This window comes from Cavia porcellus, unplaced genomic scaffold (genome assembly GCF_034190915.1).
Source record: "Cavia porcellus strain 051 isolate PalLab524CR breed Dunkin Hartley unplaced genomic scaffold, mCavPor4.1 scaffold_6, whole genome shotgun sequence".
NCBI classification, from domain to species: Eukaryota; Metazoa; Chordata; class Mammalia; order Rodentia; family Caviidae; genus Cavia; species Cavia porcellus.
This window is the reverse complement of record NW_026947489.1, coordinates 89939651-90061546: the sequence shown is the minus strand read 5'-3', so window position 1 is coordinate 90061546 and position 121896 is coordinate 89939651. Positions and strand designations below refer to the sequence as shown.

The following is a 121896-nucleotide window of genomic DNA, read 5'->3' as shown; positions in this document are numbered from 1 at the left end:
CACCACCAGCCACTCTGGCACTGCCAGAAGGATGGGGAGCTTCCCCTCTATCTGTGCCTCATACTGAGACCCGGAACCCCATGCCACAGTCCCGCTCCGTTGGCTGATCCTGGTCCGCATACTGGACCTGGCTGCCACGGGGTCCTGGGTGTGGTGCATAGCCCTGCAGTTCCCGGGGTTACTGGCAGCAGGGCTCATCCTCACCCCAACCAGGAAGCCGAGCAGATGCTGGACCACCTGTGCCCCACCCCCACCCCACAGACCATTTCTCATAGGGTACCAGACAGCATTGAATGACATTTTTCAAAAGTGCTGGGCACTTAGGAGTCCCTTCACTCCCTTCCTTAACACAAAAGGTTGGAATGGACTCCGGAGAACTTGACCAATCTCTATATTAATGGCAGGGAAACATGGAAAGATGGTACTTCAGGCAAAGCAGCAAGGAGGGAAGAGCAGAGGCAGTGGCGGGCTCCAGTCCTAGCTTTTTATTTTGTCTCAGACTAGCATTTTTTTAATACAGTCTTGCTGTATTGTTCAGGCTGAACTCACTATGTAGTCCAGGCTGTGACAATCCTCCTTCCTCAGTCTCCCAAGAGCTGGGTTTGCAGGCTTGTGCCACCCCACCTGGCTCGTGCATCTTTAAAATGGGTCTGAAAAGCACCTGAAATAATTACTTCAAAATAAGTCTTAGAAGGTTAATCACCAAGCGTAGACCGTATTCATGGTCAGGATTTACTTTCAGTGGGTTCTTTGGGTCCTCTTCTGACTAGGACTAATTCACCACCTGTGAGCATTTGCTCAAAAGATAACAATTACCTCAATGTGGAGAATTGGTTTTGCAAAAACAAAAGTTTTCTGCTGCCTCCACTCAAATAGGAACTATTTTGCATTTTATAATTTTAGATTACCCTTGCCGTGGCTCTACATGATCAAGGTGAATTGATTTCAATTGAAAGTTTACTCTACGTTAGAATCCTATTGTTATAAAGGGAATTTAATCTAAAATTCAATTACAGAAGATCTGCACCGAAATGAAAAGTCAACGGGCACTTACTGAACGCCCCTGGTACACAGCTCTGCCGGGTACCCGGGGATGAGTCAGAGGAAACCCACGATGGAGCTTCAGACTGTTCAGAGCGAACAAAAACATTTTTCATCGGGGTGGCATTTTGGAGATTCTCTAACCTGGTGGCTTCAAAATGTGGGGGTGTCTCATGCTCTGGGCTTCAGTGGATTTGCCCAGGGGCTTTAAGGAAAAGAGGGATCAATGGGAGAGAGCAGGGTGAGCCCCACAAACCTGGTTCTTCCCACGCATTCAGGTCAGAAATCAGGGCTCATCCCTGGTTTTTCTGTTTACCCTTCCCCACCCCCTGCCATGCTTGCATCTGATCCATCAAGAATTCCTAGTTTCAAGTGCTCTCTGTCTCTGTCTCTGTCTCTCTTTCTCCCTCCTTTTCTTCTTTTTGAGATAGGGTCTCACTATGTAGTTCAGGTTGGCTTTGAGTTCATTTTGTAAGCCCAAACTGGTCTCTAACTGGAATTCCAAATCCTTGTCCTGCCTCAGCCTCCCAAATGCTGGGATTACAGGAATGCGCACCACACCCAGCTCAAGAGATCTTTTGAATGGATTGACTTCCCTCTGTCTTTCCGTTCCCATTCAAATTCTAGCCACTATCTTTTGTGTGTTTCATGCCTACAATCCCAGCACTCACAAATTCAAGGCTTGCATAGACTGGGGATATAGTTTAGCGGGCATAGGAGTCTCTCTGACAAGCACAGGGTTCTGAGTTTGATCTCCAGTACCAAAAACAAAAAAGCCAACTCGGGCTATATAGTGAGTTCAAGGCCAACCTGAACATAGCAAGACCTTGGCTCAAACAAAACAAATTTCGAACTAGACCATATGGCAATCCTGATTAAAATCTTTGATGGTGGCTGGGTGTGGTGGCACACAGTTGTAATCCCAGAAGTGAGCTGAAGGCCAGCACGAGCTACATAGTAAGACCTGTCTCCAACCTCAAAGATACACACACAAAATCTCTGATGGCTCTTGCACCAACAATGAAATCCAGATTTGTCACTCCCAATAACAAGAGCTCAGTCTCATCTTTGGGCATGTCATAATGCTTTGTTCCGGTCACAAAGGTCACCCGGAAGTTCTGAGAACACTTCTTTCAGGCCTCGGCTTAATCTCATCCTCTTAACATGTGCCCTGTCCAAAATCAAGACCTTCTTGATCATCTCCTACCATGGTACTTTGTTCACCGCCTTTAAAGACCAACAATAATTTGTAATTGTCTGTGTGTTCCTTTGTCTATAATTAGTCTTCCCTACTGGACCATCAGCTGTCTAAGGACAAAGACTTGATTTCCTTTATAACCAACAGGACACATGACACAGGTGATTAGTACTGAATGGATGGATGGAAGCATGCATTGTGGGGGTGGACGGGTGGATGGGAAGGTGGATGAGTGGGTGGATAGATGAATGAATGAATGTGTTATAGAACCTCGTCTTGAAGGTCAAGAGAAGACTTGGCCAAAGATTGAAAGCGTGAATGAAAGATTGGTAGACAGGGGATAAAGATAGCAAATGGGGAAGAGAAACAGGCCAGATAGAAGGATGTGGTGGTACATTTCTATAATGATAGCACTCTAGGAAGCTGAGGCAGAGATCACAGGTTTGAGTCAAGTCTGGACAATTTGTGACTTGGTGAAAGAAAGAGAAAGAAAAAGAGGAAAGGGGAAGAAAAGGCAGGTATGGTGCTACATACTGCTAATCCCAGCACTTAGGAAGCTGAAGCAGGAGGATCACCAGGAGTTCAAGGCCAGCCTGAACTATATAGAGTCAAGACCCACACAGCAGGGGCTGGGGATTTAGCTCAGCAGCATAAGCACATGCCTTGCAAGCAGGCGGTGGTGAGTTCGATTCCCAGTACCGATTTAAAAAAAAACAAACCCACAAAGCTCCTAAGGGGAGCGGGCTTGGTGTCTTCAGGAATCTGTGGGGCTGGAGAGGGCTGCGTGAGCTGGGTAGGGGACTGGCCAGAGCCAAGCCATACTTCTCCCTAGGAACAAAACCACAGGACCGAGAACGGAGGAGCAAGTCTCGCAAAGGAAGTCGGGGCGCTCTAGGCAGGAGCAGGGGGCAGTGGACGCTGGGGCCTCCCCAGAGCACCTAGTCTCGGTTCTCCTCCTGCTCCCCTGATGCTCCCTGCTTTCAGTGCCCTGTGCTTAGCCATCTTTCGGACTCCAGCTCACTTGCTGGGACATCACCCCTCACCCTCCCTGCCCCACCGCCATCCCTGGGCCCTGGGCCAGCCCGGGCCCTCCAGCCCAGACTCACACCTAGCTACCCACATAGACCCCTTCCCCTGGGCACATGGAAAGCTGGCTTCTCCTCGAGTTACCTCTGTGTCACCAAGCAGCTCCTGCTGCGAACTTGAAGCACCCCTGACTTCCCCAGCCCACATCCGATTTGACAGGTGCTGACAGTTCACCCTCTTCCCCCAGTTCTGTCTACTCTGGTCCATCCCTGCTGACGCTTCCACATTCTTCCCTGCAGGGAGAGAGATGAAGTGTGCTCTGTACCTGTGCGAATTCCCCTCGGTGCGGTGCGTGTGATCACAGCATATCGCAAACGTGTACCAACACCAATTAAAAACACCAAACTATGAAAAGAGATATTCAATTTTAAAATGGGCAAAAATTTTAATAAAAAGGTCTCCAAGAAGATATACCAATAAGGCCAATAAGCATAAAAAACCAGGTAACAAGTGTTCATGGGGAAGTGGACAAACAGGAATTCTCAGATGCCACCCTTTGGAAAATTGGGAGTTTCTTACAATGTTAAACAGAGCTGGGCATGGTAACACACACATGTAACCCCAGCACTTGGAGGCTGAAGCAGGAGGACCTCTATAAATTCAAGGTCAGCCTGGAATACATAGGAAATTTGAGGTCAGCCTGCACTACATGGCAAGACCCTGTTTCAAAAAACAAAAGTTAACCATAGAGGTCTTGTGGAGCCTGGACTATATGGCAAGACCCTGTTTCAAAAAACAAAAGTTAACCATAGAGGTCTTGTGGCCAATCAATCCTACCCCTTCACTCACTCCAAGTTTATTTTTTATTTTTTTATTAATAATTTATTAGTTTAGAGACAGGGTCTTGCTGTGTAGTTCAGACAGGTCTCCAACTCTTTTTTTTTTTTTTTTTTTTTTTTTTGTCTTTTTCCTTTTTATCAGTACAGGGGATCGAACTCACGACTGCCTGCTTACAAGGCAGGTGCTTATGCCACTGAGCTAAATCTCCAGCCCCAAGGCATCCAACTCTTAAGTTTATATCCAAATGAAACAAAAACAAACGCCCATTTAAAAATTTGCCAACAAGCCAGGTGTAGTGGTGCAGACCTGTAATCCCAGCACTCCGGAGGCTGAGGCAGGAGGATCACCATGAGTTAGTTTGAGCCTGGTTTGTGCTACATAGGAAGAGCTTGTCTCGAAAACTTGTCAAAAAATATTCAAGGCACTATTATTCATTCTATGACAAAAGCCAAAATGATCCAAACATAGCTCTTTCAAAATGTGATACACCTCTAAAGTGAAATGTTATCTGACATTAAAAGGAATTAGTGACATATACTCTTCTTTGGGTAAGTCATCAAGACATTGTGCTAGGTTAAAAAACTCAGTCATAGGGGCTGTGGATTTAGCTCAGCGGCATAAGCACCTTCCTGGCAAGTGCAAGGACGTGAGTTCTATCCCTGGTACCACAAAAAAAAAACACAAACAAAAAAACTCAGTCATAGACAACCAGATATTAAACATTTATGTACACATATTAAAGACTTACATAGGGGATTTAGCTCAGCGGCATAAGTGCATGCCTTGCAAGCAGGCGGTTGTGAGTTCGATTCCCGGTACGATAAAAATGAAAAAGACAAAAAAAAAATTAAAAAAAAAAAGACTTACAGAAACTCTCAAGAAAAGACAAGTAGAGACAGAAAGGTTGGATGCTTAGAGCTAAAAGGAAGGATAGAGAAAGGCCATTTATGGAGTTCTCTTAGGGAGGACAGAAAACTTTCTGAAATCAGATTGCAGTGACAGTTGGATGGCCCAGTGAATATACAGAAAAGTCACTGAGTTTTGGGGCTGGGGATTTAGCTCAGCGGCATAAGTGCCTGCCTTGCAAGCAGGCAGTTGTGAGTTCAATCCTTGGTACCGATAAAAAGGAAAAAAGACAAAAAAAAAAAAAAAAAAAAAAAAAGAAAAGAAAAAGAAAAAAAGAAAAGAAAAGTCACTGAGTTGTACATTTAAATGGGTAGGTGAAAAAAATAAGTGAATAATAGGTAGGCATATGGTAAATGTAGGCGTTTTCTGTACTTCTTGTTTTTGAGATAGGATTTCCCCATGTAGCTCAGGCTGGCCTTGAATTCCCTGTGTAGCCCGGGCTGACGTCAAACTCACCACAATGCTCCTGCCTCAGCCTCTTGAGTGCTGGGTTTACAGACACAGTAGTTATTTTTACCAAGAGATGGAGGGAGCGGGGGAAGGAGGGGGAGAGGAAGGAGAAATAAAAAGGATGGAGGTGTAGGCGTCGCCGATGCGCACAGTGAATGTGATCATTATGTCCTGCAAAATGGACTAATGGACTAATACATTTAAAAACAATTTCCTCCCTGGACCACAAGTTTCCCTGCCTCCAGCCTCCAACTTGTAGTGCATCCCGGACTCTGTAGCCAGAAAGAGCTTTCTAGAGCCCCAGTCTGCTCAGGACATTCGCTTCCCCCCAAATTTCCATCAGCGTCCACTGCCCTCAGCAAAGCCCCACTTCCTAATGGAGGAGAGAGGCTCCTACCCACCTGGCAGTAGGCTTCGGTCAGACACCCATCTCTCCCTCCGCCCGCCCCGCCCGTGGGGTCCACCCATTCGGTCTCCTCCCCTCTGCCTGCCTTCACCCCACCTCTCCCTTTTTAATCCTCTGCCGAGTCTTCAGGCTCTGACATATCCTGCTGTCGCCCCCAGGGAGCTGTCACCCGTCCCACAATGCTGACTGGAGGAACTCTTCGTCTGCTTCTCTCCCTGTGCCTGATTCCTCCCTGTGCTCCTCTGGGAAGCTCTCAGTGTTTTTAGCGCGGAGGTTTTCTTTTCCTTTTCTCCATGGTGATTCCGACACCAAGCCACATTCCCAGCAAATAGCAAGCAGTCCGATAAATGCTTGTGGAATGAATAAGTGACCCAGCAAAGGAAGTAAGGATCCCTTTGAAGAACTTGCTTCCTGGGGTTCCAGGCAATGAAGCCTCCTCAGCTCCCACTTCCTGCCTGCCCAGCTTGGTCACCGGCTGGTCAGCAGTCTGTGAGGATCCAGAGTGCAATATGTCCTAAAGGTGTCCTGATTCAGATCCTCTGCTGGGAGCGGCTTCCTTTGAAAGGCCACCTTATCAGAGAGTGCCATGACGGTATTTATGAGCTCTATTTTTATCTGACGCTGGAGAGCCTCAAAGTTAATTCTCAAGCCAAAGACATTCAACTCAGGAACGTGTATGAGCCAGGCAGCATCGTGGTGACGCCTTTGAGTCACAGCTTTGTTTTCTGTGGCAAGGGCTCTGGCTCCTCCCCCGCACGGGGCCCTTGTTTTTTTAGCTCTGGCTCACCCTAAAAAGCTCTGGATCCCACACCTGTCACATCTAGATCCTGCAGTCCTTAAGGTCTGTGCCATGGTGTCATCTTTCCTGAGGTCCTGCTAACTCTGCCGGCCCCTCGTAGGGGAACCCCGGAGGATCACCAGACGGCTCCCGGTTATTCAAGCTGGTTCCCCCCCCACCCCCTCCCCAACCCCGAACAGAAATTAATCACGGTTGATGGAAAGAAGGAGGCAGGGCGGCCAGAGGGGAAGGCTTCCCACAAGTCGGCCAGAGAGATAATTGGACAGAAGCTAGAGGGATAGGGACAGGAACCCAGCAGGGCTGGCGAGAAGTTCAGGGCCTGTGCCAAGGCAGAGATTCGCTGTGTGAGCTGCAGAGAGTGAGGGGCAGAAGGAGGAAAAGGACAGAGCCGGAGGAGAGGGAACCACAGGGAGGGGGATCAGAGGTAGCTTCGCAGACGGGAAGAAAGGGGACTGCATTTTCCCTTTAATGCAAGGGATAAATCAGGAACAAAGGGGTGGAGGCAGGGAGTGACCCCAGAGAGACAGCCAGCAGGTCATGCCCTTGGGTCTGACCAGAAATCAGAAGGTGTGGATTTGACATCACTACAGGGAAGGGATCCGAAGTGTTCTTTGCTTCGGGATTCAAAACACCAGCATATTGGTACCCTGCTTCTGGGAGCCCTGGAATGACCTGCGCTGTCAGGCCTGCTGGAATTTGGAAGACTCAGCTGCTTTTGATTCTCTCTGACCTTTTCCTCAGCCAAAGCCTAAAGAATTCAGGACCGGTGTCTCTCTGTTTCGGGTCCTCCTTGCCTTCCCCATTGGGTGGGGCTGCATGCACAGAGCCTGGGATCACAGCCTTGTGGTCCACCGGTCACTGCAGGCCAGGGCTCAGACCTGCAGCTCGGCATGTGGGCGGGCGGCACTGCCTGCCATGGGGAGAGATGGCTTCCTGGAAAGTCTGGCTTCAAAGCTGCAGGCAGGCCAAGCTTTGGGGAGACAGCGTGAAGCCCTGTGAAGGCTAGGCCTGGGTTTGGCTTTGAAGGTACCTCTTTCATCGGAGAGAGAAGGAGGGATGGGACAGAAATTCCCATAGCGCAGCCCGGAGAGCGGCTCCAACCTATTTCACTTGCCCTGATAGCTTCTGCTCCTTCCTATTCAGAAAATCATGTTTTCCAAGCCTCCCAAGAGATTTCAGGGCCAAGATGGAGGCTCCGGTTCTTGAAGGATCTAGTAACTCCTCAGATAAAATACACCCCCGAAGCTTGCAATGTCTACTTTCAAAGTTAAGACCTTATTCACTGGGGCGGTGAGAGCACACACAGGTTGCTCCGGGAGGACATGTGTGAGCAGTGTCCTCTCTGGATAAAAAGGCCAGTGTTGGGGTGCAGAAAGGAGCCAAGCACTACGGGGTCAAGCATCCCCTCCGCCCCTGGGAGCCACAGTGATCCTTCTCTGTAGCTGGGGAGTTTGGATCCCTTCTGAGCCTCTTCCCTCAGTGCAGGGTGAAGGATCATTTCGATGATACCATTTGGGACTGGTGAGAAGAAAGAGTCTTTTAACTGACTGCCACAGCTGTTTGCTATGCAGTGGGCACTCCGGTGGGCAGGCAGTGGGTGGCAGCAGCTGCCAGACACCTTCCCCCCGAGAATACATCCGTTGGTGCCAAAAGCCTCGATAAGTTTTTTCTGATCTCTGTGCCAGTGGCTGCAAGCCCTGGAAGGCATCCAGGAAGTCCACCGTGAGCCCTGCGAGCTGCAGCTCCCCGAATTCTGCATGGAACCGGGAGGGATAGCTGGAGAGCCCACCACCGGGAAGGGAGCTGATGGCTGTGAGACACATTTCCCAGCTGTCACACCTGCTAACATGGGAACTCACACTTTTTTTTTTTGTACCGGGGATCGAACCACAACCTGGAGCTTGCCAGGCGGGTGCTTAAGCCACTGAGCTAAATTCCCAGCGGAACTCACACTTACACACACACACACACACACACACACACACACACACACACACACAGAGTAAATTCATTGTCAGGCTTTCTTCTCCCATCTGTCCCATGCCCCCAGCATGGCTAAGAATGTCCATCAATGAACTGTTGTTCCCAGTTTGTCCCCTGCCTCCCTCCTTCCTTCTCTCTTTTCCACACACATTTACGGAACACCTACCACCAGCTAGTCACTGGATTCAGGGTTGAAGACTCAGAGATAGAGTCTTGGGGTTCAGAAGACCGATAAGCGCTAGCCTGATACAAGCGGTATAGGTGTGGTAGGTGACAGATGGGTGGCCCTCAGTCAGGCTGACCCGAGGATGGGTTTAGCTTCAGCTGGCAAAGAATTCACAAAATCTAGAGCATTGTGGGTAAATTAGGATTTCTAGCTTTTCTTAACAAAATCACCAGCAACCAGGATAAAGTGAAAAGCCACTGGGCCCCGCAGATGGGACTGGGACACTGTGTGCCACAGCTCTCACCTGCTTCGCTGGTCACATGAACTAGCTGTTTCCTGCACGCCTGTGCCAGCCATGAGCCTACAGGTGCTAGGGTTTAGGCCCCTGCATGTGAGCACCCAGGAGGGAACGGTGGACTCTGCTTGAGGAACACAGACCCCTTAACCCTTGAACTAAACCCCAGTGCCTTGCTTATTATCTGTTTGCTGGTTTACTGACTCTGCTCCCCAGCCCCAGCGTGAGCGATGTTCCGGCTGGCATCCAGCTCCTCCTCGGTGTGCCCCCCACACGCCCCTCTCAGTGCAGACCAGGAGAGGAGCTGAGTAGTCAGGATGGGCACTGACCGGGAGAGGGAATTCCAAACAGCAGAAACTGCGGGCACAAAGGCACGACAGTAAATATCACACAGGAAAACTGCAAATCGTCCCCGGTGAATCAGGTGCTGGGGGTGGGAGGCGGGTGGGATCAAGCCGGCTGGGAGTAGCAGGGGAAACAGACACGATGCGGATCCACGAGGGCTTTTTTGTGCTGCACTGAGAAGGTAGCCGTGGGACGTTGGAAGGGATTTAGGGCCAAAGTGACAGGATCAGATTCCTGATTCACAGAAATAGCTCTGGCAAGGTGGTAGGGTGAAGACAGAAGCTGCAAATGGAACCTTTAATTCAAAACCCGCTTCTCTTGAAGCCTCGGGAACTCGCCTGGGGATTTATGTTGAGAGTATGGCGCCCCCTGCTGACGATTTTCAGGACTGCACCTTCCCTGAGCCATCCAGGGAAATTATAACATTTTTGGCCCTGAACACGAAGCACCTGGAAGCCTCCAGCACAGAAGGGCAAGATGTGATGTATATGAGCTGGGAAAAGAGGGGCCCAGAAGAACATTCGTGATAATGACTAATGCTACAGACTGCTGCCAGAGAACATATAGTATGCTGGCTGAATTTGAATCCAGGGATTTGCTTATACCAAAAAAATCGTGCATTTGTTTATCCAGCCAAGCATCCCGTGTCTTTATTTGTTAAATCTGGCAGCCCTAGACAGAATGTGCAGGGCCTAGGTGAGAAGTGCAAATTAAACCGGATGGGTTAATCTCGCCTTGCGCCTCTGCGTCTTTGACCTCATCTCTCCACACCCAGCAGAGCTGCAGACAAGTTCTCATGTCTTGCAGTGGTGCTTGGTGATATGTCTCTATTCTATTTGGGAAAGCACTTTGTAATTACGTGAATTCCATGATTACGGTGGTGCCTGTGAATGGACCCCCTACTGAATCTGCAGAGATGAAGACATCTTATTTTTTGAGACAGGGTCTTGCTGGGTAGCCCAGGTTGGCCTTGAACTTATAGTGATCCCCATGCCTCAGCCTCCCAAGTGCTGGAATGACAGGCGTATGCCATCACATCTGGGTACACCCTGTTTGTGGACCCTTTTTAAAACAATAAACCTACCTGCTTGATCTCTCTCTCTCTCTCTCTCTCTCTCTCTCTCTCTCTCTCACACACACACACACACACACACACACACAGTTAATTTCAGGGAGCTCCCAGGCTTCCTGCACGAGGAACACTTCCCTACTGGAAGGCTGTGGTCTGTGGCGGCTCTGGGTAGCTGCAGGAAATGACATCTGGTCAGAACCGAAGCTGAAACACGGTGCTCCTGCTTGCTCTGGGCAGCCAGGCACAACAGCACCAGAAGCGGCAGGGAGAAACACACCAGCCCTCCCCCACAGTAAATGCCTTCGGCTGCTTCCTCCTTCTCCTCCTCTCCAGAGCTCCCTGGGAGCCAGGCATATTCAGACAGAAAACCCAGGGGCCTGTGTGCAGATCACCTGCACTCCAGGTCCCTCCCACTTCTCCTCCCCACCCTTCTTGCCAGCAGCAGGTGCAGCCTGTTGGCTCCCAGGCCGAGGACTAGGCCTGTCAGAAACTGCACCAGCCCGTGGCTCCCTCCAGCAGAGACCTGATTGTTGATCAGTTGGTGATCACAGCCACCGTCTGATCGTGGGAGCTGTGCGGAGCCTCCTGCCTGCCTGCCTGCCTGCCTGCCTGCCTGGGAAGCCCTTGAAGTGTCTACAGCCTGCCCACTCCTCCTGGTGAGGGAGCCACGGCCAAGGCCAGTGGCTGTGGACTGTGAACTTGTGGGATGTGCTCAATTACAGAAAAATCTCACTGAGGTTTGCTCCCATCCCTGTCTGAGAGGATCTGACCTTGTAGCTCCGAAGTACAGGTTGTGCCAGGCAAGGTGTCACATACTTGAAATCCCAGCACTCTGGAGGCTGAGGCAGTTGGATCGTTGCAATCAACAATGTACCTTAGTACTATGTAGATCATAGGATAACATCTGCGGAATGTGCTTTGTTTTGCTTGACACAGGGTCTTGCCATGTAACTCAAGCTGACCTTGAACTCAGTGTGTAACCCAGGCTGGCCTCAAACTCACAGCAATCCTCCTGCCTCAGTCTCCGGAGTGCTAGGATTACAGGCGTGCACCACCACTTCCACCAGGCCTGACATACTGAATAATTTCTTCAGTGCACAATTTATTGTAAACATAGTGGTGGTGTTTTTAATTATGGTTTCATTGAAGGCATGTAAATAGCTCTTGCTAAATTGTTTTTTTGTTTGTTTGTTTGTTTTTTGGTACTGGGGATCGGACTCAAGACCTGTTTGCCAGGCAGGCACTTTTACTGCTGAGCTAAATCCCCGGCCCCTCGCTAAAATTTTTGAGTTACAATGCCCTTTCTAAACTCTACTACTGAAATTCCTCCCATCCCCAAATACTCATATTTGAAAAAAATAAAAACCACTATACCGGTGTCAGCTCCCCAAATTATCTGGAAATTCTACTGGGAATTCTGCTGAAAATTTAAGCAGCTGGAGCCCGCTGGCTTAGCTGGCGGAGGGTCAGGGAGCTCCCCGATGGTTGGCAGTGGGAAGTGAAAGGGGCCTCGCTGTGGTGCCTGACCCCCCACATCCCATGACCTTGAGATGAGCTTCACTGGGTCTCAGGCTCCTGTTCCAAACCAGGGGAGACTTGTTTGGGCCTGAGATCTCTCCAGGAGTGGTAGAGGAGCAAACGGCACGTGCTAAAGGGTGCCGGGGAAGCTGGAGCTCTGGAAATCTGTGTGCTCCGTGCTCCTGAAGACAGCTGGTATGCTTTCGATGGGAAGGGCTAAACGACCCCACAGAGACCAGGGACAATTTTCCTGCCCAGGCATCCGGGGAAATGCCTGGCTCCACTCTAAACATGCAAACTGTGCCTTGGCAAGAGAAGCCGGGTGGCAGAGGCAATGGGCCTCCTGAGGCCCTGTGCTGTCCCTCTTTTGAGGACACAGGTCCAGGTCACTGGAGCGCGGACATCCCCAGGGACTGTCTGCAGGTCACCTAGCCCTCCCTCTCTGTTTGGTCCCCTTCATGAGACTGTTACAGAGCCTAAGAACACACTCTACCTGAGGGCCCACTTGTAAACCACCTAGTCAGTGTTTAATTCTTGCCATTTTAAGTCCCTTTTAACATAATGTGATTTTTTTTTCTGGGTATAATGGTGTACTCCTATGATTCTAGCACTTGGGAGGCTGAGGCAAGAGGATCACTGTGAATCTGAGGCCAACCTGGGTTGGGCCCCTTAGTGAGAATCTGTCTGGAAAAGCAAAACCAAAAGCCAGTGAATTTTATTAAAACATGTAACCCTGGATAGCATTCCCTAGGACTGTACCCCAGATGACATCTGTGGGTCTTTCCCTGTTGTAGGTTGAGGCACACTGGAAATGGGTGGTCATGGTACCACGAGGCCAAGCGGGAATAGTGCAGAAGACAGCTCTGACACTTGGAACGAAACAGACATAAATACAATGTGCCCCGAATAGAAAACACAGGGCCTGGGGAGCCCTGGGCTGCGTGCCTCCCTTCTGTGCACAGCTGACAATTAGCTGCAGATGAGAGCGCTTTGATCCTCAGGAAGCCCAGGCGTCAGCTGCCCAGGGTTAGTGATCAACGCTTCTGCCTGGACTTGTCCTTCACATATTAGCTTTCAGTCGAGCCCGGCCCGCTCTGCTGCGGCCGGTAACCGTGCCACCCAGAACCCGGAACGAGCTGGCAGCTTCGGACCAGTTTTGAGATTCGGTAAAACAACACGTTGCTTGAGAGCCACTGTCCTGCCCCGTGCTCTCCCTGGAACTGACCAGAGGCTAGGGACACAGTGAAAACACAAAGGGAAGGCAACCACAAACCCTTGTCCTACTTGGCAGCGGGGCTGAAGCTCCATGCGCGCCCACTTCCCTGGCCTACGCTTTCCCTTCCCGCTGTACCTTGTCTGGATAGAACCGCAGCCCCAGCTCTCCGCTCTCTGTGCCAGAGCCATCTCCTCTGGGTCAGCTGGGAGGCACGCTGAGCTGTCCACTCGCTGCCCATTTTGCTCTTGGTGACCGGAATTATGCATTTTGCTTTTTGGATTTGTTCAGACAGGGTCTCGCTGTGTGGTTCAGGCTGGCCTGAAACTGGGTGATCCTCCTGCCTCAGCCTCCTAAGCACTGGGATAACTGGAGTGCGCCACCAAGCCTGGCTGAGAATTAAGCAGCCTTAAAACCAGTTGGGAATAACAGGGGGAAGAAGTAGAGGAGTCACCTCTGATGGCCGGGAAGATGTCACCTGCTAAAACAGCAAGCCCTGCTAACCTGCTCTGACCACCTTGGCAACCCACAGAAGCCAGCGAGAGCTATCAGTCTAGCAAGGAAGCAGCTCGCTGAGGAAAACTTCAAGAGGAAAACACCCCACCTGCCTGGCAGCGTGAGGCTGTTTGATCCCCAGTACCAAAAAAACAACAAAAAAAGAAAACACCTTGCAAGGAAACAAGGTCAGCCAGATGTGCCTAAACTCTCAAAGGGGTACTCAGAGGGAAAGAGGGTGACACCCGGGACCCTGACAGTACAAGCACGCAGGGCTTGGAAGGCGGGCAGGGGTGGCGCAGCCTGCTTAGGAAGGAGGCTGGGCCAGGCTCCCATCTGGACAGCCAAGGGGCTGGGCTGCCGAGCAGATGGAGGGAAGGTTGCAGCTGGTAGATATGCACTTTCATGTGTAAAGTTTGGCCCTCGGAGGGTTGCGGCTTCCAACTCAGAAGGCAGCAGGGGGCAGGCGGCTCTGCTGGCTCTGCTCTATGCCCCACCTTCTCTGCCTTTGCCACCCAGAAAACCCAGGCCAGGCCCCAGCCCCAGTGCCTTCTGCCAGCATCCCTTTCAACAGGCAGGCGCTGGCACGGGGACGCTTTGGAACAGCCAGGATGGCAGAGGACCGCGACATGTCAGTAGCTGAAGGGGGAGGGGAATAGGAGGGTCTGATCCAGCCTCCCTGGAGGGGACCAGGTGGCCTGAGAACAGACGGAGGCACGGAGGCAGGGACTTAAGAAAAGTGCATGCTCTGACCTCCTGAAGCCGCTCACCCTCCGAGCCCAGATCTCCTGGAGGAGCCAGCAGACTTTGACCCGCCAGGCTCACTTCACCCCAGCCTCCAGGTGCTTCTGGAGAGAACACAGCACTCATGTTTGCCTGGCCGAGCTTGAAGAGGAGCGATTCCTACAACTCCTGGCTCTCAGTGCAGGCAGAGGCCCCCGGAACTGCGTGACATGGTTCCAGTGCCACCCTGTCCCACGCAGCTTCCAGAGATGCACCCGCTTGGCAACACTCCGCATGCAGGCGCATTGGGGTCAGGGCCTCCAGCTGGGGTGTCTGCACCCTGTGTCTGCACTAGGCAGTGCCCAGCACCGTAACAGAGACTGCCCACGCGTCTTGTTATAATCCAAGTGTGTTTTTTTGGTTTTTTTTTTTTTAGAATATGTAATTTTGTTTCTCTTGATTTAAAAAAAAAAAAAAAAAAAAAAAAAGGAGAAGACTGGAACCCAGTTCTGCTTCACTACTGAGTCCACTTTCCCAGGAGCTGGCGCCGCCAGGAGATTAGCCCAAGTGTTCTGGAGTGGAGGCAGCTTCTCCTTCCTAGTGAGATGTCTTCTTGGCTCCCTTCCCAAACTTGGCATCCAGCCCGAGACCTACAGAAAGCAGAAAATGGGCTTAGTTTCCCAGGGGCGGATGAAATCTACCAGTGATGAGAGTCAGCGGGGGTTCTTCAAAATTGGGGCTTTACATACATTTTGGATAGTATCTTTTTGTAATTATTTCAGAGCTAGGTGTGTAGCATGTGCCTGTAACCTCAGTAGTTGGGAGGCTGAGGCAGGAGGATTGCCACAAGTTGAAGACCAGCTTGAGCTAAAGTGAGCTCAAGGCCAGCCTGGACTACATAGTGAAACCTTGTTTCAAAAAAAAAAAAAAAAGCAAAAAAGCAAAGCTGCGTGTGTCTCAGAGGAGAAACAAGAAGCCGATTTCAAAGAAGAAATCTCCCCACCCGGACAAAGCAATCAGCTGACTTGGCGGGCAGGCTGAACTGACAGCAACTGAGATACAAAAACAACTTAATGCTGGTACTATCTGGTGACTCTGCAGGCCGGAGGCCGGCAGTCTGAGCATCTATTGAGAGGAGAGCAAAATGCAGTACAGCAGCTATGGGATTTCCTTCTGTCTTGTTTTTGAAATCCAATACTGTTCTGTTTTGTTTGATTTTACTATGTCTGATGGTTTGGGCAGCAATTTTGAAGATAACAGGAGGCATTATGGTAACCATCACTGATTTCCTAATATCCCGTTTGATGTCCTGTATCACTTTCACTGTTTTGTTTTGATTGGCATTGTTGTTTTATTTTTTTGGCTTTATTCTCTTTAAAATAAAGTAAAATAAAATTTCCCTCAGAGACAACAGAATGGTATCAAATGAGAAAAACCCATCAAGATCCTGACTGATATTTACAGATAAAATAGACAGTAAGACCGAAAGAAATTTGAAGAGTCAGAATTTCTAGGCTGCCGGGCGGAGTGGGGCACATCTGGAACTCCTGCTTCCTGGGAGGGTTCCAAGTTCCAGGCTTCACTGGGCAACTTAGCAAGCCTGCCGCTGGAGAAGAGGTAAAAAGGGCCAGGGTGTGGCCCGGTGGTGGAACATTGCTGGGTTTGACCCTCAGCACCACACACACACACACACACACACACACACACACACGCACGCAGAAACTTTCTGAGCTGTCCTCTCTGCTCACCCAGAACAGTATGAGGAGGTGCAGAAAGATCGTGATAACCCTGCTCTGCTCAGGACTGGAAGGAAACCACTGAACTGAATGTTATATTAAGAGGGCTGTGTTACAAAGGATGGCTCCTCTGCCTTTCGTTGTTATTTCTGTTTCCTGGGACAGACTCTGCTTTGCAGTATGGACTGGCGTTGAACTCCCCATGCGACTCCTGACTGGTGGGATTATGGGACTGTGCCACCCCACCTGCGCTTCCTTGGCTCTTTTTAAGTTTTCTCTAAAATTAATCTATAATATAAATCTTATAGATACACAAATACACTTGAGGAACAAAAACTATCACACCAGTACTGTCCCTCTGGATGGCCCGCACCTGCAGCTCTGGGCGCTACTTACCCACAAACACAAGCACGGTGCCCACCCACTGCATGGGGCTGATGGGATTGGCGAAGAGGATCACAGAAGCCAAGATGGTGAAGAACTTGCGAGTCGTGGTGATGATGGAGCAAGTCAGGGGACCGAAATACACAACTGTCATGAAGATGAAGCTCTGGAAGTGAGAGGAGGGGTCAGGCTCACTGCTGAGGCTCACTCCGTAAGGTCCATGATGCCAGCCTCCTGGCTGGGAAGGCCACGCTGTCCCCTCTCAGGAACTCACCTGGCCCAGGGCACTGGTCAGGCCAAAGAGCAGGATGTTGTAGATGATGGCTGGGTACCTTTCGGCGAAGCTCAAGAACTCCCAGAGCTCCCCAGTGAACAGGATCCCTAAAAGGCAACGTCCAAAGGGAACAGCACCCCTTTTGCTGGTGGCAGGAGGTGAGGCAGTGCACGCCCGAGGCCCAAGGCTGGGATGGGAAGGTGTGTGTGCCGAAGTGTGAATCTTCCCATCACACATCCTTCTCAAATGCATGTGTGTGCATGTGGGTACATGTATACACGTACACATGTATTCGTGGGGAGCACTAGGAACTGAACCCATAGTCTTCACACTGAGCCACATCCCCAGACTTTATTTTTTGAGACAAGATCTCACTAAGTCACAAGTTCAGGCTGGGATATAACTCAAGATCCTCCTGGCTCAGCCTCCCGGAGTGCTGGGATTACAGGCCTGCACCACCAAGCTGGCTCTTTTTTTTTTTTTTCCTGATAGAAGAGACTAAATGAGACAGGCTTCAGGGTTAATGAGCTGCTTCTCCCAAAGGGACAGGGAAAAGCAGAGCCCGTGGGTGCTGTAGAGACAGCCACCCACACATCTCTGGCTCAAGGAAGCACCTGGTGCTGGTCATCTTGGGCCACAGCAGCACCCTCCTTTAAGCCCAGGGTGCCTGTGCCACACACAAAAATTTCCTGCGTGTGCCTAGAGCTGAAAGTGAGGAGACACTGTTTTCAGAGGAAACACACATTGCAGTGGCACTCGCTGTACGCGTCACTGTTCCCTACGAGCACCGCATCAGTGCCTTGCTTGCCTCGGGCGAGGGAAGTCTCAGAGACACCGTGCTTTTTGCTTCCCTGACAGTGAGCACAGGTCCACCCCTTTTGTCTAAGTAACAGGCAGCAGGCAGCCCCTGCGCTGTCCCAAGTTCACCTGGGGTTATTTTTCAGGGCTTGGAGAGAAGGGCACGGAACTCATGAGAGCCTGGGCCTGGGCAAGGTCAGCACCCGCAGGGGAGGAGGGGGCAGCTGCGCCTGAACAGCCTGCCTGCCCCCATGCCCCACAGGAAGATCAGCATGGTGCCACTTACCAGCTCCCAGCAGCAGCGTGGACCAGAGGTTGACATTCAGCATCATGTGGTTGGAGCCTGTCTGGTAATGTGCCCGCATGTGGTCCTGGGAGACGCCCGTCAGCCCGTCCAGGGTCAGCGATAACAGCTGGGAAACAAAGGAAGCAGACTGTGACGAGGTGGCCACCAGGGCCCTCCTGGACCCAGGACACAGGACTCCCACCCTCAGGCTCCTCCAAAAGCCACTGCCTAACGACAGAGCCCTCGGACAGCTGCCATCTGGTCCGATAGAGGAGGGAGAGACCACGCCAGCTGTCCCTCCCCAGGCTCTGGCCTGACGGCCTCAGTGAATGCTGACTATAACACCACATGCAGAGCAGAGCTGGGAGTCGAGCCCCTCCACACATACTGCTTTTGAGCTGGTGTCAGGGTCTGAAACAGGCTGCAGTGAGCCATGTACTTCCTCTGTTACAGGCGCCAAGGTTACTGCTAGCTTGGAGGAAAGTGTACAGGCACAGACTGGAGCACTGCCTGGGCCAGAATCCTGACTTTCCCCTTAAATAGGCTGTAATCATGGTAAGTGACTTCACCTGTCTGGCCTCAGTTTTGTCATCTGTAAAGTAGACACAATACTACTTGTGTCAAGAGTGCATAAAAGTTAATCAGTTAACACACAGAACACTTAGAACAGTGCCTAATGCGTAAGTAATGGCTCTGCTTGGGTTGTCTTCACCGCCGGCTCCCATGCCCCTTGGAAAGCCACAGGGAGCCCCACCGTCCCTTGCTTCTTGGCTCAGTGAGGTCACAAGAGAAACTGCATATAGGACTCAGAGTGACCTCTTCCTCACATAGGGAGCTGAGTTGAGTTAAATATTTCAAGCTTCCCATCATGATCTTAGCAGAGACCAGAAACGGGGACAAGACGCACACCATGTCCCTTGAGACAGCAGCTGGCCTTTTGACTGCCTAGCTGCCTCCCTGGTTAACTTTGCCAGAAAAAGCTGCGCTCCCCAGCAGGGTCGCATACCAGGAGCAGCTCTCCATAGCCGACCGTGTGTTCTTCCATCCCAATGACTTTCTTGGGTTTGTACATGAAAAGGGCCACTCCAGCCACAATTAGCAGCACACACAGGTACTTGGCCAACGGGTACTTTTTCTTCAGGAGAGTCACCCCAAGGAGCATGACTACAGGAGGTGGAAAAAAGAGAGGAGCATTCAGGTAGACACAGGCATCAATGACCCCGGTACGCTTTTCCCACGAGCCAAGAAAAGACTTGAGCAAAAAAGAATGTCTGAGAAAGAGCTACAGAAAGGAAGAGGGCAGTGGCAGGCTGGCACCCAGACAAAGGTGACAGCAACAGGGCTATGTGCAGTATGAGGAAAACACAGGGAACAAAGGTAAAAGTCCAGGAACGAAGTAGGCAAGGGTGTGGAAAGGAGTTGAGAGAAAAAACTGATCACCAAAATGGAACTTAAGAGAATGTGATGACCGTAGTCACACGGACACCAGTAATGACTGCCCACATGCAGCAGACTGAGTCTCTAGCTCCCTCTGAAAATTATCAGCCTGTGCACAGCACGGAAGTGGCATGAATGACAGATGACAGGCTGGCAGGGGGGAGGGCTAGAGAAAAGTTCCTGGAGAGCGTTATAATGGGATGGTGAAATCCAGCAGGGTATGGAGTTCTAGCACAGGGAAAGAGCTTACTCCAGGAAAGGTGAGGAAAGGAGATGGAGGTCAGCTTCTTCTGCTTACCTGGGATTGGCTTGCAGGATTTACCAAGGACCTGAAATTAAAGCCAGCAAATAATTTCTGAGCATCTGTGATGCGCTAGGAACTGTGCTAGGTACCACATTAAGTGAGCAAGTACAGGGCTGACACCAGGGACCTCAGCCTCAGAAGCAGCCCTGTCAACACCCACCCCACCACTAAAGTCCAGCTTCTCAAATATACTCTCCCAGCATTGTTCCTTTTTACTTATTTAAGTCACAGGCCTGAGGCAAAACCCCTTAGTCTTTTTCAAACAGCTTCTGAGCCAACCCTCGTCCCACCCTGAGGCTTCACCTGAGTCGGGTAGTTGACAAACTGCAGTGCTGAGTTGCTGGACACCATGGCACCCAGATAGGAGACAGAACAGGCAGCATAGAGCCAGCTGCGTGTACGATCCACCCTGGCAGTGTCAAAAAACTGGATCACTAGGAGAAGACAAAAAATGTACAAGAGAAACCTGGTGGAGCTAAGATGGACTATTAAGCAAAAGTTGAAGCTGTATGAAAGGAACTTGTCTGTCCAATAAGACAAGAGCTTTTTGTGTCTTCCTAGACTTAGAAATCTCTGAAAGTTATTCAATTCTCCATTTCCACCTAAGCCTGCCATGAGATCACATGCAGAGAGAGGTGGAGGTCTCATGCAGGAATAAGAGATGATTCATCCCAGCTGTTAGTCTCCAGGGAAGAAAGAAAGTTCAAAACGTGTTTGAAGCTGATGCACAAAGTCAAAAGCACAAAGGGAAAAATGTTTTAAGTACTCTCAATGGAAATTTGGACCATAGAAAACGATTCTCCACACACTTCTGACTCAAAAGTTGGTCTAATTTTATTTTATTTTATTTATTTATATATTTTTTGGACTTTTTCATTTTTATCGGTACCAGGGATCGAACTCACGACTGCCTGCTTGCAAGGCAGGCGCTTATGCCGCTAAGCTAAATCCCCAGCCCCAGTTGGTCTAATTTTTAAAATAACATTTCAATCTCACTTCAAATTCGTTAGTTTTATAGTTTAAACAGAGGTGGGGGTCACGAAACTTAAGACCTCATCAGTTGATTCAAGGTAGAATCAATGCCCAACACGAACAGTGGCAGGAGGGTAGGATACTTCCCAGAAAATTACTGTCTAGATACTCACAGATCTTGGCAAACACTGCATTGATCACACACTGGATGAAGACCAAAGTTAAGGCAAACGTGAACGTCTCCTGTTGGGCTCCCTCCCCATACCTTCCTCTTGTTCTAAAATGAAACAAAGGGGCAAGAAGAAAGCAATACATTTCACTCACTGTCACCTAGCATCCCCAGAGCTACTGAAAACTGGAAATATCTTGCTGCTTTGGCAGTACGAAGAATTGGTAAGGGTATTGAGCTCATTCACAAAGTGGACTGATTTCATTGGATCTAGGAACTAGATATATCCCAGCCTATTATCACTGGTTAGAGGAAGAATATCCATAAAGCCGATAAAGTACCCCAGCAGAAGGAGGTATGTGAGCTAGGCAGAAAACCCAAGGGTGAAAGAACGTCTGCGGGCATTTGGAAGTTTCTTCCAAAGTGGAGCCGGCTCAGGTCACAAAAACCTGCTTGGGGTAAAAGTCCCAGAATCTAAAAGCCAACAAGGGTTAAAACAGCTAAAGGAACAAAAACAACCAGGTCCCGAGACCATAGCGGGCAACGCTAGCATTTTTTTAATTATGGGGAGGCTCAGTTCAGAATGTAAAGGTAGCGGAATACCAGTAGAGCCAGAGACCCGGGCGGAAGGACGACAGGAAAGCCCGGTACCAGAGGCGAGAGTCCTGACACCGAGCCTGGCAGAGGGGGCTGGACGCGGGGGAGTGTCCGTGTTCCCACCCGGGTGTTCACTCACATTTTTTCCTGCAGGATCCCATAGTAGAAATAACAGACAAAGACACCCAGGAAGCAGAGTGGCAGGCGCAGCCGGTCGGGCACTAGGGATTTGCTAGCGGCCATGGGACGCCCAGGCGAGCTGACCGGAGACCCGCTCACAGCCTGCAGCGGGAGCGGCGGCGGGGCGGGGGACAGCTCCAGGCGGACATCGCCGACCGGCGGCAGGGGCCTCATAGGAGCTGCATGAGACGGCCGCGCAATAGGACCCAGCAGCCACCTCCCGAACTGCCAGCTCAGGCTTGACAAGAGGAAAACGCCTCAAAACCCAGAAACCCATTTTCTAGGTAAAAAGACTGGCTGTGAGCCCTTGGCGCCATTCCTGGTGGCCAAAGTGTCAGCTGTCCTGAGGTCATGGCCTCCCCTTCGACATTTTCCGATCAGGCAACTCTGAGGACAGCTCTGACCCAGAGTCGGTGGGGTGACTTAGGCAATACCTGGGCGTGGAGTGATGACGTATAAGGATGTGGAGGTCACTAATTGGCTGAGCTGGGCCAAAGTGAGGCAGTAGGGCAGGCAGGAGGAGGTGCCAGGCAAATCAAATTGTCTTTACACCAGTAGGCCGCCAGGCTTTTGCTGGGTCCTAACGCCAAGAAATTCTTAACGGTGCCTTGGCGCCCTCTAGCTGCTACCCAGCATCATAACTCCACCTCGGCCGCATCTTTAGGTTCCCAAAAGAGATGCGATAAGCTTCTGCTAGGTCAGGACCCTTGTCACTTAAAGACATTTGCAAACCTATACGTGTCGCCTACATTCCGAGCCGTAGATGTCCCCACCTATGAGCTAAGGGTTACTAGTAACAGCCCCCTCCCCTGCCGTCCCTTCACTGATCTGATTAAATGAATTGAGGTCTATGAGAGTTTTATAAAACTGTAAATTGTGCCTTGCAAATTGAAGGTATTAGTCGTTAACCTTTGTCAGCTCTGATCTTATTTCCTCGCATCCTGGAAGGGGAAATACAAACTTATTTAAATGAATTTTTTCCGAGGACTTCCAGTTCACCAACAATGAAGCAAACCCTTTGGGCGTGCCCTGTAACCCTCAGGTGCTTTTTTTCCATTTTGGAGTGCCCCAAGGGTTGGGTCTCCATCTAGAGGGACGCATTGCCAGGGCCAGAGTGCCCCTGGATCTTTTCACTGCCATCTCAAAACCCAAACCTCCAGCGTCTCTCCCCACCTTAATCATGGGCCCAGTTCTCGGGCGCCCGTTGGACTCGGGCAGCTCTTCCAGCGTCCTGCTCCTCTGGCACAGCCTCAGGCAAAGGAAGGAAACGCTGGGCAGCACCACACCCATGGCCTGGAGCCTGACTCATGAAGGCTTTAGGGGCAGGCAAGACAGCATGGGGGGAGGCAAGGGTAAGAGAGACAGGGTCTGTCCCCAGCCAGTTTCTTTCTCATGGGAGGAGAGGGCATTACCCCACACATTTGCCATCTTGTCCTGTGGCTTATTTTACTGAACCAGCCAGCAGCTCCAGAAAGCCAAACAGTGGCTGGTGAGAGACCTGGATTCCAGACCTAGATCTGCTTTTTATTTATTTGGTACTGGGGATCAAACTCATGACCTATACTTGCCAGGCAGGTGCTTATGCCACTGAGCTAAATCCCCAGTCTCTCAGATCTTTTTTTTTTTTTTTTTTTTTTTTTTTTAAACCAGCTGGGACCTCAGTTTACTTGACCTCTAAATCAAGTTTCCAAGTGTGAAATTAACAGGACTATGACAAGCAGGAGGGTGCTGTGGTTAGAAACATGGGCAACAGATTCAAATGATCATTTCTAGTCCTAGTCTTCCACTTTATATCTGTCTTTTGGGGAAAGTTAGTTCTATCTGTCTGACTTTTCCTCATTACTAGTGACTTACCACATTTCTCTCATTAGATGGTTGCCATGTTTTAATGACATTTCATGGGAAGCACCTAAGGTGACATCTGGTGCTTTATCAAGCCAGGGAATGGTGGCTGGGACAGTCTGGCCAGGGATCTGTCCTGAGGTCTTGAGAGACAAGTCACCTGCACTGGTCATGACTGCCCTTGAGGCGGTCCGGTTTCCACTCATACAGTGAGGAGAATAATCTTTTGTGAGAATGTTTTGTAAACTCCAAAGCACTATCAGAAGGTGGGGGTGGTTATCCCATTTCTCCCCAAAGCCTGGCAGCTCTTAACAGGTGTAGTACCAGACAGAGACCTGCAAAAGGACAAGAAAGGTCTCTTTGTGCCCTCTGAGCCACATACTGTTGTGGGTACTCACTGAGACAGGAGGAAAAGGGTTCAAACCTCCCCTAAAGCTGTGCCAAGAGGATCCAGCTGAATGCCACTCCCTGGTTCTGTCCCCCTCATCTGTGCAGGAAGCACACACATCGCAGTCTCTCCCTTTCATTGGGCCAGGAATGTAGCTCAGTGGCACAAGCCTCTGCATGGCATGTGCAAGGTCGTGAGTTTGGTCTCTAATACCCCCTCCAGTCTCTCCCTTTCATTATTTCCTGTCCCTAGGAGACTTTATCAAACTCATGGAAGAATGGGAAACTCCTCCAGGACACACCACACTTTCCATCTCGGAGCATGGTGTCCATCATCCAGCACCCAGACCAGCATAATTATGTGTTAAATAAGGGCTCTTTCCCTCGAAAACAAGGGGAAGAGATCAGTACACTACCCTTCCCCCTCCACTCCACTCTTCCCACCTGAGATATTTAACAGAACCTCAAGCTGCTGGGAATACTTATTTATTTATTTGGTCTGTTAACATCAAGATCTGCAAACAACCTCTAAACACAAGATAAGAAAACTCGAACATTAACATTCTTCAATTTTCTGTAAGTTCTGCAGTACGGAAAATATACAAACTTCAAACAGCTGCAAAAATAGTGTCTTTGGGAGAAAATAGAGTTTCTACATTGATACAAGAAAAATAGGCATTTTTTCTAATCCAGCCCAGCCCTAGGGCAGGCAGAGGGTGCAGAGCCACCACTTGCCACCGAGAGGAACGCCAGCTCCTCCTCTCCTCGCTGCCCACCTGGGGTTGGGCTCTGCTTAAGACAATCTTTAATCTGGGTGAACGTGAGATGAGAAAGCCACTTGGGAAAATGCTTGGTTGCCCCCTTTGTCAGCAGCTGAACTGGTCAAGTGTTCTGGCCGTCTATGGCCGCTTTGGTCAGCTCCTCCAAAGAGGAAGGCGTGGGGACGGGGCTGCAGTCTTCTGGTCTGCTCTTCTGTTGTCTCTGGAAGTGGCGAGGGAAGGAAATCTGTCGCCAGCTTCCTCCATGACAATGACAAGAGCTTCCTAGAAGTCATATGGACTCACACCCTGGGGTGGTAGATAGGGGACTCCAGGTCTTCTGGCTGAGTGTCCACCAAGGAAGGGAAGCGGTGGGGACACAAGTGTGGCTTGTAAGCCACCAGCTTCGAATGAGAAGGCAGGTTCCCTCGAATGCGCAGGGGCTGGTGTCCATCAGAAAGAGGACCCAGGGCTTTGACACAATAAATGAAAGTGCTCGAAGGCCAAGAGGGAGGGGGTTCTCCATCCCCCAGCTAGGGAAGCTAATGTGGCCTGCCACCAAGGCACTGGTCTCCATGGGGGGAGGGGATGGGTGTCCCCTCAGACCACCAGGGAACTCTGGAAAAGCACAGACTCTTCTGATGGTGGGGTGCGCTGCCAGGGCTCGAATGGCAGTGGGGAGGCCTTAGAGGCCTCTGGATCCTTCCGAGGTGGTGCTCTGGGGCTGGCGGGGGGGAGGGGCGAGCCCGGGCTGGAGGGGCAGTTCCGGAAGATGAAGCCCATGTTGGGGAACAGGGGCTTCATCAAGCTGACGGGGCAGAAGGCCGAGCCGGTCGGGTTGAAATGGACTTTGTTCTTGTCAGGACAGGAAGTCAGGAAGGCCAGATCAGGACCAGGGGACCTGGAGGGTGGAGAGAGACACAGACCCACATGTACACAGAGAAACAGCCGGTGAGCTAGGGTGAGATATGTTGCCATAGCAGGTGCCAGGGGAGCTGGGTCTCTGGCCATACAGGGTGGTAACTCGGCCAAAAAATGAAAGGTTAAGGTCTTCAGACCCCTCGGGTCTCTAATGTGTTCGTTTTGTTTTGGTATTAGAGACTGAACCCAGCACCTTCACGCTGAGCTACGCCCCCAGCCCCTTTTTATTTTACTGGGAGACTGGATTTTGCTAAGTCACTAAGTAGCCCAGGCTGGGCCTGAACTTTCCATCCTCCTGCCTAGCCTCTCTAAGTGCTGGGCTTGCAGGCCTGGCTTCTATTGTTTTAAACTTGGACTAAGCCACAGGAAATACCCTTCAGCTCAAAACAGAAGGGATAACTTCCCAATGCTGCGATTCCAGAAGATACCAGCAACCTTTGCCATGCAAAGACGGGGTTTCAGGGCAGAGCCAGGCACGGTGACATTCTAGGACCCTTGGGCCTAAGGCGGAGCTCTGCCCTGTGGACAGCGTGCTTGGGGTGCAGGTGGCAAATTCTGGGTCACGGGGCGAGAGTGCAGATGCATTGTTCTGCCTGTTTCAGGATGTTTGGTGGCATCCCTGGCCTTGCCCACTGGATACCAGCAGTACCCTGTCCTTGCTGTTTCTTGACATTGCCAGATGTCCCCTTAGGGTAAAAATCTCTATGGGCCTCAGGAATCTAATTCATGAACACATTCGCAAGGCAAAGGAGTAAAGCCTGACCAGGCGTCATGAGAAAGGCACCCAGGTCCCAGCTCACCTTGTGTCTTAGCCATGGCTGCCTCACCTTGAATGTGGGAAAATCAACCCTGCCTTTCTGACCACCTGGGGGAAATGGAAGGCTAAAGGAGGTTGGTCGGCCAGTCCCTAAGTGAAATCCTGTGACGGTGAGGAAGAGTGGCTGGCTGGCAGGGAGGCTTCCAACAGACACAGTGGGGAGGTGGCACCGTCACTAACAGGACCCATTGACTACTTCCTTTTTATTTATTTCTTTTAACTCAGGGCACTCCTCCTGCCTCAGCCTCCTAAGTGCTAGCATAGGGACACGCGCACCACACCTGGCCCTTTCCGTTTTTCTACTTTTTATTGATGTGCAGCCTGTATGAAGAACAATATACTCTGCACAGATCAGTACATTCATTTTCATTTTAATCCTAGAATTCTAATAATTCAAGGCCCCCAAATAAAAAACTGAGGTGTAAGAAGCATAGAAATCTGCAGAGAGTGGGAAGAGGTGGCATGGGGTGCCAGGGCTGTGCGGGGATGGAGTCTCCATAGCGCAAGGATCACCAGGCAGAGGTCGCTCTATAGAGGGTGGGGAGACCAAGCAACGCCCCAGGAATGTGAGTGCTGCCAGCATGACGCTAACTCCTGCCCTGGGAAATCCAGTGGCTTGGAGGAGATAGCTACTAAGAAGAGGAAAATATAGGACCCACTGTCCACATGGACTTTCCAGCGGGAAAGTTGGATAAACAAATTGAGCTCACGAGCTGCAAAGAGCAAACCCTGGGTGTCTTAGAAAATTCCCAGGGATCACCACCTCTCTCACAGGGAGGGTGCAGAGGCAGGAAGATGACTTTAAGAGGGCTTTTGGGGGCCTGTGGACTTGGCTCAGTGGCCTCAGTGCCTGGCCAGCAAGCACTAGGTTGTGAGTTTGATCCCCGGGACCTTGGGTTTAGGAGTCTGGGGAAGAATCGGGACAAGCAATAGTTTCTACCAGCAGTGCCCACTGGTGACCACTTAATGCAGGGAGACAGCACAGGAGCCCAGGTCGGCTTGAGCCACGTGAGCTGGCCTCTTCCCTCCCCACTCCTCAGAGGACTGAGACCCAAGGCCGGGGGGGGGGAGGGGGGGGGCGGGGTACGGGGCAGCAGTGACAACAGCTAACAAAGCCTCTGCAGGTGGCGGATCGCTCCCAGTGGCATATGCGGCTGCCTGGCAAATGCGAGGTAGCGAGTCTGATCCCTGGTACCAAAGAAAACACAAACAAACAAATGGTGCCCTCAACTCGTGAAACCCAGTGCCAGCTACGGCTTCCCTGACACACCGTGCTACACTTCCTGGCCTCCAGGAAACCACAGCTTCCAGGCTGAATCTGCCCTGGGGAAGATCATGCCAGAAGACAACACTCTGGGGGCTGTGTGACCCTCTGGACAGCCCACCCTGCAGTTCTCTGCCAGCGGGAGAGAGGCGTAAGAATCCACAGGAGAACCGGCTCCTGAAGTACTCAATGGGGTTCTAGAATCTTCTACAGCCCTGACTTGTCAGGACAGGAAGTTTCTGTCAGAGTGCATGACATTCAATGGCTGCACCACAGGATGAAGGGCTAGCCATGTGTGCTGTCTGTCTGTCTGTCTGTCTGCCTATCTCCCTCTCCGATGCCGGGCTGGCACAGTCTCCCACCTTTTTCAGGAGTGGAGAAAAATAGAAGAAACAAAGGGCTTGGGTTTTGGGAATTTGTCCTGCCCAGCTCTCCCTGCCCCTGCAGCTGGCATGTGGGCAGGGAGCGTGTTTCTATGGAGATAAGGATAAGCACAGATCTAAGTGCTCCGAAGAGGGAATGTCAACAAGTCTGATCACGGAAAAGCTGCCGAGCTGATCGGATGCAGACAATACCTTGGTACAGACAGTTCAAGGCTGTGCAGGGCTTGGCGGCCGGGTCTCACGGGCTCCCTCCTCTGGTCTCCCCCTCTCCCACGCCGCCCACGGGAGCTACTTACGTGGCCTCCTCAAACACGCGCACCCGCTCGCAGCCTTCGGGGGGCTCGCGCTTGAAGACGTAGCTGCGGTTGGGCTGCGGGGAGGCAGCCAAGGTGAGGACGGGAGATGGGCTGCCGTCTTCCAGGGAGGCCGGGGGACCCGGAGAGGAGGCTGTGGACAGAGAGGGGCTGAGCGCGCTGGGGACGAGGGGCTGTGTGTCTGCTTTCTTGGGTGTCACAGTGCAAGGCTGGGAGACACTCCACCAAAGAGGTGGTTTGTTTCACATTGTGCCTTCGAAAACCTTTGAGGTTGCTTACAAATATACCTCTATCTATATAATAATAATACTAATACACAGCTGAACTGATGAGAAAAGAAACACATACCAATTCCCAGGAGGCAGGTGGGGTCTGCAGCTCTAAAGAACTTTTCCCCCTGTCCCTTCCGCTCTGCTTTTGCCCTGCCAGTGCACACTGCCACTTCTCCATGCTGCAGTCCTAACATCAGTTCCTCCCTCCAGCCAGCACCGCTGTCCCAGCTCCGAAGAGCAAACTTTGCACAGCCCCACTTGGAGGTTCTATAAAACTCCTCTCGCTTTCCCCCCAGCCAATGTACGGCACCTGGGTTGCGAACACTGACTCTGTCTGTGCGCTGTTTATTCCTTTATAGCCCATGCCCTATTTCCCTGTGTCCCGAGCCCATGCCCTTGGCCAGCCCACCTCCCGGGGCTGCAGTGAGCCAAGGGCACACAGGAACAGGGGTGCCCCAACTTTCTGCTATCGCAGGCTGAACTTCAGCCCTAAACACCAGGCTGTGGGGTGTGGGGGAAGTAGAAGTGTGGGTGCAGAAACTTTATAAACTACAAGCCAGAACATAAAGGGGCCATTATTATGGTTGCTATAGTGTGCAGAAAGAAGATAACGCACAGACATTCTAGTGGCTCCTATGGACACAGCTGGGGTCTCTGGGTTTCTGTGGAGCCTCCATAGCCTTACCTTTGTCATTGGGGACGGACGCCAGCTCCTCAGCGGCACCCCGGTGGTCCTCACGGCTGGCCCTGCCGGAGGGCTGGGGGGATGCCAGCAGCAGGCAGGGAGAGTTGGCAGGGTTACCTGGCTCCATGAGGAGGAGGGAGTGATCGTAGCTGCCACTCTGGGAAGGAGCTGGGGCACGGTGCCCATCAGGGACCTCCAGGATCTATGAGGAAGGAAGGGGAGACTCAGTCCCTCAACTTTTCAGGCCTGCGGCTCTGCAATGACTCGGAGGGTGTCCTCCTCGCCCTCCCTCTCAGTTGCTCTTCCAGCTCACAGTTAACACTGAACACCATCTCCTCAAGACGTTCACTGCCTGCCTCTCCTCTTATCTAGGGAGTTGCTTCTTCTGTAACACCCTGTTTTTTCCCATGCCAGGGGGCCACCCATGATAATCATACTTACCTGTGAGTCCAAAGAAGGCAGGGATCTTGTGTGTGCTGGGCTCTGGGGTGACACACAGGTGACACATACGGGCAGACACATCAGAACAAGGCACCAGGATATTGCCGGTGCTATGTGTCGTGTCAGAACGAGCAGCTAGGTATTTGGACCCCCAGCTCGCTACACGGTATGCATGTGTTTGGGGGTACATGACATCCTGCATATACCCAGTTAAAAATTAACCAGTTGGTGAATCATAAACTGAGGTGTGTGTGTGCTAGAGCTCCATGAATACTGACTGGTGCTCCCCACTGGACTGCGGAAAAGGTGGCACAGAACTCAGCCTGGAAGTGGCATAGGACATGGCTACACAGGGCAACCAGGCACCAAGGATGAAGGATGGGTGCGTATCACCAGGTAGGGACAGTGGGATGAAGTGGCAAGGTGGCCATAGGGTGGGGGACCCTGGGGGACAGTGCCGAGGACTCCAAACATGAGCGGGCAGCTTGGCTGAAGAGCGAGGCTCAGCGTGCTGCAGGGTCCTGGCTGAGGGCCCTGCTCTCCGCTCGCCACCCCAGGCCTTCCTCGGGTATACTCAGCCAGTCGTTCTGTCCCTGAGCTCGGCCCATGGGTCTCTGTTTATGCAGCCACAGCCCGAGAGACCAGTCTTCAGGGCACGGCCACCACTCACCCTCAGCAGCTCCTCTTCTCCCTGCTCCTTCACGAACACCTCCTCTAGCTCTTGGTTGAGCCCCTCCAGGCTCCTGTGCAGGCAGGGGCTGAGTCGCAGGATGGTGGCCCCCGAGGGGAAGCTGGGAGCGGTTGCCTGAGGAGGGGGCGATGGAAATGATCACTTGAAACCTGCTCCCAAGCTCTGCCCCGCTATCCACCTTGATCAGGGACAGCAACCACACACCCCCACGCATCAGGACCAAGTGAGGAAAGGGTGCTCGGAGGTGGTCACTGTCTCAGTCATTGTCTCAGATACACAGGGCTGGGACAGACGTACGGAACCTCACCTCGAGGAGCCCTTCCCACGCATGTTTGAACTAAAATGCCACCTGGTCACCCACATGGCCACAAAAGCGTGCTCTGTGGTGGGGCTGCCAGACTCATGAGAGTTCCATGAACGACACAGGCAGACAGGGAGCAGGACAGGGCGACACAAAACTTACCCTCAGCGCCCCCCGCACGGTGTGGTCCCCTTGGAGCGGGAAGCTCCGCTCCTTCTCCTTCCCGCTGCGGCTCAGCTTTGTCCGCTGCAGCTGCTGCTTCAGCTTGGTGATCTGGCAGCCAGACAGACAGACAAAAGGACAGGAGGGGCAGGTGAAGCAACACAGAAGGCTGCCAGGTCCCTCCTCCCAGGGGTAGCTCTCCCACGGGTCCATGCAGGGACACAAAAGGGACACGGAACTTAAGCTGACCACACTATGTCAGCACCAGCTCTCTAGAAAGAAGACGTCCTGAGTAGGTGCCCATAGCCTGTGCCAATTCTGAATGCCCTCTCTGTCACCTGTCCACAGGTGGGCAGGTCAGGGCGTTCCTACCCACCACTGGCGAATGCTCAGGGGAGCAGAGCCACACAAAGCAGAGCTTCCAGGGAATGTGGGGGGAGATCCGCTGCCCGCAGCCAGGAAACTTCTGACCACAGCTTTGTAGAATGGGCTTTTCTTTGTTTTGTTTATCTCTTTTTGAGACAGAGTCTCATCAGGGAGTTTGGACTGGCCTTGAACTTGCACTGTAGCCTAGGCTGGCCTTCAACTCATGGCACGCCTCCTGCCTTGACCTGCCAAGTGCTGGGGTAACAGGTGTGTGCACCATGCCCACCTTTTTCTTTTGTTTTTTGAGACAAGGTCTCACCACACACTTCAGGCTAACCTTGCATTCAATGTGTAGATTAGGCGGGCCATAAACTGGCAGTGATCCTCCTGCCTCAGCCTTCTGGGTTCTGGGATGACAGGCATGCACCACTACTCCTGGCTGAGAAAGTGCTTCTCCACTGAGCTTTACAATGACTCATGCCATGAACCCTGCCCCAAGTGTGAGTAATTTGCCCACTCTCATCACGGAAGATTTTAAGTTTTATTTTGGTACTGGGGATCCAACTCATGACTGCACACTTGCAAGGCAGGCACTTATGCTGCTGAGCTAAATTCTCAGCCCTGATTTTAAGTATTTTTAAAAATTTCTTCTTGGGGCTGGGGATTTAGCTCAGCAGCATAAGCGCCTGCCTTTCAAGCAGGCAGTCGTGAGTTCGATACCTGGTACCAATAAAAAAAAAAAAAAATTTCTTCTTAATAGCCAGGTATGATGGTGCATGCCTGTCATCCCAGCACTCGGAAGGCTGAGGCAGGAGGATCGCTATGAGTTCGAGCCCAGCCTGGGCTACAAAGTGAGCCTGAACTACATAGAAAGACTCTGTCTCAAAAAAAAAAAAAAAAAAAAAAAAAAAAAAAAAACCTCTTACACTTGCATGTAACTACTTCATATTTTTTTACTCTTCTTAGCAGTGAGGCAGGGGATGGGGCTGAGGGTGAGTCCTGGCAGTGACCCTCTTAGGAGTTGCCACGAGGCTATCAGAGGAACTAGTGGCTCTGGAGCTCTGGAGCTCTGGAATCCCAGCCAAAGGCCTTCTCTACTCAGCCTCAACGCTTGCTGCCCCCCTGGGGCCAAAGGAGGATGAGGACCAAGTGTGCATGCCCTTCTTTGAGAAATCAGGCTAGTGAATAGTTAAGTAGTCAATGAGGCCGGGCGGGGCGGATTCTAATCCCCAGGGACTCATTCCCTGGCTTCCTCCAGCCACCAAACCACCGCTTGATCTGCACGGACAGCGCCTCCCACCCTGGCCCTGGCTGTGGCCAGGCCATTCCCTCGAGGAGGCTCTGGGCTCCTAGCAGCTGCTATCTCTCTCAGCACGGGGCTGGGAAGGCGCAGGGCTGTGAGTTTGGTCGCCCTCTAGAGCAGAGGCCTGGCATGCTGTAGTAGTTGGAGCACAGGTGGCCACGTGGGCCACGGGAGTCCAAGCGGGCGGGTACCTCTTTCCGGTGGTCTGTGCTGCCCCAGGACGCCGAACGCTTGTGTGTGCAGGAGCCAGCCCGCTCACCTTCTGGCTCTTGCCAGGACAGGGGTGTCTGCATGGAGAAAACAGTGACATTAGCCAGGGGTGGTGATACACTGGGGAGGCTGAGGCCAATCTGAGCTACATGGAGAGCTCAAGACTCAGCTCCATTGGGAGATCCTGTCTGGTAACCACCATCCCCCAGCCATCCAAAGAACGGAAAAGCACAGTGACAGCTCCAGCAGGCAGGCCCAGGAAGTGGACACGGCTTCCTTCTGGAGTCTGCTCCGCCTCCCCCGAACAGGCCCAGCCTGCTCTCCTCCCAGGAGCAGCCGGAGCCACCTGCGTAGCCTTTCCTGGTTTATATTATCGTGGTAGCCTGACAGGACAACTCCTCTCTTCTCCATGCTGACCTGCGTACAGATACTAGGCCGCCCCATACTCCAAGTGCTTCCCATAATGGGGATAGACACCACCTCTTCTCTTACCCAGCTCCAAGGAGCACCGGTTCGACACCCTTTGTGTTTCTTATTCTCTGTGCCTAGTGCAGGCCTGGGACCTGGGAGCCTAAGGAAACAAGCTACCACACACGACCCCTGGACAGTTTTACGTACTTGGTAAAACAGGAAAAAGGTCAGCACATACTCCCAGGGCGTCCCATCTCCCAGTGAAGCACAGGCGCCTTACTGCTCAGTGCTTGATCACTTTTTGCACACAGAATGAGCATGGAGACCCCAAAGTCCCCCCAAATGCGCAGAAAAGAGACATTTTTCAGAAAGGAGGAGGCCAGCATTTTGAAGCCAGCCTGATTGCTGAGCTTCATTGCTACTGCTTCTCCTGGGCCTGGCCCACCATGGCCCTCCAGGGGAAGCGCTCTCATCCCGTCATCCTCCCCCTGCTGCGCAAAGATATGGGCCAAGACAGAGAGAGGGGAGTTGCGGAACCACTTCCCAAGCTCCCACCGAGGGAGGAAGCTGCTGGCTCCAAGCATGAGGTCAAAGAGGCCCAGATCCCTCCCAGGACGAACACCCCTGCCTCCATTCCAAGGGAGGGGCCGAGGCAAGCGCCCCAGGGGGACCAGTTCCCCTCTAACTTCTGCGCACAGGCTGCCAAAAACCCGAGGGCCTGGGAACCAGCTCCTCTAAGAGATCTGCTGACCTCCCCCAGGAGGTTGCTGCAAACGGGAGGGGGGGCGGAGGGGACACAGCTAACTAGTCACTACCAACAGCTGCAAGAGGAGCTTGGTGGGCAGGGCAAGGCACACTGTGACAGTGGCCGGCTCAGTGCCATGACAGCTGCGCCAGAGGGGCCGCTGGGGATCCAGCCCCTGGCTCTTGCTGCTCCCAGCTGTCCACTGAGCAGGGTTTTGTGACACGGCCAAGGTGAGGAGACAACCTCGGCCTAAGTTTCTCCTCGGTGCTGGCGTCCCATGCCTGTGCTAGTGTGAGCACGTGCCCTGGAGGTGCGGGATGCCCGTGTCTCTGGGAACCCGGGTGTCAGAGCCTCAGCGGGGGTGGCTGAATGCACAGCTGAGGGAGGAAGGAGCCACCTTCTTGCAGCCACTTGGACCCTGCAGATGCGGAGCCCCCTCCCTTCCCAGTGCACCAAGCCACACCTGAACTACTAGCTCAGTAGTCCAACCCCTGAGTCCCACGCAAGCCTGTCATCCCCAGAAGAGAGGTCACAGAACAGAGAGGACAACACACAATGAATGAAGGTGGTGCCTTTCCTGCTCCCTGGGTAAACGCTGAGCTCGCAGGTGGCGAGGGAGAAAAACAGCCACACATGGATTGCTACCCGCAACCGCCATCTCTGCAGACTTCTGCTGGGACACAGAAGTGGAGCAGGAGAAGTCATATGGGCTTGCACAGGAGTTTAGGGAAGTGTGGAAGTTAGGGCAGCGGGGAGCATCTCCTCCCCCAAGGCAGCCATCCACTTCTCTCTTAGAGACACTGCTGCCCACTTACCCACTGGGCAGAGGCATGGCTTGGGCAGGCGCTTTGTCTTAGCAGCTGCCCCAGGCTTGAGCATCAGCCTCCCTCCCCTGTCTCAGGGGCTGTCTTGCCCAGGCAAACTCATCTTCAGTTCCTTGTTCCGGACCCGTCCTCTAAGCCTGGTCTCTCCACCGAGAATGACCATCTCTTGGGCTGTCCCCGAGTCTCATCCTCAGGGTCCTAACCTGCCTCCTTGGGCTGGGTGCTCCTCTGCCCCGTGTCCCCTCTGTGCGGATGGGCTCAGGCTGTTCGCCAATCATGCACTTCATAAACATGTGCTAGATGCATGCAGCGTGCCAGGTCCTGCTCCAGATGCAGGAGACCCAATAATGCCCCAAACCACAAAAATCCCTGGGCGCCTAGAGTTCACACTGTGTGGGGGGCTGCAGCTTAAAACAGTGATGTGTGTTAGAGAGAAACAAAACACAACCACAAAGGGGACAGGGATCCTGGACAGGGGCATGTAACTTAAATTGCCAGGGAATGGGCTACGGATGTAGTTCAGCGGCATAAGCACCTGCCTGGCAAGTACAAGGTCGCACATTTGATCCCCGGTCATTCAGTGTGACAGGTTGAAAACTGTCCATACTGTGGTGATGATTTTTCATTTTCAATTCTGTGCTTTTCGGGATTTTGCAAGCAGGCTCTGATGCTTCCCGATCCCTACTGGTAATAATATTGGTTCTTTTCATTATAAAATGATATAGGAAAAAATATCAAAAGATGATGAAGCGGAACCAAGTAGAACTGGTGTGTTGCAGAATGAGCATATAAGATCACTATTTTTTTTTCCTAATCCTTCAACCATCTGTTGAATTCCCCTGAATAAACAAATGGGGGGGGGGAGCCTCCAAAGATATCAAAAACCCATAAACCTTACCTTATATGGCAAAGTGGTTGCAAATACGATTTAGCTAAGGATCGTGAGATGGGAGGATGGTTCTGGGATTATCTGGGTGGGCTCTAAAGGCCATTTGCCAATTCTAAGTGTCCTTGTAAGACAGAGGCAGAGGGGTCACACAGACAGGGAAGAGGATGAGGCGACGTGACCAGGGAGGCTGAGACTGGACTGACCATATGGGCAATGAGCCAGGGAGGGCGGGTGGCCCTGCAAGCTGGAAGAGGCAGGGAACAGACTCTCCCAGGAGCATGCTCGGAACATGTGACCTGGCCGGCACCTTGACCTCCCAGCCTGCTGAGACCGAGCTGGGCCTCTAGTCCCCAGAGCTGCGAGAGAATGAACGTCTACTGTTTTAAACCACTAAGTCTAGGGTGTGAGCTCAGCCTCCGAACCCTGACCTGGCAGGATATCCTGTATCTGCAGCTGTTCCCATGTGCACCTCAAGTTGCTGAGGCAGGTGTGGGCTTTCCCCACTTCCACTGGACCAGGCACATCGAATGGGAACTATGCCCCTTATTTCCAGTGCTCCAGTAGGACAAGACCCTCCTCACCATAGATATCGGGATCAAGATCTCCCCGGGAAGCTACCCCTTAAAGAGGCAGCCATGGAAAGGGTCATGCCAGGCAGCAGGGCAGCCTGGAGTGGTCATTTGAGGTGACCCCTGGGAGGCAGAGCAGATCTTGAACAAAAAGGGTCCTTCTTGTCAAGGTGACTCAGGCACCAACAGCAATTCAGGTCCCACCGTGACCCAGGGGCAGCAGCTGAGGGAGACGTGGGCCACTTTGTACCTTCAAGTGGCAGCAGCCAGCTGTACCACCGATGCTTGGATTGTACAACGCTGGACATGGTTACACTGACACGGCCTGGGATTCTAAGGTCCCAGAGCAACCTGTGGAAGGATCACTGGGCCAGGGGGCAAAGGGTGGCTTCCCAAAAAGCTGCCCGCTATGGCAAGGAGCAGCTGAAGGATGGAGCTGGAGACAGCAGCAAAGGTTTCTCAGCCTCTGACCCAGCTAAATTTCCATGTGGACCCCGTGAGCAGAGGCAGTGAGACCTCCCTCAGCGTCCCTGGCACCTAAGCTCCCCACACAGACAGGGCTGGCTCTGGGGACATCACATCTGTGGGGGGCCCAGTGTGGCACCCAGTTGGAGACTATATGATGTGCTCCAGTTCTGTGGGAACACAACCCTTAGGACTGTGGCCAAACACTAAGGCAGGGAGAGGCTCTGAGGGTGGTCCGCTGGCTGGCACCAAGAACTCCAGCTACAGGTGGCTAAGGCTGCCATGCCTTCCGCTGACAGGGAAACCTCAGATTTTCCATCATGGCCCCAGTTTCAAATATTTGCTGAACAACTGGTCCTGGTTGCCAGTTTGGAAAATAGGCTCGGAGCCCAGGCCCCCGCACCCACAAACAAAAACATTTTTTAAAGTTCTGTGATGGTCATACTGAATTGACGTGTCATGGCTGAATGCTGGGGCACGGGCTTAGGGAAGTAGGGAAAAGATGTCACGTGGGTAGGAGATGTCCCCCCACACCAGCATGCCCACCTCTCCCTCGGGCCTTCAGAGTCAGGGGCCCGAGGTCTGTTGAGAACTTAGGCTTCTTCTTCCCAAAGGGTTCACGTGTTCTCAGACCTGGAAACTGGGGTTGGGGAGGACAGGGGCAGGGCTGGGCAGGGCTGGCACCCAGGGGCCTGTCTTTGGGCAGGATGACAGCAGAGGGGAACTCTGCTCAAACAGTCACCCAGCTGTGGCGAGACCACTTCCTCCCTCCAGTAGAGCGCACAGAGATGCAAACACTTTGCAGAGTGAGAAGGGAGCGGGCGAGCATAGCACTGGGGTGCACTGCCACCCCCAACTCAGCCGCCAGGAGCAGCCTGACTAAAGGACTTGGTTGCCGGCTCTGACCTGTGGACAGGTGGGCTGAAAAAGCATCCCCCATCACAAGTGGTGCTGATATTCATGCTACAAATGGAGGCTTCCTAGTGTTTCTGCCTAGCAGGACCAACTTCCCAAATAAGATCCACACACGCCCAGATATGCAGGAGCCCAGCTCTCCATGTTGGAGTGAATTATCTGAGGATGACCTCTGTGCCTAGGAGCTTAAAACACAGCCAGGAAGCCTAGTATGGTCGTGCATGCCTGGAATACCAGCAACTTGGGAGGCTGAGGCAGAATTGCTACACAGTTGAGGCCAGCCTAGGCTATAGTGATTTCAAGGCTCATCTGAACTACACAGTGCGACCCTGACTCAAAAAACAAACAAACAAACAAAAAAAAACCACCCAGGAAAGGATCATTGGCAACACTGGGATAGGCACCGATGGAGGAACTGTGACCCTGGAAGCTTCTCCTGTCCTCTGAAGAGGCTGCATGGCTCATACACAGAAAGCCTAGGCACTGGCAGGTGTTCCGGGCTTGCTCCCTGGGTCTGAAACTGGCTCACAGTGGGCAGTGCCCTGGCTCATTCTAAGGGGTTCAGAGGAAGGGACTGTCCAAATGACCCCAGCCATGGCTCTGACCCTACTGCAGGGCCTGTCTGCTCCCCCGGGAATGCCAAGTCCCCAAACACACCTGCTGGCCACGACTGCAGTCAGGGGTGGGGGCTCAGAGCAGGAGCTGCTGGCCAGCTATGGTGGAGGAAGCAGACAATGAACCACCTACGACACCACCGACACCGCTGTGGCTGGAAGAGAAGGGGCGGAAGGCGGGGTAGGAGGACGGACAACCCTCTGTCGCGCAAAGCAACTGGGGAAAGGTCTGAGACCTGTTCATCTTTAACAGCTTAAAAGCTTTCAGTGGTCCAGGGACGTAGCTCAGGTACAGGGCATTTGCCCAGCATAAGTAAAGCCCTGGGTTCCATCCCTCCGCCCCTGTAAACCATGTTTCTCACGGACTTTGGAAGGTCCTGCACCCTCTTCCCTTGTCCACCCTCGCTGTATCCCCCTCCTAAAATTTCCCATCTCCATCTTCTCTGGGGGAGGCAGGGAGGTGTCCCGCATGCCTCGGGCCTTTACAGTGTCATACCCATGCCCAGGAGGCAGCCTGTGCCAGGCCAGGGACCTCAAGCTGGAATTTGAATGCAGCCCAAAACCTAGAAGCAGAAAATTCCCAGAAGAGCAGGACAGAAAGATGGGCCGCGTGCATGTTTTGATTTGGATGCCTGCGCCGCCGAGAATTCTCCCACCCACTGCAGCGGCCACAATATTGACAGGTTGCTAAGAGTTCCTCGAGGGCTGGAGCCCATCCTGGGGTAGGAGGAAAGCTGTGTGTCGGGGCCCTACCAGACCCATGGAGGCGCATCGCTGACCTCTGTCTCGCAGTGGCAAGCAGCCCAGACTCGTTACATAACAGATCTGGCCTGCAGCTGGAGCCCGAGTGAAAACACACAGCCTGGAGCCCAGGTTCTCACCCAGCCAGGGACCGACGAGGCCAACCTGCACTTCGGGACAGAAAACTCTGAGGAGTGGGCTGGCGACTTCCTGGAGGCTGGCAGGAGGAAACCACAGCGGCGGGGACAGGTGGGCTACCATTGTGACAAAGGGAGTGAGCCGATGTGTTCGAAACAAACTCCAGCCTGCTCTTCCAGGAAGCCCTCTTTAATTAGATGTCATCTGATCTGAGCAGAGAGAGAGCCAGTACCATGTGGAAAAAGTACAGCCTACACTACCTGACAAAGGACAAAGCACAAATCCTGCGGCTCCCAGAAAGTAAGCCTACTCCATCGGCCACCGGGTGTGTGTTCTCCCTTCTCTTCACACTCTTTAGATCTCTAAAGAAGGTCACCGATACTTCTGTTTAGAGTCAGGGTCTTGCTATGTAGTTCAGGTTGGCCTTGAACTGTGGAGTACAGGCTGGCCTTGAACTATAGAGTAGAGACTGACCTTGAACTCGTTGTGATCCTCCTGCCTCAGCCTCCTGAGAGCTGGGATCACAGGCAGGCGCCGCCATGGCCTGCAGAAGGCCACTGATTTTTTTTTTTTTTTAACTTGTTATTTAAACTTGTTTTACAATTGTCTTGGTTCAAGGTGGAGTATTCCCGGGAGAACCCTCTTCCTGTCAACTTTGCCAGACATCTGGCCCCATCTCATCCCTTGGCCGTCTGTTCCCTGGCCTTCATGGAACTGGAATCCGGGCTCAGGGAGGCCAAAGCTTGTCTCCATTTCCTTAGCCTTCATTCCAGCATGCCAAGAACAGGCTCATTAATAACACTGGAAAATGGACGTCACAAAAAACAGATAACGAAGCGATAGGATGTAGGGTGACCGACACAGGGTGCTTGGCACCTGGCTGCCACCCCTCCTCCCAAACAGGCAGAGCGGGCACACCCCAGCCTGTGCTGAGGAGCGCTGGTCCGTCTGACTCGCCCCAGGTGGGTAGGGGGCTGACTCTGTACCCCGGGCTCTTCCCCCCACCCCCGCACCCCGTTTCCACCTGGAACAGCAATCTGCTTAGACTGCGCTGAAATGCTAGCCTGACTCTCACCGACTTAGCAGCTAAGAATGTTGAACGCCCCAATCCGATTAAGAAACAGCTTCAGAAAACTTTGCATGGGGGGTGGGATTCCTGGCTCAGGTTAACACTATTTTATCCAAAAGCTGACAAGTGGTCTGTTCCATTCTTAATGAGAAGATCGTGCCAGAGAAACCTGGATTCCATGGGACTCAAACAGGCACAGGGGAAGCTAAGGTAAATCTCATCGTCCAAAGGCTAAATCTCAGAGTCCACGGCTGACTACCCACACATAAATACTAAGTGCTAGGCACGGTGGCACACGCCTGTCACCCAGCACTTAGGAGGCTGAAGCAGCATGATCACCATGATTTCAAGGCCAGCCTAGACTACATAATGAGTTCAAGGCCAGCTTGAATTACATATAGAGATTGTATCTCCAAAAAATCCAAACAGAAAAAGCCAAAAAAAAAAAAAAAAAAAAAAAAGCCAAGGAAAAATCCAGCTTGATCCCTTTCTTCCACCAGTTTGTGGAAAACAAATTCATAGTCCTGTAAGGTTGCAAAAAGTTGGTACCAGGTGTGGCAGTACATGCCTGGAATTCCAGCACTTGGGAGGCTGAGGCAGGAGGATCATTGCCAAGTTGGAGGGTACAAAGTGAGCTCAAGGCCACCTGAACTGCATAGCGAGACCCTGTCTTAGAATGATAAAAAATAAAAAATAAACAGATGAGCTGGTGAACAGCAGATGAAAAGGTGCCTGTACAACCCAAACCCAGGAGCAAAGGCTCTGGTACTGGCGAGAGGCCCCCGCAGCCAGCCTCCCCCATCCTGACCCCGCCAGCAGAGCACCGAGTTACCTGGGTGGCCTTGTCACTGGTACAGCAGGCGAAGGCCCCATCTGCTTCTCGTGGCCACTGGCCCAGAAGGTAGGAGCTGAGGATGGTGTCCAGGGAGAAAGTACGCCGGACCTGGGGCGGCTGAGGCCTACATGCTGACTTTTCTGAGGCCACTGAACACGGGACGCTGGCTGGAAGAGAGCAGAGCCGGCACACCTGGCATCAGCACGGAGCACGGAGGCGCGGCTACCAGGCTGCTTCTGAAAGCCTCTCCCTGGCACCACGTCTCACTGCCCTCCTAAGAGCTGAAGCAGCTTAGGAAAACCTGGTCGGCCCAGGGCTCCCCTGACCGACCCAGGGTCTCCAGCACTGCAAGGAAGTTTTACCATTTTACCTTGGGTTTAGAGTTTACTCTACACATGCCTCCTTCCAGAGCCTGAATCTCTCAGTCTCCATGCTGACTCTCCTGGGAGCGGCAGCTTCCCATCATTAAAGACAGAACTCTTGCCAGGCACAGGGTGCATGCCTATAATCCCAGCACTTGGGAGGCTGAGGCAGGAGAATAGCTGCAACTTTGAGGCCAGCCTGGGCTACAAAGTGAGCCTGAACTGCATAACAAGACCCTGTCTCGGGGCTGGGGATTTAGCTCAGCGGCATAAGCGCCTGCCTTGCAAGCAGGCAGTTGTGAGTTCGATCCCCGGTACCGATAAAAAAGGAAAAAGACAAAAAAAAAAAAAAAAAAAAAAAAAAAAAAAAAAAAAAAAGACCCTGTCTCAAAAAAGATTGAAAGAAAGAAAAATATTTATGTCATTTTATCTTGGTTAAAGATTTCTAGGAGAAAGTAAAATCTGAAACTATTGAGCCACTGTAAGGGCTCTGGAACTGTTGGAAAGTCCCTGTCTTCCATGTCAGTTCAAAACACTCTGCTCTCTGAGTTCCATAAAGGCTCATCTGCTTAACAGAACGAGATGCTCCCACCTGGAGAGTAACCCCTTGATAATTTACAGGCATATTAAGCTCACCAAAAAGAACTGGGGATAGTAGGTATAAACCGACTTAAAGAGCTGCACATTAAAAAGGTACTAAAGAGGGGCTGGGGATTTAGCTCAGCGGCATAAGTGCCTGCCTTGCAAGCAGGCAGTCGCGGGTTCGATTCCCGGTACCGATAAAAGGGAAAAAGACCAAGAAAAAAAGGTACTAAAGATTGGCAGTTCCCCAAGGATTTAAACAGAATTTCCTTATGACCTAGCAGTTCTACCTATCCATCTGTATCCCCCAAAAAGCTGACAGCAGGGACTTGAAAAGATCTTTGTACACCCAGGAGCTCAATCTAATAGCCAGGAGGTGTACAGTGCCATGGATCACACCCACTGACACAGGACGGGCACAGAGGACACATACTGCCCGAGTCCACTTAGAGCAGGCACCCAGAATAGGTAGATTCATGCTGGGGACAGAAAGTGGAACAGAAGCCACCAGGAATTAGGGAGGAAAGACAGTAGGAGCTATTCTTTAATAGGCTTAAGAGTTTCTGTTTCAGATGACTAAAAAAAAAAGCTCTGGGGGCCAGGGATGTAGCTCAATGCTGTAAACGCCTGCCTGGCAAGCGCAAGGTCCTGAGTTTGAGTCCTGCTCCAAAAATAAATAAATAAATAAATAAATAAATAAATAAATAAAAGGTGTGGTCCAGCATAGTGACACCAGCCTATGAGTCCAGCCACTTGGGAGACTGAGGCAAGAGGACTGCAAATTCTAGACCAGTCAGGCAACTTAGTGAGACCATGGCAAATAAGTAAATAATCAATCAAACAAACAAATAAAAAACCACCAGGCGTGGTCTTTTGTGCCTGTAATTCCATCACTCTAAGAGGCTGAGGCAGGACAATCAAAATTGAACCCAGCCTAGGCAACTTAATAACTTAGCAAGACCCTGTCCAAAATACAAAATACAGGGGGAGGGGCTGCTGGGGACACAGCTCACTGTGAAGGCCCTGGCTTCGATCCCCAGAAGCAAACAAGAGAAAAACTAAATTCAGGCTGGGCATGGTGCTGCACCCCCTTAAGCCGCCAGCCCTTGAGAGGCTGAGGCAAGAATGTCGCCAAGTGGGAGGCAACCTGGGCAGCTCAGGGAGACCTCATCTCAACTAAAACGAAAGCAAAGCCCACACCGACCTGCAGATGGCTGATGGGAACCGCTGTGAGACACCGTGAAGGCGCTTAAAGCCTCTGAACTGCACGCTTTCCATGTTTCCTGGTAAGTTTTATGTCATTTGCATTTAGCCACAATAAGACACCAAGCATATTCTCTAAATTCATTGAGACGCATTTGACATACTTTTTTTTGGGGGGGGGTACTGGGACTCAAACTCAGAACCTCACGCTTGCCTGTCCTTCGCCACTGAGCTAAATCCCCAGCCCTTCACACACTTTTGATGAACATGAAATGTATTATATTATTGTCTTGCTTCTTCCACCCATGTTATGAGCCTGTTTTTCCAAGTGTCAATAACCCACATGCTTACCTTTTTAAAGACTACATGATGTTTCTCTGTAACTGCTTAGCTGTTCCTATAGTACTGGACGTGACAAGGTCCCCACCCCATCCAATCTGGACAACTTCAAAGTTACTGAGCAGCCAACTTTTCTTTTTTTAGTTTAATTTTGTTTCTTTGAGACAGAGTCCCACCATGTAGCCCAGGCTGGTTCTGAATTTGTGATGATTCTCCTGCCTCAGCTTCCCGAGTCCTGGGATTACAGGCATGAGCTACCACGACCGGCTTATTTTTTATATATACACACATTTCAACATCCAGAGATAACATGCTATGAGATACAAATTCTTGTAGCCACTCAGTATATAAATATACTTTTTTAAAAACTGGGATCACACTGTATATATTGTTTTGCTATCTGTTCTCTCCTTGTATCATGGTCTTCCTAAATCAATACATATTGGCCTGTGACACAGAGTTTTCAATGATCTTAACATTTCTGTGTTTAAACTCTTCCAAAGCTCTTCCAGAGCTGGGAGTCAGAGGGTCCGTGATCCCCGACAGATCCTGGATAAAGCCCACCACTGTGCACGCCACTTCCCTTCTGCCCTTGCCCGGTGAGATCCTGGGAATCCCCATCCAGGCTTGGCCCAGGAAATCCTGTTTCTTCCTTATACTTTGTCCTCCTCTAGTAATTTACCCCCTGGGGCAGCGGTGTGGGGGGTGTGATTCCTGAATAAATAGCTCAAGCCCAGGCCTGGCTCTGATTTATCACCGTGTCCCCCACAGTGCCTATGGCATTGGGCTGGCACTTGGCAGGCACCCAAGAACTTCCATAAAATTGAAAAGTCTTTTCTAGAAGGGGAAACCTGCTCTGATTTCACCACAGAGCCTAGGTTGGCTCCACGTATCCGTCCCCAGCAAAGACCCCGTTTGCAGCTGCCTGGCTTTTTCTCTGAGATTCTGAGGGCCCAGTCTCTCTCTTACCTTCCCTGTGACCTTGTCACCCATTAAGTCTGTGACGGCCTCCCAGCTCAGCCCCGACTTTATCTCCCACCCATCAAATCTTCAAGAATATCACATCCCAGTCCCACAGGAAGAGGATGTGTCTCAGTTTCTTTTCTGGCATTGAGGAATAGATTAGGTCTCAGCTTTATTTCCACAGTGGACACATCGTCCTAGTGCAGGTGCCCGCTCAGCTCCTAGCTAGCCAGGGACAGGATCTTCTTATGCCTCAGAACCCTCGGCAAGGCTCCAATGTCCCCCCCAACCCCTTGAATCCTTGATCCTCCCTCATTACTGAGGCAGGGTCTCACTACATAGTTCAGACTAGCCTTAAACTATGTCCTCAGGCTGGCCTCAAATTCAGTGATCCTCCTGCTTCAGCCTCCAAGTACTGAGATCACAGGTAGGTACCACCACACCCAGCCAGAGATTTTGATAAGAATAAAGTTTTTAAAAAATCTATTGCTCTTGGAATGGACTGTGAAGGGCAAAAAAAAAAAAAATCTATTGCTCATCTCATGAACCTCCCCCAAATGGTTCGGCAAGCACCTGCTAATTTAGGGACCACACCTGTAAGGTTAAACCAAGGGGTCACTTCCCACCCCAAATCAAATACAAACCAAAGCCAAAACCAGACGGGCACAGTGCAGTTCCCTAACACCTGGTAGGGCCTAAGATGTCCAGTCCGATCACAGCTCTGCCACTACCACCGACCTCCCCAGCCCACGCTCCCTCTGCCGAGAGCACAGTCCAGCCTCCGTGACCTCGCAGGGCTGCTGGAAAGAAAAGAGATTCGATCATGCTTTGATCCTCCAGGACCAAAGGGAGTGGGGAAAGAGGTGACTATCCGGGAAAGATGCGCACTCTAAGTTCCAGCCACTGTGTCCCCAGGCCTGTGCCCTCTCAACCCCTGGGAAGGTGCAGGTCTTAGTGTCAGCACCCTCTCCTTACTAGTGACAGTATCACTAGTCATGGATGCCACCTGCGATAAAAGGTGCAGGGGACACAAAAGCTGCTCGGACACTCCCGCATCAGCAACTGCAGATCGGCACCTGAGTCCTGCCACCCCATGACACCAGCCTCTGTTCAGAACCTGCCCACAGAAATCTCACAGTGAGAAACTGAGATAAGGGCCCTGGGTTGTTCCCACAAGGGTGCACCGGAAATGTCCGGATAGGGGTCCTGCCCTGCACTGCAGCGATTATGGCTCAAAGGGAGAAGGCGCTGAGGAGTCATCCCGGCTGCCAAGCAGCCCTCTGAGACTTGGGGAAGAGGGAGGGAAGGCCTGTAATCGGCTTCCATATCAGAGCTGACCAAGCAGCAGGCACGGGGCACCGGCTGGTGGCTGCGGGAGGGTGGAGTGTCCTGTTTACAGCTCCATGGGGGCATTATCGGCCCATCACACGCTGCACCTCCACAGCCCAACCACGTGGTGGGGTACCTGGCACCAGGCCAGGCTGTGTCACCACACAGCTGAGTCGTGCCGGATGCCTTGGGTCTTGGGCAACAGTGAATGGAAAAACCAAAACAAAACAGGACAGGCTGGTGATAAGACGACAGGGCTGCTATCTCCCAGGGCCACTTGCCCTGTGTCCCAACTGCTGTGCTTGCGGGGTTTGCGGAGAGGGGTTTCGAGCAGACAGGCCTGCTGGGGGACAGTCGCCCGCATGACAGATGAACTGAACCAAGAGTGTGAGCGGACCCGGCACTCCTCAGTGAGCAGACCAGACTGCCCCTCTGCCAGCCTGTGATAAGCACTGCTGATACAGGAGGAGGCAGGAAGCCGCTGCTCCCCAGGTGCCAGCCACAGCCAGGTACCAGCCGTGGGCAGACTCCCTTCAGGATGCCAAGCTGTCTCTGCTGCTCCCCAGACCTTCTGCTGGAAGTCAGCTCTGGCCTGACCACGCCGGCAATCTCAGCCCAGGAAGGACAAAGTGACAGCTCTTAGAAGGTCAGAATGGGGTCCCAGAAGGAGGCAGGCAGGAGAAGCTGCAAAAGATGAGGTGCCTCTGGCTTCTCTTTCAGGGTTGACATCCGTGTAAGGTGGGCACAGCAATTTACCTGGAGAAAGCAGCCCCTGGCCAGTGGGCTCCAGCTGGGCACGGTCCTGGGAGGCTTTTCCGCTATTCTCTTTAGATCAAGGTAGAAGACAGAAGCCTGAGAAACGGAAGACAAAACTACTCTCCACTCCTCCAACGACATTAGGCCTAGTCAGCTCCAAATACCAGGAGAGGATTCCAAAGGGGCAGCCAGTGAGAGCTGACACATGGCAAACACTCACACCGAGCTGCTCAACAAACAAGTTATGAGTCATTTTCTCATGCTGCCGGGCTTTGAAGCATTATTAGCACTATTCTTAGCTCCCCCTTTTCTGGGGGTACAAGGGAGGAGGCCGGGGCTCAAACCCAGGGCCTTGTGCACACCAAGCTAGCACTCCACCAGGGAGCCACACACCCTGCCTCCACTTCCCCGCTTAAAGAGAGAAGGGCGCTTCTCACGACACAAGCTCCTCGGTTACAGGAAATAAGAAAATGCACATGAGCAGAAACTAAAACATACAGTGTATGCTTGCCCAGAGACCAGCCCTCATCTTCCCCCACGCACATGTGGACACAAACAGGTTTTTAACAAGCTGAGGATGTATCATGTATGCTCTTCCACGCAGGGTCTGCCGTTTGTTAGGGAGGCAGGATGGCTGGAGGAGAGAAAGATTAGCCTGGAGCAGAACAAAGTAAAACAGGGATTTGGAATTCTAAACATCTCCCCAAGAACAGATCTGCAGGAAGCAGGGGAAGTTCCTCCAAGCAGCCTTCCAGGGATTATCTTTCTATTTTGGTGCTCATGCTGGGATTAGCAGGGCAGGCTGTTCCCTGGGTGCCCTGTGGTTCAGTATCACTTAAAACTGCTTCACTCCGGGACGGGAAACGGAGGGAAGTTGTGGTGAAACCGAAATCACCGATATGATGGTACAAGAGTTCAAAGTCCTCCGTGGAAAACCCACAGAGAATCCATGCGCCTCAGCTGGGAAAACCGAACCTAGAGCTTTGGACACTTCTTCCAATGCCAGGCCACCACCACTGCCTGCAGCCACAACAGGGAGAAGAAACTCAGGAAATCAGATACGAAATACAGGTGGAAAAGGAGGTACATTAGGTCCTCTACTGAGAAAGCTTATCTCCTCCCCACCCCGAAAAGAGCAATGGTACTCAGGTGCGCAGGAAGAACTTCTTGGGTGGCCCTCGGTCAGTCACTGTCTCCATATTTAAGTGGCAGCTCCAGCTCAGCCACTGCTGGCCATGTCCCTGACTTCCCAAGATGCAGACCACATCTGGAGGCAGCTGGAGAGTCTCGCCAAGAGAAACCCTTTTAGAGATGTCACTGGGGGAGAAATAAGGCACATGCGTCCTATACAGCGAGGGTGTCACGAGGAAGGAAGGGCAAAACGTATGCTTGCATTGACATTGGACATGGACAGTGACCATTCTGTGGTTCAGATATCCAGGAAAGGAAGTGGTGTGAACTTTTTACCTTTTATCTGAATTCTCTGAAACATTCCATAGGAGCCCAACATTCTCGAGACAAAACAAAACACGGGCAGTGACTGACTGGGGCAGGCTATCCTTCAGGATCCCTGAGGTTTTTTGCAAGAAAAGCCTGCCTGGCACACAGGCAGCCCCTTCCCCCTAGGAAGCCCCCACCCCAGGGTTATCTGGGAGTGATGATTTTGGGGTGGCTGTAAATTCGAAGAACCAGCAGACACCCTTCATGTCTTCCCCTCTTCCAGAAATCTGATCAGCTAGCCCTTGTCTTCTAAGGTAAAGGAGGTAAAGGGAGAAACAGAGATGAGGGCTCGTCTATGAGGAATCTTGCTGGAAGACAACTATGCTTCAAAGTGTACCCTGGGGGCTGGGGATGTAGCTCAGCAGCATAAGCACCTGCCTGGCAAGCACAAGGTCACAAGATCATGAGTTCAGTTCCTGGTACCAAAAAAAAAAAATGTACTCTCATTTCTGTTCTGAATTCTCCCACTGGGCAGAGATGTCACAAGTGGAGGTGGACAAAGGCACTCCCCATGTAGAGAGCCAGCGGATTTCTCCAAAGCTCTCTGCTGCTCAGAGGGTTTTCAAAGTACATTTCCCATCCTGGTATTTCATTGTCAGACTTGACTGTGTCTTGACCTCCAGGCTGCCCTGGTTCAGGAACAACCCCGGGACTGTTCCCCTCCCTTGCTGGAAAGGAGGCTAATCCTCCCTCAGTCTCAGAAATGTTTTATCCAGGAACTGGGCATGCTGGGTCAGTTGAGGGAAGACAGATGACAATTAGAATGAAGGATTCCTAGTGCAGAGACTGGGGTCGCACACCTGTAATCTTAGCATTCGGGAGGCTGAGGCAGGAGGATCTTTGTAAGTTCAAGACCAGCCTGGGCTACAAAGTGAGCCCAAGGCCAGCCTGCACTGCATGGTGAGACCCTGTCTCAAAAACAAAACAAAATTAAATTAAATTAAATTATGTGGATAACTTTCAAATAATCAAAATAATCTCTGCTTTGACAACAAACCATGACTTCTTTTTCACTCCGTCCAGCCCTCTTCCTGACTACTAGCAACCTTCCAGATAGCAATATATGTGTGAGCTTCCAATGCACAATTTAATACCAGCACAAGTCACACGAAGTGACAGCCACACTGACAAAACTCGATGGCTCCATTCCTTCTGATGATTTCAAAACCTGGATGAAATTTTTTTTCTTTTCTGAATTGTTCACATCAATACTTGTGATCCATTAACATTAATTCATAGCTGGCTTTACTCCCAAAACAATAGCTCAATCAGAATCGACAGACAACAGATACCCCGCACCAAAGGTCGTGAGGAACAGAATATTTACAGAATGCCAAAGCATCACCCATTAACCACTTACTGGAAGTGTTACATACTTTTTTCTTTCTTTCTTTTGTCTTTTTGAGACAGAGTCTCACTATGCAGTGCAGGCTGACCTTGAACTCACGTAGTAGCCCAGGTTGGCCTGGAACTGGCAGCAATCCTCCTGCCTCAGCCTCCCAAGTGCTGGCTTATAGGCCTGAGCCACCATGCCCAGCAGTGTTATGTACTTTTACAGGGAGAGACCCTGTGGTTTAGGATGACCACGTGTAGTTCAGTGGCAGAGTGTGAGCTTAGCATGTGCAAGGCCCTCAGTTCAAATTCCAGCCAGGGATTTAGCTCAGCGGCACAAGCGCCTGCCTGGCAAGCATGAAGTCGTGAGTTCAATCCCTGGTACAAAAAAACCAAAATCTTAGCATGATTAGTTATGGAGTACACAATTTTACCTGTGAAATGTTTTTGCCAAGAATATTTAACTTGGGGGCTGGGGGTTGGGGTTTAGCTCAGCGGCATAAGCACCTGCCTTGCAAGCAGGCGGTTGTGAGTTCGATCCCCGGTACCAATAAAAATGAAAAAGACAAAAAAAAAAAAAAAAAAAAAAAAAGAATATTTAACTGGGCCCAAGCTCTCTCATTTATAGGAACACAGATCCAGGAACAAAGTGAAATACTGCCTTGAGGAAACAGAAAGAAAAACCCAGAGCACGGGACAGATGGAAGACTACTTTTCAAACTGTCATAAACAAAGCAAAAGGGTAGGAGAGGCAGTGCTAATTTAACAGACTAGTGAAGGTTCTTTTTAAAAAAAGATATAACCAACTGCATGGGGATATAGCGCAAGGTATAAGTGCCTGCCTAGTAAGTGCAAGGTCTTGAGTTCGATTTCTGCCCCCCACCACTCACATAACCACATGTGATCCTTGTCTGGCTGCTAGATCAAAAACAAACCTACCGCTGGGGATTTAGCTCAGTGGCATAAGCACCTGCCTTGCAAGCAGGCAGTCGTGGGTTTGATCCCTGGTACCGATAAAAAGGAAAAAGACCAAAAAAAAAAAAAACCTACCAATGGGGAGTGTGGCAAATGAGCTATTAAATCAGGAATCCCAGCTGATTTCCTCAGGCGTAATATCACAGTGCTGTGTAAGAATGTCTGCGTTCTCAGGAGGTGCCACTGGAGTTAAGGGCAACGTGTTGTGACATTTGCACACGTGCGAGCTCGTGAAGCCACAGACACACAAGCACAGGAAAAAGGACAGGTTGGATGGCTGTGCCAAGAAGTTATCAGTGAGTCCAGCAGAGGATAAACAGGTGTGCATAGCACTCAACGAACTTTTCTGAAGACAGAAAAATTTCCAAAACAAAGTTGCAAGGAAAAAAAAAAAAAAAAGCTGGCTAAAGGTGAGAAGACAGAAATTCAGTAAACTGTGCAATAAAACCTCACCCACTCAGCAGTTCAGCCGTGGTGGGTAACAGCCAAATGCAGCTGGGTGCCTGGTCCTGACTTCTAATTAGGGAAGAGAGAAGGTGGGCCAGAAATTAAACCATGAACAGGACTTCACCTGAGGCAAGGAATGGAAGCTTGCAAGATGTAAACTATACAAAGTAGGCGGGCATGGTGGCACACACCTGTAATCAAAGCACTCGGGAGGCTGAAGCAGGAGGGTTGTTGCAAATTTGAGACCTGCCAGGCTACAAAGTGAACGAAGGGCAGCCTGAACTGCACGGGGAGACTGTCTCAAAAAGACCAAAAATAAAAACAACAACAAAAAGAAGTGTACTGTCATCCTAGGAATGAGACTAAGATTATAGGCTGAATTAAGGGGTTCCTGGGGGTCCCGAAATATGGACGTCACTGGCTGGAGCCTTAGATATACCCAGCCAAGTGGCCCTGAGTATCCATTTGCCCTTCCTGCTCTTCAAAAGAAAAGTAGAGAAATAGAGAGAGACCCCAGGGAAGAGGGGTAAACAGCCTCGAGGTCGTTGGACCCCAGGAGGTAAGAAAAATGAATGTGGATTTTATCAGGATTCTTCGTGGGGGAAAAACGAAGGGCCATAAAAAAGCTCTCGATGGACTCGGAGACTGTCCAGCCAAAGGAAGAACTTGCTTATCAGAAATGAATGAGAAGATTGTAGAGTCTGCCCCGAGCAGGAAGAGAGAATCCCGCATCCCTGCCTGCTGTCCGCTCACCCCCTCCAGACAGGTCACGCCAAATGAGTCTGAGCCTCCTCTAGTTCCAGAACTCCCCAGCTATTACAGGGTAAGTAAGAGATGGCTCCTGACGAGTGCCACTAAGCTGAAATCCCGGGGCCATGCTACTCTCTAAGGCAAGAGAAGTTAAGATGAAAAAGAAACAAGGCTCCAAGTCACAGGGAGACCTGCCTTACTGCTCCCAGGCACCTCCGCCCCAAGCAGCATAGAAACAGTGTGTTTTACCTGTGGCTGGCTACAGGCAGGAGGTCACATGACCAGGCAGGCTGGGCAGAACCCAAACAGGACTCAGAGCTGCCCGCCTGCTTGCTCTGGAATGGGGGTGGGGGGCGGGGCGAGGGGCAATGATAGGAAACAGTTGCTCAGTTAGGTTCCTGGGGGCCAGACAGGTCACAGTCAAAGAATCTGCTATCCTTGTGGGAGCTCAGATCCTCCTAGGGTTTATTCCTTACAATGCCTGTGTCCTTGAAAGCTGGTGAGAGCCATTTGGCTTCCATAAAGATTTCTCTGACCGCTGTCATCTTCTTAAGCTGTATTCGTCGTTCCCAACTTCACAGCAGAGATACTTCAGGGACCACCACTTCCTAACTGGTGAGCCCCCACCTGGGCACTGACCTCCTGCAACTGACCCCAAATCAGTGACAAATTCCTATGTTGCCCCTCGGATGTGGAAGGAACCCTAGGGTGCTGGGTGACATGCCACACTCCCAGGGTGGATGCTGCTGAAACCCTGGCCTTGCCGGGCATGCAGATTCCCCGAGAGCCTCTAGGGTGAGCCAGTCTGGAAAGCAAAGAAGAGCCCAGAAGGTGTCACGGTGGAAAGATTTTCCACCCTGCAACAGATACCAGACACCTCTGATGGCTTTGGGACAGAAGGCCATGCACCAGGCCAGCGCTGCACGCATGCTTCTAGAGGCAGAGGAAGGCACAGGCATATAGGTCACCGGAAGGTGCCACCATCACCCTGCTATACACTGGCTTTGGACTGAGTCTGAAATCAGGGGTTGATTCCATTCATAAGTCAGGTTTTTAAAAAAAAAGGCTTTCCTGGGGGCTGGGGATTTAGCTCAGCGGCATAAGCGCCTGCCTTGCAAGCAGGCAGTCGTGAGTTCGATCCCTGGTACCGATAAAAACGAAAAAGACAAAAAAAAAAAAAAAAAAAAAAAAAAAAAAGGCTTTCCTGAAACAAAAAGCATTTGATCCAGGGACACAGGGTAGGACATTAAATTACCCAAGTGTTGGATGGGTGGGTGACTCAGGGTAGAACACCTGCCAGGCATGAGCAAGGCCTTGGGTCCAATCCCCAGCTCTGCCAAAAACCAAAACAAGGTCTTGTCCAAGCCCCTCAGAACCAGAAGGCAAAGGCACAGCTGGAGAGGTCGGGGCAGACAGCAGAGCCCTTACCCAGCAGCTCCTCCCAGGCACCTCAGCTTCCGACACCCCTACGGAAACTGGAAGGCAGCCTTTCTTGCCACCCGCCCCCCCCATTCTAGTTGTCATCCACCTGGCAGTCAGTTTGATACGACACAGCCAGAAGAGCAGAGGACAGAGAGAGCACTGGAGCAACCTGGGAACACGCTATATAATTTGATAACCGCCCAAGGACAAATAATTTAAGTGAATCAGCCAAGGCGATAGTAGAGTGAATGCTCGCCCATCTATTTCATGGAAGCCTTTGAGGACAACTTAACTACAGCCATATTAATCAGCTCTAGGGCAGCAGCAGGTGGGCAGCTCAGCTAAAGGACACACGCTGGACATACTGCGTTGCAGGGACCGTTCCTTCTAAATGAAGTCACTAACTCCAGCTTTGGCAGCTGAGGGAAAAATACCAGCAAAGAAAAAAAAGTCAGGAGAGATTCGAGTGCCTTCAAGGAGCGCAGACAAGGCCTGACATGCCGGGTGTGAGGAGAAAGGGGCAGGGACTCAAGGGCAGGGAACGATCGCTGACTCTACCTGCCCTGCAGTGATCCCTGGATCCAGCCCTCCTTGAGCGCGTGGCGAAGCCAAATCTGTGTGCAATGATGTAACGCCAGCCCCTGGGTGTGAGGTGCCACCCTACGCCCCATCCCTGCCCCAAGGCCGGAGACATTCCCAAGGCAGTGGGCGCACCCACCGACTGGTACCTGGTGAAGGACAGCTGTGCCCCCACGATTGTAACCTGGCACCGCTGGCTAAATCAGCTCCCTGCCCACTCTCTAAACATGAAGCAGGATTACTCCACGGCCCTGGTGCCAGACAATCTTCTGACTATGTACTAACAAATGAAGAGGTGACCGAGCCGCCCGGGAGAGATGGGGTGAGGGGATCCTCCCTGGGAGGCACCTGCTGCCCTGAGTACCACCAGGTCCATGTGGACCACAGGTGGGATGCCCACCTGAGTCAGCTCTCCGAACCTGATGCCAGCCCTGTGCAGCTTTCAGGACGCTGAGCTGCAGTGTCCAAGAGGTGGCCGCCGTAGGTTCAACACCGAGACCCAAATTCTGCCTCCGCCCCAGCATTATGTGAACTCACTCGTGCACTAGTTGTTCCGTCTGTTAAATTGGGGGACAGTAAGCAACATGATCAGGATAGAAAAGAAAACTTCCATTCAAGAGAGCTCCAGGTACAGTCAGGTGAGTCTGGGAATAGCTGAGCGGCACAAGCGTCTGCCTGGCAAGCACAAGGTCCTGAGTTCGATTCTCGGTACCAAAAAAATCCTTAAAAAAAAAACAGGGAATATGATTTAATAGAAAAATTTAAAAATTAGTCTGTCGTATATTTGTTAAATATTTTATTTGGAAATAATTTCAAGCATATAGATAAAAGACTAAGAATATTATATAGAAGGCCCATGCAATCTTTACCTACATGTGGCCCGCTTGCTCTCCTGCTGGCTTTCACATGCATCTGTTTCTCTTACCCCTGCTCACACCACGTTCTCCCACACTCACACTTGACACCCACTTGAACACACACAGACACACACACACACTGTCCTTTGGGGGGCCCACTGTGATGTCCTGTTTGAAAAACAACACGGAACGACAGAGAAGGTGCGAGGCTGGGGAAAAAGCAAAGGAGACCTTGCTGCTTGCCGAGGGCTCCCCGGTCTGCCCCTCCCTGCCTGCCAGGCCGACAGCCAGCAAGGAAGCACCCCGCTTACAGGGGAATCAGCACAAGGACAGGGCCCGGCAAACCTGCAGAGAAGCTCTGTAAGCTTGTTGGCTACCCTTTTTCTATAATAAACCCACACAACAACTGCAGAGCATGGAAATGGTTTTATTATACAAAGTTATATGGAGATTTTAGTTCATGAGGTTGAGAGGGAACTGGGAAAGAAAGGTTTTACAGAAGCCTATGGATACAGGAATATTACAGAATTCCTTCCAAATTAGGGGTGGTGGCGGCACAGTCTATAATCCCAGCACTCTGGGAGGCGGAAGCAGTAAGAGGCCAAGTCCAAACTCAACCCAGGCAATTTAGCAAGACCTTGTCCCAAAATTTAAAAAAATTTAAAGGGCTGGATATGTAGCTCAGTGTGAAGGCTTTGGCTTCAAATTCTAGTACAAAAAAAGAAAAAAAATCTACACAAAATCTGAATGGACAACCAGGTGTGGTGGCGCATGCCTGTAATCCCAGCTCTTGGAGGCTGAGGCAGGAGGATCACTGTGAGTTTGAGACCAGCCTGGGCTACAAAGCGAGTTCTAGGCCAGCCTGAACTCCATAGAGAAATCCTGTCTTAAAAATTGACAGACAGACAGACAGACAGACACACACACACACACGCACGCATGCACACACGCACGCATGCACGCACGCACACGCGCAGTAAACCTGACTGGAGTTAAGAGCTGCCTGTGACCCCTCAGGAGGTTTAGCTTTCTCTAAGAGGCAGGTCAGACAATTCTCCAGATACCATGTGCCTGGGTAGGGCTTTGCCCTGGAGCTCCAGGCCCTGCTGTTCCTGTTACTGGGCACTCATACATCACACAACCCCGTTCCCACTTCATCTAAAGCCCAGGAGGATCTTCTCCACTTGGGTGGCAGAAGGCGCACCAGGGCTTTCCCTGTGTGAACTAAACTGTCCTCAAGGCACAATGCCACTTGCACCCATCCCTCGCCACAGGAATGCACCACCCACATTTTTTCCCAGGTGCTTTTTTTGGTTTCTCATCACAAATAAGAAAGACACCCTCTCCTATGAGCTCCATCTTAGCATGTGTCTCAACAACACCCAGCTCAGTGACTGTGACCCCACAGAGGCAGGGGATACATCTGCCTTGTGTGCCCTACCCGTCCCACATGGAAAGTGCATGTCTTTGGTCAGCTGGAAACACTAGCAAAGCCACCACCAGATCACAAGACAGTAACGTGGCCTGAATCTCACAGGGAAAGTACAGGTGTTAAAAACTCACAGCACGGATGGTCAGCCAGGGCGCTGGAGAAACAGACTTCCTGCAGCCCATCTATCTATTCACTTCCGAGGTGTTTAACCAGTGAGCTTTGGCTTCTGGAACACAGGTGCACAAGTGGAAGGGGACAAAGGCTGGCGGTGTGTGGCCGGCCGGAAACAGGTGTGCCAGCCATGAACGACACTTCCAAGAGATTCCTCATATATGATGGAAGCAGCCCTTACTTAATAAAGCAACAGACCCCATCGGTCGTGTGGTCTGGGGTAAGTTACTTCCTTTGGAGGCCTCAGTTTATCTGCAGAAAGGGAAATGTTCCCTGCACCTGCAGGACAGTCACCAGGGATGAATGAGAAACCAATTACCAGCAGCTAGAGATATACTAAAGCTTTCATTTCCATTTCGTTGCCAAGTGCAAGTGGGGCCTTCCAGCATGGGGATTCACACTCTTTTGAGGGCAGCAGTTCCTTTAGTTCTCTGCTGGGAATACAGAACCTCCCCAGGGTTAGGGTTAACCTGAGAACGTGCTCTGGGCTTTAGGACGTGCGGCCCCATCAGGCAGCTTCGCTCCCCTCTGCTCCCCACTATCTCCTCCAGACTCCACAGTATCACTCCGAAAGCCCTCCGGCTGTGTCCCCTCTATCATGCCACATGCTTTCCACACCCACTCCACCCCCAGCTTGCGTGTGTCATATCTGATGGGCTGGAGCTAAACAGACAATCCCAAACAGGGGCTGGAGCAGCCTGCAGCTGTGGGGCCAGGAACACATGTGTTCTCGGGGATGGTTCTCGTGAGGCTGTGTGGGCGACTCCGCAGGCTCCAAGCACAGGCGAGGGAGGAGCAGGAGGAGGAGGAGGAGGAAAGAGGGTGCTGCCAATCCCCTAATCACACGTGTACTCCATTCCAAGTGACCCACAGCTAGGAAGGCCCATAAAACCTCTGTGACCAGGCCACCAGACCCACGGTGGCCGCTGCAAGGACAGAGGAACACAGATCATTGGTGACAGTGCACATCCAATGGATGGGGAATGGTAATGAGCAGTCCTGTATTTCTCCAGGAGGAAGGCCAGCAGTGCCCGCTATCACAGGATGGGGCTCAGTGCAGGACAGGCCTCAAACCTCAGAGGCCACCCAAAGGCCCACAGGAACTTCCGCTCCCCTGCCTGGAGTCACCAATTCAGGTTTTGTCAGCCTGCCACCCCCTTGCCATATGGTAGACCTGGAAAAGACACCCAGCCATCATCTTGGTCTCCCTGGCCCATCATCCGGATCCACTTTTGAGCCTCAGGACAGGTGGTCTGGCTTTCTAACAAAATCCTACAAACTGGCTGCTTCCATACGTCAACCTGGTAACTGCCCAAGCTCACCCTCGGGCTGTGTGCTGGGAACAGAAGCTACAGGCCTAGCAATGACATCCATGGAATGACCAGGATGAATAGGAGACTAGTGATTTAAAGAAAGAGAGAAAACTAACAGTTGGAGGAGGGAGGGGACGCTTTGAAAGGAGCTGGAGAGAGGCATTATACAGGAGGGGAACCGCGCCTGTGCAGAGCAGAAGTGGGAAAGACCATTGCGGGACAGCCTGGGGAAGGCGTGGCGCCCTCCTCCCTCCACACTGCCTTTCCAGCAGCTCCATCCAGCAAGTATTTATTGAGCATGACTCGCTCGCCCCATTTGCCCCATCCTTCCCTCTGCAAAAACACTCAACTCTTTTCAAGCTGCAGAGTGAGTTCTATTGCTCGTGAACTTGAAACTTGAGGTGCCTACCTCTTAAAAGGGCAGGCACACAATTTCCAGGTTTGAGAACACCAAGAAACACAGCTGACTAAAAACAATGCCACTGTTTTTCTTCTTTTTGGGAGTTGGTGCAGTGCTGGGGATTAAACCTTGAGCTTCGGGCTGGGGATTTAGCTCAGCGGCATAAACGCCTGCCTTGCAAGCAGGCAGTCGTGAGTTTGATCCCTGGTACCGATAAAAACAAAACAAAACAAAAACTTTGAGCTTCATACGTGGTGAGCATATGCTCTTCCCTAAGCTGCATTCCCTAGCCTCCATAATGTCACTTTTGAAAAGAGAAGGGTAAGAACAGAGTGGAAACTTAAGCAGAATATGCTAGCAGTTTTAAAAACTTAACTCAAATCCTCCCAGTAGCTCCCTAACTAACTGCAATGCACACAGAATATTCCTTCATTCTATGCCTCTTCCAGTCTAAATTTCTATTTTGTGCACTTGCAGATGTGTCCACAGCTGTTTTGGTACCATGTATGCAATGCTGCCTTTGGCTTTTAAGCACAAGGCATCACCTATACTGCATTTCTCCACTATAGGGTGTCACTTTGGGTGGGACAGTAAAGGATTCAAGAGCCAGAGCTGGTGGCAGGCCAGGCTGTCCCCTACCAGACATAGCTCCCCCTGAAATTTGCAGGATAGGAGATCAAGGTCAGAGAGAAGGTACCCCAAATATACAGTGGTGCACTGCCAAACTGCCCATTGTCTAAGAAGCCACATTTGGGGGCTCTAAGAAAATACTCCTTAGGGCTGGAGGTTTAGCTGAGCAGCATAAGCATCTGCTGGGCAAGTGCAAGGTTGTCAGTTCGATCCCAAGTACCAAAAAATAATGCTCCTTAAGTCCCAATCCCAGGCCTCTGGTTTCTCTGAAACCAGAAGCCTTCAGAGAGTCTTCCTGGCCACTGCTACCCCCCACTTTTATCAGGGAGCTAGAAGCTCAATGTGCAGGCAGGGCTGGGCCCAAAGTACCCCATTCGTCCTGGAGGTCAGCTGTTGGGGATCATGAGCAGACTCAGGGGCTATGTGCCTGAACAGGGCCAGGTAAGTGTCTGCACACGGCCTGGACTCAGTTCCAGGGCCCCTGGGGGCTCGGCGTGACGTTTCCCTATTATGAAATACTCCAATAGCATTCTTTTAAGTTCATTAACGCTGCCCTTGATTGGCCGTGGTGCTCCCACATAGTAAAGTAAACTGAGGCTTATTTGGGCCAGAGGATAAGCATTTAAATGACTATGGAGCTAGGCATTCAGCTGTGTCATGACCCTGGGGGCACAGCAAAGTGCCAGAAAACCAGGAGGTCTGGTGGGCCCCTTGAGCCAGAGTCACAGCTGGGGGTAGCAGGACCTCCTGCCACACAGCCACATCCAGCAATGACAGCCCCTTCCCACACTCCCCTGTGGCTGTGGAACCGGGCACAGATATTTATGGATTTCAGATAACATCCCAAGCTCTTTTCTCTCTGAGATCAGAATCTGTTCCTGACCTAAACTACATGAACAGATTTGGCTATCGGTTTGGTTCATTCAGACTCTACTAATCTTTGGTTAATCCAAGTAGCAAAATCTGCAAGGGAAGTGCACCAGATTTTCCCCACTCCTTTCTCGGCTACTAAGCACACTTCCTGGACATTTCAGAGGAGGGTAGGGCTTCGTGAGCCCCAGAGACCGTCCGCTCTCACCACACACAACATGCGGGAGAACGCTGTGCATTGATTAGGAAGGAAATGACCAGGTTTTCCCTTCCAGCCCTTAAAAGGGCTCCGCACTCCCTGTGGACTCAGAATCAGCCCAAGTGAGTCCTGCCAGAGCACTCGAGCCAAAGGCAAACAGCACTTGACTTACGTGACAGTGCGCTAAGAATTTCTGGAACAGAGCTGCCCCAGAACATATCGATGCCCTGGGACATCTACATCCTTAGGCAGAAGGGCTCTGCGTAAGACTCACAAGAACCTGGAGGAGGACACGCTATTTGCACCAGCTCCACTAAGATCACGGGACAGTGGGGCTCTGGGCCCCACTGGGGGACATACTGAATTCTGCAGGCATTCTCTTGGCTATAAAGCCCACTCCAGTTGGTACCACTGCTATGAAAGTTTTGCAACCCTGCCTCACATTTCCTGGAGATCCATGTATGGAACCAGAGAAAACAATGTCCTCTTCTCGCCATATCCCACTGATGTGCTGCCCCTCCACCACTGACCTCCAAGGGTTTAAGGTTTCTCAGCTCTGTGTTACACAAGGTGACAACTTCCCCTACTGTTCAATTTGCTGCTCTCCACAATACTGAAGAACACAGAGGTCCACAATCCTCTGGGTAACAAAAGAGATAAAGACAGTTCGGCAGCTGTCACTGGTGATGACAGTCTCAAAATGCCATTCAAGGATGTCACCAAACGTGCTTCGAGGATATCATCACTGGTGATAACATTTGAGAATCAGATGCTCCCGCCGTGTACTATGCTGACCACGTGCCTGGAACTGGCGTCGCTGTCAAAAGCAACAGCAAACAGTGTCTAGCCAGGGGTTTTCATGGTTCCCAAAGAGAAGCTGCCTCAATTGCAGGTTGTAGGACAACTGTACCTCTTGTACCCCCACACCTCATTCCAGCAAGACACAGGCAGTTCCAACTCTGTTCTAATCCCCAGGCTGTGTCTGGTCCTGGGGCCAGGTTGATGAAGGGCTCCCATCGGGATCTTTAATACCCAGCCTCCTGGATGGAGCTCCATACCTATCTACACACCCTTCCCCCAAGCACGAACTTTTCAGAGCATGGCAAGAAAAGGAGTTTAATAATTACCAATAGCATGGCAAATAACAATACGGCCTTATTTTCATGAAACAGCCATCCCTGGGGAACCTAAATGACATGTGACATAATCTACCCCTTCCTATGTCCCCATGGGGAAGCCAGTTTTTTAGGGTAACCATGACTACTGCTAATTGTCAAGGATTTCTGCAGAAAACTAAAAGGAAAGGAGAAGAATTCGAAACAAGAGATATGCCTGCTAATTTCCATGTGACTCTGAAATGTGCTCACTAGTCTGAGCTATTAGGTGGGGAGGGGAGGAAGGGAGAGCAAATTTGCCTAACAGTCAAGCTTTCATGTAAATGCAAATTATCGATCTTTACTGTTCACACCTGACAACCCAGGGGGTGGGGAGTCACACGTGGTGATCTCCCACAAAGACTGGGAACTGAACAGCCTGGAAGCACAGGGTCCCCTTTCCCCTAAAATATGAGCAGAGAAATAGATATGTTAGTTTTCTTTACCCTCCCAGGGTTTTCTGAGGAGGTATACATTATACCCTTTTGAAACTAACATTTACATGGGAATTACAGTCAGGTATATTATTTAGGGAAAAAATAGGCAAACTTTTCAGTAAAGCACTGTATAGTGACTATGTTAGGCTCTCTGGGTAGTCTATCACAACTAATCAGCTTTGCCACAGACATGAACGCAGCCATATGTAATACCTACAAGAGGAGCGTGGCTGTGTTCCAATAAAACTTTATTTATAAAAACAGGCAGGGGGCTGGGGATTTAGCTCAGCGGCATAAGCGCCTGCCTTGCAAGCAGGCAGTCCTGAGTTCGATCCCTGGTATCGATAAAAAGGAAAAAGACAAAATAAATAAATAAGTAAATAAAAGGTTCTGGTGGGTACTGGAGGTACCACGGCAGCATCTGGCTTCCCAGTCAGCCAGTAAACCTAAGCGGGGCTGGTCCCCTGGAAGAATAGCAACCCCTGACTAAACATTATCTTCATGGGGCTTGCCTAGCAGGCCCAAGACCCTGAGAGTTTGATCTCCAGCGCTGCAAACACAAAACAAAACCCTTACTATCTGTATCCTAGGGATATGAGACTGAGACACTAAACAGGACAGGTAAGACTGGATCCCAGAAAAATGCCACCTTCTAGTCCTGTTTTTGTCCATCATCAGTGGTCCTGGGAGAATATCAAAGTTAGTAGTCTCTAACCAATCTAAGATGCAAAAGAGAATTTAATTCAAGGGGCCACCGCAGTAAGGAATTCACCCTGGGTTTCTATTGCTCACTAGTGGCTCTGACCTGCATTTCTCTCTCTGCTTTCAGCCTTCCTCTCTCCCAGCACGGGGTCATAAAAATGAAGCCATTCCTCACTCTGTGAAGACATCCCTGGTGGATGAATGGTGTAGAAAGTAAATCCTGCTCTCTATACCGTAACTCTCTTTACAAGGTCTAATATATCTCGTGGAGAACACAGGAGGGTGTGTGGGCCGGAGATAAATGACAGCCCCGAGTGTTACATCATCTGGGGACAGGAAACAGAATCGGTGACGACATTTAATTGTTCCTGAAACCAAGTCGCAGCTCACATCCCTTTTTAAACAGTTGGGTTTCAGAGCCCTGTTTAGAAAGCTCATTTTAAAAGATGAAGGAATAGAAGTGCCAGAGGAGGCCTTGAAATTCGAAAACCTGCAGTACTGGTTTCAGACCTATCTGGGTTTTGCTCTTTGAAGCCTGAAAAGGCAATGGGTCTGGCCAACGGCGGCGTGGCTCACTGGAGGGAGTAACAGGGTGAATAGCAGCAGCAGCAAACACTCTGACAGCCCAGAAGTGTGCCAACCACTGCTGTAAGCACTGTACCAACTCTTTGGTCCCCATGAAGCAGAATAAGGACTGCATTATCCACAGATAAGGAAACTGAGGCCCTGAGAAGTAACTTCCTGAAAGCCACACAGTATCAGTAAATGGCAGAACCTGGGTTCAAAACTCGCAAAGCCATCTCCTGAGGGCTTTCGGTACAAAGGGGTTTCCTCTCTGTCACCGAAGTCCTAGCATCTAGAGAAAATCATCCCTGCTGCTTCCCAGGGGCACAGAATGGAAACAATCTGAGCATACATGAAAGCTGAAGTCAGCACGAAGAAGACCTGATGTGTGTGCCCCCAAACTAAAGGCCAGTACATTCCTCTAAGGTTGGACACAAGGAAGTACACAACCCAACTAGTTTTTCCTTTAGTTTTCATTTTATTTTTATTATTTTACTTTCCTACCTGATTGAAAAGCAATACATAATCCTATCACCCACTTGGCAAACGCCTTATTAATACCTCTGGGATATTAAGAGAGGGAGAAGTGATCAATTAGCCCAAAACTTAAGAGTCCATGGAATTGGTCCTAAGTCACCCAACAAGTTATGCAGAACTCTGGCTTCTCATGTTATACCGGGATCTTTGGGCCCCTGTGCCTAATAAAAAGAGTAGCCCATATAAAAAACCCAAGCATCCAAACCTACTTTCTTCCCCTTTGCACAGGATCCACCAGAGTTTGTCCATTTACTATTAGCTGAGTGGGAGTCACAAAGGAACTGCTCCTAAAATGTAATTACTAATCAATTTCCAGCTACTACATAGGGAGGCTTTCTGTTGAGGTCTACTAAAAGTGACACAGGCTCTGGTGCTTGTTGTTCTAACTTCCCTTGGTTTCAAGGAAGCCCAAACAAAACCAACAGGTTTGCAGTCTTATGGTTTCCTTTATAGCCCATGATAGGCAATAGTTCCTGAGTTTGCCTGGGTACTGTTTTCTTCTATAGCACTGGATTTCTACACGTACTTTTACCACTTGTCACCATCTTGCGATCACATTTGACCACCTTTCTGCCTTCCAAGATGTGATGCTAACATAATAAAGCGGGGTTCAGATACCAGGAGCTCTATATCTCAGAGACCCGATTAATTCCATTCCTACCTATTCAGGCACTCTGACAGCTATTCTTTCCAGAGGGGGATGCACAGTTACTAAGTTTAGTCACACGTCAGGTTTCAGACACTGGTTTAGAGAACTAACTTAACTGTTAAGAGGGCAAGGGCCATGACTTCTCTACACTTAGTGTAGACTCAGGCTTTGGAAGTGTGCGATGATCTCCTTACATCTGGTGTGAATCAAACACAAGCCTCATTTTCAACTCACTGCCAACCTCCTCGTGCAAGTAGGTTCCTTTCCGGGCTTGAGCGCCTGCATTTGCGGTCCCGGCAGGGCTTTAAGTGTGAACACAAGGTTAAGCTTGCTCCTCCCTAGCTTCCCCACACCCACATCAAGCTGCTATTAAGACACGTTTGAATACCGTTCAGAAAGTTGGGGTATTTGCCACCTTGTCCCTTGATTGTAGACCTCACCCCACTGCCACGCTGGCTAGCAACGTTTTGAACAAAACAACCTAGGGCACGGTAGGGTGCAAGGGGTGAACTGCCCAGATCCTACCCACATGCATTCAAACACACACGATGGCTGGAATGAGACAGCCATATTAAGCAGGTCAGTGATCTGGGACTTAGAACTTCTGGGCCACTGTGAGAGGAATGCAGGCAATCGAGAGCGAGCGAGAGTGTGCACCGCTGGAAAAGCCGTTAAACTAACTTTTCCAGCGGGCGAGCGGAAAGCTGCTCCGGGAAGCAAGGGAAGCGCACGTGAAGTGCGGAAGAGTTCCAACGCTGCAGAGCGGGATTGCCTGGGCCGAACCCGAGCTAGAGAAGTAACACATGGCTCCACGGGCTCGCCTCCATGCCCCTCCCCCTCCTCCCGTGCAGGCGCCCAGAGCCCACCAGCAGCTCGCTCCTCGCGCAGCCTTGGGACAGGGCGCCCCCTTCCCATGCCGTGCCTTTCCCGCACCTTGTTCCCACCCCCTCCGCCTTTCATTCACCACCCCCCCCCGCGACACCCCCGCCTACTTCTCAGTTACGCCCCCAAAGCCAGTCTCCATCTGCCAGGTCTCCCACCGCTCACCTCCCGGCCCCTCGACTCCTTGCACACTGTCCCGAGGCTGTGCCCCACGTTCACCGCTCTTCGCCCTCGCGCACTACTCCTCTTGTCCTCATCCATCCACTCGCCCCCTTCACGCTTCTCCCAGTACCCTTCCACCCCCGCCGCGCGCCCCCTCCCCCAACGCTCCTCCCCTAGAACCCGCTCGGGGTCCGGCTCACCTGCGCGGCCACCCCCGTCCCGGCGCTGAGACGGCTGCTGCAGCTGGAATGGGACCGTAGCCCTGAGTGGCTGCAGCCCAGCCCGGGGGGAGCCGGCGGGCGCTGGTGGAGAGCAGCCCCGCCGAAGCCCCCCGGCCCCTGCGCGCCCCGGCCCCCAGGCACCTCCACCTCTGCCGCCCGCTGCGGCCCCCGCCATCGCCCGCCCGGACGCCAGCCTGCCTCGGCCCCACGACGAGCCCCGCACAGCCCCCCAACCCCCGCTGTCGCTGCTTATCAGTCCTACGGGGCGGGGACCGGCCCCCTTAACCCAGAGCTTTAATTGGCCTACAGAGCACCAGACCCACCCCCCTCAGCCAATCATCAATGGGCTCTTCCTTTCCCGAGAATGATTGGTAAATACGCGTAGCGATCGCACCCAAGACCCCACCTCCACCCAGCCCCCTTCGGCTGTCCTACGTCTGAGAGCCCTCTGATTGGGCCTTCCCGAAAGGGCTGGTTCTCCACAGCCTCCAATGAGAAGGCTTAGAAAAGGGGAGCGTCACACCCAGTCCCAGGTAGTATGCAAATATGATGTCACGTGACGTCAGGCTGTGAGGGGGCGGGGGCGGGTGTAGGTTGGAATCAAATGTAGTGAAATCTTTGTGGGGTGCGGAGTGTCAAATTTTAAGCTGTTGAGCCCCAGTAGCACGGAGAAAGTGATAACTTCAAAAGGTATTACATTTAGATTAACCTAAAGACCTTAGTTTTAAATCTTTGCAGGTTCTCAGCGCCGCTGCAAGTTCCAAATGATTCCGCAAAGCACTGTAAAGTTTGCATATTATTTTGCATGGGATTTGCATGATATGGACGCACTTAATGGCTACCTTGCCTTGTGTGACGTCCACGTTTGTCTTCCTCCACGTTCCCAGCTTCCTACTGGGGGTTAGCCCAATCTTAAGAAAACAGATGTTGGAGTGTAAATTAAGTCGGGACTCGGAAAGGGAGTTGGGCATTTCCCGTGGAATCGACCATTCAAAATGCACTTCGGCAGAACAGAAGCGCCAAAATGACGGAGAAACGTCACCCGTTTGCAAAGGGACACCATCAGCAAATCCTGATCTTCCTACTTTGGTGCTCTATGACCTACAAGTCAAAATGAGACTGGATGGTCCCCAAGAGAACATATGCAATTTCGAAAATCACACGCTGTAATACATAAAGGCATTTGGGAAAGAAAACCACACTAAAGTCCCATTAAAAAGTACTGCTCTTCACAAGGAAACGGATTGCTCTTGTATTTGTTAACCACTTGTTCTATATATGGAAAAGGCGAAAGTCAGTCAACCCTGGACTGTCTGCGATGAGGGACTATCCAAATAATTGGATAATTCCCTCTAGATTTATAGTTAGCTATGAATCCTATTTTTGATCTTGCTACAGATTTATCTTGCTATTTCTGCTTTTGCCCAGTTTAATGTTCAAAGGAAGGTAATTCCCTGAAGCCATCCTAGAGAATCAGAGTGAAGGAGGAAGAGGGTACAGGAGAGGTCACGCTGTGATTAAATATGGGAAGCAAGTATACTCAAAGTGCACATCCTAGGGTCGGCCGAGTAGTAAATCAGACTACACACACAGACCCAGTGAAGCAATGGCACATTATGTGGAAAGGCTTTTTTTTTTTTTTTTTTCAAAGACAGTGCTCTTGCAGATTTGAAGGGTTTGCTTCAAAATCTGATGAGGGGAAAAAATCTGACCTGGGAATTTTTTTGGTTGACTAAAAAATTGCTGTCCTCCTTTTCCATGAAACAGACCACTTTATCAAAGGCAGATCATAACAAACAAAAACTGATGAACTTATAAAAACTCAGTCATGGGCCATGGATTTAGCTCAGTGGCATAAGCACCTGCCTGGCAAGCGCAAGATCAGGAGTCTGATGCTCCGTACAAAAGGAAAACAAAACAAAACAAACAAAAAAAAAAAAACCTCAGTCCTTATAGATTTAGTTTGAAGACAATGTCTGGCATTGAGCCGAGTGCAGGGGTACATACCTGTAATACCAGCACTTGGGAGGCTGAGGTAGCAGGATGGTTACAAATTCAAGACCAACCTGGGCTACAAAGTGAGCTCAAGGCCAGCCGGAACTGCAGAGTTCTTGTCTCAAAAAAACCAAAAAAAAAAAAAAACCTACCTTGTAAAGAACCAAGTATATAGCTCAGCAGCTTAAGCACCTGCTTGGCAAGTGCAAGGTCCGGAGTTCAACCCCTGGTACCAAAAGAAAGAGTATCCTGCATTAATACTGTTTCTCAATTTCAACCATTCCAAGGTTTTCCTACACTTCTTAAAGACCCATATGAAAAAAATAAATACCCACATGATTACCTGAAAGAGGCAAACCTTAGATTATTACCATGGTTCAAGTTGGGAAACTAAAGTCCAAAGAGGTGAATCTTTAGACCTCTAGCTCAGAACTCTACAATCTCTTTTTGTTTTTGTTTTTGTGTTTTGAGACAGGGTCTTCCTATGCAGTTCAGCCTGGTCTTAAGCTCACTTTGTAGCACAGGCTGGTCTCAAACTTGCAGCAATCCTCCTGTGTCAGCCTCCCAAGTGCTAGGATTAGAGGCATGTGCTACCACACCTGGCAGAACTCTATTATATATTACTCGACCATGTTGCCTCATATCTTCATTAATAAAAGCAGAAGTGGTAGCAACTAACATTCATTAAGTTTCTCTTTCCCAGTCAGGTCCATGTTAACCACTGTGCATAATTATCCAATTGAGTGCTCACTGTCACACCTGTGAGACAGAACCTCTTTATTGAAGCTTCAGAGAGAAGCAACACACCCAAGTTTACCCAGGCAGCCTGACTCCAGAGCTGAGCCTTTAATCCCTATGCTTGTAAAACTTTCTCATGAACACAAAAGGTTAACCATTTATATTTACATAAAGAGTCTCTAAAGACGTGAATCTGACTGAGATGCGAAAGTTACCATTTGTCTAGTGCATTATAACTTTCCCATATTATCATCTCACTTAATTCTCACAGTGGGCATCTGAGGTCAGATTATTGTCATTCTTCTACTGTAGGTGAAGTCACAGAGGCTAAATGACTTACCCAAGGTCACCCAGTTAATAAATGGCAGGCTCAAGATTTAAATCCTGATTCCATTAACTCTAGATTCAAATTCTTTCTCAAACAACACTGGAGACCAGTGGTGGCGAATCAATGGCACATGTGCTGTTGCCGGCTGTTTGTGACTTTTGAAAGCTCTAAAAGGTTCACCATTGCTGCTCTAGACCATTGACTGACAGCAAGAGAATGAATCAGTGGGTCTGTGAAAAATGTGTCCTTTGGGCTGCGGATTTCACTTGGCGTGCAGTCATGAGTTCGGTCCTTGGTACCACAAAAATAAATAAATAAACTCTGTCTTTGCCTGAAAACCCGCAGCACTGAGGACTCTTCGACATCAGATTTGTAGAAGTCTTAGGAAGGGGCCAGGGATATAGCTCAGCACCACAATGCCTGCCTGGCAAATGCAACGGTTGAGTTTAATTCCAGGTACCAAAGGAGGGGGAGGAAAAGAAAAAGTCTTGGGAGATCTTGAATGGTTTTTATTGATTGAGCCATAATAGTGTATATCAGAGGCAAAGGGCCTTGGATGAGGAATCTTGTTAATGCTTTGGGCAAATGGCTTTTTCTCTCTGTGCCTGCTCACCCCTGTTCCATCGACCCCACTGGCTTGTTCTAAAGAGAAAATGGCAGGGCTGGGAGTGTAGCTCAGCAGTAGAGAGCTTGGCTGGCATGTACAAGGGCTTGGGTTCCACGCCTAGTGCTGGAAAAAGATGATAGACACATCCTTGCACAGATGTGTACTTGCCTTGGAGACTCTAAACTTTATTCAAAGCCAAGGTACCAGGAATTGAAGGCCTGGACAGTGGACAAAGAGCTGCAGGAGGTGGAACAGCTGAAGAACTGAATCATCATGATCCAGAGAGTTATGGTCTTTCCTGATAAGTAGCTGGCGAAAAAGCTGAAGTTGACCTTAGCACAAGGACTCAGAGGCGAGCATAGGGAAATCTGTCCTCTCTTTACTAGGGATCATGCCCAACCAGGTGGCCCTTGTTCCTCTCTCTCGCCTGATAGCTGCTTCTGTCACTGGCATGATGAAAATACAAGGACCTCAAGAGGCCTCGAGGCTCTTACAGAGAAGTGGCACTGGGTTAGATGCAATTCCAGTTGAAAGACCTAACCTGGTTCCTACTTTCAGAGACTCTGAGTCAGAAGCAGGTATTTGAAAAACTTCAGAGGTGGAAGGTTTCCTACACCAAGTATATCAATAATTTTTCATCTCTCCGGGACACTCATTTGCTGTACTGGGTTCAAACAGTAAATGCTTAGACCCTGGATCCCAGATTGGTCTTGGGATGTCTATAGCTGTCACAAGTAAATGAGGACTCAAGAAATTGGCTTGGTGGGCTGGCATATACCTGTAATCCCAGCACTCAGGAGGCTGAGGCAGAAGGGTTGCCAAGACTTCAAGGCCAGCCTGGGCTACCTAGTGAGTTCAAGGCCACCCTGAACCGTATAGTAAAACTTGACCTCAACAAAGAAAGAAAATAAGTCAGACTTATGTTTCCTACTGCAGTGAATCAGAGGTACAGAAACTCCTCCCAAGCAGTCCCTATGAGGTATGAGGGTCTTAAAAGCGGTAAGACCCTAAAGACAACAAAGGGCAGGAGGCTAAGGGGGAATCGTGACCTTATCTTCCTGGCCACTGGGTTAAGCATGGCTGTCGCAGGGACTTGATGGTTCTGAAGGCGCCCTCTGCCCTCCATCCAGGACACCAGAATCCTGCCCTGTGTGCCCATTTATACCACAATAACTCACAAAGATAGGAGTTCCAAATTTGTACCCTCTGGGGTTGGGGATATAGCTCAGAGTTACAAGCACCTGCCTGGCAAGCACAAGGTCCTGAGTTCCATTCTTAGTACCCCCCCCAAAATTGTACCCTCCAAAATATGATAATCAAAGCCAGGTGTGGTGGCACATACCTGTAGTCCCAGCACTTGGGAGGCTGAGGCAGGAGAATCATTGTGAGTTCGAGACCAGCCTGGGTTACAATGTGAGCTCAAGGCCAGCCTGAACTTCATAATGAGAACCTGTCTCAAAAAGACAAAAAAGATTTAAAAAAAAAAAAAAAAAAGCAAAAAACAAAACCAACTATATAACCAGTAGCAACTTCTCAGCAAAGATTAAAGCCCTGCTACTTCCGGATCCCTGGGGGCCCGTCCCTGACGTTCTTGGTGAATGTCCATGTCCGCGCGCTTACGTCTTTGGTTCCAAAATAATAAAAGAGCAAAGATGACAAGGCGCACGGTGCCTCTTTCCGACCTACCTCCTTTGCTCAGCCTCGGTCTGAAGTGTCAGGCCCGGCTCCTCGGGGAACCAGGGCACGAGATCCTGAGGAAATGGGGTCAGAACGCAAGGAGCACAGCAGCCGAGCGGGGCTGGGAAGGAGGTGCGCGGTGGCATGAACGAGGTTAGGAGAACAGGGAGGGAGGGGTCTGATCTCGAGCCCTTCTGCGCTGGTGGCCGCCCCTTCCTGTAACCCTCACCGGCCTGAGACTCCCAGGGTAACCAGTCGGCCTGGATTTTGACCTTCGAGGTTTTCCCCGTGACCCATTGCAATCTCCTGCTTCTTACCTTGGGTGCATCACCAGACTTGTTCCTGAGTCACTTCTTAGCTCTCCTGTTGCTCCCAATGGGAATCCAATTTTCTTGTTAAATCTTAAGCTTTTTTTAAAGATGAAGGGACCTCATGTTTAACAATAATGACACCGCGGAGATTTTCAGACCGGTATAGAGGGAATGTGGGAAGAGAAGCATTAAAGTGAGAGCCAGACCATGAAAAGCGCATAGATTCTTAAAAGAAAATAACTGGAAGGACAGTAGAGATGTACATGGTTCAGGCCGGGTATGGTGGCACAGGCCTGTAATCCCAGCACTCAGGAGGCTGAGGCAGGAGGATCGCTGCAAATGTGAGACCAGTCTGGGCTACAAAGTGAGTTCAAGGTCAGCCCGAACTGCATAGTGAGACCCTGTCTCAAAAAGACAGGGAAAAAAAAAAAAGGATATATTCAGGTTATGATGGAATGGAGGGACAGAAACTCAGACAAGAAAAAAAATTGCCAAAGGCCACTCAGAGAATGAAAAGGATCAGACCTCCTGCATTCTGGGCAGTACTGTCCCAACACATAAATGACTTTTACAAGAATTTAGATGGATACTATTATCAATGGAAAGGAACAGAATCCCGATGCATGCTATAACATGGCTAGAACTTGAAAGCATTATGCTAAGTGAAAGAAGCTAGACACGAAAGACCACAATTGCATGGTCTTTGTATACAGAATGTCCAGAAAAGGCAAATTTATAGAGACAGAAAGCAGATCAGTGCTTGCCTGGGGCTGAGGCTGGGAGTAGAGATTACCTACAAAGAGAACCACCAGAACTTTCTGAGCTGCTGGAATGTTCCCAAGCTGGAATGTGATATTGGTTCACAATTCTATAAGTGAACCCAAAACAAAAGGAAAACAATGTAGGAGTCCACATGTGTAATGGGTAGATTGAATTGCATGTAAGTCATACTTTAATGACACTGTTTGTAAAATAAAAGTGTAAGGAATTTACAGGTGAGAGATCCATTATATGTGGCATGTGAGACACTGTTAATCTTTGTTCGATTTTTTTTTTTTTTTTTTTTTTTTTTTGAGACAGGGTTTCACTGTGTGGTTCTGGCTGGCCTTGAACTCACTATGTAGCCCAGGCTGGCCTCGAATTGCCACAGTACTCCTGCCTCAGCTTCCCAAGGCTTCATTATTATTTTTGCAGTACTGAGGATTGAACCTAGGGCTTTGCAAATGCTAGGCAAGTGCTCTAGCCACCGTGCTCTGTCTCTGAGTTATATCCCCCGATTCATTTATTTTTATTTTGAGACAAGGTCTTGCTAAATTGCCCAAACTGACCTTGGATTTATAATACTCCTGCCTTAGCCTCCGAATTCCTGGGATTACAGGCATGTGCCACCATATTGATGCCCTTGCTAATCCTTTTAGGGAACTGTTCCAGGAAACAAATGCACCTGCCCCCTTAATGTTACTACGGGTCCTTGTGGGAGATGGACCATGTGTCTCAGGAATACGTAGGCTGATGGTTCTCATTTTTAAAAATAGAAAAGCTTCCTAAGGATTACAGGTATGTCTTTGTCAACACCCTACAATCTAGCACTATGACCAGTACAAAAATGTGACTTCATGGAAAAATAAATGGAACATATTCCAGCTCTACCACGTGTGTGATTCGGGTTCCTGGAGGAGCCAGCTCATGTCAAGAGTACCTCCTGCATCCACTTTCCCAGGAGGCACCCCCAACCCCAGAGATGACAGTCGTTGGAGCAGAGAGCTGGACATGGTGGTTAGGAGGCTGAGGCAGGAGGATTGCCAAAAGTTTGAGGCCGGCCTGGGCTACAAAGTGAGTTCAGGGCCAACTTGAACCACTGGGCCAGCAAGACCCTGTCTCAAAAACAAACAAAGGCCAGGGATATAGCTCAGTGGCACAAGAGCCTGCCTGGCAAATGGAAGGTTGTGAGTTTGATCCCCGGTACCAAAAATAAAATAAAATAAAAATAAAGAAACAAGGATATTATAAATATAACAGAAGGGACACATGATTTACAAATTGGTCTGTGTGGAATTTCCTTTAGACTGAGGGAACATGGGCTCCAAAGCTTATTTTAAGAGCCAAAAAAATGTTATCTATAAGGGACTTTTGTAATCAGTGACTGCAAAGCACCATGGCAAATTCTTACCCAATTTTTGTGTGTCTTGGCAAATGAAATTTCCCCTCCCTGCAACTCCATCTCACTATTTCCTTCAATTTCTAATTTTATTTTGCTTTCTCCAAACGTTCCTCAAAGGACATTGTCAGATACTAATGATTCTCTCAAGTTTTACATATTCAGTTTGTTTTACATATTTTACATATTCAGTTTCTTTTCTTTCTTTCTTTACTTTTCCTTCCCTTTCTTCCCTTTCTCTCCTTCCTTCCTTCCTTTGAGACAAGGTTTCATGATGTAGTCAAGGCTGGCCTTGAACCCACAGTGATCCTTCTGCCCTGGCCATGCCCATGTAAACTATTTCACACTAGTTTGTAGGTAGCATTATAATTTCTCCTAAGGCATTTTTACATCTGTTATCCAGACCAAAGGATATGAGCCCTGTTATCTCCTGTCAGCAACTAGGGCCAACCACTACATCTATTTTTTTTTTTTTTTGTCTGTTTCCTTTTTATCGGTACCGGGGATCGAACTCATGACTGCCTGCTTTCAAGGCAGGCGCTTAGGCCGCTGAGCTAAACTTCCAGCCCTCTATATCCAGCAATCTTAATTCTGTGCCCATGAGTTAACTGCGCATGAGTCAATTAGTATCTCTGACATTCTTGAAATTTAAGGCTAAAATTCCTGCAGACCAGCCAGACATGGTGATGCATGCCTGTAATCCTAGCACTCAGCAGGCTCAAGCAGGAGGATCACTGTGAGTTCCAGGCCAGCCTGGGCTGTATAGTGAGCTCAAGGCCAGTCTGACTGCATATCGAGAGCCTGTCTCAAAAGGACAAAAAATACATTAAATAAATAAAGATAGATAAAGTTCCTGTAGACTAAAGGCAGTTACGAAGCCTGATGCTTCTTCTTTCTCATCCTCCTTCTCCTCTCCCTCCTCTTCTTTCTCTCCTTCTCCTCCTTGTTTTTCTTCGTTTTCCTCTTTTTTTGCAATGACAATGGTGGAACCCAGGGCCTCATGCATGCTAGGCCAGTGCTCTACCTCTGAGCAGCACCCCAGCCCTCCTTTTCTTAAAAATCATTTTGGGCTGGTCCGATGGCAGTGGGTTATCAGAACTTATTAACATTAGTGTCGCTAAAGTTGGTATACCACCCCGCACTGCTAAATTTGACTGGCTTTAAAAAAAAATCATTTTGGGCTTCTTTAAGTGAAAGGAATTATAAACATAGAATTAGGCACAGGGCTTTGAGGGGGGTGTGTGCCAGTGAGGGTCTCTGTAAATCTGCTGAAGAAGCAAGGCCTGATTGCATCTTCAGCCCTGACTAAATTAGGTCTATTCCAGGCTCTTCCTGTCGATTTCCTGTACCCAACACATCTATTCCACAAAACGGCTCTGGTTCAACAAAATGGCCTTGGCAGCCAAATCTTTAACAAAAAAGTTCCCAAAGGCTGGACTGAGCCTCCTCCCATTCAGCAGTTTGGTGGCGCCTTAGAATAGTGTCCCTTTCAGAGTGGGTGGTTTCTCCTGCTGTGCATGTACAGGGTACAGAACCTGAACCCAATTCTGGAAGTTCCTGATGGCTCGGTGCCTTGAAGGATTTTGTTGTAGAGCGGAAGGGCCTGGAATATTCCAGTACATTCCACCAGTGGCCACTGTGACCCCAGCTTCCATTCAACTTTGGCAAATGCCTGGTAATAGTCTCCAAAGTAGTCTGTATTCTGTTGGGCTAGGAAGGCCCGGCCTTGCTTCTTCTGTGCCACTCTAATAATATCACACAGGTTGGCACCTTCCTTGGAAGTCCCACCCAGAAGCACCATCTAATTCTCTGGCCGCCTGTGGGTTGGTCCTGAATACTGAGTCCAGGTTTAGCCACCAATTGTGTCAGCTTCTTGGCCCTAAAACAGTCAACCCAAAATTCTTCCAAGACAAGTAAGAAACCCTGGAGTTTCTGAACCAGTGTGTGTGGATGGGTGGGTGGGTGGAGTGCTGTCTGCAGTCCTCCAAAAGCCCGAGGAGCCCCCCTCACCTGTGAGACTGTAACTTCAGGGCTCCAGGTGGGAAAGAAAGGAGGGAGGCCACGTGCCCCCACGATACGGGGTACAGGAAGATTTCTACTTGGCACATGCTCGCTGTCAGCTCAGCCCTGCTTTCTACTGCCCTGCTTTCTACATGACTACAGGGATCTTAGGTGGACCTTCCAAGAGAGGCCAGAGAATGGGCTGCAGAGCTCTAGCAGTTAGAAGTCACAAGGCCTGCCTTCATCACCACTGAAGTCCTCAGCATGCTGAGTCGGAGGACTCAGACTGGGGCTCCACTGCTGGACCCAAAGGTTAGGCAGGGGTCAGAATTAGGAACATCAGCAGGACAAGGTCTGTCATTTCCCCAGCCCTGACCTCTCTGAAACGGATCGTGTCTGTCTTGCTCAGGGATAATGGAGAGCAGTTTGGCAGTGCCAGAAGGGAGCTGAACTTCACAAAGGCATCAGTGTGTCCCTCTGGCCCTGGCTAGCCCGCAGCCAGATGCGTTCCCTTTTCTCCAGGCTTCAGACTTTGGGAAAGTAGAAAAGTGTGGAAGATTGTGCGTAGGGGAGCTCCATTAAGGAGGAACCAGAAAAAGATGAAAGGGGGTGGCAGAGTGGTGCGGGCCTTTAAGAAAGCCTGCCAGGGCCCCTAAGAATTGTTGGTAGTAGCTAGGAGTGATGGTACATGCCTGTTATCCCAGCATGCAGGAGACTGGGGCAAGAGGAGGGCCACTGTGAGTTTGAGGCAGTGAGCTATACAGCAGGAGACTGCCTCCCCGCAAAAAAGAAAAAATAAATAAAAAGACCAGTAGTGTGTCACGGTGACACATTCTTTATGGGGATCAATAAAGAAGGCATGAGAGGTGGCCTTAGGGGTGACTCAGTGAGAGGGGAGGTAAGAATCTTTTTTTTTTTTTTTTTTGTCTCTTTGAGACAGGGTATCACTATGCAGTTCAGGCTGGCCTTGAATTCACTTTGTAGTCCAGGCTGGCCTCGAACTCACAGTGATCCTCCTGCCTCAGCCTCCTGAGTGCTGGGATTACAGGCTTTTTTTAAATCTTTTTTTTTTTTTTTTTTGTCATTTTGGGGAGGTAAGAGTCTACCCAGGAGCGGAAGTGGTGCTTTAATTTTGCAACCACAAAAAGATGGAAAGAGAAAAGTATTCAGCCCTTGACTCTGTGTCCCCTCCTCTGGGGTGAGACGGCCAGAGGACCAGAACCCTTGGCGGACTGAGCTCTCCAGCTGCTAAGTGATGGCATCCCTGATTAGCTTAGCACTGCTGCTTAGCTTGCAGCCCTGGCAAGAAGCCTCAGAGCAGGCAAAGGCGACAGGACAATACTTAAAACTTGGTGATTTCCAGGCTGTGAGAAGGTGCAGGGTGGGAAGCCGAAGGGGAAAGGCCTGAGACAGGTCTTCATGGAGCAGGCGCACCTCTGGGGTGGGGCAGAGCACCATGGTCAGGCCCCTCGCCGTGGCACCCGCGCTCTCCAAGCCAGCTTTGAGCCAGGATGCAGCCTCCTTCCTGGGGCCCAGGACTCTTTCTACCACCTTGTGTGACACCGGTGGAATTGGCTGGCAGAAAGCTAATGGACGTTAAGTCCAAATCTTCAGCCTTTTCTTTAAGCTCCGCACCACCGGGAGCGGGAAGAAATAAGTGAGGCTGAGCAGCTCAAACGGCTCTTGGTTGGGGAGGATTTATTTTTTTTAATATACAAGAATTCTTTTGAACCCTCCACGGCTCCAAGAAAAACTATTTGAAAGGTCCCTTCTTATGGGGCCGGGGGGTTAAGTGCCAAGGATGGAAGGCTAAATGCCAGGGCCTGCTGGTTGCAGGGATTCTTGGGAGCAACCCTAATGGCCTCCCTGCTGAGGACTCCGGAATACCAGGTCCCGGCACCGGTTGCCCTGAGAGATGCAACCAGTCTTACTGCAAGACTGAAGGGCACCATCTTCTGGGATTTCCCCTTCTGTGGTAGGAAACACACTAGAAGATGCCCAAGGGGCCCATGGACCCTGTGCCCAGCAGTGCAGAGGGCAGAGAAGGAGATGGTTCTGAGGTCTGGGTTAGGGTGAGCCTAGTCAGTGATTTATGCAGTTTAGGATTTGACCCCCGCTGGTGGAAACCAGATGCATTTTGTGAGAGTGCGAGGTGACTGCTCTTCATAAGGATGGTCTCAAAAGGTCAAGGGATGGGCCTTGAATAGCCCTAATGTCCCTGAAAATGCCCATTGTGGAGCTATTGTCTATGCATGTAAAGGAACCTCTGGACCCTATTCATCTGCATCTTTTTTTGGCCTCTGGAGTTTCCCGAGTGAGTAATTGCATGCTATCTTGTCCCTAGGTTGAATCTATGTCCCTAAAACTTTAGCAACCAAATAGTTCAACATGCATTTCTTGAACCCCTACTGTGGCAGGCATTGTGCTAAGTTTGTGGGTACACAGATGAATAACTCTCCAGGGAGTCTGCTGGGTGGTTTTCAAACGACTTCCCTTTGCGATGACCTTTGGGAACAGATAAACAAATCTGTAGTTTCTACTGGGATCATCACCCAGCCACCACCTTTCCATAATCGTTCTCATTTGCCTTTTACGGTAACCTCCACTTTGGTCAATCTGGAAGATTTTCTCTGGACTCCGACGAGTCTTCCTAGCAGGTAGAGTAACCGGAACCAGATGCTGTATTTCACATGCAAATACTGTACGAATGTGCGTCACACTCTGGGAACTCCCTTCTGCATTTCTGCCCTTGAGCTTATGCTCACATTCAGGAGTTAGTGAGCTCCTATTGCAAGAGAGCCACACACCCTGTGAGGCACTGGGTGTGCAGTGGTCCAGTGGGACCTAGCATCTGGGGTATATACTGAGGGAAACAGAAAAGGACCCAAGTTATCACACACAAGAGTATGTAACTGCAAACTGAGACGAGTGTCACCGAGAAGAGAATGGTAGGACGAGAGTTGTGTACACATCGGGCTGTGGATGGAGAAGTGTAGTGTCTACCGGCAAGCACAAGGTCCTGAGTTCAAGTTCTGATTCCATAAAACAATTGGAAAACAAAAAGAGTGTACATGTGGGGACCCTGATCTGGTCTGGAAGTCTCAGAAGGGGTTTCCCGAGGGAAATGACATTTGCACTGACATCTGCAAGGTAAGTGGGAAGAGGTAAAGCCAGTAGCAGGGTAGATCAGGCCAGGCACAGGAGAGACACAAGGAATGGCCCTGAGATAGAAGGACCCTGTGCACCCTCAGGCACGGCAGGAAGACCAGGGAAGCTGTGGCACGGGCCAGTGTGGGATGGGCCCGGAGAACTCACTACGGAACACTCACTACAGGACACAGCAGGCTCCTCCTCACTGTGGGCACACTGATGGGAGAACCGGAAGTAGCTTCTCCCTGGGTACATTATAATGCCATTTCTACTCGTCTTGAAGGGACAGTTGTGGCAGTTGGAACTGCTAGGAACCTTCCTGCTGCCCTGGCACCAGGTGGCAATGCCTGGCTGGCAATGAAGGGCCCTCCCCACAACCAAATGGATCAGCCCCAGCCTGTGGCCTTCGGCGAGGGACCCAGGGGCAGGGTGGAGGATGGGTGGAGTTCTTTACCCAAGGTATCGGCTTCACAGTGGTGTTTGGAGCACCCTCAAGATGATAACCCGAGTTCCTGTCCCGAGATAACTCTATCATGTGCACAGCCCCCTCCATATTCACACAAGCACACATATACATGTGTGGAATGTTCCAGTAGCCCTGCCCTCTCCCCCACAGCAGCTTGTGCTCCGTGCCCTGTCTGGGGAGGCCACTGGAGAAAGAGTTCCGACTCTGCCCCGAGCCTTGGGGCTCACCCTGGTGGCTCCAACTCACTGCAGTACTGTTGTGTATGTTCATCCCTTCTCAGTTTGCACATACTGGTGGATCCGCCGTGAGAACGCGCCTTTGGATTCAGCCTTCCCCATGCAGTTTCTGCACTCTGGGACATCTCTTCAGAGCATGTGGTTTGGTGTAGTGACATCTGCTGGCAAAGCTGGGCCGAGAACAAAATGACCAGGTGCCCTCTCATCCTCATGCCATTTTCAGGCTGGTGAGAAAATCACCCTAGGGGCCGGGGATTTAACTCAGTGGCATAAGCACCTGCCTTGCAAGCAGGCAGTCGTGAGTAACCAGAGAAAATCATCCTGAAGCCCCAAGACTGGGCTGAGGTCTGTCAGCTCCGCTGGTGAGAGCAGGGCTAGAAAAGCCAGGGTGTGGGCTTGGCCTGGTTCGGGCTCCTCTGCGGTACGTGGAGGAAATGCTTGTGCTCCCTGTGGCTTGCAGCCCTCATGGCCAGTTGATTCACATTTGGGTACAGTCAGTCACGAGGTATTTTGGGTCAACATTTTGTCAGTGACTCAGGGGGACCCACTCTTAGTCCCCTTTCCTGGAAAAGCATCTTTCAACAAACAAACAGCAGAATTTTACAAATGGCAGAAGGCAAGGCCATTTTTCGTTCTCCTTTGATTGACTTGGGAAAACTTTTAGTTCCTCCCACTTCCCTAGAAAAATGGTGTCTACAGAACTCTCTTCATGGTGCTCATGATCAGCAAGTACAGGGATGCTTTTCTTTCTCAGAATGGGGGCTTGAACCCAGGGCTTGAACTCAGCTACATGTCCACTGAAACAGGGTCTCCCTATGTAATTCAAGCTGGCCTTCAACTCACTATGGAGCCCTGGCTGGCTTGGAACTGGAGATGATCCTCCTGCCTCAGCCACCTAAGTGCTGGGATTATAAGTGTGCACCACTACACTCAGCTAAAACAATTATTTTGAGAGCGGTCTTGCTAAATTTTTAAATTGCACAGACTGGGCTCAGAATTTTTGAAATGCTACTTCATCCTCCCAAAATGCTGGAGTTACGGGCACGTGTCAATATGCCCAGCTGACTACAGTTCCGACCCCCACCCCGGGCTGGGGGCAGGGTCTCCCTGTGTAGTGCTACGTAGCCCAGTCCGGCCTCAAACTCACAGCAATCCTCCTGCCTGAATACGTAGCCCAGTCTGGCCTCAAACTCACAGCGATCCTCCCGCCTGAGCCTCCTGAGAGCTACGATTACAGGTGTACATCACCACGCCCAGCTGACTGTGGCTTTCAAAGGCCATCAACACTTTCTGGAGTAAGACACAACCTCCTCACCATCCTCACCCACATCATCTACACATTCTGGTCACCATCTCACTCTCAATGATAAACACACCACTCTGTAGCCCTGGCTGACCTCAAACTCATGACAATCCTCCTGCCTCAGCCTCCAAGTGCCGGGATTGCAGGCATGTGCCACCACTTCCAGCTGCCATGTTTAATTGACAGAATTCACCACCAAGTGTAGTTGGGAGGCCAAAGGATAAGAGGGAACAGAAAATACTAGAGAAACCATTATGAAGTGAACATCCTCTCTAATGCCGACCTCGTAACTGAATGTGACTTGGACACTGAATTTTTCTGCCTTTGCTTTTCTCGTTCAACTTTAAATGAAAAACATCAGGACTCCACTGGCAAAATTAGCAACAACTAGGATTTCACAGAAAAGGAAATAAACACACAGCTTATTAGAGTATAACTTTACTAAAAATAAAATCGAAACCATTTTGAGGTACAAGTTTCATTTTTATTAAAATCAAGATTTAAAAAAAAATAGTAACAGTTTTGAGAACAAGATCTTAAATGGGTACACTATGGCTAGGGGTGTTTTGGAGGAAAGAAAGAAATCATTACGTAAGAGGTGTAAATAAAAACCAGAGAGCCGGGCGTGGTGGTGCACACCTGCAATCCCAGTACTCTGGAGGTTTGCCGAATTTGAGGCTGGCTTGGGCTATATTGTGAGTTCAAGGCCAGTTTGAACTACATAGTGAGACCCTGTCTCAAAAAACAAAAGTTCCACAAGTGGAAAACAATTGGAAGACTACATTAAAACAATAAAAGTTGCTTGTGGTCCTGGTAAGGTAAAAGATCAAAATTTTATTTTATGTTATGACACAGAGCTAGTATATTTTGAAAAGGTGGAGGGGGCCGAGGGCTGGTGAAAGTCATGCCCCCAACTCTCCCACAGACATGTGTTCTAAATCCACGGAAAGGGACCACGCTGGCTTCCTCCCTTTGCCTTCACAGCTCCCAGCCCAACGCCTGGCTGTATCAGATGTCCAGGAAATACATGCTCAGGGGAACATGTCTGCAATCTAAAGCAGTCTGTCTGTGGGTCCTGCACCCCTTCCGTCCATGGGTGTTAGAGGGCTTGGTGGTGCTGTAAGGGTGGAGGATAAAGGCCCATCCATAACGCTAATTCCCTGGGCTTCTTGGTTAAGTGAGTTTGGGCACAGAGAGCCCAGGGAGAGACAGGCTGTGAAAGAAAACCCAATTACACCGAGGAACATATGTTGCCCTGAGGCCTCTGCTGCCATAACAACACTGCGTAACTATAACTACAGCCCTGGAGGGCTCTGGCCCCGTCAAATATGGAAAAGGATGTCTTCATCGCTTTGTGCTCAGGCAGAGTCCCCCAGGGGGTGTGGACCAGGGAGGCGGGTGGTAAGTGCAGAAGGAGGAGAGGCTGGGAGGCTGGGAGGCTGGGAGGAGAGCTGCTCCCCAGGCATGGCATGCCAGAGGGATTTTTTTTTTTTTTTTAGCAATTTTCAAAATGTGGTTATTTGACTGTTTAGCTTTGGTGGTTATTTATGACCACGCTGCAGAGGCGGGCGGGCGCCTGAGCCTGCTGGGACGGTCCAGTGACTTCTCCCAGGTGGGCTGGGAGTGGAGGTTCAGGGGAGGCGAGAAGCACAAGGGCTCAGGTCAGAGGCCTGCCCAGCCACACCCAACAAGAGAAAGGAAGAAGGTCCATTCGTGCTGACTCTATTTTTGTATGAGACAGGGTTTTACATAGTTCAGGCTGACTTGAACTCACTATGAAGCCCAGACTTGCCTTGAACTCAATGGCTAGTTTTCTGCCTCAGCCTCCTGAGTGCTGGGATGACAGGTATACACCACACACAATGCTGACTTTTTCTCTATTCTCTCTCTCTTTTTTTTTTTTTTGGTGCCAGGGCTCGAACTCACAACCTTGCATTTACCAAGCAGGCACTTACATTGCTGAGCTAAACCCCCGGCCTCTCTTTTTAATCCTAGTTTTTTTGGTATCCGGGATCAAATTTAAGACCTCATGCTTGCCAGGCAAGTGCTTACACTGCTGAGCTAAAACCCCAGCCCTTGTTTTGTTTTGTTTTTTTTGAGACAGGGTTTCGTTATTCAGGTTGGCCTTGAACTCACAGCCTGCTGGGATTATAGGTGGACGCCACCATGCCTAGCTTTCTTTCTTTCTTTTTTTGTCTTTTTGAGACACATTCTGGCTGTGCAATTCAGGCTGGCCTTAAACTCATTTTGTAGCTCAGGCTGGTCTCGAACTTGCAACAATTATCCTGCCTCAGCCTCCCGAGTGCTAGGAATATAGGCGTGAGCCACCACACCCGGCAACTTTATTTTTAAGGCTGTACATTAAAAGACTTTTAACATGAACTCTGGTCATGTCAGCAAGCTTCAGTGTGTGATTCTCCCAAAGCAGAAAAGACTAGGCCAACACTTTTACTCAGATGTTAAAGATGGCTCCTTCTGCCCTGGCATTGTCCGGAAAAGGCCAGGCACATTTCCGTTTCCGTTTCCATTTCCCAGCCTTATAAGACAGTTCTGTACCCATGGAGGAAACATCTCTCCCCAGCTGGCCTGGCCCAGGGCAGGTCAGGAGAAGTACAGGAGAGAGGAGGCTGGTTCTCTGCAGATCTTTGAGCCGACGCAGGCCAGGGGAATTTAGTGCCGCCTCATTTACTGAGCCCTTTTAGGCTCCAGGCAGCCAGGGGGAAGAAGGGGACAGTGTCACCCACCAAGTGAGGTTCCTAGCTTCCAGGAGCCACAGGCCTTTGCAGAAAACTGGGACAATCACAGCTGCACTTGAACTGTGGAATCTAACGCTCCTCTGTCGAAGAAGCATTGAAAGGAGTTGACAACTGTCTTAGGGCGCTACAAGGGTCAACTGGGGAGATAACAGAGGGAGGTAAAAGATACACAAGGGCACACATGAAAACTGTCCCCCATCACTGCTCATCTCAGTGACCCCTCACCTCTGGCTAGGGTGATCATTTTAGTCAATCCCTTGCCTTGCGTCCCCTGCTACTGTGATCATTCCCCTCACAGCTGCCAGGAAGAGGTCTCTAAAATGGAAGTTTGACCATGAGAGCTCTCTGCTTCATGTCCTTCAGGAACTGTCCATCATGCTAAGGCATGGTGGGGGTGCATGTCTATAATCTCAGAGGCTGTGGTGGGAGGATTGCTTGAGTTCTAGGCTAGCTTGGGCTACATAGTGAGTTCAAGGCCAGCCTCAATTGTATAGCAAGACTTTGTTTATTTATTTTGGTACTGGGAATTCCACTCACTACCTCCTGCTTGCCGGGCAGGTGCTTATACCACTGAGCTAAATCCCTAGCCCACAAGACTTTGTTAGAAGAAGAGGAGGAGGAGGAAAGGGAGGAGGAGGGAGAGAAGGAAGGAAGGAAGGGGGAAAGAAGGACAGAGAGAGGGAGGGAGGGACAGCAGGAGAGAGAGACAGAGAGACAGAGGGACAGAGGGACAGAGGGACAGAGGGAGGGAGACCGCACCACCTGGAGTCCAGCTGCCTGAGCAGGGTCTCGAGGGCTGTGCACAAACTGGTCTCCAACAACAGTCTCATACTTTTCTAGCAAGCCCCTCAATCCCACCACGCTGGCTCAGTTCCCTTGCATGGACAGTCACGTTTTCCATGTCCAGTGACAAAAACTCACCCCCTCAAGCTGCCCCTTGCTTCACTTCTGCGACCCTTCACTCTTCCTGCACCCTCCAGCTGAAGCCCTCACCCCCTCTGCAGCACTGGGCCCCACTTGCCCTGCTGCTGCCCCATGTGCTCTGGACCTTGGGCCTCCCGTCCTGTCGTCCTGCTGGACTCAGAGCTCCTCCAGGAGGAACAGGATCTTCTGTCCATGTGTGGTGTGATTCTACCCTGCTAGACAATGTGTGGGCCACCTGGTGTCGCTAAGCTGAGGAACGTCAAACAGACAAAAGCAAACCACCACTGAGGCCACGTAAAGATAGGGTCACCAACATTAGGATACGATGGCCATGTCAGGTGCCTGGAAGTATCAGTGATGGCAGTCGTTTAGTGAGCACTAACTCTATCTGAGGGACTTTCCCGATTATTTTACAAAACTCACCTCTTTCATTCCTTATGATAACCTGTGAGGTGTCTCCATTTCACAGGTACATAAAGTTTAACCACTTGATAAAACTGAGGTACAGGGGCTGGGGGTTTAGCTCAGCGGCATAAGCACCTGCCTGGCAAGCAGGTGGTCGTGAGTTCGATCCCTGGTACCGATAAAAATGAAAAAGACAAAAAAAACAAAAAAAAACAAAAAAAAAAACTGAGGTACATATAAGTTTAACCACTTGTCCAGCTAGGTAATTCCGGCTACCTGGGAGGCTTAGGCAGACTGAGCCTAAGATGGCAAGACTGAGACTAGCCTGGGCAACTTAGCAAGACTTTGTCCCCAAATAAAGAGTGCTCTGGAGAGGGCTGCAGGAGTAGCAGCTCAGTAGTGGAGCTCCTCTTCTCTGGATGGCTGCTTCTTCCTGTCTGCCAGGCCACAAACTCTCTCTCCTCTGCCACGCCCTTCCGGTGTTTGTGGTTGTTGTTTTGAGATACAGTCTTGCTATGAGGCAGTCTAGGCTGGTCTCGAACTCACTATGTAGCCCAGTTGGCTGAGAATTTGCAGTGCCTCAGGCTCCCGAGGCCTGGGTGACAGGTGCACACCCCTATGCTTCACCTGCCAGACTCCTCTACTACCTGCCCTGCCTTAGACCCAGGCGACTATGGACTGAGCTTCTACAAACCGGGAGCCAAAGCAAACCTCTCCTCCTTTAACTCGTGGGTGTCAGGGATTGTCCCCAGCAGTGAGAAAATAACTAAGACAAGCCGTGATATAAAAGTCCTATGTTGGACACTAATAAAACCAATGAACACAACAAATAGGATTTATGTCTTTAGAGATGGAGGGAACAGTGTATAGGGAATCATGTAAGGGAAAGTAAATCAGTGAAATATTATTATATTCTACTCTCTTAGAATAAATCCAGCAAGCCAGGTGCAGTGGCACATGCCTGTAATCCCAGCACTTGGGAGGCTGAGGCAGGAGGATTGCCATGAGCTCAAAGCCAGCTTGAACTACATAACAAGACTCTATCTCAAAAAAAAAAAAAAAAAATTCTGAATATTTGCGTCCCCCAAATACTGGGGATCAAACTTAACGACTCTGCCCTGAGCTACACTCCCAGCCCTGTCTTAAATAACTCCTTTTGTTAAATTTTGAGGCAGGGTCTCATTGTGTCTAAGCTGTCCAGGTTGGTCTCTAACCTGTGACTCTCTTACCTGCCAAGGTGCTGGGATGCCAGGTGTGCCCTACCACATCTGCCCCTAAAGAAAGATCTTTTTTAGAGGACTAGGAGGTGCATTCGAGCAGGATGAAGAGCCTGAGAGGAAGCACAAAGGTGGGGCAAACTTCAGAGCCTGTCTATGTGTGGCCAGGGGCATTAGAATGGGCAGGGGCCACTGAACAAAGGCTTTGAATCCAACAGTTCCTGCTTGTTGTGCAGTGATGAAAATGACCCTCCAAGTGAAGGTGACAGTTGATGAAAAAGAAAACCAGAGCTTTTAAGACTTTTCCTGGGGGCTGGAGATTTAGCTTAGCAGGCATAAGTGCCTGCCTTGCAAACAGGCAGTCGTGAGTTCAATCCCCGGTACCGATAAAAAATGAAAAAGACCAAAAAAGAAAAAAGAAAAAAAAAAAAGACTTTTCCTTCCTATTCTAAATGTATCCAACTGGCCTATTGTCCTCTGAAGAACACATTTTTTCTCCTTAGGATCATATTTGTATCATACCAGTATTAGTTTCTTCATCTTTCCAACAGAATATGCACATGCCAAGGATACGAACCATAAGCAAAACTGAACTCTTTCACTGGGGATTGAACCCAGAGTCTTCACACTCCAGCCCTTTTTATTTTAAGACAGGGTCTTGCTAAATTGCCCAGGATGGCTTTGAACTTGGAATTTTGTGGAGCCTTTGGGCTCCAGAAGAGCTGGGACTTCAGGCATGCACCGCACCATCACAACTGGCTGAAAGTCTCACTATGCAGGTCAGGCCAATTTCAAACTCACTTTGTATCCCAGGTTGGTCTGAGATTTGCAATGATTCTCCTGCCTCAGCTTCCTGAGGGCTGGGATTACAGGCATGCATCACCATGCCCAGCAAAACTTCTTTTTTTTTTTTGGAGACAGGGTCTTCCCTATGTATTCCAGAACATCTTGGAACTCACAATGATCTGCCTGTCTCAGCCTCCCAAGTACTGGGATTACAGGTGTGGGTCACCACACCCATCTCTGAAACTATAAACTCTTTAAATTTTGCCTACAATGTTAAAAGAATCCACTGGAAGGGATTAACTAATGCTGAGTGTCTGCAATGCTGGACACGGTAATGATAACTATAATTGACCAGCAAGTATTTATTGTGGGCAGAACACAAGTAGGGCACTACTAGGATGATACAGAAGAACTGAGATATACTCTTAATATTAGAGGTCCTTAACCACTAGTTAAGGGAGCGGGAATATCCAAGAATGAGTGTCACGGATACAGCAACAAGGGCAAGGTAACAGAGCATGTGTGCTTGAAGGGATACAAAAGAAACATGAGCCACTTTCAAATAAGTTCTGAGCAATTCACTCAAGCTATCATGGATATTTATTTTAAGCACTAAAGGCTAAACACTAAATACAGAAGCTGCCCGAGTCAACAATGGCCCAGGATATCCCCAAGGAGAGTGAGTGCAGGCTAAAGGGCTGCAACTTTAACTCTTCAGAGTCCTCTAACACCTCTTCAGCTGCTTTGTCCTATAAACTGTGCTCCAGGTGGAAATCTCCATCTTAACTGCTTCAGGTTCAAAACTGGACTCCAGGATCTTAACTTAGGAACTGACCTTGCCTGGATCCCAGCCACTCCCTTTCTCCATCCAGCCTTACCAGTCTTATTAAAGGGAAGTTAAATTCTCCTGCCTGTTCTCCGTTTTCCAGTCTTTTCTGATGGCTCTTCTGGCCTAACATTCTCCACCAATCTCTCTTTCCTAGGCCCTTTCACGATTATGTTAATATCCATTCCTTTTCGTGCTCCAGCTTCACTAAAAATATTCCTTCCTCTTTCTCCCTCCCCCAACTCTTGGCTCAAGCAAGCATGTGGAATCCAGAGGTCATTTAAGCTAAGTGGGGTTCCATGCTTCTCTAACTCTGGTAAAGCAACCTTACATTCAAGAAATAGAAAACAACCTCCCCCCCCTCCGACCACCCACTTTCTGAAACCCACACACAGTGGGGTAAGATGGTGGGCGCTCGCCAGAGAGCTCAACTGGGAATTCTTTGGAGTTACAGTTTTTGGAGCAGGGTTCTGCCTCTTCCTGCAACGTGAATGCTTTGCTTGCAGCAAGGACAATGTCTCCTCTACCAGACAGGAAACTTCTTCCTGACGATCGTCACTCTTTTGTTCCTAATTTAAATCCCATTCCCATACCTTAGGGACCCAAGAATGGCACTTAAAATATAAATTTTCTCGTGCAAAATACACCTGCCCAACTTTTTGAGTTTATACGAGAAACGTAAACACCCTTTAATCAATCAGGCAGCGAAAGAGTTAAATCTCGGCAACCTGATGGATTCTGGGGGTTTCTTCGCTGACTTCACAAATTAATACGACCAGGAAGAGAAATTTTGCCCAAGATAATGATGAAAACCGTTAACTTCAACAGCTGGGATTTTGCCCCACACAAGAATGGCTACCTACATCCACAAAGAGTACCACTCACCTAACTAAAAATGGTTGGCCCAAGTTTCTCCTATGGGTGGCACTTCCTGCCCACTTCCAAAATGGCACTCGCTAGCTTCACCAAAAGGAGAGACCCTCCCAGAACCGTCTTTGGCTCGCAACGTCACGTGACGCGAGCCCAGCCGGAAGTGAAGGAAAAAGCGCTCCAGCCCGCGGCGCCTGCGCAGAAAGCACTAGACGCTGAGAGGCAGGAGGCACTTGGGATCGTCCGCAGGGTTGGGACTGCTACAGAGGCCGCCACGGAGCCCGCCGGAGCCACCGTTCCTCCGGCTGCTGCCGCCGCCCGAATCGGAACCGTCGGGCCGCAGCCGCCGGCAATGCCGCGAAGGAAGGTGAGAAATGGGAGAAGAGGGATGGCGGGTTTCTAAGAACAGTCGACGGAGCAATGTGACGCCGTTAGCCACGCCTCACCATGGTCGGGTTCCAACTCCCCTCTCCCCCAAACCTAGTTCAGCTACCCTCTCTTCTCTTCTACCGTACCCGACAGAAAAATGTGGGCCCGACCCTGGCCTCGGCCTATGCTTTGCAACTATTCCCGCCCTCTGCTTGCCGTGATCAGAGGCGTTCTTATTGCTAATTGGCCGATGAAACGTCTGCAAGCATATGGATTGGCTGGTGACGCCGCCTGTTTGGCTCAACGGTCACCTCCCCGCGTGCGGGGGCGGTGTCTGGGCCCGGCCCCGGCACTGTACGATTGGCTGTGGAGAACGATCCCTCCTGTCATAATTGGCCAGGCTTGGCAGTCTGTCCCGTGGGGGCGCGGCTTAGCAGGGCCCTGATTGATTGGGTGGTCTGAGTCCCTGCCCTTCCGGGTGGAGAAACTGATAGACGCAGAGGCGGGGTTTGTTGTGCCGCCTTTGCTTCCAGGTGGGAACACAACAAAGCAGAGAAGTGGGTGATGGGGAACCAGCGCCCACTCCCGAGGGATCCCACTCAGGGATGTTGTGCCTGAGCCGTCAACTTCCATTATTCGCTTAGAAAATGAAGTTCGTAAAATTAAAAAATCTTGCTAAGATTAAAAGATCACACAGGAACATGTTCATCTTTTTTTCCGCAGTTGAGCCCATGGAAGTCTGCTAGGGTGTCCCAAGCCACTCATCAGGCAGTGGGAGAGGCTGAGCTATCGAACAGTTGTAATTCAAATATGTGTGTCGTTCAGGGTCAGAGGTCAGCGATTCACATATGGGGGTTATCGACTGACGAAGTGGCTTTAAGAGACTGTCTCATCCCAGTGATTTGCTGTGACTTGGATTTTTTTGCTCACTTTTGAAAAGGTTGCTCATGAAATATCTGCAAAGCACTGATGGCATTCTGCTCACTTCTGCAGAAATCTTTCTCTTTACAGAAGCTTTCCAAGTTAAATATTTACACTTGTAATGTCTCTTAAAATGACCTAAATTGGTAGGTGGCCTTTATGTTAAGAAATGCAGAAATAGTATCGGAGCCTTGGTCCACATTTCTCATTCTGCAATTTCCAAATACAAGGTATTCTCAGAAATCTCAGTTTTTTAATAAAATGTTTGGTGCCAGGCCTGTCCCCAAGCTATCCTGAGTCTGCTTACAATTTATATGTGTCTTATTTAGTATGATTATTTATATATTTTGCTGCAGAAATACTGATGTGTCTGATTATAACGTGTTATTTGCAGGATATATGTGAAATACCCCTTTTTAAAAGTCTGAGACATGAATTTCAAACACAGCTGGTCCTAAGTGGTTTGCTCTTTGAATAATGAACCAGGTTTTAGGGCTGGGGATGTGGCTGCATGGTGGTTGGTCCACTTACGGACAGAGGCTGTGTGCTTTCCTTTCCAGTGTAGTACAATGCCAGTGGTGAATTGATCAAGCAGTCTTTATGTTTTTGGGACTGTTTACTCTAATCACTAACAAGTAACGATGAATTGAAATAGGAATTTGTAAAAACCTATTTTTCAGTACCTGTGAGCCTTGAGTATCTCTCTCTCTCTTTTTTTTTTTTTAGCATTTCTGGCATTTGTGTGGATAAATGTTTGGGATAAGAAGAATTTTTATCTTTTGCAGACAAGTTATAGGCCATAGTAATGTGTGTGTGTGTGTGTGTGTGTGTGTGTGTGTGTGTGTGTTATTTATTTATTTATTTACTTACTTACTTATTTTTGGTACCACGTTCAAACTCATGACCTTGTGCTTGCCAGGTGGGCATTTTTGCCACTGAGCTATATCCCTGGCCCATAGTGTGTGTATGATTTTTTTTTTTAGACTAAGATCTCACAATGTATTCCAGGCTGGCCTGGAATCCTTGAACTCACTCTGTAGCTCATACTGACCTCAAATACACAAGCAGTCTTCTTGCTTCAGCCTCCCGAGTGCTAGAATGACAGGCATGTGCCACCATTCCTGGCTCAGCTTCAGATTTTGAAACAGTATGTGATTTTTAGGGCGTGTATATGTGTGGTGCCAGGGCTCTAACACCAAGCCACACCCCAGTTTAATATATTGTTTTTAAAAAATGTGATCCCTGTTCATGGAGACTTGAAAAAAACCTTTTCCGTAATTTTTTTTGTCTTTTTCCTTTTTATCGATACTGGGGATCGAACTCACGACTGCCTGCTTGCAAGGCAGGCGCTTATGCCGCTGATCTAAATCCCCAGCCCCATTTCCCTAATATTTTAAATGAGGCCTAGTATCAACATTTTTCACACTACCTTGGACTTTTTCTCTGCATGCTTGTCACCCAGACCGTTTTGAGTTTAGTATTGTCATTTCCAATTTGTGTAACTGATTGCCAAATGGACTTGGCTCGGAATTAGTGATAATACAGTAAAAAGTCATTCTCCTCTTTCATTTTATAGCAATGGTGCCTGAGTGTATGGGGCTCCATTTAAATGTCCCACATAAAGGGAAGCTGGCTCTGGGCAGGGAGGTGAAACGCACGTGGAATTCTTTCTTAGGTTTGAACTTGGTGTTTCCAGCGCCGTGGTTCATTTTATTTCCAGTGCTAATGAAAACCCACAGAGTCAATGCATCTGTGCTAACCTCTGGATCTATGGTGTTGCAGAGGAATGCAGGCAGTAGTTCAGATGGAACGGAAGATTCCGATTTTTCTACAGATCTCGAGCACACAGACAGTTCCGAGAGCGATGGCACGTCCCGCCGATCCGCCCGCGTCACCCGCTCCTCTGCCCGGCTCAGCCAGAGCTCCCAAGGTAAAGAGCCCTCCTCCTGCCCGAGCAGGCTACCCAGCAGGCTGACTGGGCATCTCCTTGTTGTGCTTCTGATAAGAAAAGCAGCTCTTGGGTTGGCGGAGTTGGCAGAACCTGGTAAAGCATAGGGCAAATGAAGAAGCAACCCATTTTTGTAAATGCTTCTGTTGGCATAGGGTGGGGTTTGTGGGCTTAGAGCACCTGTGGCTGTGGGCGCAGGTGTCTCATGAGCCATTTGATTGTCACTTTTTTTAACGCCACAGTGTCAGGATCAGTAGACCCGCTCAACTAGCAGGGTTGAGGGGCTTAAAATAGTCTTCTGAATTTGCTAATACATGAGACGCAATGATTGTAAAAGCCTGTTTTATCTTGGAATGTACTTAAATACACATTTGATAGAACTGTTTGTTCTTAAATATCTGCGTGTAAATACCCAGAATTTTGCTTTGACAGTAAAGAAAAGAATCTCTTTCTCTCTCTCTCTTTTTTTTTTTTTTTTTTTTTTTTTGGTGTTTTTTGAGACAAGATCTTATGCATTTCAGGCTGGCCTTGCGTTCACTTCATGGCCCAGGCTGGTTTCAAACTCACAGTGCTGCCTTAGCCTCCAGTGCTGGGATTACAGGTGTGAGCCATCACACCTGGCAACTGTTCCTATTTTTTAAAGAGTTTTAAAGGAAAGTGTAGCTGTTTTACCTTGACTTTGCAACTTTTAAGTTTTTACTACAGTGAGCCTGGTTATAGATTGCTGCTGTAATTTAAGAACTGTGCAGCTGGGCATGGTGGTGTACTCCTGTAATTCCAGCCCGTGGGAGGCTGAGGCAGGAGGATCGTTGCAAGTTCAAGACCAGCCTGAGCTACAAAGTGAGGGCAAGGCCCGCCTGAACCGCATAGCGAGACCCTGTTTCAAAAAGACAAAAAAAGAAAGAACTGTGCTATCCTAGGATACTAGAGTAGAGAGAACATCATTCCTGTCTCAGTGAAGCTCCAATTTTTGTGTGAGATAAAGATAACCTGAATTGATAAGGAGTGAGTGTTATGTTTGGGGCTAAACCCAGGGCTTTTGTGTTGATATGCATCCCCAGCCCTTTTTATTTTGAGATAGTCTGGTTGAATTGCCCAGTTTAGGCTTGAATTTTCAATCTTCCTGCCTCAGCTGCCCAGGGTGCTGATATCGTAGGTGGGCGCCCCCACTCCTAGCTGTGAATTGACAGTGGGAATGCTCTGCAGAAGGGGCTGGGAAAGATTTGCTTAGAGTGCTCCGGTCACCCAGATGTGGGGCAGCAACTTACAGCAGGTCTGCCAGAAGGAAACCTCAGGGGAATTTACAAGTTGGGAAATGGGAAAATGTTATTCTAGGCAGAGGAAACAGCATATGCACAAATGGGGACCTCATGTTGTTAGAAAGTGTAATTGGCCATGTAACCTGAAAGTTAAGTTTGTGTAATTGGCCATGTAACACCTGAAAGTTAAGTTTGAGACAGATCAGAAACACAAAAGACCTCTGGCGTGGTGGTGCACTCCTGTAATCCCAGCACTCGGGAGGCTGAGGCAGGCAGGTCATTGCAAGGTCAAGACTAGCCTGGGCTACAAAGTGAGCCCAAGGCCAGTCTCCACAAGGTCACACATAGTGAGACCCTGTCTCAAAAAGACAATAAATAAACACAGGGGGCCCAGAGCTGTGGATCTGTTTGTCATTTTACTTGGTGACATAAATCACATAAATCCTGGGTATATCATTCACATTGTAGTTTAAGTAAAGGCCACTTTCTCCAGAGCAAAATGAAGGCTGTCTTGTGAACAGATTCCTTAAAGGTGTGCAGACTTACAGCTTGCTGAGTGCTAACTTCCCACCTGCAAGTTGGAGGGTTTTAATTTTATTTATTTGTCTTTTTTGAGACAGAGTCTCTATGCAGTTCAGGCTGGCCTTGAGCTTACTTTGTAGCCTAGGCTGGTCTCGAACTCGCAAGGATCTTCCTGCCTCAGCCTCTCAAACGCTAGGATTACAGGGGTGAGACACCACACCCAGCTCAATTTTATTTTGAGAGTCTTTACAATTTTATGCATTATTGTAGCATAATTTTGTTGTCTAAAATGTGCTTTCATTTTGGTTTGAATTTCTTTTATTTCCTTTGTCATCAGGCAGGAGGTGTAAAGGGCTGATGAAGCTTCAGAATCAGTTTTGCCGAGCCAGGGATTTAGCTTAGTGGCATAAGCACTTGCCTTGCAAGTGCGAGGTCGTAAGTTCGATCTCCAGTACCAAAAAAACAAAACAAAAGAATCAGTTTTGCCATCCAGAAGAACTTAGCTGTGCTCTTGCCTTATCTTTAAGGTCTATTTTGAGTGGCACAAGAGGCCCCTAAGGAAAGGAAGTACCTGTATGTCTTTGTACTATTAGGAGTAGGGTATCTTTTTCTTTTTTTATTTGGTACTAGGGATCAAACTTATGACTTCATGCTTGCCAGATGGGCATTTATGTCACTGATGTAAATCCCCAGGAGTAGGGGATCTTTTTTATGCTGGATTAGATGAAGGGAGGAAAGAGAAGACCAGCTGATACTGATAAGGTGCTTGATAGCAGGCTTTGTGTTGTGTGAGTTTTCTTGCTTATTTACTTTCTTTCTCACTTACTCCTCCGCTTTGACGACTGGGCTGCTAGTGCTTTTGGGTGTTTCGTTGGGCTTTTTTGAGACAGGGTCTCGCTGTGTAATTCAGGCTGGCCTTGCATTCACTGCATAACCCAGGCTGCTTTTGAACTCACCATAAACCTCCTGCCTCAGCCTCCAAAGTGCTGAGATCACAGGTGTGCGCCACGGCACCTGGCATCCTTCTTTGTGGGTGAGGAAACAAGCTGAAGGGTCTCCTTGCCTGGGAGCCACAGCTGGCTGCTGCGGTGGTGTGGAGCTGAGTTGTGTTCAGCCTAGCGCTCTGCTCGCCGCTGTTGACCCTGAACTGTGTTTTATCTCTGTCCCTGAACCAGAGCCTTTTGCTTATGTGTTAGCTAACAAACCTTCGGAAGCTTTGTTGGGTTTTGTGCACTAGGAAGAGGAGGAAGAGGGTCTCCACCCTACCACATCCTACGCAGAGAAGTAAACAGACTGCCTTCTCTTTTATTTTATGGCCTTTTAAAATCGGGATCAGACTCCAGCCCCGTCAGAAACCTGCAGTCCTTTGGAACCGAGGAGCCTGCCTATTCTACCAGGAGAGTGACCCGCAGCCAGCAGCAGCCCAACCCAGTGACCCCGAAAAAGTACCCGCTGCGGCAGACGCGTTCGTCTGGCTCGGAGACCGAGCAGGTGGTGGATTTCTCAGACAGAGGTGAGGGGTCTGGGGCGAGGGGCGTTGTCACAGTGGGTCCCTGGGGGAGCAGTCTGGGGGATGCTTGACACAGACCAGGGTCAGCTGGGCCGGAGGAGGATCTGACCGCAGTTTCTCTGCAGTGTGTGAGGTTGGGCTTGTAGAAGGAGTGAGGGAGCAGGACCTTCTGAACCCAGGCCAAGGAGGATTCACCCACTTCCCTTAGGGCTGTGCTCGTCAGCCCCACCTCCTCCAGGTTGCTAAGTGGAGGCGATCTTCTGTCTGTTAACCGGTGAGCTTAGGACTCGCCAGCCCAAAGCCTTAGGGATTAGAAGGTGCTGAGCTCCTGGCTACCACTGTGGTGTTTGCTTGCTGAGTGTTTAACATTCTTAAATTTGTTGCCAGGATTTGGAAGCCCAGCGATTTCATATAAAAATCTTGAGTTGACCTGAGTGGTGGTGCACACCTGTAATCCCAGAATTGGGGAGACTGAGGCAGGGGGATGGCTGTGAATTCAGGGCCAGCTTGAACAGTGTGGTGAGACTTTGTCTTCAGAAAAACAATAAACTTTAATTGCTTGTTTTTAAACCAATCATTTACCCATAGTAGCAGCTGGCCATCCTGGAATGGTCAGTGTCCCCTTTACACCAGCAGTGAGCGTGCCCAGGCCCCATCGACCTTGGGTTTGCAGTCCTTGATTTAGACCCCAGAGTTTGGTGATTGCACTGAGACCATCAGTGAGCCAGCTCAGGAGGAGGCCAAGGCACCCTTCACACCAAGATGTTTCATGCTGTGTAGAGCCTGCACCCATTTATCTACTGTTTCTTAGGAGAAAAACAGGGTGGTAATTTTAAAATTTTATTTATGCCTGTAGTTGGCATTGAGGAGAGACCCAGAAGTAAGGTGCAAGTCACCTGAGAGAGTGGCGCCAGTGTGGGTAGCTAAAAGTGACTAAGTTATGGAGAGAGAACAGAAAAGCCCCCAAACTTATAAAGGAACCCCTTTCACAGTTTCTATCAATGACTTTTGCTTAGAAACCAAAAACACGGCGGATCATGACGAGTCACCCCCGAGAACGCCAACTGGAAACGCGCCCTCTTCAGAGTCTGACATTGATATCTCCAGCCCCAACGTGTCCCACGACGAGAGCATGGCCAAGGACGTGTCCCTGAAGGACTCGGGCAGCGACCTCTCTCACCGCCCCAAGCGCCGTCGCTTTCACGAGAGCTACAATTTCAACATGAAGTGTCCCACACCCGGCTGTAACTCCCTAGGTCAGTGCGGCCCTGCTACGTGGCCCCCAGCATTCAGTGATTGTTCCTCTGTCTCTGGCATTAGGAGCATCCCGAAATGTCCTGTGTTCTGTTGTGATTTGGCTTCTCAGACTCTTCACCATTATCAGTCACAGTGGTTTATCCACTTGAATACAGATATTTCAGCTTTTATTCATAATAAATGTGGTGCAAGGAAATTAACTATCATGTAACATTTAGTTTGATCATTTAGTATGATGGACCATTTTATTTTTGATTTTTTTTGAGACAGAGCCTCTATATAGTCCAGGCTGGCCTCGAACTCCTGAAGACTCTCCTGCTTCAGCTTCCTGAATGCTGGATTATAGGCATACATCAGTATATCTGGCATTTGAGAGCTCTTATCAGTGAAAAATTCCCTCCTTTCCTAGGAAAACCAAAATAAGAGAAGACCAGATCTCTCGTTATATGGAGTGTACTTCCCCACTTAGAGGGCCAGCAGTGCGCACTGCAGGGCGGTGGTCTCATGTCCACAGCTGCCACGGAAATGAGAGAAACAGATTTCTTATCAAGAGGCTGTGAGGCTTAATAAATCTGCGTGAGCCCTCGGCCTTTTGTGACTTCAGTATTAGGTTTCCTGGCTTTGTGTATTTATGAAGTATAAACAAGATAAAAGATTTCTTCTTGAATAAATAAGTCATTGTTCCCTGAAGACTTTTAACCCTTACTGAATCTTTTAGGGGTTCTCAGGCTGATTGTAAGCTTTGAGCTAAAGCGTGGGTGTTGGGCTTAAGCCATTGTCTAGAGAAGAACCCTGATGGGGAGACAGGTGCACATCCTGTGCTCATCCCGCTCCCCAGTGCTCGGGAAAGCAACAAACATGTTACACTGTAGTCCTGAGAAAAAACAGTACCCACCTTAATTAAACAGATACTTTTTAGTTACAGGGTGCTAACAATCCTCTGCACTGTTAGAAAAAAGGTGTCAGTACACTTGCTCTGCAGAATTGCCACAAACTTTCAGTCTGATAAAAATTAAAAAAAAAGTGCAGCGTCTGCACAGCACAACAAAGGGAGACAGAGTCTGGGCTCCAGCAGCGCTGCATCCCACACTGCTGCTTGCCTTAAAGACAAGAGCAGAGCCTCCGGGACAGTGCCGCAGCAGCTGAGGGGTCAGCAGGTGCTAGGAGGTTTCCAGTCGGTTTTAATGTCCAGGAGCCGCCGTCACGTATGTCTTCTGCTGTTGTCTGAGACATCGCTGTGCGGTATGTGACTCTGAGCGTGTGGCTTTCTAAGATTCCATGTTTAATAAATGGGAGTCCTGGAGATCTGGCGGTCTGAATACCATCGGCCCCCGGCTGCTAGATCTTAGAATGTTTGCTCTTTTTTGGGGGGGTGGGTACCAGGGATCGAACTCATGACCTTGTGCTTGCCAGGCAGGTGCTTGTGCCCCTGAGCTAAATCCCTGGTCCGGACTGTTTGCTCTAAAGCTTACTCTGTAGATCTTGTTGTATCGTTTTTCAAAAATTGGGCCCAGCCCTTTGTATTTTTTGAGATGGGGTTTCCCAGATCAATAAGTTGTCCAGCTAGGCCCAAACTTTCAGTCTTCTTGCCTCAGCTTCCCAGAGTGTTGGGGTAACAGGTATATGCTCTTGACACGCAGGGGTTGCATAATTTTTAAAGTTCCAGTATATGTATTTTTTTTGTCTTTTTGACACAGGGTCTTGCTCTTCGGTTCAGGCGGGCCTTGAGCTCACTTGGTAGCCCAGGCTGGTCTCGAACTCCAACAATCTTCCTGCCTCAGCCTCCTGAGTGTTGGGATTATAGGCGTGCACCACTATGCCCAGCTCCAGTATATCTTTTACCTAAAATTAAATTTTTTTCCATGAAAGAAAGATGAAGATTTTTGTAGATATGTAACTCAGCTAATTTATGTTTTTACCTCTTGGTTGAAGAGATTTGGATCAAACAATAATGATTCCTTATTTCTTTTTTTTTTTTCTTTTGTGGTACCGGGGATCAAACCCATGACCTTGCACTTGCCAGGCAGGTGTTTATGCCGCTGAGCTAAATCCCTGGCCCTCTATTCCTTTTCTCATTTGTTGTTTGTTTTAGGCACTACAGATTGACTCCAGAGGCTTTGTATTGAGCTCCATCTCTGGTCCTTTTTTTTCTTCTTTATTTTGAAAGAGGGCCTTTGCCCAGGGTGGGCTTAAATTTACTGTCCTCCTGCCTTGGTCTTTGAGAGGCCTGGCTTACATGACAGAATAGGCTGTTTTCTTTGTTGATTGCTTTTTTTTTTTTTTTTTTTTTTGAGGTGGGGTCTCACTGTAACATAGGCTGGGCTTGAGCTCACTCTGTAGTCCAGGCTGGCCCCAAGTTCAAGGCCATCTTCCTGTCTCTTCCCAAGTGCTGGGATTACAGATGTGCACCAACATGCTTGGCTTTCTTTTCTGTGTTTTGTAAATTTCTTTTGCTTATTGACAGGAATTAAATTTGCAGCAGATAGCATCATAAAGTAGAAAGAATAGTATACTTCTACTATGACAGTTTAACATAGAATTAAATTCCACCAAAGAAAGTGTACCTGTTTGTAATTTTGCGCCTCACCATAAATGTGTGACTTTATGGTGACATGGACCTTAGGTAGCCTTTAGATTATCAGAACAGAAGGAGCCACATTGACATCCACAGGTGTGTCTGAAGGTTGCCAGATGTGTCCTATGAAAGAAAAGTTGTGATCTTGATAGCATTTTTCTCTGGTGGCTTTGATCTGATTGATAAAAATGGGAGAGCAAGCAGACATGCTCGTTGAGAGAGAATCTCACTTTCTAAAGCTTAAGACTTTGCGTAAGTAACGTCTGTCTCTCCTCTCTTAACAGGACATCTTACTGGGAAACACGAGCGACATTTCTCCATCTCAGGATGTCCTCTGTACCATAACCTCTCAGCTGATGAGTGCAAGGTAACCACCCCCTCCTGCCCCCGCGTCTGTAGGGAGAGCTTGGTGGTGGCCTGGCGCTGGGCTGCACGCCGGGGCTCCTGCAGTGTGCAAGACACGCAAGATCCTCTTCGTTCACATCTTTTCATGGAGAAATAGGAGAAAAAAGATTGTGTTCTTAAACTGCTTGGTGCACTCCAGTAATCCCAGCACTCGGGAGGCTGAGGCAGAAGAATGAATTGTTTGCAAGTTTGAGACCAGCCTGGGCTATAAGTGAGCCCAAGGCCCACTGAACTGCATATGGAGACCCTGTCTCAAAGAAATAAAAAAAAAAAAAAAAAAAACCCTGCTTGGACACACAGAAGAGTTTCAGTATTTAGTGCATTGGAAGGAACAAACAAGGAGATTATAGAATATTTGGGGCACTGATCACTAGCGCATAGAAAATCACCTTCAAAGATTGCTCAAGTCCTGTTTGTTATGTGACTTCATCTCAGTGTCTATGTGTTAGATTCTTTGTTTACAAATCTATGAGATTGCTGGGGATTAGCTCAGCGGCGTAAGCGCCTGCTTTGCAAGTGCGCAGTTGTGAGTTCGATCCCCAGTACTTATTAAAAAAAATTGTTTTCCTCTTCCTCTCTCCATTTCTACAGAAGACTTTTCCTTTCGGTGTACTCTACACCTATTCTTGGCTAATTCTTCTGTTAAGTACTAAAAAACAGAGCTCCTAAGTCCCTCTGGGATGTAGATGATGTATCTGAGCGAAGAGCCTAAGGTTGCATTCACGAGTCCCCGTGTGGATTGCACCTACCAAGGGTGGAACAGAAGAACTAATGGAGGGAAGCCAGAATGAAGACGTTAATCAGGTCGCCCGGGAGGTGTCTGTGCAGGTGCCCTAACTAAACACTCTGGTTAAACAAAGTCTGTGTCCTTGTCCTAGCAGGTGTCATTTTAAGGAATGTTAGATTCCTAGGTGACTTTCTTGGTTCTTCTTGATACAGGAGCTTGTTCTCTTGTTGATAGACAGACTGCAGGGTGAAAATTTCTTGACGGTTTAGTCTTTTGGCGTCACTGGGTCTATGGACTTTTAAGGTTGAGGACTCTGCTCTTAAAATTCTACCTCTTATTTTAAGTGAGGCTGCCTTTTCTGCTCAGTGTAAGCTCTTCCTGTTGGCTTCTTGTGGTCTTCAACAAGATTGGTACTGTCTTGTTGAACTGTCACCATGATTCAGAGTCAGCCAGGTGCTGGGTACACCTTCCTCTGAAAATAATGGCGATCTACTTCTAGTAGGTCCTCTTCTGTGTGCCTTTAAATGTCACAGTTGATACTATTGGTTTAACATCAAAATCTTCCAGAGATATAACCTTAAAAATTGTTAGCTGAGCACGATGGTACACACCTATAATCCTAGCACTTGGGAGGCTGTGGCAGGAGGATTGCTGTGAGCTTGAGGGGAGCCAGGGCTACATAGTGAGAACCTATCACCAAAAACTGACAAACAAAATTTTGACTTACCTAGTGCAGTGGTGCATGCCTGTAATTCTGGCTATTCAGGAGGCTGAGGCAGGAGGATCATGAGTTTGAGGCCAACCTGGGCCATTTAGCAAGATCCTATCTTTATTTATTTATTTATTTATTTATTTATTTTTTTGTCTTTTTCCTTTTTATCGGTACCGGGGATCGAACTCACGACTGCCTGCTTGCAAGGCAGGCGCTTATGCCGCTGAGCTAAATCCCCAGCCCAGCAAGATCCTATCTTTAAAAAAAAAAAGTGGGCTTGTAGCTATATCTGCATGTTACTCAAACAGTTTTTTAAAAGAGAATTTCGGTCTGGAGAAGAAAATACTGCAAAAAGGCAAACATTTCTGTCATAAATTTTCTTATTTTGCAAGGAGATCAAGGCTTAGCATAATCCTTCTTCCTTGTGGACTGTGTGCTTGGCGGCTTTGGAACTTCAGGAGGTGATAAAGACTGAGAATCCCAAATGGAGAGACCAGACAGTGCCTCGCCTTTATAACTAGTTTTTGTTTTTCCTTTGTAGTTTATGTTTTTTTTTTTTTTTTTTTTTTTTTGTGGTGCTAGGGATCAAATCTTGGGCTTCACAATACGAGGTGAGCCCTCCTGCCCTTTAGCAACCAGGTGTGGTGGCACATGCCTATAATCCCAGCACTTGGGAGGCTGAAGCAGGAGGATCACAGTTCAAGATCAGCCTGGGCTACTAAGCCCAAGGCCAGCCTGCACTGCATAGTGAAACCCTATCTCAAGAAGACATAAAAACAAAAAAACTTTAGAGTTGTAAAACTCTCCATGTGCATAACCGCTTTTGGATCCTAGCACACCTTGCAGAGGGTGGCCCCCCATTTTTATTCAGTCATCTGTTTCCTTTCTTACTCATCCACTTCTGCAGGACAGATTGTTGCCAGTCCTTGTGAGGAGTTGGTGTGTGGAGGGAACACTTAGGGGGTTCCTTTTTCACCCCCCGTCTCTCCCCGCTGCCTCCATCTCTGATCCCCTCCCCTTTGGCAGAGGTCCCTCCCCTACTGCCTGTTACATGTCTTTCACTTTGCCCTTGGTTTATATTTTGGGGTTCTCTGAGTCGTCTGTCTCTGTGGCTGGCTCCACATTACGGATAGGAGGACTTGGAGGAAGATGAGACATCATTCAGGGGCTCCAGCTCCGAAGGCGGAGGCAGTGGCGTCCACAGAGCAGTGCGTGGCTGACAGTTTCATGCCGAGGTGAACGGTGTACAAAGCAGAGTAAAGGCCGGGACTTTGAGGGGGCTGGGGGGGACAGCGCTGGTGCTGTGGAAGGATTTTCTGAGACGCTGGCATTTGACCTGGGACGCTGATGGTGGCAAAGAGAGCAGAGCAAGGCGGAAGCAGAGGCTGAGAGGTGCTGACAGGAAGTCAGCCGGGTGCCTGGAGCTTGGTGGGGGTAGGAAGCGGGACCCAGGCTCCGTGGGCCTTGGCACGAGGGGTGCGTTTTCATTCTGATGCAGTGGGACCAAGATCCTGCTAAAATCATAACTCACTGGAGAGTGGAGGATGGGCCGTGGGGGGACGATGAGCAGCCTCCTGAGCTGGCAGGAGGGGCACCCTGGGTCCGTGCTGGATCTCTGTGGCGCTGACTGCACCTTGGATTCGTGATGGCTTCGGAAAGGAGCAGGATACAGGAATGGCAGGTGGATTTCACGTGAGCCGTGAAAAGAGCTGGCGCCAAGGGTAATTGGAGTCGATTGACCCGATCAGCTTGGGAGATGGGGTTTTCTTCACTTTCCTGCCATCAAGGAGATGTGGGTGGGTTGGATTCGTGGGGAACTTAGTCACTCTGTTTTGATGCTGCTGGTTTAGTAGTGAAATCAAAGAGGCAGTTGGATGTGAGAACTCAGTTTCTGATGATGAAATTGAAACTACTGAGAGCTGATAGGTTTGGTCTGAGATTATGTAACTACAGAGTTGTGTTTCCCGGTAGATTTGAAGCCAGGTGTTTCTCTCCCCCCCCCTCTCTCTCCGTCTTGCTGGGTTACCCAGGCTCTCCTTGAGTTCCTGGGCTCCCGCAGTCCTCCTGCCTCAGCCTCCTGTGTATCTGGGACAACAGGCACAAATCTTTGTGCCTACTTGCAACCCAGCTTCTGTGTTTCTTGGTGGTACTTCACTCCGTCCTGCAGTTTTTCAAAGTTTCTTACCCAGTTTATATGGGAAGAGTCCGGCTCAGAGCCACCAGACTTCATTAGAATCTTAGCTTCGCAGTCACTAAGCTGTGATCCCTTGGCTCCTGCAGTCAGTTAATGCTGAGAGAGCAGAGTGAGAGGCTTGCTTAGCTCTTTCTCAGAGCCCGTGCGAGGGCACCCTGGCTCTCAGAGTGCAGTGCGTCTCCCAGGGGCAGTTACTGCTGTGTTCTTATGCTATAAGCAAACGAAGTCTTAGGAGCGGGTGGATTTATTGACGTTGTTGATGGTTGCAGGTGAGAGCACAGAGCCGGGATAAGCAGATAGAAGAAAGGATGCTGTCCCACAGGCAAGATGACAACAACAGGCATTCCACCAGGCACCAGGTAGGGGCCTTGTGACAGCACAGCGGGGTCTCCTTCGCCCCTGAGCCTCTTCGCAGGCCTCTCTGGGCCTCTTGTTTCCCTGCGTGCATCCGATTGCTCTCCCAGGCGTAAACTCAGAGAGCTGACATGTGGTTTCCAAATAGTGCGCGTAGAGCAAAGCCCTTCCCCAGCCGTGGAGGGAGCCAGCTGGTTAGAATGATCGTGGTAACGTGCCGGGGTCTGATTACCTGAAAGCCCATATTTGCCATTCCGTCGCTGTCTTGCATCTTCTGCTCACCCACCAGAGCGTCCTCAGACCCTGTGCCCTTTGCGGGCACATGGGCGAGGTCACCAGGGAGACTTCTGAGCGCGTGGCACTCCCCCACCACATTGCTTCTGTCTTCCGTGAGGCCCAGGCAGCCCGGCTCTGGCCGTCTTCCTGGCTCCCTGCATGTTCAGGTCTCACTAATTGCGCCCGGTCCCTTCCTCCTCTTGAACCTGCTTTTGTCTTTCCGTCTCTTCTCCTGCCTGGGACTCTTACCCGTGCACCAAGTGGAAGAGATCATGTTTATCCTTCGAGTCCTCGCGCAGCTCTAAGCTGAGGTCGGACATCTTTCCCGCCTTCTGTGCCATCAGTGACTCCACCTCATTCTTGACGTCAGCCCTTTTTAGGTGTAGCTTTGTCACCTGGGCCTCTGTTAGGGGCTGGCTGGAGAGGAACCAGAAGGAAGCGAGGAAGAGGTGTGGCTCTGGGGACAGACAGGGCTGGCTCAGAACACTGATTCTCCTACTTGGCCGGGCAGGTCAGCTTGCCTCCCTTAACTTTATTTTTTTTATTAATAAGGCAGAATGTGGTGGTGGGAGAGTGGGTGCCTGTAATCCCAGCACTCTGGGCGGCTAAGCCTGGCAATTTAGCAAGATACCATCTCAAAAAATAAACTACAGGACTGGGATGTAGTTCAGTGCAAAAGCCCTTGATTCATATCTGCAGACTGCAAAAGAAAAAGAAGGAATGAAAAATGCCTACCTGGTGGGTGTTATAGTGCACACTTGTAATCCCAGCACTGGGGAGGCTGAGGCAGGAGGATCGATATGAGTTTGAGGCCAGCCTGTGCCAGTGGTGAGTTCAGGGGTAACCTGAATTACATAGTGTCTCAAAACAAAGCAAAACATGTCAACCTGGCTGGGTTAGCAGCTAAACTATGAATATGTAAGTACTATACCCAGTCTGTGACAGGTAGAAAGCACTCCATAAGTGTATGTGCACCCTTTCCTTGTCTATTTTAGGTTCTGTGTGTACTCAGTTTTTCTGTTTGAATCATTTTTGCATTACTGTTGACTAGTAAGCATTATTTTTCCAAAACAGTGTTCAGTAAATGCTTATGGATTGAAATCACCCTGATTCCTGTTGTTTTGGTGGAAGCTACTATTGGGATGCAGGGCTGAGACAAGAGTCTTGCTCTGTAGCCCAGGCTGGCCTTGAGCTCACAGTGATCTTTCTGCCTCAGCTGCCCGGGTGCTGGGGTGTAAGCCTGCATCGCCCCGTGCTGCCCTGCCCCAATGAGGCTACTATTTTTAATTTGTATTATTATTAAAAACTGTTACTCTGCAGCCTGGCATGGTGGTACTTGCCTGCTGAGACAGGAGGATTGCCGTGAGTTCAAGGCCAGTCTGGGCTACACAGTGAGTTCGGGGCCAGCCTGAACTACATAGTGGGGTCCTATCTCAACAACAAAAACTGCCATTCCTTAAGCCCGAATTTAAGTAGCAATAAAGATGTGATCCTAATTTGGTGCCATAAAATTGCCTTATTAGTCACATTGTGATATTCTGGCATTTTTTTTCTGTAAAAATTTTTGCCAGGCATGGTGGCATGTCTGCCATCCCAGTACTCGGGAGGCTGAGGCAGGAGGACTGCTGCAAGTGTGAGGTCAGCCTGGGCTACACAGTGAGACTACCTCTCAAAAACCGAAACAGTTGTATCTCTTTAATTGTGATACTTTTTTTTTTTGTCTTTTTCATTTTTATTGGTACCGGGATAGAACTCAGGACTGCCTGCTTGCAAGGCAGACGCTTATCCGCTGAATTAAATCCCCAGCCCCTAATTTTGATACTTTTAAAGCCTGAGTTCCTACTGAGTTTTCTATGTAGCTTTCTCAGGTTTTTCTTTTTCCTTTTAGGCACCAACAGAGAGGCAGCTGCGATATAAAGAAAAGGTGGCTGAACTTAGGAAGAAAAGAAATTCTGGACTGAGCAAAGAGCAGAAAGAGAAATACATGGTGAGAAAGGTTCAGTGCGGTGGCAGCTGCTGCTCTGCATGACTTCCAGAGAGCAGTTTGCTCTCTCCTCCCGGTGGCTGTGCAGTGAGAAGCCAGGATGCCAAGCCATGCAGTCCCCGAAGCGGGCTGTTGGGAGGGGGGCACAGGAGGCTTAGAGAAATCAAACACCATGGGAATACGTTGGGGATTGAACCCTGTGCCTTTGCACCGAACTATGTTCCCTGGTCTTTTTACAATTTTTCCAAAAAATGCAAAATTTAATTTTGAAAGTCTGTAAGTCACTGAATTGCCTGGGCAGAGTTTGAATTTGTGATCTTGCCCCTACAGCTTCCTAGAGTGCTGGGGTTATAGGTGTGCACCCCTGAATCCAGTTTTAAATTTATTTATTTTTATTTATTTATTTTTTTTTCATTTTTATCGGTACCAGGGTTCGAATTCATGACTGCCTGCTTGCAAGGCAGGCGCTTATGCCGCCGAGCTAAATCCCCAGCCCCTAAATTTATATTTTTAAAACTTAGGGTGTGGTAGCATGCATCTGTAATCCTAGCATTCGGGAGGCTGAGGCAGGAGGATCACAGAGAATTAGAGGTCAGCCTGGATTACATAGTCCTAGTGAGTTTTAGAACAGCCTGAAATACATAGACCCTGTCACAAACAAACAAAAAGATCCCATAATATTGGTGTTCTAAATCGTATAGGTAGACAAAACATGACATAAAAGTTTCTGTAGTTCTCAACCGAAGGCTGAGGCAGGAAGATCGCTGGGCTTCTCAAGGAGCTCAAGGCCAGCCTGAGTGACATGGTGAGACTGTCTCAGAAAATGAAACGAAAAGATCTTTTTAAACACTCATGAAGCTAGAAGAAATGAGTAACTCTTAAAACCTAAGCTTTAGGTAGGTGAAAGAGTCCAAATTTCATAAAGACCTAGGGGCCTGGAAGCAGATCACCAGGCAGCTGTTAGAACAGGGTTAAAGGTCTGGGGAAAGGCCTCTTCTAATGGTAATGTATGTGTGGAATCTGGCTTTTCCGGCCGCCATCAGCTCCCTTTAACTCCCAGCCTCCCCTTCCCAGGAGAGGTTGGGCGGAGTCTAGAGGGAGGGGCTAGGATCAGAGGTAAGAGGGGAGTTTTCTTGTCTGATTTCTTTCCCGGGAGCGGATACTTGCAGTGCTGGCCATGGTAAGATTTGAAAGTTAGTTAAAACTGGGTGGTTTTTATTCTTCTGATTCTCTGACTTTCTTCTTTTTAAATCTTGCTGAATATTAATATATTTTAAAAACAGTACAGCCTGTTTTTCTTGTGGGTTAGGGTTGGAGTTTTGTTTTACGGTTTTTTTCTTTATGGTTTTTGAGACAGGCTGGTTCTTAAACTTGTGATCCTCCTGCCTCAGCCTCCCAAGTGCTAGGATTACAGGCATGTGACACCATAAGCAACAATTCATAAAATTTTTTTTCCAATTCTCTCTCTCATTCTGTCTTTCTCCATTGGTTTTTACAATTTTTATTGTGGTAAAATACACATGACAAAATTTACCACTTGAATCCCTGTTTGTTTTTTTGTTTTGTTTTGTTTTGGTTTGGTTTTGATTGGTTCTTTTGGTCTCCCTCCACTCTGCAAGTACCCCTGGCTTAGGGTAGTTTGACATAAGAGTTGTTTTTTTGTTTTTTGGGGTTTTTTTTTTGTCTTTTTCATTTTTATCGGTACCGGGGATCGAACTCATGACTGCCTGCTTGCAAGGCAGGCGCTTATGCCGCTGAGCTAAATCCCCAGCCCCGACATAAGAGTTTTGATCCTGTGACCCTTGGGTTAGTTTTGGGCAGTACTGGTACAGGCCAGGCAGGCCCAGAAGCTGCCTCAGAACTTTAGCCATGTCCCTGGCAGTCTCATGCCCTTGGTGGACGGAGTCACAGGGAAGAACTTGGAGCCCTGCTCAGTCTAGCCGCCTCCCGCCTGGGATTTTCTCCCGGTCTGACCTTCCGGTGTTAGACCTGGCGGCTTGGAGAGTGAGCAGAGCGTGGCTGCATCTCCCAGCACTCGGGACTCAGATGCCCCTGGGCTCCCCGTAGTGCATGTTTTGCTAAGTCCTGCAACATTTCCTCCTGGAGAAATGGAGGCGGAGATTCTGGTGGTACTGGAGTGCACTTAGAGATAGAAGATGTCCTCTCAGGACTGTAGGGGCCCCTGTAGTCTCAGGCATCCTGGGGTGTTGGGCTGCTAAACAGGCTGCTGTGGCCCCAGTACCTGTGGGGTTGTGTCCGGTCAGCATCCACGGAGACCACAGGGCTGCTGTGTGGGGCCAGAGCCATCACGCTGCGTGTCTCCCTAGGAGCACAGGCAGACCTATGGGAACACACGGGAGCCCCTCCTGGAGAACCTGACCAGCGAGTACGACCTGGATCTCTTCCGCCGAGCACAGGCCCGGGCGTCAGAGGACCTGGTGAGTGTGTGATGGAGCGAGGCCCCTGGCGGACACATTCTGAAGGCCCGGACAGATGACTAGCGAGCAGCCTGGTGGGAATGAAATGTCCCTGGCTGCTTGAATCTCCTGCCCTTCTTTGGAGGCTGCCCTTCCCTTTCCTGTTTGAAACAAATCATATATATATATATATGTATGTATGTATGTATAGATGTATTTTTTCTTTCTCTCTCTCTCTCTCTCTCTCTCTCTCTCTCTCTGTCTCTCTGTCTCTGTCTCTCTCTCTCTCTCTCTCTCTCTCTCTCTCTCTCTCTCTCTCTCTCTCTCTCTCTCTCTCTCTCTCTCTCTCTCTCTCTCTCGGCCTACCACCCCAACTGGAAGTTGTAGGTGGGCCCCATTATTACCTGGGGGGTGCCCTTTTGTCTCCTTTTGCAATTCGGAGAGCACGGGGCCTGGCAGTGGTCCTCCTTTGTCTCCATGATCACCCAGCAGGACCTCCCGCTGCAGGGTTTCCTCACAGGTCTCTGGCTAACCTTGTAGAGCTTCAGTGATGGGAATGGCCTGCTGGGGTGCTGCACCATAGGTTCACCACCCCTGCCCTGAAACCATGACAGTAACCAAGGCAAAAGGAAGGAAGGGTTGTGGGTCTATGTTCTTGATTGTTTTTTGAGATGGCTTTCCATGCCATGGAGCTTACGTTGCACAGGTCGGCTTTAAACTCAGGCACAGCAGTCTTCCTGCTTCAGCCTCCTGAATGCTGGGAAGCCAGGTGTGGTGGCACACTTGTATTACTAGTGCTGGGGAGGCTGAGGCAGGGGGATCACTATGAGTTCAAGGCCAGTCTGGGCTATGTACACTCTTGTATCAAAAAAAAAAAAAAACAAAAAAACAGACTTTGCCAAGGACAAGTTTGAATGTCTTTCCATTTCATTTACATTCAGCTCACAGTCAGCTGGTTTCCCTGGGTGGAATTTTTAATAAATATGGATGAAGAAGATTCTTTTGATGGGGTTATTCTCTGATTTAACAGATTAAAATGTGTCGAGGGCAGTGTAGTTTGTAAAGTGAATCTCTGTCCAGCCCTGCTGGCCCCCTTCCACCCATTTAAAATTCCGCCCAGTCCTGGGCTGGAAACTTGTAGGAGGCAGTGTCCCTTGGCTTCCCCTCTCCCATTGGGCTGCTGCCACTGCTGTTGGTCCCTGCCCCCACCTTCTAGAAAGCAGTGCCCAGGCCGCCCTACCACCCTGTGCCGCCCTGTGCCGAGTGACCCTCCCAAACCACCTGTGGTCAGCTCACTGCCACCAAAGGAGCTGGAGACACACAGATGTTTTTCTTCCTCCATAGATCGCAAACTTGTCATCCAGACTTCAAAACAATTTTATTTTCAAAAATGGTTTTTAAAGTGCTTACTATTTAATTTTAGAAGTGGGTCTGTGTGAGATTCATACAACTTTATAAAACACTTCTGCAGGCACATAAGGCACTGTTTTTTTTTTTGTTTGTTTGTTTTGTTTTGTTTTGTTGGTACTGGGGATCAAACTCATGACTTAAAGCTTGCCAGGCAGGCACTTGTGCCTCTGAGCTAAATCCCTAGTGCTGGCGCTTTTTCTTCCTCTCTATTTTTTTATTTTGTTTTTGTCTTTTGAGACATAGTTCTCACTATGTGCTATGCAGTTCAGGCTGTCCTTGAGCTTACTTTGTAACCCAGGCTGGTCTCAAACTTGCAAAGATCCTCCTGCCTCAGCCTCCCAAGTACTGGGATAATAGGCATATGCTACCACTCCCCACAGGACACTGGCTAAATCATCTCCTCTGTTTAGTTTCAGAGTGATTATATTTGGTAGATTACCTTTCTGATTCAGTGTGCTTTAAGGCTGATACCAGGGGTAAAAAAGTATTCTGGACTCAGTATGATGGAGCCCAAGCATGTGGCCTCTGCCTGGTGCCCTGCGCCCAGCCCCTTCAGTGTGAGCCGCTTGTGGGTCGAAGCCAAATCTGTCTGAGTATGCTCGTCACCTGGGCACGGTGGCCTGTACGCGGGCTTATGGTACCGCAAACCCTACCCCTCCTCTGACTCTGCACTCCCTGGCCACAGGAGAAGCTGCGACTGCAAGGGCAGATCACCGAGGGTAGCAACATGATTAAGACGATCGCCTTTGGCCGCTACGAGCTGGACACGTGGTACCACTCTCCTTACCCTGAGGAGTACGCGCGGCTGGGCCGGCTCTACATGTGTGAGTTCTGCCTGAAGTACATGAAGAGCCAGACCATACTCCGCCGGCACATGGTGAGTCGCCCTGGGTCCCTCTGCCGGCCGTGGTAGCCATGTGGCCTCTCTGGATTTGGCCTTAGATGTGACACCCTGCCTAGCAGCTCTCTGCAGTCACAGAAGTGGGCTGAAGGCGCAGGGAATCAGTGTCCACTTTTGAGGACCGGAGCGTGCAGCCAGGCTGGCACTGCGTGGCAGCCGAAGGTCCTTACCCAAACCCTGTCACGAACCGCCCTGTCTTCTTTCTTCCCCAGGGCGTGAGTTACCTGTGCCTAGTCCCAGACTCACTGGAAGCCTGGGGCAGGCAGGGCAGGGCAGGAGCCCCGGGGCTCCCCTTCTGGGTGCTGAATGCTTTGTCTCCCAGGGAGACCAGTGTGTGACCGAGCGGGAAAGAGCAGAGCACGTCCCATCGGGCCTCAGTTCACTCCTTTCTGGGTCTTGAATGTATTTCTTCCCATTGAGATAGGAATAAAAACTTGAATCTTTCTTATTGATAAATATGCTTGCTAGATTTTTTTCTCAGCTTTCAGCCATTTTTCTTTCCCTAGGTTTGGAATAAAAGCTTTGTCTTAAGAGAACTTCTGCTATGAAGTAGGGATGGGAAGCACAACACATAAAGGGATAAAGACCACACACCCCCCCCTTTTTTTTAAATGACAGGATCTCACTTTGTATTTCAGGCTGGCTTTGAATTCACTGTGTAGTCTAGCCTGGCCATCCTCCTGCCTCAGCCTCCTGAGTCCTGGGAGTATAGATGTGCACCACCAGCCTGACATGGATTGTGATTGTTGATTGACAGAACGTCACAATAAAAGCATTTGATTAAAACCGCCAACATATATAGAATTTTAAAAACAGTTTTGGGGTGGTACTGAAGTTTGAGTCCAGGGCTTTCGGACTGAACTGCGTCCCGGCTCTTACTTTTTTATTTCAAGACAGGGTCTTGCTAAGTGGCCTAGGCTGTCTCTTGCCTCACCCTCCCAGAGCCACCACTATGACTACTTTTAAACATTTCAAAATGTATTTATTTAAGTTTGCCTAGTCACAGCAGTGGCTGGCTGTGTTAACACTGCAGACAAGGCTAGAGCTGTAGCTGAGGGATAAGAGCTTGCCCTGCATGCCTGAGGCGCTGGGTTCAATACCAGAAAGTGCCCTTCAGTGAGGAAAAGGGGGTGCATTGTCCCCCTTGTGGTCATTTGCCCCCCAGCCTTCTCCCACTCTGCCAGGCCACTGTATCTCAGGGGGAAGTGGCGGGACTTTCCCTTAGGCCTCCTGTGTAACAGTCCGTCTGCACGGCCCAGGACAGATAGTGGTTGTTGGTTGTCTTTATCATTGTGGGTCCCTTTTCTAATCTGAAAAACAGCCCAGTAAAGGTGAGAGTAAAGTGCACTACTTAGCAACTCTAAGCTGCTGGAAGTCAGCTGCTTAAGAATTTCCTGTTAGCCTGAGACCTTTTATAATAAGCGAAGTGTTCTTATCTGTGTGGCTTTTACAGACTGGATGATCTTAATCTCCTGTGCTGAGACAGCACCAGGACGGAATCCAGAAAACTTGTTCCAAACTGCTGTAAAAATGCCACGAGTGGATCCCAATGACTGTTGAAGGCTTTGTTTGTTTTACTGGAAAAAGAAATCTGTTTTGCTGCATGGCTTCAAGTTAACCAAATCTGACCTGTGGTTGTTTTTCCCTTTGAGGCGCCACTCTCGGAAGTGGGCTGGGGTTCCTTGATGTAAGTCCTTTCTCTTGCAGGCCAAGTGTGTTTGGAAACACCCGCCTGGAGACGAGATATATCGCAAAGGCTCCATCTCGGTGTTTGAGGTAGACGGCAAGAAAAACAAGGTAAGACGTGGCAGCCCAGGAGAGGGCGGTGGGTTGGTGGGGGGGGGGCCTCACACAGCTTCCCCAAGGGGTATGTTCAGTCCTCACCGTGCCTTGAAAAAGAGCACGGATAGTTCACGTGAGCAGAGGAGCCCCTGGCCACAGAGTCTCTCTCTGCTTCTAGATCTACTGCCAAAACCTGTGCCTGTTGGCCAAGCTTTTCCTGGACCACAAGACATTATATTATGATGTGGAGCCCTTCCTGTTCTACGTGATGACGGAAGCGGACAACACTGGCTGTCACCTGATTGGATATTTTTCCAAGGTCAGTGGGTTCTGGAGAGGAGACTGTTGGCTGGAGGAGGGGGATGGGTGCCTTTGGGGGCTCCGATCCCCGATAGGGAGAGGCAGTATCCTGGACAATGGTCAGCCATAAGAGAACAGGGAAGCCCATGTATCAGAGCTCACTTAATGAAAACGTTCAGTTCTTTACTAAAAGCTTCTGGCATACCTTTTGGACTTGCGGGCTGGAGCTGCCTATTAATTACTGGCTCAGCGCTCCCTCCTAACCCTCAAGCCCACATCTTGTAGTCCAGCCAACTCTGCCTGCTTTGCCATCTATGTCATCATTTAAAACCAGGAATAAATTCTGATCACTGGTTCTTTAGCTAGGCTTCCAGCACAGCTCCTGAGCATGCGTGCCCCCATGCTGGATGTGGCTCATGGCTTTGGCATGACAGCTTAATTGAAACAGTTCACGCAATGAGCAGCTCTCTGGCCCTAGGCAGCCCAGCTCGGTGGGGTTTAGCGTGTGCACTGTCACTTGGCCACTGTGCACTTGGCACGGTTTTTATCTCGAAGTGCTGCACATGGCGGAAAGAGCAAGGCCTCATGTCCACTTACCCTCCTCGCCTGTCCCCGTGACTTTGCCTGTTCCAGGCATTTCACAGACAGAATCCTAGAAAATGTGATTTGGTCCAGTTTTGAACCCAAAGGAAGCACTTCTGTTTTGTCTCTTCGCCTTATCTCCTGGTAGACGGCCTCCCTCCTTTTGAAAGTCTGCTTTTAGAAAGGGCGGCTGTAGACTGACTCCACAGTCTTGACCTTGATTTGCTCTGTGGCCATCAGGAAGCCAGAGCTGGCTCCTTAAAATGAGACCAGAGGTCTCTGAGCTCAAGAAACCTTGGGACTCAAGGCTTTGGCCATCAGGAAGGGTGAGGTGCTGATCGCCACCATCTAGGACTGGCTATGGGGGCTTTCGCAGGAAGCCTCATTGTGTGTTTGTGGGGAGCAGAAGCCTTTGGTCCAAACTCTTCTGACCTGCAGACTCATTTGCTTTTGCTTTTAGGAAAAGAACTCATTCCTGAACTACAATGTATCCTGCATCCTTACCATGCCTCAGTACATGAGACAGGGCTACGGCAAGATGCTCATTGACTTCAGTAAGTGAAGCTACTCCCGAGGCAGGGACCCTGTGAATGTTGTCATCTGCAATTCCTGCTGGGTGTGCAGCAAGTGGGGAAAGCTGGATCTGTTAGCTGGGAGACAGTCTGAGTGCTTTGGTGGTCACCTACACCAAGCACAGTGCGGTCAAATGGAGTTCCTGGAAAGGTGACTCCCAGCTGCCTTTGATAGAGTGCCCTGTTTAGCTCTTGTGCTGTGACAGATGTTCGCAGTTCCTTAGGTCCATTTTGGTTGGTGATTTTAATGGCCCCTAGCCTGGCACCACGTGGCTGTTCCCAGCACAGGAAGCCTGGGGACACTGAGGTGAGCTGCAGGCCCAAGCGAGTTCCCGTCTGCGTCCCTGAACACAGGGTGACCCTGGCCCATAGCAGTTTGTTTTGCGGGTTTGATGCCACACTTGGGTCTGAGCAAGAGATCACTCCGAATTTGAGGTCATCCTGGGTTACATAGCGAGAACCTGTCCCAATAACTAACGTTTGAAGATTTCAAATACATGAAAAGCTCCACAGTAAAGTGGCTTCCCCTTTCCGTTCCCCATCTACCTTTTTTTTTTGTCTTTTTATCGGTACTGGGGATCGAACTCATGACTGCCTGCTTGCAAGGCAGGTGCTTATGCCACTGAGGTAAATCTCCAGCCCCTCCCCATCTATCTTGAGAAAAGACCTTGCTATGTGGTTCCAGCTGGCCTCGAACTCACTGTGTAGCCTGGACTGGCCTCAAACTCAGGATGACCCCTGCCTCAGCCCCCCAGGGCTGGGACTAGTAAGAATGGCCCCAACACCCAGCTAGCACTTCTTTATTGATGTCTGCTCTGGGGATTTTTTTTAATGGCTCTTACAAGTAATGCACTTCCATATTCCCCACCCCACCCCCCGGCTTGTCAGAGAAGCATGTCCCACTGAAAGGCTGACCCACTGCACAGCGGTTTGCTTAGTGAAGCCTTCCACGTTAGCACTCTGCTCTGTGCCGTTAGGATGAGGCACAAGGTTGCTAGAAAAAGTATGTTTGTTCCCCGGCAGGTTATTTGCTTTCCAAAGTGGAAGAAAAAGTGGGCTCCCCAGAGCGCCCGCTCTCGGACCTGGGGCTCATCAGCTACCGAAGTTACTGGAAAGAAGTGCTGCTCCGCTACCTGCACAATTTCCAGGGCAAAGAGATTTCTATCAAAGGTTGGTGTTCGACTGCTTCAACGCTGGTTAGTCCCTCCCCTAGCTTTCCTGCTGGGTCCTGGTCACGCTTTGTCACCTGTACACACAGCGCTGGTCTCTGTGCCCTGTGGCTGGGGAGGGGTGGCCCCTAAGTGAGGCCACTGCAGAGCCCCTCACCGGAGCTCTGGGATGCTTGAGAATTAGTTTCTCATTGCTGGAGCTGCCAGCACTTTAATTCTTACAAAAGTCCAGAAGAAAACTTCCAAGTATTTTGACACACGCGCGAGAGCTTTTGAGACAGCAGCCTTTGCCTTGCCCAGTGGAAGTGGAGAACCAGGTTCGGTCTGCATCCAGCCTTGGTCTCTGAGGGGCCAGAGTAGCTTCTTGGTGAAACACAGGCTCCAGCAGAGTCACCCCGGCCACTCTGTGCACAGTCTCTGGGCAGATCGAGGGCCACACACCCTAGCCCTTGGGAGTCCCCCAGAGGAAAGGCCCATCGGGAAGAGACGGGGTGCCTGTTGTCTGAGCTGGGTCTCAGGAGCACTTGTGTTTCAGAAATCAGCCAGGAGACGGCTGTGAACCCCGTGGACATCGTCAGCACTCTGCAGGCCCTTCAGATGCTCAAGTATTGGAAAGGGAAACACTTGGTTTTAAAGAGACAGGTGAGGCTTCCAACAGCTTGCTTGGTGTTGCTTAAGAAGGGGTAGAGCCCGCTGGGTCTGACCGCTGGAGAGAATTTCCCTTCTTTTTTTTTTTTTTTTTGGTCTTTTTGAGGCAAAGTCTCACTGTGCACGTCAGGCTGGCCCTGAGCTCATAACAATTCTCCTGTCTCAGCCTCTCAGTGGTTGGGATTACAGGCCTGTGCCACCACACCTGGCCCCATTTATCTTTATCAGGACCTGTTGGTGGCTCCTGCCTCAAATCTGGGTGACACAAATTAAGCAGCGTTTTGCTGCGTACCACTTCTGACATTGGATGGTTTTCCTGGACTGGGAAAAGCCCTGAGACTGTCACACAGATGCCATCTCCACTCATGCCCACTTTAGAATTTCTTAGTTGACTGCTCCATGTAATGAACTAGGTGAATGGTTTTCACTCCTCACTCCAGGCAAGGTAGGATGGAGTGGGTGAGGTAGGAGAGCAGTTCAGAGATGAAGAGAGAATATTTTTTGCTGGTTCACACCTGTGACCTCAGCACTCAGAAGGTTGAGGCAGGAGGATTGCTGTGAGGTTGAACTCCATGCGAAGTTGAAGAGACCCAGCCTCAAACAGATGAAGCTACTGTTTTCTGTACCTGAACAAGCTGTGAAGCTTGGCAGTTCCTTCCTGTCCAGTCAGTAGTAGTTCTGGAATCTGTGGGTCCAGGCGTGGTGTCTAATGATACTTCTTGTTCTTCCAGGACCTGATTGACGAGTGGATAGCCAAAGAGGCCAAACGGTCCAACTCCAATAAAACCATGGATCCAAGCTGCTTAAAATGGACCCCTCCCAAGGGCACTTAAAGTGACCCATCATTCTGAGCCAGCGAACCCCAGCAGTAGGAATCCATCCCCTAGGGATCTGTCTGTCATTTCTGTCGCTCTCGTGATTGGCAAGTGCAGTACCCTTTGGGAAGGCCACGCCCCTCAGGACTGTCCTGGCTCCGCCCTCGTGTACACTGCAGACGCTGGTTCTGAGGAACTGTTGTTTCGGCCTCAGTGAGGTTGCCCGGATGGGACCGCGCCGGCATGGGCTGCGGCTCCTGCATAGCACTGACCCAAGGAGTTCTGTTCTGGTACTGTACCTGTCCAGTCACTGGTTCCGCCTCATGTCCTCTGCCCCATGAGGTGTGTCGTGTCCGCTGAGCTTCGTTCTAGTGCTTCTTGCCACCTGGTCACCAGACCTCCCAATAACGGTTGCCATGGCCAGGACCTTCGTGGTGGCCACTGCCACACGTGTCTGGGGAGCGGCTGGCAGGGGTGGCACTTGGCAGAGGGGGGGGGGGTCCGTGGGCTCACCAGGAGGGGGCCGTCCACCTCAGGTGGCACCTCACTGACCCTTTTGCGCCTCTCTTTATGTCCGTATCGGTGTCGGGCTGATCAGAGCTGAGGACTCGCGGGGAGCTTGTTGGCAGTTCGAGGGGCGGCCACACTGTGTTTACCTGCCTGTGGCGGTGGGCAGAGTCTCGGTGGAAGAGGACGGAAGCTGCTTTTCGCCCCACTGAAAAGTGCCCGGCAGTGGACGTGCTCTCCCTGCCTGCTTGGCCCTTTTTACTCCTGCAGGTGCCAAAGTGATTCCCAGTGCTCCCCGCGGTGCCCCATGGTGACTGGTGGGCTCAGCCACGCACCTCCGCCAGCCTTTGGGGGGGGGGGGATTTGCCCTGGAGCCCCTGGGAGAAGCTACGGGTGATTGGGAGAGGGTGGCTGGGAGCAATTCCCATGTTGCCCGGGACCCCGCGAGGCAGGGCTTCCGGCGCGCAGCAGCAGCGTAGCCCCCTGGTGGAGGACGCCGCGCTCCGCCCCTCTGAACTGCTGCTCCTCCCTTTTGGGCTGTGCTGCCGTGCTCCCCTCCGGTCTCCTCTATTTTCGGTGTTGTCTGAGTGCAGGAAGAGACTCTCCTCTAATTTCCCCGCGCCCGTTATAACCTGCTATCTTGGGGCAGCCTTTGATGTCTGACGCGTCGCCCTTCCCAGCTCAGTCTCCTCCGACACCGCCGTCTTTGCGCGGCATCCTCACCATGATCCTGACTCTGGTCATTTGTGCCTTTCTCTCGTCATCTCTGTACACTACTTATACTCACTGTGGGTTTTGGGGAGCTGTTGAAGCATGTTCTGTGGTGGCTCCCCTCCAGTGTCACTGTCCCAGTCTCTCCAAAAGCAACCTCACCGGGGTTTTGTTATGGGGTGAAGGCCTTTTGCGGACGCCACGTCCTCCTCCACGTGTGGTAGAATGTGCTCTTCTGTATCTACTCAATAAAGCATGTTCTCTGCTCACGGCTGCCTCCCGGACTCGTTTGTGTGTGGCAGTGCCGCAGCGGGCCTGCTGCTCCTGTCACCACACTGGGTGGGGACTCCTTCTCTCTGGCAAGAAACCATTGAGAGGCAGCTGGCAGCCCCGGGGCCACGCTGTCCCTGAGACGTGGCCATCTGCAGAGGGAGTAGGGCTTTCTCTGAACCTTTGTGGTGGGTGGGACACGTTCCATCTACCTCCCCGGGTGCCAGCTCACCGGTGCACGGAGCTCGTTGCTGGTCCATGTGACTCACGCTTTCGCTGAGGTCACTTCCTTCTGCTCTAGGGGGAGGGGATCCAGCTGGAGGTTAGGAGAGGTGGGGACCAGTGGGAGGTAGCAGCAGATGTCACCTTCTGCCACTCAGCATGTTTGCCTGTAGTGAGCTGTCACCTTCCCCTTGTCCCCCTCCCAGCTTGTATTTCTCAACATTTCCTGTGCATTTACCTGTAGCATTTACCAGGGTGGGAAGGAAGCAAGGCCGGGCGCTGTGGCAGGGAGGAGGCAGTGGGAATTGTGTTTGCTGGGGTGCTTTTGCTGCAGCTGGGAGTGCTGGGGACCCATTCCCCCAGCCCCTCAGGCAGACCAGGATCCTTTAGAGCCTGAAATCCCAGCTACTCAGGCTGAATCAGGAGGATTGCAAGTCTGAAGCTAGCCAGGGCAACATAGCAAGAAAATCGTTCCAAAAGTCCCATGTGCCTCGTACTGAAGGGTAGGGAGTAAGATGGGGAAAAGCTTACGGTTGTAAAAGGACCCTGTATTCACCCTTCTTCATGTATACTCAAGCCTCCCTGTCATAAATATTTGTAGCAAAGAGAAATTTTGCAACTACAATTTGAAAAAATTGAAGCAGGTAATGATGGACCATGTGGTAGGGGTTTTGTGCACACACTGACCCCAGCCCTCCAGGCTGGCTGCTCCCCTAAATATTAATGGAAGCCTTCTGGCTCAGACCCCTCACAGGTATGGGAAGGACTTTTTACCTCCTTGGCTGCTTGCAGCGAGGTTCTGTCTCCTATAATGCTTTATCTAAAAGCTTCTTTGCATGAAAGCTTAGCTGCTCAGGCTCTTCCTGAGAAGGGGCAAAAGTCTGCACTTGCCCCAGGATCCAGTTCTGAAAACCCACCTGGAGCTCGCCCTGCTGGAGGTGCCTTGTTCCAGGCTTCCATTGCAAGGATATGGACGAAGCTGGTGGAAACACCCAAAAGAGTTGATTTTACTGAGTTTTAGCAGTAGTAAGTTGGGGGTGGGGATAGAAGGTGAGCCCAGGAAGCAGAAGACATGCCTGGCTTAGTGACGCAGTGTAGGTTTTATAGGGCAGGGTGCTTGTACGTGGCCTAGACTTTATTGGCCCCTGCAGCCCAGGCAGGTGGCATCATGGCTGGGCTTGGGAATGACCCGGAGCAGAGCCAGTTTGTCCAGAAAGATTGGAGCTGTGCACACAGAAATCAACCGCAGTTTGCTCGTGGTGCACATTCCTTCTGAAGCACTGGACAGACAGAATGGGTGTTAGTGACCCGGGGTGGCCCTGGACCTCCCTTTAGAGGACTATGCAAATAGCACATTTGCAGTTCAGGAAACTACCTTTGAAGTCCATTCGTGGACGTGGGGTTAAGAAGCCCGGGTTTGAAAAGCCCTAGGAATGCTTTCTGCCTTCCTGCTTATTCCAAGACCTTAAGCTGATTCTGTCGTATGCCTGGGCTTAAGGGCCTGGTTGCACTATAAGGGGAGGTGACAAGGATGAAGCCTGGCTCGATGTGGCTGAGCCTCACCGATGGGCCTCAGTGGGACATGCATACCGAACAGTCTGTGTGTCATGAGAACGAAATATGGAAACTGCTTTTGCTAAGTAATAGTCTGTGATGCCTGCTAGGAATTTTAGGAACTACCGTTGCTGTTTGTCCAGATTGTGGAACTCTAGAACTGAACCTCAGCTGGGTTTGCTTCAGCACTTTTGGCCGCAAACATAGATGGCTGCCCCTTCCAGACCATTTCCTGCTGATGGGGGCAGCGTAATTGCTGCCTTCCCTTGTGGTGTCTTTGGCCATGCCAGTGAATGTCACTAAGAAGGAAACAAAGGCTCGCCCAGTGGTGAAAACTGCCCCGGTGCCCGAACATCAGTGTCTCCCTCCCTCTGTGCAGTGCCATTGGATACAAGTCACGCTGCCACCATCTGGCACTTGGGGGTTTTTTACTGGTGCCCAAGAATGGAGAAAATAACGCATGCTGTTCTTCAACTGTGGCTCTGGTGCTCCTCCCAAGTGTTCCCTGTGAGATATAAACACCTTTATCCTCAGCAAGTCAACAGTTCCAAGAAGCCAGCCTTTGTTCTTGTTTCTGAGCACAGCGCCCCCATTTATTCCAGATCAGAAAAGTCCCTTCCGAGGTGTCTCCAAAGATGGCAGCTGATGGGCTCTATCCTGGTGTGGCTGGGCTGGCCTGTGCCATGTCTCGACTCCTGGAATGCCCCGGAAGTGATTTCTTGTAGCTTCCAGGTTTTGCCACTGGCATTGAGCTGATGTGCTTCCAAACCAGGGGCTTGAGGTAGACTGCTGAGTGAGGAGAGGGCCCTGACACTGGTAGTTAATACCAGGCCCCACCCTTGGGTTTCCTGGAGGTGGCAGTGCCACAAGACTGAACCCTGGATGCAGCCTGGTCAGTGTTCCCTGCTGATGCTCCAGGAAGATAATAAAATATGGAGCCCAGACCCACCGACCCATGAAACCATGAGGCACACCGTTCTAAGTCACGTTTTGGGTTGCTTCTGTAGATAGCAGGGAAACTAAAGGGCTAGCGTCAGGTCTGGCCTTGTCACCAGAAGGTGTGCACCACGGAGGACGCTCACCTTGTGGCATCCCTGTGGAGGTGACACTCAAGAGTTGGCTGAGCCCCAGGTTGGCCACTGCATTATCAGCTGTTGGTCAAATTGCCCCAAGGCCTCCGGTTGACCTTGGGAGCCTTGATCTCCCTAAGTGGGTCAGGAGGAGTGAAGACAGAATGTATGTGGCTCCCTGCGCTCTTTGGCTTGGTTCCTGTTTACCCTGGCTCCCAAGCCGTTCCATATGCTGACTCACACATGGCTTACACACCGCCTCCTCCTGCAGCCCGACCAGCCCAGGGTCCCGCTCTGTACTTCCTGGGAAGACCTCGATCTCAGCTCTCCCCAGATGCATCCCATTAAATACCAAAGTATTAGCAAAGGGTCCTGCGGTCCAGTACATTCGGAAAGCACCAAGTGAAACACTGGAAGGTTTCTTGATTTACGGGCTTCTCCAAGCCTGCAGGAAGCTATGGACATTGGGGTTTTCTGAGAGGGAGAGAGGATGTAACAGTTTCTAAAATGATTTCACCACGAAGGGGTCTCTGCTGGTATGGTGGGGCTCAGACTTCGGGAAACGGGCGCAGTTTTTTGGGGGCCACAGATACAGCTCAGCAGCACAGTTCCTGCCTGGCAAGTGTGAGGTTGTGAGTTCGATTCCTGGCACCAAAAAAGTTCCTTTGGTGCCGTCCTTGTAATAGTAACACCTGGGAGTTGTAAGTGTCAAGGCCTGGCCTCCATTTCCTGTGTGACTTAAGGGAGTGGCTTGCTGTCACCTGCAGAATGCTCAATGCACAGTTGTCCTGAGTGACCTTGCAGAGGGCCTGGGAGGCCCTGTCTTGGCACACAGATGCCTAACAGTGGTGTGGGGAAAATGTCAATGAGGGAGGGGACAAAGTATCCTAAAGCACAGCAGGAGGGAATCAACTGAGCTGGGGTACTGGGGCAAGGAGGTTTGTTTGTTTTGTTTTGTTTGGGTTCTGGGGCTGGAACTCAACCTTCTACATGCCAGGGCTGTGCTTGTGCTGCTAAGCTAAATCCCTGGTGATGCTGAGTCTTGAAAAGGGCCTTTGTCCTGGGACCCAGAAGCTGAGTACCCTGGGGTAAACATGTACCCAGGCTGTGTGTGGGCCCCAGGCAGCCAGCGTGGTGTGTGAGCGAAGACCCGGGTAGTGGGCATGATGGGTAAGAAAGGCAAATCCCAGAGACACAGAGCCCTGACCCTAGGACTGTAATAAACTGGCCAAAAAGGCTGAATGTGATCCAGTGTGCTGCTTTAAAAGGTAATAGTGGAGCCAGGTGTGGTACACAGCCTGTAATCCCAGTGCTCAGGAGGCTGAGGCAGGAGGATAACCTTGAGTTTGAGACCAGTCTGGGCTACATAGTGAGACCCTGTCTCCAAAAAAAACCCCTAAAACCCACAGTGGAATGTGCTGGCATCAGCAGCACATGCGCTAAAGGTGGCAGCGGAGGCAGGACAGGGTGGGCAGCTGGTAGTGAAATGGGCAGCCACCCTGTCACAGTGATGGGCAGAGGTGGCTGCTGTTAGCATGAGAGTGCGGGTGGCAAATGTGGATGAGTCTGAGGTAGGCAGTGGAGAATCAGCAGCCACGGGATGCAGGGTGAGGAGTGGGCACCTCTTCAGCAGCTGAAGAGGCAAGCTCAAGGCTGGGGGTTTAGCTCAGTGTCATAAGCACTTACCTGACAAGCACAAGGTTGTGAGTTCGATCTCTGGTACCAAAAAAAGAGGCAAGGTCAGATGTCACTAGGCCAGTGTTCTGTCCCTTAGCTGTGTCCCTCAGGCTTGAACACAGGGTGCTAGCACTGAGCTGCATCTCCAGCCACTTTTTATTTCAAGACAAGATCTCACCAAGTCACTCAGTTTTCCGGCCTGGGCTCAACCTTGTCATCCTGTCTCAGCCTCCCAGAATGCTGGGGTTACAGGTATATGTCACCACACTCCGCTCCAGCTCTTTCTGAGATTTTATTTTTTGAGACAGGGTCTCCCTGTGCAGTTCAGGCTGGCTTTGAACTCAGACGATTCTCCTGTATCAGCCTCCCGAGTGCTGGGATTACAGATGTGTGTCACCTTACTCAGCTTCTATCTTTTTTGGGGGAGGACAGGATCTTGCTAGGTTGCTGATGCTGGCTTTGAACTCACGATGCTCTGATATATCACCCTCCTAAATAGCTGAAGTATTACAGACATCTGCCACTGTGCTTTGCTTTTCTCTCCATCTATTTATTTAGTTTTGACTTTCTTTGAGACGGGGACTCACTATGTAGCCCAGGTTGGCTTCAAACTTGCAGTGATCCTCCTGCCTCAGCCTCCTGAGTTCTAGGTTTACAGGTATGTGCCTTTCTTTTAAAAAAACAGCCTACCCTGATCTTCATCCCTGTCCCTTATCACAAAGAATCAAACGCCCAAGCCAAGTGTGATGGCACAGCTTAAAAAAACCTAATGATGTACAAAGTTAGCAAGACTCTGTCTTCAAAAACAAGAGTGGGGATGTGGAAGCAAGGGCCTTGGGTTCAATCCCCAGTATCAGG

The 121896-nt window shown here is 50.0% G+C and overlaps 3 protein-coding genes across 7 annotated transcripts; 1 reads left to right on the top strand and 2 right to left on the bottom strand.

The window, feature by feature from the left end:
- Positions 1 to 14869: 14869 nt before the first annotated feature.
- Slc35b1 (solute carrier family 35 member B1) lies at positions 14870 to 21871 on the bottom strand. Of its 2 annotated transcripts, none has more exons than XM_003466879.5 (9): positions 21573 to 21871; positions 20841 to 20944; positions 19999 to 20129; positions 19690 to 19720; positions 18961 to 19118; positions 17955 to 18081; positions 16871 to 16977; positions 16609 to 16762; positions 14870 to 15126 (listed from the first exon to the last, which is right to left on the bottom strand). In XM_003466879.5, the coding sequence occupies exons 1-9, from the start codon at positions 21785 to 21787 to the stop codon at positions 15074 to 15076; spliced, it is 1080 nt and encodes a 359-aa protein (XP_003466927.2). In that variant the 5' UTR covers positions 21788 to 21871; the 3' UTR covers positions 14870 to 15073. The 2 variants fall into 2 exon arrangements, with proteins under 2 accessions (XP_003466927.2, XP_023419629.1); XM_023563861.2 differs by having other exon boundaries at positions 19999 to 20104; positions 21573 to 21588.
- A 2441-nt stretch (positions 21872 to 24312) lies between these two features.
- Positions 24313 to 64877, bottom strand: Fam117a (family with sequence similarity 117 member A). 3 transcript variants are annotated; one of them, XM_023563860.2, is made up of 8 exons: positions 64644 to 64874; positions 40943 to 41112; positions 32712 to 32807; positions 30852 to 30962; positions 30368 to 30502; positions 29257 to 29458; positions 28282 to 28432; positions 24313 to 25501 (listed from the first exon to the last, which is right to left on the bottom strand). In XM_023563860.2, the coding sequence occupies exons 1-8, from the start codon at positions 64837 to 64839 to the stop codon at positions 25201 to 25203; spliced, it is 1362 nt and encodes a 453-aa protein (XP_023419628.2). In that variant the 5' UTR covers positions 64840 to 64874; the 3' UTR covers positions 24313 to 25200. The 3 variants fall into 3 exon arrangements, with proteins under 3 accessions (XP_023419628.2, XP_013005002.1, XP_063107442.1); XM_013149548.2 differs by lacking the exon at positions 64644 to 64874 and adding an exon at positions 53885 to 54017; XM_063251372.1 differs by lacking the exon at positions 24313 to 25501 and adding an exon at positions 26627 to 27526 and having other exon boundaries at positions 64644 to 64877.
- A 22716-nt stretch (positions 64878 to 87593) lies between these two features.
- Positions 87594 to 116514, top strand: Kat7 (lysine acetyltransferase 7). Of its 2 annotated transcripts, XM_003466875.4 has the most exons (15): positions 87594 to 87785; positions 90491 to 90638; positions 93774 to 93950; positions 94964 to 95203; positions 98064 to 98146; positions 102087 to 102176; positions 104336 to 104434; positions 106759 to 106869; positions 108944 to 109135; positions 110867 to 110956; positions 111120 to 111260; positions 112284 to 112377; positions 113419 to 113565; positions 114100 to 114206; positions 114944 to 116514. In XM_003466875.4, exons 1-15 carry the CDS (start codon positions 87771 to 87773, stop codon positions 115043 to 115045), a joined length of 1836 nt encoding a protein of 611 aa, XP_003466923.1. In that variant the 5' UTR covers positions 87594 to 87770; the 3' UTR covers positions 115046 to 116514. The 2 variants fall into 2 exon arrangements, with proteins under 2 accessions (XP_003466923.1, XP_003466924.1); XM_003466876.4 differs by lacking the exon at positions 102087 to 102176.
- The last annotated feature ends 5382 nt before the right edge of the window (positions 116515 to 121896 follow it).

Excerpts from the sequence above, each read along its gene's own strand:
- Slc35b1 (XM_003466879.5), bottom strand. The coding sequence starts at position 21,787 with ATGAGGCCCCTGCCGCCGGTCGGCGATGTCCGCCTGGAGCTGTCCCCC. Across the intron at positions 16,763-16,870 it reads TGACCAGTGCCCTGGGCCAG|AGCTTCATCTTCATGACAGT; the intron begins GTGAGTTCCTGA and ends TCTCACTTCCAG. Across the intron at positions 15,127-16,608 it reads CACCGTGCTTGTGTTTGTGG|GTCTCGGGCTGGATGCCAAG; the intron begins GTAAGTAGCGCC and ends TGCTTTCTGTAG.
- Kat7 (XM_003466875.4), top strand. Across the intron at positions 98,147-102,086 it reads TCTCAGCTGATGAGTGCAAG|GTGAGAGCACAGAGCCGGGA; the intron begins GTAACCACCCCC and ends TGATGGTTGCAG. Across the intron at positions 110,957-111,119 it reads TAGACGGCAAGAAAAACAAG|ATCTACTGCCAAAACCTGTG; the intron begins GTAAGACGTGGC and ends CTCTGCTTCTAG.
- Fam117a (XM_023563860.2), bottom strand. The coding sequence starts at position 64,839 with ATGGCGGGGGCCGCAGCGGGCGGCAGAGGTGGAGGTGCCTGGGGGCCG. Across the intron at positions 32,808-40,942 it reads CCAGTGACAAGGCCACCCAG|ACACCCCTGTCCTGGCAAGA; the intron begins GTAACTCGGTGC and ends TTCTCCATGCAG. Across the intron at positions 30,963-32,711 it reads GCACAGACCACCGGAAAGAG|ATCACCAAGCTGAAGCAGCA; the intron begins GTACCCGCCCGC and ends TCTGGCTGCCAG.